The 132577-nt window shown below is 35.5% G+C and overlaps 2 protein-coding genes and 1 long non-coding RNA gene across 11 annotated transcripts; 1 reads left to right on the forward strand and 2 right to left on the reverse strand.

Annotated features, from left to right (window-relative positions):
- Nucleotides 1–2370: 2370 nt before the first annotated feature.
- LOC129235502 (alkaline phosphatase 4) lies at nucleotides 2371–25251 on the reverse strand. Its single transcript, XM_054869373.1, has 4 exons — nucleotides 24658–25251; nucleotides 4341–4576; nucleotides 3577–4257; nucleotides 2371–3145 (listed from the first exon to the last, which is right to left on the reverse strand). Exons 1-4 carry the CDS (start codon nucleotides 24857–24859, stop codon nucleotides 2486–2488), a joined length of 1779 nt encoding a protein of 592 aa, XP_054725348.1. The 5' UTR covers nucleotides 24860–25251; the 3' UTR covers nucleotides 2371–2485.
- A 23389-nt stretch (nucleotides 25252–48640) lies between these two features.
- On the reverse strand, nucleotides 48641–107102 carry LOC129235503 (serine/threonine-protein phosphatase 2B catalytic subunit 1). 9 transcript variants are annotated; one of them, XM_054869381.1, is made up of 15 exons: nucleotides 106896–107102; nucleotides 105367–105745; nucleotides 69039–69367; nucleotides 65922–66033; nucleotides 65705–65850; nucleotides 61656–61795; nucleotides 60468–60545; nucleotides 60240–60333; nucleotides 59666–59791; nucleotides 59452–59533; nucleotides 56555–56626; nucleotides 52045–52132; nucleotides 49210–49307; nucleotides 48952–49133; nucleotides 48642–48891 (listed from the first exon to the last, which is right to left on the reverse strand). In XM_054869381.1, the coding sequence occupies exons 2-15, from the start codon at nucleotides 105506–105508 to the stop codon at nucleotides 48835–48837; spliced, it is 1746 nt and encodes a 581-aa protein (XP_054725356.1). In that variant the 5' UTR covers nucleotides 105509–105745; nucleotides 106896–107102; the 3' UTR covers nucleotides 48642–48834. The 9 variants fall into 9 exon arrangements, with proteins under 9 accessions (XP_054725352.1, XP_054725350.1, XP_054725349.1 ...); XM_054869377.1 differs by having other exon boundaries at nucleotides 48641–49133; nucleotides 106985–107102; XM_054869375.1 differs by having other exon boundaries at nucleotides 48641–49133; nucleotides 106928–107102.
- Nucleotides 107103–125868: 18766 nt separating this feature from the next.
- Nucleotides 125869–126780, forward strand: LOC129235681 (uncharacterized). Its single transcript, XR_008581597.1, has 3 exons — nucleotides 125869–125938; nucleotides 126085–126346; nucleotides 126408–126780. It is a non-coding gene; the product is annotated as an uncharacterized LOC129235681 (long non-coding RNA).
- Nucleotides 126781–132577: the final 5797 nt, after the last annotated feature.

Genomic DNA, 132577 nt, shown 5'->3' on the forward strand with positions numbered 1-132577 from the left:
CTTTCGATACAGTCAGCCATTCCACGCTACTAGATGATATTTATCAGTCGACACTCCCGCCAGGGCTGAAGAGGTGGTCCGCGAACTACCTGAGCGGTCGACACTCGTCAGTGATTTTTCGAGATCAAATGTCAAAGCAGAGGAAGATTAAGCAAGGCGTACCGCAGGGTGGTGTCCTTTCACCCTTGCTTTTTAACTTCTACATCTCGAAGCTCCCCTAACCACCAGCGGGAGTTTCCCTGATCTCATACGCTGACGATTGCACGATAATGGCGTCGGGCAATGACATCGATGGCCTGTGTTCCAAAGTGAACAACTACCTCACCGACCTTTCTCGCTTTTTCACTGCGAGGAATCTCCAACTTTCCCCCACTAAGTCCACGGCGACCCTTTTCACCACCTGGACAAAGGAGGTCAAACTGTCCCTTAAGGTAAAAGTCGACGACACACCAATTCCGACTGTGAATAACCCCAAAATCTTGGGTGTAACCTTTGACAGCTTGCTCTCCTTCTCTGCGCACACAACAGCTATTGCAACGAAAGTACAGAATCGCAACAAGGTCCTCAAGTCGCTTGCCGGCAGCACTTGGGGCAAAGACAAAGAAATGTTGCTGTCGACTTTCAAAGCAATAGGCCGACCGGTTCTGAACTATGCCGCGCCTGTCTGGTCGCCTGGCACTAGTGATTCGCAGTGGACAAAGCTTCAGACTTGCCAGAATACCGCCATTCGGACAGCGACCGGGTGCCTCCTGATGTCACCCATACAACATCTACACAATGAGGCACAAATGCTCCCAGTTGCGGAGCACAACAAATTGCTCAGCAAGCAGTTCCTGCTGGGGTGTTACCGCAAGTTCCACCCCTGCAGACACCTGCTTGAGCCTGAGCCGCCTCCCAGGCACATCAGGAGACACCTCCTCGACTGCGCTGACGAATTCCAGGACAAAACTGACCGAAACCTACTGGACCGGACAGTATTCAGACAGTCAATAAACGACATTCACCGGGAGACCGTCACCACCTTCATGAACTCCCGTCCTGTGAATGCCGTAATCGGAGTCCAACCACCACCCATTGCAGATGAAGAGCTCCAGCTTCCCCGTGAGATCCGTGTAACATTGGCACAATTACGTTCTGGATATTGTAGCAGGTTAAACTCCTACCTATCCAGAATTGACCCCGACATACCAAACACATGTCCGGCATGTGAAGGTACCCCGTACGACACTAACCACCTCTCCACATGCCCCCTCAATCAGACTCATCTAACCCCCCTCTCCCTCTGGACCCAACCCGTCGAAACAGCATGTTGCCTGGGCCTACCCCTAGATGAGCTAGACGAAGACGACCGATGATATACTTACACTGACAGGGCAAACTATGCTGTTAAAACAACAACAACAACAACAAAATCCCCCCTTTCAACATCAAAAATTAAAGAAATGGAAAATGCAGCCAGCAAATCCACTATTCCAAAAGCGCCACATCTAAAGCATTAAAAATTACAAAAAAAAAACACATTTGAATAATTTCGCAAAGAACACCGCCTCGATTTTGCAAGGGACAACATAGATTGGAGTTCTATTACAAATAACAATCCCGGTGAATGGAAAAAAGTAGCATTTAGTGACGAAAATAAGTTCAATCTGAATGGGCCCAATGAATACAATTACTATTTTCATGACTTAGGAAAGGAGAAGAGGTACTTGAGTCGACATTACAACCGTGAATGTGTGTTATGGTATGGGGAGCTATATCGTACTATGGCGCGTTCGAATTGAAATTTGAAGACGACTGTATATTCCAACAGGATATGCACCTGTACACACCTCAAGTGTGGTCAAAGCTTGGATTGCGTTCCCAGATCGGAATCTTCTTTAAAATCTATTCAAGTGAATCGGAATGTACATACATACTTAATTTAGCCGGAAATCAATTATGGAGATTTTGGAAGCGAGAAATTCGTCTAAATCAGTGGTAGAAATTACCTCACTGATTTCCATTAACTTAGTAAACTTAAAACAATTGTGGCCGACTGTCAAACGCTAAACTGCTAAGCAAAAATAAGCATAGTTTTAGCACACTGATTTCGATTATAACGGGGAACTGTCTTGTAGGCAGACACACCCACAGTTTAGGCATGCAAACACTTGATTTCCGCTGAAGATCACTGCACAAATAAGGGATTTTCTAAAGTTTTTGAACAGTTGAAGTTGGGGATCAGTACAATTTCCCTACGCGGCATCACAATGGGCTATGACTCTGAGTGTGTTCCATAGTGGAGAACCGTTATAGCCTAACCTAACCTTACTTACCTTACAAATATTTTGTCAGCTTGCCTGTCTTACATTTTTTGTGATCACTTTCGGATTTGCTTAACATAAAATTTATTTAGAATATAACGATTATTCAAAAACATTAACAATCTTAGATAAAATATTCAACTTGTCACTTAACAAAATACAATACAACAATACTTTTCGCTTTAAGAGGAGAATGAATTTAACAATAATATTGCCACTAGTAATATTAAACTATGCTGTGTCAATTGACTTGACCCACTTGAGCTCTCTTTGAAATCCGCTTTACAACTATCGTCAATCATCTTAGCTGGGCCCATGCAACCAGCATAACTCATAACATATGCAATATAGTTTTGCTCGAAAACGCCACGAACCAAATTGGCACCCGGTCCGTTTGCAAACACTATAACATCTTCACCTCCATGAGTTTCATCTTCCAACGGTAAGGTGGCTCTGTGGCGATATGTAGGTGACATACGTTGCTGAGCTGTGAATTTCTCAAGAGGTAGCCAAACTTCAGCACCAACAACTCCTGCGCTTTGATTCGCTAAGTGATCATAAAATCCAGGTCCATTAGCGTACGAAATTGTCTCGTACACTATGTTATCTTTGCTCTTGTTGGCAAAGCCGAGAATATCAGCACCACGTGTCGGGTAACCATTGAGCGTAACTGCGTGCGAATGATCGGCAGTTACAATAATTAGAGTCTCATCATCGTTCGTCAGATCTAATGCAGCTTGAATAGCCATATCAAATTCCAGTACCTCTCGCATAGCTGCTCGAGCGTAGTTCTGATGATGTGCCTGATCGATGCGGCCACCTTCCACCATCAGCACAAAACCCTGAAATTTTGTTTGGATTTAGTGTTGAATATACGAGTATTTAAAATAAATAATTGTAATAATAAAAAAATAAAAAAAAAATAAATAATTGGCGCGTACACTTCTGTTAGGTGTTTGGCCGAGCTCCTCCTCCTACTCCTATTTGTGGTGTGCGTCTTGATGTTGTTCCACAAATGGAGGGACCTACAGTTTCAAGCCGACTCCGAACGGCAGATATTTTTATGAGGAGCTTTTTCATGGCAGAAATACACTCGGAGGTTTGCCATTGCCTGCCGAGGGGCGACCGCTATTAGACAAATGCTTTTATTAATTTTGCTTTCACCGAGATTCGAACCAACGACCTCTCTGTGAATTCCGAATGGTGATCACGCACCAACCCATTCGGCTACGGCGGCCGCCGTTGTAATAATAACAATAACATTTTTGCATACCTTCGATTTGCTACCACGCTCGAGCACGCGAATAGCCGCCTCGGTCATCTGCTTCAGGGAGGGCTCGCCCTCTTGACGCGCAATCGCATAAGTGATGTGATTGTTGCGGAAAAGACCCATTAAGTGTTCCGTCTCCTCAAATTTGACCTTCTGTAGCTCTTCTTCTGATTGCACAAATACACGCGAACCGTTCGTATCAAGTTTAAGCCAATCTTGCACCAAATTGCGGCCATCTCCTCGCTTACAAATCTCCTCAGTGCCACCGTCGAATCGCACCGTTTTGGGTTCATTGTCGCGATAAGCACCCATCGGCGACAATCCGCCCCCCAAGATTACGTTGAACTTATTACCAGGCGAATTCTCCACTAATTGGCGGGCGATATCCACATGTTTTCCAACTGATGCGGCCGGCACTTCGGTGTCGCACTCCCAGTCACGATGATAGATGCGTGCATAAGTGGAAGACGGTGTGGCATGCGTTATACGAGTTGTGGTTACGATGCCAGTACGTTTACCCTCTGCTTGTGCCCAGTCCATCATAGACTTCAAGCGGCCTTGGGTACCATTCACCTTGGAACGGGTGATATCCACGCCAATTGCGCCATAGTCAGTTTTGCTACCACAAAACATGGCAGTCGCCGTGGCAGCTGAATCAGGCACTTGCTTATCCACATTGTATGTCTATGAAAAATTATTTTTAATTATTAAAAAAATTATTTAAAAGTAATATGAGCAAAAAAGTTTTCCGTTTAGTTTGAACCCACCTTTGACAAGCCAGTATAGGGAAATTCGTCAAATGCCAACATTTCTTCTTCGCCAAAACCATGTTTCAGATATTGGCCCTTGAAAATACGTCCAGCAGTTATGGTTGTCAAACCCATACCATCACCAATAAAGATGATTATATTCTTCGCTTTGCGTATCTTCTCCTGTGACTTCTGGGCCATTTTAATGGTCTTTTTAAGCTGATTCGTGGCGACCTCATACCAAAATGCGGCATCTATAATAATTTTGTGATTGTATAAGATATGGGAAAATTTTAAATATTGTTGTAACAATGAATGTGAGTAAATGTATTATTATAAAAACATAATCTTATATACCATATCAATATCGTTATAACAAATAAATTAGGCTTAGGGGTATGGCTGTTTAATCACAGTAAGCATTTAGACTAAACCCTAGCCAGTGAGGTTTCGCAGAAGTGGCTTAAAAGTAATTTGAAGAAGTTGGATTTCATCGCACAAATTATCGCTTTCTCAACCTCTAAGCATGAAGATACAGAAGCGTGACGTAAAAACTACTCCTAAATGTTTTTATTTTTATTTTAGCTTATTGTAAAAAATTGCAAGAATGTGCATATGTATATTTAAAACTTTTTTTTTTTTAATTTTAGTTATGCACATTTAAAAAATCTAATTTGTCAACATTTTCTATGGGAATTACGCAACTAAATTGAAGAGGCGTAAAATTTTTATGTGTACGTTTCCGTTTGAAAACTTTGAGGAAACTAGTATAAGACATCTCCTTTGTGAGTGTGAAGGATCAGCTAGGAGAATACTTTACAGGCTTTATAGTGTATTTCTAACAGATGTAGTGGATATAGTGCATCTTCAACTAATGAAGTTAAGCTCGTTTATAAAAGCCGCAGGATGGTTTAAAAGCGGCCCATAGTGTAAGGAAGAAGTGTTAGTGGCATCACAACGGACCTACGGCAGGTCTAAGTGTGTCATATTGGCAGCCACCAGACCTATGCACCTACCTACCTTTACTTTGAGCAGTCTATACCTAGTATGCAGGAAATATTTTTGGATAATTTCATTTATTTGGAACTCGCTTCCATTCGCCAGCATGCCATCATAGTTGTTGCTTCTTTTTTTCAGCTTTTTCATGACCGAAATGTATTTGGAGGTTTGACATGCATACAGTGGATTTCAAATCCGGGTTCTATCGATTGGCAGTCATGCATAAGTCCACTACAGCGATCTAATGTGGTGATGGCACAAAATTAATCGTCCAATTTTGTTTTTGAATAACTTCTTTTACTAAATAAAAAAAAATGATTTTGAGTGTTGGAAATCTTTATTTTGATTTTTACGCGCTCCATGGCTTGTCTGCTTGTATACTGCAGCTGCCTAGTTCACAAGTGTCAAATATGAGTGATGTACGACGTCATTCGCAAAAATTATAATATAATTCTTCCGACAGCTACAGCTTCGCAAATAGCTCAAATCAGAAAATTGTACATAAGAATGTATGCGCATATGTGAAAAACAGTGCCTCACCTTAATATATGTATGCAAACTAGTGAAATTTTTGTTTGCATAGTTTAATCTACAGCTGAAATACCACCAGGAGTACATCATCACCTTATGTAAGTGACACCAGCGCACGCGCAAAACCGATTCCTCATTTGCGATAAATACAAAACCTCATCGACGCTTGTATGCGTAGAGAAACTTATACAAATAATACTATCGAGCTCTTCTGAACTAGGCCATATAGGCACAACAGAGAACCGGTGAAGCAGATAGCTTGACAACAGTAGCTGCAGCAGTAATACCAATAGGGCATGAACCCTTCTTTTCAATCAGATAATACATCAAAGAGAAGAACTCAGAAAAGAGCTCAATGAAACCAAGCAACGCCAGAAAAAAAAACGGCTGGCCGGGTACAATAGGAACAGATTCTACAACCTTATGAACTTCTTTAAAAATAACCTAAAGATGCTAACAAGTACTTTATGAGTCAATTTTTTAGTGGTAGTTAAAATAAGGGTTTCATTATCACTAAATCTTCAAATTATAAAATACGCTTATTGCCCTAATTATTTAGTGCATTACGCCCAACCCTGTTTATGGCTTATGTCGTTTCTACCCATACATAAATTCCTCCAAACATAACAAGCTTAGCATTGTAAAATCGTAAAATAATCGTTTTGTAAATCCTTTAATGGAGAAAGAATCCAAAATGTAACGTTGTGCGTTAAGGCAAAGGTTCTTCAAGATCCGCACAAGAATACAAATTTGATATTGCAGCCTCTGCAACTCACTTTTCAAATGTACATATTATAATGGAGGGAGGCTGCGTTGGCCCTGTCCTGCGCAGAGAAAGCGGAGACCTAGCAATAACTGCCTTTGAATAAAATTTTTATAGTAGATGTTGACGCCTAGACCAGCAAATACCTGGAGACGACTTTCTAGAACCGCAAATCCACACCATGAGGCTGACCTGAAGTGAAGCGAAAGCTTTGATTGAAAGCTTTGATTAATATGATTGATCCAAATGAGAAGACTTTTATTCATCGTGAAAAAACCAAGAGTTCAGCCACCGGTACACAACAATGACCAGTTTGGGGATCATTTTCTTGGAATTGGTGTTGGACTAATAGTAAGAATAAATGGCAATATGGAAAAGTTTGCTTAAATTCATATTCTGAAAAATACGTTGGAGCCTTCCTTCGAGTCCATGAACTAAACCGGTTCATGCTTGACAACTACCCCAAGCATACAGCAAAAATGTTGAAAATTTGGCTTTCCAAAGAAAAAAATCCAGTTTGGATTGGCAAGCACAAAGCGCCGACCTTAATTAACCCCATTGAAAATCTGCGGAGCGATATTAAGGTTAAGGTTGGGTAAAAACAATTTAAAAATGCCAATGAACTGGCAAAGAGTACAGGATGCGTGGAACGCTACTTCTTTGGATAGATGCTAAAAGTTAATAGAAGGTCTACCTCGCGGGTGTAAAGCAGATTTAAAAAGAAAATTATGAATGCTCAACAAAAGGAATTTTACCGATTCCAAATAATTAATTTCTGTTTTCTTGCAAATGTGATGAATTCTGCTTTTTCGAACTGTTCATAAGTGTGTATATTGAATTGGAATTTATTTAGTGTTTGGTTTTCCTTTTTTTCAGTGTGTCCATAACTAGGTCATCCCGTAAAAATATTCAACATTTTATGTGGAGAAGTGCGCTAATTCTAAGCTAATAATTAAGCCATTTAATGTTATTTGCTCGTAAAGAAGACATTCAAACAGGTTTTAGTATCTGGGAACAAAATTTTCGTTGTCCATATAAAATTAGGCTTGATGTCCAAATAGCTGTGTATAGTAAAGTTTTTTGCTTATAAAAATATAATTTATACTACAACAAAAACCATATAACTTAAAGTTTCAAACTTTATGCAAAACTTTAAAGACTTCATTAAATGCTCAACAAGATTCCAAAATTGTCAATAATAATTTTCAGACAAATTTCGAGTACATTTTCATAGATGCATTTGATAGTTTTTTTGTTGACTGTGCTTTGGATTTTCATGCATAAAGGGTCAGGTGTCAAACCCAAATGGGCAATATAGTTCGTAATTCTTTTCGATTTGAAAATTAAGAGTGCAAAATTTTATGCTTAAAGAAGGTGGCCTATAAGACTTTATTAAATTCACAGATAAAATCTCAACTAGCATATTTTCACAGAGGCATTCTTTTAGAAAGCGTATACGAGGATTACCTTTATATTTTGCGCCATTTTCTACACTACGTGTGATGAGCTGTAATTCGACATGTTTATCGAAAGTTTGATATTTTTTAGCGTAAACTTGTATAAATCGAGCTTTCGCTTACGAGCCTTATTTGTTTTGTTTTTTTTTCGGTGAGTGGAAACATCATCTCGCCCAAAAGATGGAGTTAACGCGTTTACATTTTCGTGCAATGATTTTACGATTTTCGACGTGGAATATAGAGACAGAAGTGGATTGATCAACATACTACGACTTTTGGCATTGAAGCACGACACTTAACCACTGTGACGCGCTGGTGCAACGAATTCCAACTTGGCCGTCGATCATTTCAGAATGAATTTCATGAAGGCCGGCCCAAAAACTATTTTTGCTAGAAACAATCGCTGATGTGCGTCAATTGATAACGCAAGATCATCATGTCGCATACCGCAAGATAGAAGCATGTTTGGGCATTAGTGGGACCAGCACACATTCAGTATTTTAAAAATATTTGGTCGCCAAGAAGATTTATTCTCGTTGGATACCGCATAGTTTGGCAATTGCTTAAAAATGGGCTTGTGTCGATTAGTGTAAATAAATGGTGAAGAATTCAGTCATGGTGGTTCAAAGCACGTCTATGACATCGTAACAAGTGATTAATCCTTTATCTATGCATATGAGCCAGAAACAAGCAGCAACCGATCAGTACGTGTGTTCCAAGCTGAGCTTAATCCAACAAAGGTTGTTCGTGGAAGAAGCAGCTCAGAGCAAATTATCGCCTGTTTTTCGGAACTCTTTGGAAAATCTGGCCATGCCGTAACTATAGAAACTTAAATCCATCGATTCCGAGTGGTAAACAATTATTTCTTTACCAGAGCTCTCCCGTATCGGCTCACACAAGAGAGGTTTTGAACATTCAATCAATGAAATTAATGGATCATTCGCCCTACTGTCCTGATTTGACACCTAATGATTTCTTTTTCGCAAATATAAAAGGCAACCCTCGTAATAGCCTCTGAAAATCTACTATCTGTTACTCAAAGTTCAGCCGTTTCAGAGATTAGCCTGATGAGACAGAAAAAAACCAGTTAAAAACGCCCGTTAGGCTTCGGTTTCGCGCGAATAATCATTTAAGCGTAAAAAGCATTTATTTCCAAATCACAAACAGACACTTTAATTGTATTTACTTATATATGTAGGGATGTATAATTTGTTACTTTACATATTAATGAAATTAATTCTAAGAATATCAGCCGTATTAAATTAAAATACATTTTTAATACAATAGAATTACAGTTTGCGGGAATCACCCTGTCGGCAAAATTTATAGTCTATTATATTAATGCACACGTCTTATATAAGTATGGCATAAATATGCATACGTTAACGACCTTAGTAAATAAACAAAAATAATTGCTAATAAGTTGAACATTTACAATAATGTGGTTGCATTAATTTAAGTTTAGTTAAAATATTTTGTTGTATTTTCCCTATTTTCTTTTTATTCTTTTTATTCCCTATTTTCTATTATTCTTTTTTTTTTGTGTGAATGTTTATGTACCGAATCATTGCACTCAATTACTACAATGCACACACATACATACGACCAAGGCTCATTTAACTATTAAGAGTGTAAATACTGTCACCTCGATCGCAAGCAATTACTCAACCGCAGAATAAGAAGCACAATTCAAAGCTAAAAAGACATTTCATTGGGTAGTTAAGAGAAGTGCTTAAGTTCAAAATCGATTTTTGAACAGCTCAAGAGACACTTAGTCCTATCGAAAATTCTGTGACAAATACTACAATGCATACGGCGACAGTTTTACAACGCCTCCGAATGGCAGAGGATTTTCTTTTTCGTGAAAATCCTTTTCACTATATATATATTTTTGTTTTTTTTTTTACAAAAGTTCATTTTTAAGATAGGTATAGCAAAATTTATTTATTTAGCAGAAACATAATTATGAATAATTGTATTGCATTAATAGCAAAATTTGGAAACCGAAATTCTGAGGAATTTATTTGCGTATTTCAATGTTGTAGAATTATTTATTTATTATTATTTATTTATTAATCGACCTAAGCGTAAGCTTTGGTTAAGTTGAAGACACAAATTTTCAAATGCAAATACACTCTTCTATCAAAAAAACAAAAAAAAAAGCAAACACTATCGAATAAACTAAAAAAGACATAAGGTGGGTGTAACTCTGGAATTAGCAAAAACAGCAAAAAAACATGTATATGGTGGACCATCGGCTAAATTGCTCATAAAAAACTGCTATCCTATATTTTTCAATAACTTTTACCTAAAGTAAAAAGAATAAACCTTCCATTTAGTTCTGGAAAACGAGTAGTACTAGTAGTAGTGTTTATTGCAAATAAAAGTAAAATATACAAAATTTGGGTAATTACTTATTGTAGTATTTCGAAAAAAAAAATATTTGCAATAATTTAACGACAATAGGGTGAGCTGTCTGTCGATTTGTTTTTCGTGCAAAACAACTATCTCGTTTTCGGTTCTTAAAGCAAGTTCAACTCTTTTATTAAGTAATTGGTCTCTATCTCGAGACCCTAGTCACGGAGCGGCATGAAAAATACTCTGTACTAAAGCATTCACCAACAGCTTCCATTTGATATCCATATTGTACAAACACATTCTAGGGTCCACGTGTTGGTCTCTATCTCGAAACCCTAGTCACGGAGCGGCATGAAAAATACTCTGAACTAAAGCATTCACCAACAGCTTCCATCTGATACCCATATTGTATATACACATCCGAAGGTTACCCGGGTCCACGTTTTGACCTATATCTCGAGCCCTATCCACCAATAGGCATCCAAACTATACGTAAACCATCTTCAATACCTACTTAACAATGTGGGTAAGTTTGGTTTAATTCGGTGCAAAGACACGGCCGGTTAGCGAACACACGCAAAAAGTTGACTTTATTTTATATATAAGATCTCTGTATCTAAAGGCATATTCCATTGATCATTTTCTCCTCTGAGAATCTCAATCAGTTGTGAATCATTCAATGTAAATTTTCTGAAAAAAATACTTTTCTATATTCTCTTAATATTGGGCAGGGCGCCAGAAAATGTGCTGTGTTTTCAAGCTCGCCTAAATGGCACATTGAGCAAGTCTTATTTTCTGTGTCAAATCTGTTGTTACTTGAAATTACCATGTCATCATCTACATACTTGATTCTAAGTTATATTTTTTCTTTTATAAACCAGACCTTTTGACCAGTCTAATTCCTTATATTCCTACTAGTCCTTAAGTCTTTTGCAAGCACAAATTCACCCTTGCCGGGTTGTGGTTTGTTAAAAGCAATTTTGCATCTTATATCAAGCTTTCGGACTGTATGTTATCCATGTGCCAGATGACATAGTTTCTACTAAATAATTTCTTTAAATCTCTATTCCAAAGACTTCTTTCTTTATAACAATTTTTGAGAGATAATGTGGCAGGTGATTTTCTGAGCACATAAACAAAATTCAGTGCATATAGTACTTAAGGAACCGTTCTAATGTACGCAAATGATTTTCTTGCAAGCCGGTCTCCAAAGAAAGTATGTATATAGACATATGTGATGGTAGCTTCAGAATTTGCTTTACAAAATACTTTTGCAGTATACCAACTTCTTCAAATCACCCAAAGCCCCACACCTATGCTGCATATGGCTATATTGAACGACAAGCCGCAAGAAAATTAAAAAAAAATAAACTAATTTTCATCAATATTACACAACTTTTACTAAAAGTCTTTAGAAAAAGTTCAGGTATAAAATTTTATAGACCATTGAATTTTAATATGCAAGTTTTAAATGGGTCGGGCATCGTGCTACTTTTTTGTTTCTGACAGTTTTGACTGTTTTATTCCATGAAGTAAAAATTTCGAGCATTCGTTGTATGTAAAAAAATGCATAATAGAGTCGGCCAAAAAATTACCAAAAATCAACGAAAATTCATTGGGCCATAAAATTGCATGCCCTAAATTTTTCTAAATATTCGGTTTAAAAAGTAGAAAATTTATAGAACTTCTTTTTTTAATTTGCAAAAGTTTGAAACTAGGATGTATATGGTTTTTATAAAAAATTAGCTATAACTAATCATAATCATTTCACTTAAATATATAAAGTGCCGGATGTCAAGAATGTTTGCTTTTGCTTATAAAAACTTATTTTAGTACACAATTCTTTGCAGTTAGTAGAGTTATACAGCGCTTATAGAGGGTGGTTAAATTTCAAGGGCCGATGTTGAATGTGAATCACACCTAAACGTAAGTTTCTTTCTGCATTTCATTTGACATTTTTCAATTTCAGACTAATTCAATTTGAATCAAGTTATTCAGGCCTATTATGAAAACGGGCGTTCAAATCAATATGCATATCGCGCACTTCTTGATTTTTTCGGTCAATTTAATCGTCCAAATGTGCGTACAATCGGAAAAATTGTGTAAAAGTTTGAGCCGTCCACCTCAACTCGCCATCGTGCCGAACAATTGCACCTCTTACGTTCGTCGTTGATGAACATTGTGCATAAAGACTCGCATTTACACGCTTACAAGGTGCAATTGACTCAAGAACTAAAGACTCTTGACCATTTCAAGCGTCGTCAATGATCAGAATGGTGGCAGGAAATGGCAGTGAATGAAATTTTCGAAGAAAATCATCTTCTGTGATGAGGCACATTTTCACAACAGTGGATTCGTAATAAGCAGAATTGCCGCATTTGGGCGAATGATAATCCAAGAGTGATTGCCGAAAACCCAATGCACCCACATAGAGTGACTGTTTGGTGCGGTTTATGGGCCGGCGGCTTCATTGGGCCGTATTTTTTCCAAAATGAGGCTGGTCAGGCAGTTACTGCTCGCTATCGTGAGATGATAACGAACTTTTTATGGCCCGAATTGGAAGATATGGATGTGGACGATATGTGGTTTCAACAGGTGCCACTTGTCACACAGTTGATGGCCAAATAATCTCACGTCGCGGCGCTGTCAATTGACCGCCAAGATCATGTGATTTGACACCGTTGGACTTCTTTCTTTGGGGTTATTTGAAAGAAAAAGTGTACGTCGATAAGCCAGCAACAATTCAAGAGCTAAAGGATGAGATAATAAAACCTCAATTATGCCTCAGCGTCATCGAAAATTTGGACCATCGGATGGAGGTGCGGCAATTATATTATTATAGTGCCTTTAAATTCCTGTTATTTAAAAAAAATTATATTTTTTTAATTTTTTATTTATTTTTTTTTTTGTTTTTATTTAATTTAATTTCTTTTTTTATTTACTTTTTTTTATTTTATTTTTTGTTTTATTTTTATGACAGCCCCACCAAAGATTTAATCGCCACTTATCAAAATAAATATTGACTTTTCTAAAGGTAGTCACATTTTTGTCTAACCAGACACCTACGTCATTAATGGCTAGAATTTCAGGCTGAACTACCTTACAAATTCACAAGAAGCTCGATCGCGAAATAACAATTACTATAGTCGAAAAATTGTGTGGTATGGGAATGCCACGCTCTGAAATCGAAGATCTTAAAAGCTTATAGCACCATTTTAGTTCACAAAAAGTTGGTAATTATCGCTTCCTAAGCGAAAGCGGCAGTTTTATAAAAAATATCAATGATGAAGAGCTGGCCATTCTATATTTTCAATGTTTGGAAATAAAAAATCGAGACTATATGTAGTTCAATTTTTTAGACCACAACATTTCTTTTCAAATTAATTCAAAAACAAAAAAATTCACTCGAAAGCCAAACGTAACAACTTATTCTATTGTGAGAACGAATCCGACAAATTCCATGATGTTGTTGGCATACAAAGGATTTTTTCTCACCCTTGTTGGGATCAATCATTAACTCCCCCAGAAGGTGGCCCAGAGCCACCTACACTCACGAAACAAAGAGCTAAAAGACCTCGAGATCGGTACCAAATTGCTTTCTCGACAATTAGTTGCGGGTTTTCTATCACTATAGCCGCCAAGTAAGAATAGCGCTACTTCACCAACTTCTTTTCAATAAACGCACAGTTTGAATCACACAGCACTTAATTTGGCAGTAAGTTTTCAATAGTTTCGAAAAGTTGACCCATTTCCTAGAGCAGAGATAAGATACTGAGTTTCGGCAAATTTTTATTTATTTGTTTTTTTGGAGTACGAGATTCAGTAGCTGTGAGTGTTAAAATGAAATAGGATTCAGGAATAAATCAGCAGATGGTTTATCTTTTATATAAAGAAATAAATACTTTTTGGGTAGTAGGTTCAAAATATCTAAATCTTTAATATTCGTAAGAATTTTTTTGCAGCTGAAATCCTCTTAGTTACTAAAAACAAAAAAATAATTGGCGCGTACACTTCACTTAGGTGTTTGGCCGAGCTCCTCCTCCTATTTGTGGTGTGCGTCTTGATGTTGTTCCACAAATAGAGGGACCTACAGTTTCAAGCCGACTCCGAACGGCATATATTTTTATGAGGAGCTTTTTCATGGCAGACTTACACTCGGAGGTTTGCCATTGCCTGCCGAGGGGCGACCGCTATTAGAAAAATGTTTTTCTTAATTTTGGTGTTTCACCGAGATTCGAACCAATGTTCTCTCTGGGAATTCCGAATGGTAAACACGCACTAACCCATTCGGCTATGGCGGCCGCCTCTTAGTTACTGCCGGCATTAAATATCATAAAGCTTTTACTTCCGAGTGTATTTCCGCAATGAGAAATATTCGCTTGAAACTATCTGCCGTTCAGGATGGCTTACGTCAAATTAATCTACCTAACTTGAGTCCACGCAAAGAACGTTTGGTCCCGATATGAAATGGAGTCCGATATACGATTCGGAGATGGCTTTAAACTGTATTGGCCTCCATTTACGGAACAACATCAAGACACACAACATTGCTCGGCCCAAAAAGCTATTTGTTGTTTTACTACGTATTTATTTATTTACCTTGGCGATTTTGAGATAGCCAATTTTACGAGATATTCATAAACACCTACATACATCCAGTTTAGACATAGTTGAACGTGACGAAGTGATAGAACGTTGTCGCGAATTTTTATATATCACATACGTTTAAATACATATATAAATATGCAGGCTTTAACTAATTTAAAACCTTCAAAGGGGGGCGGAGATTGGTTAACCTTTTTTTTTAAGCTCTATTCATAAAAAATTTAAAGTCACGAATGATTTACGACAATTCATGTTTGGCTGATGAAGAAAAATATGTGGTTCTTCTAAAAACAATACTGGCTACAAATGTGCACTGCATGTTAAAAGGTCCATTACTGCGCCTATTCCGCAAAAAGTACTTCCCCAGTGGGACTTCACAAAGTTGTTTCTATGATTGTGAAATAATTGTGAACATGGGAAACAATAAATCAGCAATCATGCACTGGCGTACATATCTTCTCGGAGTAAGTGTTTATTGTCAAGAACTTGGGAAAGCGACACGAGCACCATCGTTCTAAGCGGATGCACTAAGAATTTGTGAAGCCTGCACGAACTTAAGAAATAAGGCTACAGATAGAAACTTGTGAACATGGGAAACAATAAATCAGCAATCATGCACTGGCGTACATATCTTCTCGGAGTAAGTGTTTATTGTCAAGAACTTGGGAAAGCGACACGAGCACCATCGTTCTAAGCGGATGCACTAAGAATTTGTGAAGCCTGCACGAACTTAAGAAATAAGGCTACAGATAGAAACTTAGTGACAATATATTTTCATAGCCAGGCGGTACGATAAGCAATAGCATCTCATAATCAGCAAATCCAAGATAGTAAGGAAACCTAAAATGATATTACGCTCTATAACTCAATCGATGTTCATGTCTCTTATACTCCTGTTTGTTTCCGGCTACATGTACGAAGGTCAAAGGAAATGAGAGACCCAATGCATTGGCTAAGGCATTAACCTATTGGATGGATTCTTAGCAAGTCACCAGAGTATCGGCAAGTGCTCGGTACAAGTCAAAGAGAAATTTAAATTTGCTGACTTGAACAAGCGAGAAGTTTGTGGTTAGACATGAAAGGTACTGTATAAAATAGCAAATTATTAATGTAGAGTGAAGCCAAGAGATTCGCTACACAAACTAAGGACAAACATAGTAAGACAGATATATTGTATAGTAATATATAATACAGGGTGGCTGATGAAAGCCGCTACCAAAAAAAAATTGAATAACTTTTTTTCTTTTTAAGTTATCTGTTCCATTTTTGTTTTAATTTGCAGATTGATCTTTGAAATTTATTAAAATGGATAACTGGGGCACGCAAACAAGAATTTGGATAGTCCGCCGCTATCACGCACTGGAGTCCGTAGTTTTGGTACAGAGAGAGTACAGGCGGATGTTTGGCGGCGATCCCCCGAGCAGATGGACCATAATGAGACTGGTGAATAATTTTGCTGAGCAAGGAACAGTCGCAAGAAGGCCTTATCATCGAAACCCACCAGTTCGGACGGAGGAAACGATCGCTGCTGTAGCTGCAGCTATACAAAGCAATCCAAGGGTTTCAACAAGAAGCTTATCTGCTCAACTTGGTGTCAGCCGACAGTCTTTGCAAACAATAATGCACAAAGATTTAGACTTATTTCCCTACAAAATTCAAATGGTTAACAAACTGAATGCAGCAGACTTGCCGATTCGCTTGGAATTTTGCCAGAAGATCCTGCAAATGGTGGAAGAAGACCAAAACATGTTAAACTGCCTTTTCATGTCTGATGAGGCCCATTTCGATTTAAACGGCAATGTGAACAAACAAAATTGTCAAATATGGAGTACTTCTAGCCCACAGATACTCCACGAGACGAAATTGCATCCTCTTCGCGTGACAGTGTGGTGTGCGGTTTCTTCACGCTGTATTGTCGGGCCATATTTTTTTGAAGAAAATGGTCACACCGTTACGGTTACTGGAGACCGTTATTTGAAAATGCTGAAAGAATTTTTCTATCCAGAACTACGCCGAAAGAGAATTCCTTTCAACTCTGTGTGGTTTCAACAAGATGGGGCAACGTCTCACATAGCCCAGACTGTTATGACAGAGTTGCGACGAAAATTTCCCAATAAACTGATTTCAAGAAACTCCGAATTTCGTTGGCCCCCCAGGTCGCCTGACCTTACTGCACCTGACTTTTTCTTGTGGGGTTTATGTAAACAAGAAGTTTATAAAACAAAGCCAACAAATTTGGATGAACTAAAACAATCCATTCGGGCAACAATTGCGGCTATTCCTGTCGCAACTCTCAAAGCAGCAATGAACAACTTTTTACTAAGATGCCGCACTTGTGTCAACGAGCATGGGGGGAATTTAAATTCAATTGTTTTTAAAACTAGTTAAGCTACATTTAATAAAATTTAATGACCTTCAACTTGAAAAAAAAAATAAATGAATTCCATACACTAAAAAAAAAGTTATTTGAGTTTCTTAATGTAGCAAAATTCATCAGCCACCCTGTATATATATAAATCATGCTGCAAAAATATGGCTTGCTTATAACAAAGCATTTGCAGCTCTCACTTGGACTATATATATAATTGGCGCTTACACCCTTTTTGGGTGTTTGGCCGAGCTCCTCCTCCTATTTGTGGTGTGCGTCTTGATGTTGAGTTTCAAGCCGACTCCGAACGGCAGATATTTTTATGAGGAGCTTTTTCATGGCAGGTTTTCACTCGGAGGTTTGCCATTGCCTGCCGAGAGGCGACCGCTATTAGAAAAATGTTTTTCTTAATTTTGGTGTTTAACCGAGATTCGAACTGAGGTTTTCTCTGTGAATTCCGAATGGTAATCACGTACCAACCCATTCGGCTACGGCGGCCTCTCACTTGGACTATCATTATTTATTATAGGAATGCTCAAAACTAGCATACTAAGTATGTACAAAGGACGATCGAGAGGTATGTGATAAAAAAAATAAAATAATTGTCAGATTTTATATTAAGTGACTTGTGTGAATTTGTTAAAGAGTTTAAATGACTTGAATAATTAGTCTACAATAGAGTTGGTTTGCTATTCATGAGAAGCGTAACAAAATGAATGAATACGCGCTAATCGACAGCTAAGTAGTCACTTGGGGGAAAAAACTGTAAGATATCAACCAACTAACCCCCAAAGGTCCGACCTTGTGTGTTTTATATATTAGTACGCGAGTATGAATGCTTAAAGAAAGAATTCAAAATAAGGAATCGTTTAAGTAGGGAACGTGTTTTTGCTTAAATTACTTGTCTTTCGCGCCGCACAAATTTAACGAACAAACCCATGTATGTATGTACATACATGCACTGTTGGAAAATGCTAATTATTCGCTGAGATTCTCATAAACAGTGTCAATTTACTTAGTTAATGAAAGCATGCGCATGCCGTTAGAAAAAAACAATTTTTGCTTCGAAATAAAATTCTGAAACTGGCTTAACGTGATCGTGTATTAAATGTAATTACTCGCGAAAGTAGTGAAAAGATAATGAAAAATCGATTTTGTTTTAATTGAATTCATACATTGTTGGAGTATTTGCGTGTGTATTAATATTTGTAAATATGTATGTAAATTAGTGTATGTATGTATGTACAACCCTTCCATATAAACAAATTCGAGCTTTCGTTGTATGGAAGAAAATGCATTGCACCGTCAACAAAAAATAAAAATATCAAAAATCAATGCGTATTTCCAGCTCTTTAAACTGGCACAATATTGCCAAAATTGAATGGGCTACAAAAGTTCTGACCAAAAAGTTTCAAAATTTGTTAAAAAATTCTTGAATTTTTTTAAAAGAAAAAATGTATATATCTTTAAAATGAATTGCTGTTTTGTGTGTAAGCTCATCACTCACAAACGGCCAAACAGATTTGCTTCATTTTTTTCTATTTTGCTTCTTTCTGGCTGTGAAAAGTTTATTTGCTCTATAAAAACACATCATTGACAAGCATACTAAATTATAACGGACCAATAGCTTAAGCTGAGGGATGAAGATGATGCTGCTTTGGACCACGACGAAACACTATCTGCTTTGACTTGCTGAACTCTGCTCTCAAGGTAGCTACGGAAAAGTTTTATGGAGCTGTTATTTCATATCATAATTATTGCATTCCTTTTAGTCCATACGAGTATTTGCATAGGCATACTATATATGTACATATGTACCTACCTATGCAGATACTTCTCATTCGAAAAAGATGTTTAATGCATATTTCCTAAATTAACCTCAATTCATATTTACCGTAACAATTTCTTCGCTTGACATAAATTTGATAACTTTTTTGCAATCTCGCTAATCTTGGCATTTAACTTTGCGCCAGATGCATTGACCCACACCTATACGCAAGTGGTATCAACTGGTTAAGCAAATATTTTCAATGATAACCATTTCCTAATGATAATTTTTTTGCTCACTTTTGCTTGCATGTCACGCGTAACAACTAAGGCAGACAAGGTAAAGACGGAAGTTATGCTCAACGCACATTGTTCTATCTCAATGTTTAGCTTTTAAATATGTAAACAAAAATGTTTTGCCGGTTTTGTTTTTCTTATTGTGAATTGTAAAATATTTTATTAAATAAACAATTAAATAAACTAAGTGACAAAGTCTTCTTAGAAACTAAATGACAAAGTCTTCAAAAATTGTGTTAAAATTAAAAATTGTTAAATTTCATATGCATAACTTACTTTTACTAAAAATGCTTGCTTAACTTTTATTTGGCAGTCCTATTCAAAATTATTTTTGAATTAGTGGTTTGACAGGCTCTCTCTTTCTTTAATTGTTTCTGTTTGATGCCAATATTATAATAAACATCTTCTACTTTTGCATTTGATTCACTTCTCTTAAGAGACGAAATTTTCTATATTTTAAGTTCTGAAACCTCTAACCTGTTTTTTTTATTTTTATTTTTTTTATATGTGAATCTGATTCACTTCTCTTAAGGGTGCAGCTCTTCCAGCACTTTCAAATTTTCAAAGCTTTTTTTTTTTGGCTTGAATAATTCATTTGCCATCTAAAGAATATGTTTCCAATGTTTTAAGCTTACTAGAAAGTCTAAAAAGTACTTATAAAGTCAGTGAAATGATGAGCGTCGAACGAAAGACGAATAAGAACGAAAACTTTAATCACGTTTTTCTCGAAATACGTTTTTTCCGCGCTCTTGAATATAACTCAAAAAGTAATAGAGGTATCAACTTAAAATTTTACAGAAATATTCTTCAACTATTGGCCTTGAGATGTACCACAAATTTGACATTAATTATTACTAAAAATATTGTTTTCATCAATTTGTTCATAAAAAAGTGTAATTTTTTTCTTTTTCAGTTCTTAACTTTCATTTTTCTTTTTTTCCTTATAAATAGGTAAGTGCAAAGCGAAATAACTTATTTTATTGTAATGAAAAATTTTTGTCTGGTTGATTTCAATTGATTACAAGAGGCTGTACATTCCACGGCGCAAATTAAAGGGGACACGTTCCAGCAGCTGTAGCGCCGCCATTTTGTTTTCTTTTATTATTTCAAACAAATTTTTGTATATTATATTCATTTAAGCATAAATATTAATATGTAATTTATTTTGAGATCATAAATACTCTCAGTTTTTCGCAAAAAATGATTGAAAAACTCGTTGTCTGGAGGAGCTGCCCCCTTAGTTAACAAAATCGTTTATATTTAAAATTTTTGAAACCTCAATATTTGTTTTCCTTTATATAACTTCATCCGATTCACTCCTTTTAATAAACCAAATTCTTTATATATTAAGTTTTTGAAACGTCAAAAATTTTTCTTAAATATACCTTCATCTGTTAAAAGAACATTTTTATATATATTATGTTTTTGAAACCTCAAATATATATACATTTTTTTAATATATCTGTCTGTATCTGATTCAGTTCCCTTAATAAACCAAACTCATTATAATATAGGTATTTTAAACTTTTTAAACCTCAAACATTTTTTTATTACCTTCTTACCTCAGTCTCTCAATAGCCGAAATGTAATATTTTACTTAACTTGTTTAAGTATAACTAGGCTTTTTCAATCACCTGTTTCTATCATTGTTTTCAATCACTGTTTCTTTACTTTGTCGTGAAGTAAATTTCATTACAATTAAATAAACATACAAGCTGTGGCTATTAAGTTTTGCCAACTTCTCAATAAAACACAAGTAAATTAATTTAAGCGCAATATTTCACATAGTCTTCTTTCAACTCTACACAACAATTACGCGTTTGGAAGCACCCTTCATAATACTCTTAAGTTAATCCACTCAGCACCATGGTTTTAGCTTACTTAACTTTCTGTTCCCCGCCATTAAAGCTCACTTGTGGTGCGACTTCATCCTGGGGAAATAATAGAAAGTCTTGCACAAATTGAGTATTGTGGTTTAAATTTTTTGTCAGTGTAGAAACATGTCGAGCAATGCTATTAACAAAAAAAAAGCTGGAAAAGCACGTGCCAGCTAAAATCAACAATTATGTGAATGTCAAATATGTACTTTTAGTTTTACTGACAGCTATTTGACGCTCAACAAATGAAATTAATCACTTTGCGCTTTTTTTCGAAATATTGACAATTTATCGCCTACTGAGCGCTGCGAGGTCCAAAGTCTTGGAAAGAAAAGTTGCTAAAAAGCGTATTTTCAACTCGGCGGCTGTGTTAACAATTAAAAATTGCTGCGAGATAGAAAAATATCCACTTAAGTATTGAGAAGTCAGCAGAGAGTGGCATGTGATTGCGCCACTTTTTTTCTTTTTTTTGTGTGTTGAAATTGCACGTGCAGCAGCGATTTGATATACATAGTTAGAATTTGTATGCGAGGTGATGTTAAAGATCGCGACTATGTTGACAATCTATAAACGATTTAGACACATAAGCAAATATTGTTTTACACTATTGCTGAAGTAGACGCCGCAACCATCGGAAATGTGTTTTAAAATTGGGTTAAGAGAACGGGAGTGTAGGGTAACCATTTTTATTTTAGGTAAAAGCGCAAAAGATTCTGTGAAGTGTGCGTTAACTTTTCAAAGATATTTCAAACACTAAACCCAGCGTTCGTTAAATGTCTTGCCTTCCCTGCTGCATTCAAAAATGTCTTTCTTCTTTGGGGTCCAAAGGAGGTTATGAGCGTTAGGATTTGAGCAGTAGGGTGGTCTCAAGAGGAAAAAATTGGTCACGTCAAATGAAGTTATAATTAACAATTAATCGGAAGGCTTACACACAGGTTTACATGGACTTTGTTTTGATATTTTGAATGTAAAAGTGATCTGCTTCAATGTTGTTGCTTTGTTTCTTTGCTTACATTCTCATTGAAATGAAAAGAAAAAACACAAATCAGTTGCTGCACCGATATCACTTTGCATAGGTTTGCCTTGGTTTTTACATTCTACTGCAACAAAAATCATTAAAAAAACTCAGTTTTTATATTTAACATTTTTAAAAGGAAACTAACCAACCATCAACCAACGCGTACTTAGGCTATTCAACTACGACAATGCACACCGACGGTATACTATAATTCGAATTATAATATTAATTATTAGCTTACTGTATATCCATATTGAAGAATAAAAAACCATTCAAGCTCATTACTAAATTCTCTACTAGATACCAAATACTATTGTAATATTGTAATATTGTAAAGCGCATACCAGATTGAGCTAACATTAAGTTAAAATAGATAAACAGACAAGTATCTAAAACTATTGTTCGGCTTGTTTTTGAAGTTAATGATCGAAAATAAATGTCATTTAAATGAAATAAAAGTGGGCGGTCAGTGTTATTGCAGTTTGCACATGCATGTAAATTACTTACAGATCAGTCATTATGAGAGCACGCGAATAAAGCTAGAGGCTGTTCACTGTAAATATTTTTACAGAAGCACCAAAATGTTAATTATTTGCTGGCTGCCAACAACTACTTAAAGAATTTCCAACATGTTAGAAAAAGTGTGCTCTAACAGCAGCTGCCCACGGCTGGCAAATGCGGTAGAACCGGCGATTTTATTTGAAAAATGTGTTACTCGTAAGAATTTATTTTATATGTTGGTAACATAATCGCTCATAGTGGCTTATAGTGAGGAGATACAATATAATAACATTGAACACAACAACCGCGCTGTTCTTTCTGCATTTCTAAATAAGAAGAAGAAAAAACGAAGCGTCTGGAAGTGTACATATAAGGGTAAGGAGAGGTATCTTCTGACAGACAGGGCACTCGTGTCGCTGTTGACTGTTATTAGACATATTATAGAAAGTGGCGCAAAATTAATCATCAAATCTTGTTTTTGAATCACTTTTTTACTAAATAAAAAATGTTTTTAAGTGATGAAAATCTTTATTTCGACTTTTACGCGACCCACTGCTTTTTTATTTGTATACTGCAGCTGGCTAGATCACAAGTGCCAAATATGTTTGGCGTACGGCACCATTTGCAAAAATTATAAATCTTCCGATAATGTGACTAATTTTGTCCCACTTGGAAATAATAAGAATACTTCTTCAACAAGTACATATAGTACTAAATATGAACAAAGTAACCGCTTCATGAGTAAAATCCACACTTTTTTAAGTGCCTTATCATACCCATAATATCGTGGGCTCACAAATTTCAACGAAGTGGCAGCCGCTGAAATGTTGGCCCTTAAGATGCTGCGAAGATTTATGAAGTTTTGCGCTTTAGGGGCAACCAATAATGCAGATTTATCTAAGAAGAGCTGCGAATATGATAATGGTTACTTCATAACATGGCATAGTAATAGAGATCGTATGAAGTCCACCTAGTTCGTGCCATATGAATACTAGAGCATGAAGGTGTTCAATGTGTTACCCATTAATAATGGAAGAGGAAGAAAAAGGCACGCATACCAAAAAGCGAAATACTTAGTTTTACTAAATGTTAACTATTTGCACCGTTTTAGCACGAAAAAGCAGATGTGACTGGCACACATTGTTGAACTCGGCCGAAGACAGCTATTGCGCCAATCAGTAATAAGAAGAATAAGCTGCAGCATAAACTCTCTCATAATTATAATTGGTTGTACAAAATCCTGCGATATCTGCTTCAAGTGAGTTTGATATAATATTGAATTTCAATTTGTTTGATTGAATGCTTAAATCGATAGACTTGACAATTCCACAACGCTAGCCGCCAATTAGCGAATATTTACTTCCTTACTACTAAAACTATATAAAAATAATAGACATTTCATTTATTGCGGCGTAAAACATAACTAAGATAAACCAGTTGAATGTGGCGTAAGTCAGTGTAATAACATACAGATTTGCATATGCGCATACATACATACACACATTCGCTTGGCAAATCTAATCATAATTAAGAAAATTAATTGAAAATATAAAGCTCTAGACGCTCTCCAAGGTATTTTGACGCATAAAAGTAAGAAATATGCTGAGATTACAAGAACAGCATACAACTGCAGTAAACACAGCTGACGCATCCACCGCCAATTGCTATTAGTACGAAATATTTATATTCTTTTTTTTAATCCATTGTTGTGCTTAGAAGTAACCTACATTTGAAATCAGTATTATTCCCATCAATCCAACTACTTATGCAACCTATTCCCTGCTACTCACTCACCTTCAACTCGCTTTTTAGGAACGTCTGCATTCCCGGAATCTCTGCCGACTTTTTCAGTTGTGGATGCATCCAACGGCACAAAATCCACCCCAAGATCAGTTGCATTCAAAGTTTGAATGACTGTCAGTGGCACCACCGAGGCCGCCAGGGCATATTGGCACAATACAGCACACGCGCATAGTAATTTAATGCTATTATACATTTTCGTTTAAGGAATTGAATTAAATCTAATTTAATTGACTATCTCTTTTATAAAAAGGTACTAATAATATCACAGTCCAGAACGGATACGAAATTCGACACACTAACGCAAAACCCCGATTCACAACGCTTCGCAGGTGCATTTACTTCACTTTTTTCTATATAACAAATAATTTTGATTTCAAATTCAACTCAGCGGTTTCTGTGTGCGAGTTAAATTCGACGAAAGCTTCTAAATACGAGTTAAACGAAACAAACTTAATAATTTTTTTTGTGTGAAAAAAAAATGAAAAGCACAGACCAACGTGCTGATCGGTTGGCTGAAGGTGTTATCGACGTATAAGTGAATGTGTCCGCTGGAATCAAAGCGACTACTGCGATCAGTTCGAAGCACCGTCGCCGTTATATTGTTTTGATCCCAAAACGTCGACTTGCGATGAACCGTCACAACGCTCACACATACACATACACAGCAGCAATAAAAACAGTAACTCTAGCAGAGTTATTGCAGCACTGCGCAAAGATAACGTCCCCCCACATGTGCGCCCACCCACATGTCAATCCCCCAATACTGTGTTAACAGCCGACTCCCGCCGAACTACAGCAAGAGCTTTTCGTAAAATAACATTGCTATCATAAATAAAGTAACAACAATACGAGTATATCATTTATGACAGTAAATGAGTATAAGAACGCTGCAATGTAAACGTGAATATGTCGTGACACGAATAGATGAACAGACGATCCGACGGCAAGAGCGACAATAGGGGTGGCAAGCATTTCGTTTTAGTTGTTTGTACACACAAATATATAATATGTATGTGTGTGTAGCACGATCTAAGCAACAAGCAGCACAGTGGAACAAACTGAAGAAAGGAAATGTAATATTTTTGTGATTTGTTGAAAAAGACGAAAAACTAAACTTCCTTCCAATGTCTAGTTGATTTTTTTATTTAATCCACGATAGTTTAACGCCTGATGGCTTGCATATCATTTTTTTGTTCAATAAGTCTGTGGTCGCATTTAGTATTCCGCGAAAGAAACGCCAATCGAATGAAAAGAATTTACGTGCCTGATCGTATGCATTATAATAGTCGTGTTCGATAACTCAAAAATGTTTAATAGTTATTTTTAGTTTGTGCAGGTAGGCGCTCGTTAACGCCAAAAAAGTATTCATCAATCAAAAAAATTTTTTTATCTTAAATATTTTACAATACTTTATTGTAGCTATGAATTAAACTCTTAAATGCCTTTACCGAATTCTTATTAGACATTACTGAATAAATAAACAAACAATTGATGCAAAAGTGACGGTCATCTTGTGCCGAAGAAATTTTAGCCAGGAAATATGAACCCTTACAAAAAATATGATTTGAAGGCAAATGATTGACCATTTTAGAAACAAAGAAATCAATTTTTTGTGGAATCTGGTATTTTGTGCACTTTTGCCCATGCGCCGGTTTGAAATTTGCAGTTTATAGTCAGATGAATTAGAAAATTTAACAACAAGAAAGAGAGTACATAAAGTATATTCTTTGTAATTTTTTTTTGAGACCACAAAATTTAGAAACAAACTCAGCTGATATGTTTCCTTCTGTTCTTCTTGTACCGGTTTTTGCAAGTGATGGCAAATTTTACGTGCCTTAAGGTGGTGGTAGAGTTTAGCGCTAAAAAAACACTTTTTTTTGAATTTTTTACAGAAATATGGCTTAAGATATTTTAATAAAATCAGTTGCATGTTATTGTACATCTTTTCAATAAGTTTTTAAAAAATATTAATAATAAAATATTGACAAATAAGCCCATGACAGAGTTTTTCTGGAGATATGTTTTTCGAGAGGTGCTCTGCAGTGCCAATCGACATTCGTCGTAGAATCATCTGAAACTAAAACAGTCGAATTTTTCATTAATAAAATTTTTTTTTTTAATTTTTGTAGTTTTGGTGGGAAAAAAACGTAAAACGAGCATTTTTGGCGAAAAATTTCGCCATATTTGTAAGTGAAAAACAACCTTAAAAAAATATAAAAAAAAACAGTGGGGGGGGGGGAGGTATTTTTGATTTAGAAAACGTGTGCCAAATTTGAAAAAATCGGTTGAATAGTTTCGGAGTTGTGATTGGCATCGACTTTTAAGAAGCCGTTTCGGGAAAAACGCGTTTGAAAAAATGACTCTGAAAAATTATCGATGTTCCGCATTCGAGGTAGAGTGCCTACAGAGGCTATAACTTTGAGAGTTCTGCTCCGATCCACTTAAAATTTTGACACAACATTCTTGAAATGATTTACTATAAGATGAGTGAAGAAAAAAATTTCGATTTTGTGACCCTACCTTAACTCACTTGCTTTTCTTCTTCGAGAAAGCGTGAGAGAATTTTCGCTTACGCTCTAAATTTTGATTGATGGCTGGTGATTGCTTATTTTGCTATCGAATACAATAAGTGATTCAATGCGAGTTCTAATAGACAATTTGTCATCTAAATGTCATTTCAAAATTTGTTATCAAAAAACTATTAGATACTAAATTTTGAAACATTGGTAATGAATAATGCACGCCTAGCTATTCTGAGAACAAACGTGATGGAAATAGCCAAGGAATTGTTAGAAGACGGGTGAAAAACAAAAAAACATCATCTGAGGCTTTACAATCAGCCACCTAAATCAACCTTGAAAGTACAGAAAGCTGGTTGACTTGTTTCATTCATTTCAATTACCAAAAACCTAGCCTTCGGAAACAATGCAGAGATAATTAATGCGGTAAATATAGAAACTAAAAAGCTACACAAAAGCAATTTTTTAGGATTGTGTTTAGCAGATTAAAAAAATGCATTAAAATTAATGATAATTATGTAGGAAATATAAAAAATAATAATGATTAAAAATATCAAATGAAAAATGTGTTTGTATGTTTTTGCCATACAACTTATTGAGCTTTTGTCAGTCGTCTCGGACATAATATTTTAAAAAATACTCCAAAAAAGGGAAAAAATGTATTCTCTAATTGAAGAGAAGGTCAAAAAAACTCCATGTAAATTTTTGGGTAATCATTTTATGAGATAATTAATTATTTTCTACCTGCATTTATGTGTTTATGTATAGAAAGATTAAAAAAAATAGTCAGAAAAATAGGCGCACACCGCCAACGCCCGAAATCTTAAGGCAATCCCAGTTAAAGGTAATAATGTAGTTATGCGAGCCGATGTTGAGTGAAGCACATAACGAATTTATTGGATCCCACACTGAATGGTATTGTACGAATTCTTCAATTCCATATGCATCTAATTTGAAGGACTCACATATGCCATTAGGTATGGAATATGGCATCGCGACCTATGAAACGGCTCAGAGAGGTCTAATTTTCAAAACCTTTGCTGCATACATCCCGATAAATTTGGGCAACAACATAGGTTATGTTGACTTTGGTGGCATCAGTCCATTCCGTCTTACTGACATAGAACTGCGACCCCAGAAGTAAAAATCTTGCGCACGATCTGGTAGAATACCCCGTGTGGCATTTACCGCATGGTGCATTCGGCACTCTGTGAGAACCTCATGTCGTGAACGTCCATATCTTTCCGTTTGGGCAAAAATAAATTAGCTGCCACTGATTCGCAAGATTCGCTCTTGACGGAGATGGCATTACCGATGTACAAATCAATGGCGCTGCTGGCACAAAACACGCCCGAAACACTAACTTTGCGTCACGCCTTGTGTCGAGACATCTCATATACGGCATCTCATATGCTTTTTAACATACACATTCATCCAAAATTGTGCCTCGTCGTTAAATATGATTTTTCGAGATCTCTTCAATATGTTCCAAAGTGCAGTCAGCTAACAAATGACGTTGTATTGGTCATCAAATTTCAGCGTCTGGTTCAGTTGGGTTTTATACAGGTGCAGGTCTCTAATGCGAAATGTAAAATTCGCTAAGTTGAAGTCTGCAAAATACTAAGTTTTTCTGCATGTCGTATGCACACTTTCAGATAAAATTTTTTTAATGAACCGGAAAATCTCAGTTCTACGAAAGTCACGGCACTTCTAAAATTAAAAAATCTTGGTGTCAGGATAGATAAGGACAAGTCCGCCCCGGGCGCCAACGCAAATGACTATGAGCCTGAAAGTGTCCCACAGAACAACCACTTCAATCGAACCTAATCTAACCTTCACAGACAGCGGCGATGTTCTCAGCCGATCAGTGTTCTAAAACGGTCGCTTTGAAATTTGGCAGCCATGCACTCAAAAGTTGACTTTGAGGCGCCATCGTTTCTATCATTTCAATAAACAAAGTTTTATCATTTGCGCGTGCTGCCAACTTGCCATAGTGATGTATCAACTCTTGATATTTTTTGTTTGTTTTTTATATTAATAAAATTACCCATGTACGTATGGGGTGTTTTTATATTGGTTTATACTGGGATACTATTTCATGTCATTAAACATACAATACAGATGTTTATACTTACATAGGCAGTATATTGTTTTATTAGGCTCAGAAATATCACGTTTTCTCTAAATGTTTCAAATGCATGTTTGGCATTCATGCATGTCTGTAGTTATATGTATGCATATGTATGTGTGTATTGCATTGCTGTACAAAATTCCATCAATAATCTGGGATTATAAAATACTTTCACTGTGGAAAGTATAAAACTAATACGGCTATGCAAGATGACGTTGCTCAACACCAGCAGCGCCGTCAGAATTGGGAAGGACCTCTCCGAGCCGTTTGATACCAAACGAGGTTTCAGACAGGGTGACTCACTGTCGTGTGACTTCTTTAACCTGATGTTGGAGAGCATCGTATGAGCCGCAGAACTTAATCGCTCAGCCACAATATTTTATAAGAGCGTACAATTGTTGGCGTACGCCGATGATATCGATATCATCGGCCTTAACAACCGCGCTATTAGTTCTGCCTTCTCCAAACTGGATAAAGAGGCAAAGCGAATGGATCTGGTGGTGAACGAGGGCAAAAGGAAGTACCTCCTGTCTTCAAACAAACAGTCGGCGCAGTCGCGTATCGGCACCCACATCACTGTAGACAGTTATAATTTCGAGGTTGTAAAAGACTTCGTTTATTTAGGAACCAGCATTAACACCGATAACAATGTTAGCCTTGAAATCCAACGTAGAATCTCTCTTGCGAACTGAGCAGTAAAGTCCTCTCTCGAAGAACAAAACTAACACTCTACAAGACGCTCATCATGCCCGTCCTAACGTATGGCGCAGAAGCTTGGACGATGACAACATCCGATGAAGCGACGCTTGGAGTGTTTGAGATAAAGATTCTTCGTAAGATTTTTGGACCGTTGCACGTTGGCAGCGGCGAATATCGCAGGCGATGGAACGATGAGCTGTATGAGCTTTACGACGACATAGACATAGCGCAGCGAATAATGATCCAGCGGCTACGTTGGCTGGGTCATGTCGTCCGAATGGATACAAACGCTCCGGCTTTGAAAGTATTCGATGCGGTACCAGCTGGTGGTAGCAGAACAAGAGAAAGGCCTCCTCTGCGTTGGAAAGATCAGATGGAGAAGGGCATGGCTTTACTTGGTGTGTTCAACTGGCGCTAGTTAGCACGAGAAAGAAACGACTGGCGCGCTTTGTTAAACTCGGCCAAAATCTCGTAGGCGGTTATCGCGCCAATTAAGAAGAAGAAGAAATGAAAAGAATGATTTTGACTGATGAAAATCTCTGTTTTGGCCTTTACGCGCTCCATTGCTTGTTTGTTTGTTTGCTGCAGCTTTCCAGTTCACAAGGGTTTAAAAATTGTACGGCTAATGCGCGATTTTATTATGTAAATGTTTTAATTTTTGCGGAACAGCCTTACAATATGTTAAAAAGTTAATTTATGCTAATGAAAATTAGCGGAAAAACTACAAGGCACGACTATAGAATAAACAAATTAAAACATTACGAAGTTTGTGCGGAACTGGACTTTATGTAAACGGCGCAAGTTCTTGGTGAAATATTGTAGAGATTAAATTATGTAAAACTATATTTTAGCGGCGACAGATTCTGAACATTCTGAGATTTGTCGAGTTGCTCATTACCATCATTTTCAATTTTGTAGGTCTGTGTTATTATTTTTATTTATTTACTTACTTTAGTCTACAGAAAATGTTCTTACGGACTAATTCGCTTAATTAAATATGGTAGAGAAATCAAGCTTAAATTTCGCAATATATTCATTGAAGTTAATGACGCTACAATAATTGTAACACAATCGCGCAGATCGCACAAGAGGTTCATTAAATTCATAATTAATCGATTAAATAAACGATTAATCCGTAAAACTAAAGTACCATATAAAAAAAAGTATGTCTTAGAAATTGGCAATCAATATTACCATTAACCCCTTGACGTGCCATTTAGCTCGACGCAACTCGGGCCCAAGTGTTACGAGTCAACGCGTGCTAAACAGATCAGACTGATGCGCGAGATGATGTAACAGCAGTTGATGCTTTCCATTTCAATTCAACCGGGCTATTCGGGACATGTTCTTCGGTTTTGATGTAACGCAAATATGTTGCTCTCTGGTCAAAATGATGAGACACGTATTTTTTTGTTCGGCCGAAAAATTTGTTTTTCAAGATTTATCGGCAATTTTGTTTTTCGGCTCAAAGTAGAGTTTTTTCTATTACACATATAAGAAATTTTTTTTTTAATTGCTCATAACTTAGTCAAAAATAAACCGATTTTAATGATTCTGGGTTCAAAATGATCATAATTTCGTACACGAGCGACTTCATGTACAAACAATAGCAAAAAAGTAGTTGAAAACTTTTTATTTTGCAAAAAAATAAAAAGTGCGAAACTTTTTCGAAATTCAATATTTCAAAAAGTGTATTTTTTTTTTAACTTTTTCCAAATCAAAAGGATATCTCAAACTTCAATTGAGCTGAATGCCCAGTAGCTAAAATGAGTTGTTTTTGAGTAATGAATTTTTGAGTAAAAAACCTGTGCCGATAAATCTTGAAAAAAAAATTTTTCAGGTGAACAAAAAAATACGTGTCTCATTATTTCGACCAGAAAGCAACATATTTGAGTTACATCGAAATCAATGAACATGTCCCGAATAGCCCGGTTGAATTAAAATGGAAAGAATCAATTATAAGACTCATGACTCATTCAATCACGACCCAGGCTCGTGATGTTTATGTTTGATCCGACTATCTGTACACGACCTCGGTTCGTGATATTTACGTTTGGCTCGACGATCTTTTCACGAGCCTGACTCGTCATATTCATGTTTGGGCCAAAATTTTCATCACGAGTCAGACTCAGTTAAAGCACGGCAAATGGTTAATGATATTATAGACAAAGATTATTGAGAAATTTATTCGCCTATCATGTAATAACTGTAAGCCAAGTAATTTACGTCGACTTATATAAGGGGGAGAATAACCTTGCCAGCCCGTTTTAAATAAAGCTTATTTTGTGAAAACTTGTTGTACCTTTTCACTTTTCTTTGAATGAAACTCCGAGTGTGGGTTCCATATTAATGAACAGTATTTGCGAGATCATATCAAGGAAACATAATAGAAAGATTTCAAAGTTTGAGGGTCTTTAAAGTCAGTGCAATTTCTTTTGATGAAACCAACCATTCCAAGCTTTGAATATCACATAATCAATACGTTTGGTGAATGAAATTTAGTATCAAAAATATCACCAAGATCTTTCATTTCCCATTTCCTACTTAGGATGCAGTTGTTTAATTTGTAGTTAACAGAAAAGAAACTTGGCTTCCTGGCGAATGTTAAAATCAAACATTTATTGACATTCATAAATAAATTCTTTGATGAACACTAATTTTGAAAGGAATAGAAATCCGACTGCAAGTTTTGACTAACTGTTAAGTTATGTACCTCTTGGAGGAGTTTTATATCGTCCACAAACCTTATACAATTTGCAAACTTAAAATGGTTAGATAAGCCGTAAACAGCAATGGCACGCAATGTTCCTTGCGGTATACCAAATCACGCATTGACTATGGCTTTAGACGCAATAGGTTCAATTTTCACTAGTAATTTTCTACCTTTAAAAAAACTGTTCTTCGCCAAAAACTGTTCCTCTTCAAGAGATTTCCTCTAATCCCATGGCGTTCCAACTTGTGCAAAAGTACTGAGTGGGTCACAAGTATCAAATATGACGTCGTAATTTGGCAAAAATTATAAATCTTCCGGGAGGGTGATTAATTTGGTGCCACCTCGTACAGTTTAAACGCATTGGAAAAGACACGTACTTGCCAAAAGCTACAAATAAGTTTGACAACTAACAATTACTTTTATTAATTTACCAAAAATCCATATTAAAATTAGATTACAAAATGCTAATATGCAATTCCATTATAAAGCCAATATGGATGTTTGGTGTACACCTTTGATGCACTACCAACTATCATCGATATTATACAAAAATACAATCAAAGATACTTAGAACAGAAGCACTACGGTACCTCAAAAACTTTAACATACACTCAGATCTGTGAATATCCATAGTATCAATATATCATAAAAAATTGCGGACTAACTCGAACGCTCCTGCAATTCCTCTCATAAGCACAATAAGAATACTAGAACTAGAGCGCAGATATCGTCTTCCTTTACATGAAGATACGTAGATCAAATACTTCAGTGGTAAATTACCGATTTGTGAAAATGGTCACGATAATAAGTGTAAAACCATAAATAGCCCGCCCAAAGACATTATTATGGTCGTAATTCGAAATATCCTCGCATTAATTAATTTTTCCTACCGTCATTCCCAAACAAAAGCGCCGTCGATATCAAAACCTGCTTCAACAATATCAGTTGCATAAAGTTTTACGTATCGTCTTAACTAAAAACTGAAAGCTTAACTATAAGGACATTCAATTTAAAGCAGTTCGCTCGATAGGCCAATTTTTTATCACAATTGAAGGATTTTAGTTAGAAATTCTGGAAATGCTTTTGGTATGCCGTTTTATAGCTTAAAAGGCCTTTCAATACTTTTTGCATCTTCCCACAAAAGTCGCCGAAACCTTATAAATCTTCGCACTCTGGACAGGCGTACAAAAGTACTGGAAATACGATAATAATAAAGTGTCTTTCAAAAGTGACGCCTAATGTCAGTAGCGAATAACTCCTAGACGGTACCTTTGTTTTACTCCATCTTTGGCATCTGTCAAGGAGTCAAATGTACAATTTTACACCATAGACCAAGGCATTAAAAGTATTGAAACTTATTATGAAAATGGTCGATTTTTAAGAACAACATATCGCATGATTCTTTTGGTGAAAATAATCGTCTGAACGCAGACCAAAAACTGGAAGTTCTGTTGAGAATATTACTGCCGAACAACTTTCAGCACCGATATCTCGATGTTCTCAACAATTAGGCATACATGGATCGACTGTTTGGCAGATTTTACAACTAGAGGTGTTCATGGTGGGCATTTAAATAATGTAATTTTTCACATATAGTAACTGTTAAGGGCCGTATTTTGAATAAAAATAGTGAAATCTGAGCAAATCTAAGTTTTTGTATGTTTCATTTTAAAACAACACCTAGGCACGTCATTTGAAATACCCTTATTAATAATAATAATTACATTCTCTGGTGAGTGTTTGGCCCTGTTTAGCGAGTGTTTGTTGTGTGCGTCTTGATGTTTTCCATAAATGGCGAGATCTACAGTTTTATACTGTCTTCGAATTGCAGATGTTTTTGTTTCTATGAAAAGCTTTTTCATGGCAAAAATACACTCGGAGATTTGTCATTGCAAGCCGAGGATTGACCTCTATTAAAAAACGGTTTCCTTCATTTGGTGCATAAAAACGTGGTCGAACGGAGCATTACTGAATGGTAGTCACGCATTTTTTCGCATTCGACAACGGTGGCTGCCGTAATGGACAACAGTGCCAATTTCTAGCCCATTTCTTTAGACAGAAGTTGAACTTAATGCCCATTTTGGTGTAGAAAGGCAATTTAGGTTTCTTTCTTTTAAACCATATAAAATAAATTACGAACTTGATGAACCAACGATAAAATATTCTCACAATAAGTGACTGGCGACAGCTCTCTATCTCTTTATTCATATTCTATTCTTTTTTTCTGTACCTGAATATTTTTAAGTCTCAACGCTGAACAAACTCTTGCCTTTCTTTCGCTCAGCACCAAAACAGAAATGGTTCATATGTCATGCGGACTAGGTCCTTCGTGTCATTTTGGTGGGGTAACCGTTGGGTTAGTGATAATAATAATAAAATAAATAAACCAATCGCTTGATTTTGCTAGCCAATTTTCCCAACTTCCGCTAGAGACAACCTTCAAGTTGTTCATAATAAATTTGTATCATTTGGTCACCAAAATTTGGTAGTCGAATTTGAAGGACCACCTCATAATAAACTCTCATTTTCATTTAAAAAAAAGCAATAACAAAACGTTTTATTACTTGCACCTACATCTCCATCATGTTACATGCCACGTTGATGTGACATCAATAGCTGAATAATAAACGTCGGATTTGACACACGCTGTCAAACAACATGGCCGCCACAACCCATCCCTATTAGAAAAGTCTTTATTTACAAAAGCCAAAAGAAAGTGTTATGATATGATATAAAAAAATCAAATTTTTAGGTATATGATAGGCATTGTCTATTCTATCATTTGGTGTGGAAGTTTTTGAATACTCGTGTTATAAAAGCAATAAACGAGATTAAAACCAACTGAATAAACACATAAGGATATGATGCAGCACGTTTATTGTTGATAAATTTGCTTAAGTAGACTTTTTTCATATTGTATAAGAATCTTGACGAAAGATTAGAAACTGCACTCAATAAAAATTTACAACCATCCATGTAGCCAAGCAATAAACGGATGGCATTTAATACATCAATTAACGTGAAAGTTGACTTCAAAAGATTACAGATTCCGATGTACTCGCATGGAAATGTTTTCTATTTGTCTAGTACTCTTGCACATTGCCTGATAGACGTAATAAGAATTTTGGATTTATCAAGTAGTGATAAACACGTGCTTTACTCATTCGTGTGACACAAATACAATGTATGTACAACTCATACATATGCACATACTATATACATATGTGGATGCGTAAGTCGGAAGGTACACAGAAACTTGTCTCGTGAATTGCCGTTATTGAAACAAGCGATAAGGTTTGTGCAAATTCCAGAGAATAACGCGACATACGCAAAACCTGTTGATTTACTTTTATGTAAATGCCTATACAAAGAAAAATATACCTATGTAATACATATGCAGGTGTAAATAGATGAAAACAAGAGCATTTTTGAATTTAAGAATAACCTACATTCACCTCGTTTGTTGGTTAGTTGGGTAAAGTTGTGGTTCGGACAGAATTCAACTAGCGTTTCCGCACCATTTTGTTGTCACATCCTCGCAATCAACTTGTTTAACAATTATTTACGGCATAACTATATCCAGTCTGTGCTGTTTAAGAACATTATTAGGTTTTTGATGTATTTATAAGCCTGACGGTTGTTAGAGCAGGGCACTCACAGAGGAAGTGGAAAATCGTTTTCTTTTTCTCTGGTTGCTCACAACTTTGTGTTGTGAGGGATGTCCATTTTGGCTGTTTGTTCCCCGATAGATCAGAAGTCAGTTATCACCGGCGTGAGTCTGCAGGCAGCCCTTCGTTTTATGTTTGTCAGTATTGATGTTTATTTGTGGTTGTAGGTGGCCCATAACGTTCTGCTAACTTTGCATGTTGTCTGGTCCCTCCATCTCACTTCATTTAAACTAAATACATTCATGGTAGCCATCTTCTTGATTTGAAGACTTACCAGAATTACATGAGAAAAACTTTAGTATGGCCGTATAGTTCACCATTAAATAAATAAATAATTGGCGCGTACACTTATGTTAAGTATTTGACCGCACTCCTTCTCCTATTTGCGGCGTGCGTCTTGATGTTATACCACAAAGGAAAGGACCTACAGTTTCAAGCAGACTCCGAACCGCAAATTGTTTTTTTACTAGGAGTTTTTTCATGGCAGAAATACACTCGGAGGTTTGCCATTGCCTGTAGAGGGGCAACCGCTATCAGAAAAAATTGTTTCTCTTATTTGATGTTCATGCACGGAGACTCGAACCTACGCATTTCCCAATGGTAAGCACGCACCAACCATTCGGCTACAGCGGCCGCCATTCCCCCACCATTTTTTTTTGTGTTTGTGTATCATTTCGGGTCAACTTTTAAGGGAAAGTGTCCTATAGAATCTAGTCTAATCTCTGGAATAACTTTAATCCTACTTTTGGACTTTATAGAGGATTTAGAAATTGCACACGGTCTACCTCGTTTTTTGTTACGTTCACCCATCTGTATTAGTGCGTTCGCCAGTGAGGCTTTGAATGCTAGAAGAGACATCTTATTTTGTTTGTCATAGTTGAAAAAAATCCATGAATTAGTAATACAGGGTGGCGCACGAATCGTGCTACAAAAACAAAACGTAATAACTTTTTTTCTGTGTGAGTAATCGGCTTTTTTTTATTTTGCAGATTAGTATTTAGATTTACAAAAAATGGAGGCTTGGGATACTGAAAAGAGGATTTGGATAGTGCAGCGGTACCATGCTTTGCAGTCCATCATTTCCGTCCAAAGGGAATTTAGGTGGGAGTTTGGCGGCACTCCCCCGAGCAGATGGACCATTATGAGGCTGGTGAACATGTTTGCTGAATCTGGAAGCATCGCACGCAGACCGTACCATCGAGATCCCCATGTTCATGTCGAAGCCACAATCGCGGCTGTAGCATCGTCAATTCAGGCAAATCCAAGAGTTTCGACTCGTAACTTGTCGGCGCAAATTGGAGTTAGCAGACGGTCATTGCAGCGGATAGTTCATGATGACTTAAACTTGTTTCGAGTCACAGTGTGGTGCGCAGTTTCATCAAGGTGTATTGTCGGGCCATACTTCTTCGAAGAAAACGGTGTAACAGCGGCTGTAAATGGGGACCGTTATTTAAACATGTTGAAGGAGTTTTTTTATCCAGAACTGCGGCGAAGACGTATCCCTTTTAACAGCATTTGGTTCCAGCAAGATGGAGCAACTGCACATATAGCCAGACCGGTTATGGAGGAGCTCCAACGAAAATTTAGAAATAAATTGATATCCAGAAATTCCACTTTCCGCTGGCCCCCAAGGTCACCTGACCTCACTGCACCAGATTTTTTTTTATGGGGTTATCTCAAACAAGAGGTGTATAAAGCAAAACCAAGTAATTTGACTGAATTGAAGCAGTCCATCACAACAATAATTGAGGCGATCCCGACTTCAACCCTTCAGTGCGCAATGAACAATTTTCTCATCAGGTGTCGCATATGCGTGAATGAGCATGGAGGTCATTTACGTTCTATTATTTTCAAAACTAATTAGTTACATAAAATAAAATTGAATTATCTATACAATAAAAAAACAAAAAGTTAAATACATTGATTAGAAAAAAAGTTATTACGTTTTGTTTTTGTAGCACGATTCGTGCGCCACCCTGTAGTTTTTGAACAAATGTTGCGATGCTATAAATGCTATAAAAACACTATGAATAAAGCAGAATATTCCGTTATCCGATCCGTTATACCTACATAACGATTTGTTTTTCTTTAGTTGAGGGATTCTGTAGTGAAATATTCTCTAATAAAATTTTACTTCACTTCTCATGAAATAACTAAAATAAAAAAAAACCTAAACGTACACATATGTGCCGATGTCCCTGAAGAGGTTAAAGATCACAAAAGTGCACTAAAATGTTTCAAGCTTGGTAGATTTTTGCAGTATAGTTCCCTATGAGCTTTAACCTCTTCTTTTATCAGAGTACATCTCGCTATTCTAACTAAGAAGAGCTTTGGACATATGACGGAGTTGTAAGCTATCTCATATCCCTCAAAGCGAATGCGACCCGGTATCCAGATAATCCAAACAAAAAAAGTTATTCAAAAACATAAAATTGGGTGACTAATCTTGCGTCATCTTGTACCTTTAATCTGTAAGTTTTTGTAACTATAGACTTAGTAAATTAAATTAAATATATTGCAAGACTTTACAAGATTTTATCAATTGGATTGAGTCAGCCACAGTACTAGAGGCTCTTGCACAAAAACCACGAATCGTGTAGCATTCTGTTTTTCTAGATATTTTATTGAAGGGAATTCAAAATATTTTATAAGCAAACATTGAAAATGAATTTCATTTGGGCTAAGGAAAATTTCGTCTTGTGAACAAATATCAACTAATGCAATCAAACAAAATGTCACATTGTCAAATAAGCATGTTTACTGTTTTTTATTTTGCCTGTCTGTGCATGTAATAAAACTTTTGCGCGGTAATTTTATTCTTTTTTTTAATTTGAGTTGTTACCTCCTATGTATTTTTCCCTTTTTTTGTATTACATAATTCAAAACCGTTATTTAATTTATGATATTTTTAGAACTATTTGTTATTTTTAGTTAATGTTTACAATACGCAAGCACAGTACCGTTTTACATATTAAATACTACTAATACAAACAATTCCATAAAAGTATAATAACTATTGCCCGTAATAAAAAGTGTGCTCATTCAATTGCCAAGTATCATCAGCAAATCAACACATGCAAAAGTGTCAACAGCTTCAAAATGATTTAATTATGGCAAATATAACACGTAAATAAGTAATTTGTCTACTTCAATTAGACCGAAAAGCTCAACTTTTTATTGCCTCTGTAGTTTGGACGCCACTCACTCGCCAACTCACAACTCGCTCACTAAGCCAAAGAGCAATTTATTGGTTAGGAATGAGATATTCAGGCATTCAAATATGTATGATAGCAAGAGAATTTCGCTCTAATTATCGCAGTACGAAATTAGTGAGTTTTGAGAATAGACCAAGTTGTTGAAGCAAAAAATTAATGTTAAAATTAAGTTAAATTTCCCTTCTTTGAACAGTAGGAGGTAGATGACGCCATATATACGAGTGATATACTCGTATTCATAGTTTTTGTATTTACGTTTCGCTCTTTATTTGTGACAGCTAACCAAGTTGCGCGCTTTACGAGGCTGTTAGAAAAGTATCTGACTTATTTTTTTTATCTAACACCTGAAAAATTTGAATTACGCGCGCTTGCATAACCTTCCTGGACATGTGTGCAGCGTCAGTTGCTGTCAAGCAGTGTGAACGTATCATGGTATTTAGTGCTCTCGCCGGTTTTTGAATACGTCTTGGTGACGTGGAATGCTTCCACTGTGACGACTGCATTTTGGTTTCCGGGTCGTACCCGTATACCAAGGACTCATCACCAGTGAAAATGGTGTTGATGAAGTCAGGATCACCACAGTGTTCACTTTGGCAATAACATGCTCATTTCGGCATGACCGGGCCGAGGAATTGTGGAAGGATTCTGTGGAAAGAAGTTGTACACCAACTAGCAGACTTTTCGGGTATCACATGGTCCACATCTTTATAATTATAAAAGAGTCCAAATGTCTTGACTGATTGGCTTTGCCTCCGCGCTATTACTGACTTCTGAATAGCCACACTGCAACCAATCAGTCTCACAAATGTACATACATTTCGGCAGTCACCTCCACTTAAGGGGTTAGAGCTCGAAAATGTAGGATATTGTTTTGAAGTGAAACTTCTTAGGCGTCGATGGACGAGCGAGAATGGAGAGTAACATTTCAAGGCCATGCCACGTTTTGGGCATTTTCGTTCCGCGAGAGTCAAAAAAGGTATAATGTAGAGGAAAAGGAGAGAGAGAGAGCTATACCTTATATATATCTTAGATACACTTTAGGCTATTTTTCCTGAGTTTTTCCTTGTGGTTGTTAATTTCTAGTGAGAAATAACACTGCCTACTTTTTGGCGCTTATTTCCCTTTCCTGGCTAGTGCTTGTGCGTACTATAAAGTGCTATCCATTCCGGCATCGGATTTATTGGTATTGCCTTGAGGTAATTTGTGCCAAAGTAGTGCGCGTTGTTGCCACGGTTTTTGTCCGGCGTTTACCTACACCGGTCGACCCTTCTCCGTTTTTTGTAAATTTTGTCTATTTGTATTCTCTGCAAATGTTGTGAATTTATTTAGATATATTTTCTTTCTCTCTCTCTCTCTCTCTCTCTCTCTCTCTCTCATTCTCTCTCGGGTCTCTCCTTCTTTCTTGGTCTGCCTTGAAAGTTTCACTTCTGTTATTTGTACTACACTACAGGCACCTTTTTTACAATAAAAAATATGAAAAACGATATTTAAATTTTTTAGACTTTTTATTTATCTGCTTTTACATACTAAAATGCAAAAAAAAATTGTTTTTAAGTTTAATAATTTTATAAATGGCGCTGAAGTTTACCCTCCCGAAAAATTGGGCCTGGACGGTGTTGTCTATTTTAGCTCTTCTATTTATCTGAAACACAAAAACCAAAAAAGTTATGAATCAGTATGACTGTAGCTATGTCCCGTACTAAAATAAAAAAAAAATTTACAAAATGGCGCGATTTTGAATTTGACACTATAAAAATGTTTTTTTTCAGTTTTTTAATAAAAAAAAATTGAAATAATAATATGATTCTAGTACGGGCGATAGCCAATGAGGTTGTAAGCAACATATTTAAATTTCAGACGAATCGGTTGAATAGTTTTTTTTTTTTGTCAACACTAGGCCGAAAAAAGTTGTTTCGAGATAAATGAGTTTGAGGTACAGGAGCGCGCGGACCGCTCTCTACCTAGTTAATACGCTGTAGAAGCTATAATATTGGGAATTTCCGCATGAAAATTGCAGAGTATATTTTTAAGTTACTATACTTTTGGAATATTGAAATAACAAAAATTCGATTTTTTGAAACATTATATCTAGGACCACCGCGTCCCCTTAACTGCAACTCGATTAACTGAAAGCATCGCGTAAAGGAAAAAGGTTCTTAGATTCTATTCTTTTCAGCTAACTTAGTTTAGATACACTAATTTAGATAGACTAATCGGCCGCCGTAGCCGAAAAAAAAATTAAAATTTATGAATTAAAAAAAAAAACAATTTTTTTTAAATTTTTTTAAAAAATAGTTTTTAGACATGTTCTTTTCATACACAAATATGTAGTAGTAAAAATGTAAATATTTTTTGGGATGTATACTTTTTTCCGCATCTCTGTACAAAAATCCCCAGTGTGCGTCGGCAAAGAAAAGGGGTTGGCAAACATAATTCTAATAAAATATATGTTAGATATTATTAATAATGCATCCATATTACAGACGCTTTGGCCCGTTGTTGCTTATTATAAAATGTAATATCGAATTTCGCAAGCGTATTGCTGCCATAATTTTTTGCAACCTCGGTAGTCGTCTTTTACAGATTTTCACAAACTGACCATTACTAGCATCAAATTGCGTTATTAAATTAACTGTTGCTTCTCTTTGGCTTTCTTCATATCGTTAATAATTTCTATGAAGAAAAACATTTCAAAAAAGTTTTGACAGCTAATTATCAATTTTGCAGTAAATCTGCCATATGTGAATGGGCATACCATGGGTGAATAATTTTTCTGAATTTATTGCGAATCACTACTACATCAAAGGCAAAATGCTTTTTTTAGTTAGTTAGTAGTTTAGTTTTAGTTAGAGTTATTTGGAAAATAATAATTCATTTTAAGTCTTGCCGAATTATTTATGTAATATTTTTCTTTTTATTGTCTCCATTTATTTTATGCATCTGTCTATAGATATTAAGTATGATATTTAAAAATTTGGCAAGGAATTTATATAAAGGGTTTTCCAATAAGAGGGGTTATTTTTATTTTCAAAGAAAAATGCAATTTTTTAATATAAATGATCAGATGTTTATTTCCTTATAAAGAGGAAGGTATGCCGTTAATAGTGGAAAATAAAATCAAGCAATTGACCACCACGACCACGCTTACAGGACAATATCCTTTTCATGATATTTTCCATAACCGAATTGGAATGTGGCTGCCCTATGTCCTCGATAGCCTCATGAATTCCATCTTTAAGGTTTTGAATCCACCCTAGGCTGTTGGCGTAGACCTTCTCTTTCATGTGGTTCCAAAGAAAAAAGTCCCAAGGTGTTAAATCACAAGATCTCGGTGGCCAATCATGATCACCTCTTCGAGAGATAGCACGATCCGGAAACTTTTCCCGTAAAACATCAATGGTTTCGTTGCTTGTGTGTAATGTAGCGCCGTCATGTTGAAAATAAACGTTGTCCAGATCAATACCATCCAATACCGGCCATAAAAAATCGTTAATCATTTCTCGATAGCGATAGATAACACCTGTTATTGGAAAAGCGATGTAAAGCGCATAATGCCTATTCCAAAAGTGATAAAATTAAAATAAACGCAAATAATTTAAATAATATCTAACACAATATTCAGTTTTTTCCTTCACTTTCTAGAAGTATGTTCATTGCATTATAGTGTTTGTGTATGTTGTCAAAGTGCGTTGTTGTTATTTTTTTTATTTCTTCGACTACTGTTGCTATATTAAAAGCCGTTGAATTTTTGATATATGAATAGTTTTAGTCATCTCCCAAATCTGTCCATATAACAATGGTTTATTCATTTTTTTGTACAGCAACAGCTGTATATTAAGTTTAGATTTTGTGCAGACTAAACGGAGAAGTTGTCGAAGTTTTTCCTTTATTTGCTTGACTTTGTCCTTTTTGACTTGTGAAGTCCAAGTGAATTCCTAGGTATTTGGCGGTTGGTTCTATTGCAGGTGCTTTGCCATTTATTGTAATAGGAACTGCAGTAAATTTTGTGTTGGTAGTAAATATGACCTGTTCGGTTTTGGCCTCAATTATTTTTATGCACCAGTTATCAAACAATTCCTTAACTCCGTTTATGTATCGCTGCGATTTAAATAGTACAAGTAATAAATAGTATAGCGGGCACAGCAGTTGATGAATTGGTTTCGCCAAGTGGTGGTATATCTCCGGTGAACAAAAATGGTCCTAGAATGCTTCGTTGCGCAGCACCAGCTGAATATCTGAACAATAATTTATATTTAATATAGAAATTTCGGCCGGTTAGGTAGTATTTTATATTATAGTCAAAATGTACTATATATTATAATATTATATATTATTAACCTTCAATCAATTTTAATAGCTTGTTTAGTTTGTAAATAACTAAAAAAAATCACAAAAATTTTAAGATTTGCTTAATCGTCTTCACATACATTGTTACTATATGTGAGCCTCCGTATGTGTATGCATATGTATATTTAATATAACGCAACATATCCGTGGTATAATAAATAGCTTAACCCCAAACGCACGGTATTCATAATTATAAATTTATGCATGAAAATGCTTCTATGTTTCGTATAATTTATTGTTGTTTAGGGTTGAAAAATAATTATTGATTTTTTGTATTATATAATTTTTTTAATTTTCTTTTTTTTAGGCCGACTACCTACATACATATATAATTGGCACGTACACCCTTTTTGGGTGTATGTATGTACGGTATATAATATTTTAGTGCATAATTTACCTATCTAAAAAATGTATGTATGCGTGCATGAGAATTTGGTTTTGGTTTTGGTTTTTATTTGTATGACAGGCAAATATTTAAATTTGTTTTATAGATACACATACTTTTTTATCAGCCCAGACGAAAATAATAAAATGACTCCGCTGTCTTTAAGAATTCCGCTTAGTTTCTTACGGCGAATACAAACTATTTTTTATTTTGACAAAACAGTGTTTGATGGCGCAGATGCAAATATTTACTCAGATGTGCTTGAGAATGCAAAAAAAAAAAATGAAAAATGTGTGAGTCATTTTATTGCAAATATCCTACATAATAAGTACTTGTATGTCCATTTACTTACAAATACAATGACGAAGAAGTTTTTGGTTGATTTTTTGTCTGTATTCAGCGCTTAAAATAATAACTATCGGAACTTTTTTATAACAACGCATTAGTAGTTTTATGTCGATAAAATAGTATATCGTTTATGTATAAATATGAGGTGGCGTTAAATTAACCATCCAATTTTGTTTTTAAATAACTTTTTTACTAAATAAAAAAAAAAAAAGTATTTAGATTGATGGATATATTTATTTTGACCTTTACGCGCTCCATTGCTTGTATGTTTGTATACTGCAATTGTCTAGGTCACAAGTGTCAAATATGATTTTCGATAGTTGTGGACCTCTCCGAATTTCTTTCTCCAGACCGAACAGTAGAGAAGGAGCATATTGTGAACGAGAATGTTTCTCGCTCACAATCCCGAAATTGGGGGGAAACAACTCGTAGATTCTTCGCTTTGCACCAGTTTACTCAGCTTATCAGATGAACAAAATTTAAGGTACCCTTACTTCAAGTAGCACTGAACTTTTTTTCAGCGAAAATTTAATTGTTGTTGGCTTTAGCGCGTAATTTGCCATACTGAAAAAAAGAAGATATTATAATGAACAACATTTAATTTCAAAAGAAAGCTCAATTAACATTTATAGAATGAAGCGTCGGTTTTTTGTTTATTACTTTATTATTTATATTGTTTTTATGTTGTTTGTAGACGACCTTAACCTGCATACATAAACATCCCGTGTTTCGTGAAATTAAAGCAGGCAAGCTATCGGTGTTTCGCGCCGTTGAGTTCATTGCAATGTTTAAAATATGGTGTGGCGATATTAACTGTTTTAGCTCAATTTCGAACATTGCTTGAGGCGCGTGCTGGGATATGGATTTTAGAAATGTAACGAATCTGATACCAAGTAAAAACGAGCCAAATAGGCAACAAAAAAAATGTAATTTACCCAGTTATTTATATAATATTTCTAAGTATTTACTAAAATGTACTAGACACACCAAATCAGACCTCCCTCAAAAATTATTATAATTATTAAAACAAAAAGTATAATCCATTTACAATGTAAAGGGTCTTTCAAAAAACACGCCTAGATGTTGTTTTAAGATAAAATATTTAAAAATTTAGATCCCGTCAGCTTTCACTATTTTTATTCAAAATATCGCTCTTAACAATTATATTTGAAACATTACATAACTTAATTGTCCACCATAAGCACGTCTACAGGTAAAATCCAAATGAAATCCTAAAAAATCAGTCAAATTCATGAATGTCTAATTGTTGAGACGTCGAGTTAGCGATATTGAAGGTTGTTCAGCAAGACTTTGCGCAGCAGGAAAATTCTCAACAGAACGTTCAGTTTTTTCGTGAAATTTGTTCAGCAACCATTGAATTGTAGAACCATTCGGACGACTATTTCCACCAAAAAAATCACGAATTTTACGAAATGTTGTTTTTAAAATAAGGCGGCCGCCGTAGCCGAATGGTTGGTGCGTGACTCCCATTCGGCAGTGCATAGGTTCGAATCTCCGCGCATAAACATCAAACAGTACAATAAGTTTTTTTTTTAATAGCGGTCGCCCCTCGGCAGGCAATGGCAAACCTCCGAGTGTATTTCCGCCATGAAATAGCTCCCCATCAAAAATGATCGGCCATTCGGAGTCGGCTTAAAACTGTAGGTGCCTCCATTTTGTGAAAAAAGCATCAAGACGCACACAACAAATTGGAGGAGAGCTAAGCCAAACAACCAACAATCTATGTACTATATGGACCTACTCGTATGTCCAAAAGTGCGCCAGTCAGTAGTGAACAATTCCTACACGGTACCTTTTTTATGTCAGCTTTGACATTCGTCCAGTAGACAGATGCACAACTTTACAGGATAGAGCAAGGCATTAAAATAATTGAAACTTATGAAAATGGTCGATCTTTAAGAAAATTTAAAAAGAATAATAACTGGCGCGTACACGTCTGTTAGGTATTTAGCCGAGCTCCTCTTCCTATTTGTGGTGTGCGTCTTGATGTTGTTCCACAAATGGAGCGACCTACAGCTTTAAGTCGACTCCGAATGGCCGATGGTGTTTATGAGGAGCTTTTTCGTGGCAAAAATACACTTGGAGGTTTGCCATTGCTTGTCGAGGGTCGACCGCTATTATCTTGGTGTTTCAAGTAGCTAAAGCGTTAAAGAAGAGTTTACCTAACTTAATCTCTTTTATAACCTGTTAAATGGAAATACATATGTGTTAACGCTTCATCATCATCATCATAAATTCATTTCATTCGAATAGAAAATAGAGCATCGTTGTAGAACTATTTCAATATAAACACACATTCTGCACTTCCGAACCCGACGTGCATGCTGTCGTAACAGATGGATTTTCCATATTTCTGTGGATACCACTTGGGGACTATATGTTCTTGGTTTTATATCTGTAGCTCCAAAACATGAAATACATTCATAACTTTCCAGCTTAAGAAAGATCTGGTGAGCTGTACGGGTAAGATGACCCGATACTATTACGAGGCCGCTTCTAACCCGAAGAATGTATAGTACGTCTTTTGCAGCCGCTCGCTCCGATACAGACGATGTGAACTTCGGGAGACCTTTAAATTGTATATGTGCAGTAGCCCTCCCGCCGAAGCTTCCCCTCTCGTTAGCCCCGACCATGCCTCCAACACGAATTGGATACTTCGTCTTCAGTTGCGGTTACTCAGGTTACCAGGATGTACCACGTGGAGGTGAGAGTAGGAATTGAGGTTATAGAATGTTGATAGATGCCGACTCAGATAGTTAAAACTTAACTTAATGCTGAAAACAGTGAACACCGTAAACGCAATCCCGTGTCAGCTGTCCCGATCAAACTAATGAGAACCCCATGTAAATGAAAAATACCTTCCTTCCGTATCATAGTACCGTAGATTTTATTTCACGATTTTTAAAAAATCCCGTAATCCCCTTTCAGCTGATTGCCCTCTCACCACACAGTGTTGCCAAGCAGTACATTTCGAAATCATTTACAAAATAAGCTTAGAAAAATGATAATTTGTGTTGAAATAGCTTAAAAATACTGTTGAATAATTTTAATTATAGATAAATGAACTATTTGCATTTGTTCGTTTTTGGCTTTGGTTTATTAAACAATGAAAAATTGTAACTGATAACGCGGATGTGTGAAAAAGTGTGTAAGCAAAAATATCAATGGCAACATTGTGTAGATACAACCAAACACATACACACACAAACCGATGTATTGTGTAAATATGTAATTAAAAGAACGCAGTTGTTCTCGGGGGTGAGTTTTTATGCATGGTAAGGGACTGCGGTAAGGGACTGCATACGGTGTTCACTGTTTTCAGCATAAGAAGCCTAAGAAGCATACCTTAATTGAGAGCGGTAAGCAAATCGGGCTTGAAAAAGCTTCGATTTTATAATAATAATAAAATAATAAAAATAATTAATTTGATTAGAAGGCGAACTGTCAAATAGTTGTAATAGAAAATATAGAAACAGAACTTAATGAAAAATTGATTCTGCTCGTATATTATTATCAAAACTGCAAATTTTTTTTCTATAGCCCATTCAATTCTGATATAATAATAAACAAGTTTAAATGGCTAAAAATTCTCATAGATTTTTTATTTTTTTTACCATCGACACATTTTTAACTTCCACATAAACAAAGGCGAGCATTCGTTATATGCTACCATTGTTTTTACTTACCTATTGTTTTTGTATTACCTACACTCTTACTTGCATTACTTACATACTTACCAGTACACCATATTTTCAGAAGTCATAATGGTTAAGATTCCCACGCATGAAAAAAAACAGACACTTATATAAAAAACCATTAAAAGCCCCTGAAAAAATTACAACCTCAAAATCAACACGCATTGTTTATTTATAATAAATCAGAACAACAAATAACAAAATAATTTATGTAACTTACACTACGTACATATGTAAAATAATTTTAGCGCTGTCATTAAACAAACTAATGGCATAAATGTCAAAAATGTAAATTTTTCTAAGCAATAAAAATAATTTTTTTCATTAATTTTATAACCAATCAAAAACTAATGCGAAAATAAATATGAGCCTTTAGAATTTAAATAATTTAAAAACTATTTAGAAAAATCCTACTAGCTACAGTCTATCAAAATTTTTTGGTTGAGGTGGTGGTGGTAGTAGTGCTTGAGCGGCGTACCGTCACCTGTTTTACAATTTTTTTGCCATGATTAATTTCGGTACTATTAATATTACTGTTGCTTACATTGTTGTTGCTATTATTATTAGGCATTTTAACATTGTTGTTGTTGTTGTTATTGCTACTATTACTGCTACCTCCGCCTACCATTAATGGGCGCCGTGGCGGCATACGCTCATTTACAGCATCCAAGCCCTTGGCTTCGGCAAACGAAGTGATTTGTTGTGTGGCGCCTAGCGTTTGAAGAGCTAAGAGAAGGGAATGCGCACATATTAGCAAATAATTATTTTTAAAATTGTTTTCTATAAAAAATTAGATACTTACCATTGCGTAGTGAATCTTTGCCACCCGAAAGTGCGCCCACCGGTAAAGCGCCAGTCGGAGTAAGCCCCTTCAATGCCAGTACCGATTCTGATTCTTCTCTATTTTAATGAAATAAGGGAGGGAAATATAAAATATGCATCTAAGTATATGTCTCTGTTGGCAAATGACTCTATACTCATATACAGAGTACACTTGGACACATACGCGTACATCTTTTAACTTTGTTCACACAAGATTACGCGGAATCAATCACCATATCGGACGATTTACAATTTTTGCAAATAGCGTCGTATTTCAATTGTATTTGACAGTTGTGAACTAGACACCTGCAGTATACAATCATACAAGCAATGGAACGCGTAAAGGTCAAATTAAAGATTTCCATCGTTCAAAATCATCTTTTTTATTTAGTAAAAAAGTCATTCAAATCCAAAATTGGATAATTAATTCAATGTTCGTGAGAAGTTTGGTACAGTCTGATAAGGTAGTTTTAGAGAGAATCATATTATACAATTGCGTGGTAGTAAGCATACTAAGAATTTTTAAATTTTAAATAAACAACAACGAGAAATGGACAAACCTGAGTTTTCTTCAACACTTTCGACTACAACAGCAATATTTTCGGCTGTTCTTGAGCGACGTGCACGGGTTTTATTCTTCACATCACTAACTTGTCCCAACATCTCGAATTTTTTCACCAATTTCTGTATTGCGGTCCGTAACCATAGCAATCAGCTGATCTGATCAAACATATGAACATCACTGTAAACGATTATAGGTGCCGCACCATAATGACATAACCATAACCGTAGCCGTATGTATCAGTGGAATTTTGGTTTTTCCCCGTAACCGTAAACAGCTGTGAAATACCCTATGATCAGAAAGTACCGAGAATGTTTACTTTAAACGAACCGCGCACGTGGGAACCGATCCATATTTTTTTCTTATGTTGGCAAGGCTGTAAAGCACATATCTATCACTTTTTAGCGCCATCCATTGCTGTACGTCGCAAAGGGCCGGAAATGTGGGCAAACAATTCTTGGATTGTGCTGGATTATTTGACCAAACACCAAGTAGATACCATCGAGCAAGCACGGTATTCACCTGATATAGCCCCGTGAAACTTCTTTTTGTTTCCCAAGTTGAAGTTACCACTTCGTTGAATTCGTTGAAGGAGATTTCAGTCGATAGAGGAGATCAAAGAAAATGCGACGAAGAAGGTGAAGGCCATCCCTTCGTCGGCCTACCAGGGGTGCATGGAGGACTAGGTTAAACGTTAGCACATGTGTGTTGCTTAAGACAAGTCATATTTTGAAGAAGATAAAATAAATTTGCCTGAAATTTAACTCTGTTTTGTTTTATTTAAACATTATCGGTAATTTCAGATCATAGGGTACTTTACATTTGGTTTGATATTTGCGATAAAAATTTGAAAATTAGAAATGAACAACGAAAAATTAATTGGCTTACTAGAAAATTATCCGTGTTTTAATGACACGTCTTAATTCTTCTTTAATATCAGGTATTTATGGTTAAGGCATGACTAAAGAATTGAAGTCCTTAAAAAATAAATATTCCTTCAATTGCTAACCCCAATCAGTCTCGTATTATTTCGCTCTTCGTTGCACGTTTTAAATACCATACATATCGATTTTTTGCACTCGCAGTAAATAGGCTTACTGACAAATGTTCTTAAATAATAAATAATAATAAAACACGCCACATGCCATGAAACGGTAATTTTTAAATATTAAAAGTGTGGCATCTTCCTAGAGGATGCTAGTAAATAGAGAAATACATTATATACAATTTTTGAAAACAGGCATGGCACCGTCCACTTTTTTATTTATAGCATTTAAGGTGTTAGGCCAGTGTAGTGGCGGAAAAATAGCATAATTTGGGATTTTTTTTAGCGCGACAATGAAATAAAGCAAAATGTGGAAATTGTTCTTTATTCTGCATGTCATAAACTGTACAAGTAATATTTCTTCAAAGTAATATAATAACAGAAAATCTAATGGCGGCTGCAAAACTTTTCTTCGGCAAAGCCTTTTTTCGTTGAAAGATGGGTGACCATACCAACCGTACATGCGATTTTTTATTTATGGTTAGTAAATATTTTATATGGTTAGTAAACGGTTTTGTACTTTCGATTATATATGTAACAATTTTTTTAAATTTAATTTAATAAATTCAAAGTTTAAAAAAAATATTGTTAAAAAATTGCGTATGAAAAACCTATGGAATTAGTCAAAAAATAAAAAATCCGTCTCCATAGAAGGCAATGTAATACTATGCTATTACCATACAGATATTTTTCCCATCTTAATCTTTTGAGTATAAAATTTATAAGGTAATAGTGCATCTCTGAAGCAAAAGCAAAAAAAGAGGCATTCATTTTTTGTTTTTGGTTTGTACAGTTAGTTAAATTTCTTAAATATAAAGGTTACATTTCCTCTCAAAATTAGCCACGTTAGGGCTTCTGATTTTATTATTTGATTTTCATCTTTTTTCTACGCATGTGCAAAATCAATCATCCAATTTAATTTTTTAATAACTTTTAACTAAAAGACAAACAAATTAATTACTTTTTTCGATGGAAATCTTTATTTTAACTTTTACGCGCTCCATTGCATATCTGTTTGTGTGCAGCAGTTATCTATTAAGCGTACGCCGACATTTGCAAAAATTATAAATCTTCCGATAGGGTGATTTGCGCCACCTTGTACCTGTGCGCTAAGCCGAATGATAATCACACTACATTTACATATATAAAGTTTGATTTCGCCCGAACTTGGAATTTTTAATAAATATTTTCGCACTCAAGTCACTCACCTTAATACCGAGAAAACTCGTGACATTTTGCCAATGGCTCTGATCTTATTACGTATGATTTCTTTACGTAGCGCTGATACTCCAGATACTGTGAAATAAAACGAAAAATATGTAGGCTGAATATTTAATTATTTATACGAATTTAGTCAAGTACTACATATTCATATACATACATACTGTTAACCAAACAGTGGCACATACAGTTTTTTTGCTTTAGTAAACAGCTTGGCGATATTTTAAGCTGCGCGTGGTAACTCTTTCGAATGTTTGTATGTAAGTAGAACATAGGTATATGTGCAACTGTGCTTGTTTTATGTTATATATTTACATATGTATGAGTGTATGAGAAATTTTAAAAGTATAAACGAAGATTGAGCTAAAAACAGCTTAGCAAATACACGAAATATATCAATATATATATATTATATTTGTATATATTTCCTCATAGCAAATTTTTGGCAAATATGGCAAAATATAATTGCAACTAATAAAAATTTGCTTTTATAAATATTTACAATCAAATGCTCATTTAAGCCCTATGTTCAAACCAATTCTCACCAGGTGATGTCGTGCCTTGTTTGAGATTAACGGCGCTAAGACCTTCAAACTATAAATACTATCAATAAGGATAGCACCCTATACTAAAATAAAATCCAGAATTTAACTTTATACTGAAGGAAGCATTTTCTCTCATTATAGGCACAAAATATTCGTTCAACATTCGCCGATAAGTGGCCCCGTCCACATAAATTGCTTGCCCTTGACGATTTTCAAAAAAATATTGTTCACCTATTCCACTGCTTGAAAATGCACACCAGATTGGGGCTGTAAAATGTCTGTTGGTGTTTTAGTAGTGGGCTCTCACCTTCCGTTCCAAAAGATAGTGCTTACCGTACGAAGTCGCTCAAACATTGTCTCGCAAAAATTTTTACGCAAATTGTGATCATTAGGCTTAAGCACTTGCACGTTTTAAATTTGGAAGGGTTGTAATCTACAATGCTCCTTCAATATTTCGTGCACAATGATTTGGCTGGTACCCTGCCGTGGACTGTATTACACCAAACTTGTTGCCCGAAGTCTGTTTAGGCCGTACCCTAAATTCTAATAAATGTTTAGCCACCCTAATGTTAATTGCGCCTACCGTTCCGACTGTTGCAAACCACCGGTTCCAGTCGCTGCAACGTTAAGGCCGTTAACCTCGGCATTTCCCCGCCGAACATTTAAAACGTTTACTGTGTTAAACATTGTTCGGCGAGGTTACTTTTGTTTTGACTTTACAATTTAATTTCACTGCAAAATTAGCATACCAAGGATCAGGGCGTGTCAGCCAACGGGAGGTGAGTGTAATTCCGTGACATTAAATCATATGCTATATATATACATTGTATCATATAATATACATATACATGCATACATACATCTAAATATCAATAAAAGATGATAGCAACTAGACACTAACACTTTTCTTCTTTTCTATAAAAAATATCATCAGAGCGACCGTAGAGGAACCACATTTTAAACCTTACAACTGCGTCGCCTTCCGATGATAACAATATCAATGAATCATGAAGATCAAACAAATCTTCAATTGGGGCATCACATCAATTGGAGCATTACATGGACAAAACCAACGACCAGCAGTTGCACATGAATCATTGGCCTTGAAATACGCTTCACTTACGAATGCACGTTGTTCACCCGTTCACTGCATTTTCGTGGCTAAATAACCCTTCCTCCAATCTCTGTAGACACATCATTACATTTCTGTACCAAAACTGAAACATTACCAAAAATGTACAATAAAACTCTTCTTTAAACTCACAAATTGGCGTAAAACGTTCAAGATGGTACACATATGGCACAAAAATTGGAAATTGTGTCAAAACAGTCTATAATAATGAAACAATTATTGTAGAACAGTTACCAGCCTATAGCTCGAATTTCACGGCAGAAATTATGGCCATTTATGGCCATAAAACTTGTCAAGGTATATTTGCGATCGCCACAGACTCAGACTTTCATCTCTCGAACCCCTAAAAAGCCTAAAAAATAATAACATTTATGCAGACACCATAAAAAATATACTTATAAAAAAACAAAAACAAGATAAAACTTGTCTGGGTACCAAGCCACATACAAACTAGAGACAACGAACTAACCGATCTAACTTGCAGTTGCAGGAGGCCTTGAAACGCCCCTTATTATGTCCAATAATCAGTAAGCCAGCGACATACAAAGCTACATCAAGAAAGTTTTTACACTTGAAAAACATAGTACATACGACAAAACTACCACTTGGTATTAACAAATAAGCCCGCAAAAACTAACTATGGACAAAATCTCTAAAATATACAACAAATCTAACTAACTAACAATACCTAGTAAAATTTGCAAGAATAAGATTAGGACACAGCCTTTTCACAAACCAACATTTAATAGATAAAAACATTACAAATATATGCAGATACTGCAATACATCCCTAATCAGCATGGAACACATTTTTGGAAAATGTCAATTTAATTTTTTAACCAATACAAAAACTCTCTACCTAATACAAATCCAATGGAACTCCTTACAAGCCCAACCCCAGATATCCTCGAAACTTTTTTAAGCTTCTTAAAATATTGTAATATATACGACAAAATCTGATCAAAAACCATTACTATAACCTATTTAAATTTTCTACTTTCTCATTATGGATAAGCACTATATAGCTTAGGGCGATAACTTAGATATTTATTGTACTTAAGTTTTAAAGATAAGTACAACTTTCTTAATAAAAACAAAAACGAAGCTAATACATGGACTGAAAAGTCTCGAGCCTAACACATAGATTGCACTAGTTTTATTTCATTCACCTCTTTTTCCGTTAGTACTCACTTTAAAAAGATAGCTGTTAAAATTTTTGTGATATTCTATTCGTTAGCTCGTGAGTTATTGCGCTGAGAGTGACACCTCTTTTGTTACTTTGCTTTCTGATGGGTGGGAAGTGTTATGGGGACTCCGTTCCATCAGAAATAACAATAAAACGTTGGTTTGCTGACTTCAGTCTTGGTCGTAGAGACACCGATGATGCACGACGCAGTGTACATCCAAATGAGGCGGTAATACCAGGAAACATAAAAAAAATCCGCAAAAGATCAAAAAGTGATGTTGCGTGAGTTAGCTGACATCGTAAATGTATCAAGAGAACGCGTTGGCTTAATATTGCATGAGCATTTGACTATGAGAAAGCTCTATACAAAATGGGTGCCGCGTTTTCTTACTTTCAAGACAATGCACAAGTCAATCAAAACAATAGCAAAACTACATTAATTGAACTTCAAATTGCTCTCACATCCACCGTGTTCGCAAGATTTGGCTCGCAGTGACTACTGGCTGATCGCAGACCTAAAAAATGATCGCCGGTGAAGAGGTTATCGCTGAAACTGAAGCCTATTTTGAGGCAAAAGATAAATCGTTCTACAAAAGTGGTATTGAAATGTTAGAGCGGCACTTAAATGATTGCGTGGTTCTTGATGGAAATTACGTTGATGAATAAAGCTAAATTTTAACAAAAAAACGTGTTTTCTTTGTTAAGCGCGGGATTATTCAGCCCATGTGTTAATACGGTATCATCCCCACTCAAACTCTCAGCGATTAGGGAGAAACTTTAAATTTAAAAACTAATTCTGCCACCAGACGCACTGTATTTTGTAAAAGAATATTTTTGCTGTAGGAAGTTGAAAATACAGCAGCCGCTGTCACTTTCGCGATGTAAAGTTAAAATTTTAGCTTAGCATATTCCCCCACTGTTTTTATTGTAATTTTTTCACTTTTTTACCGACTTTTACAATTGCACACAAGAATAATGAAAAAAAAATTTGCATTAAATACTATGAACACCATGAAATAAGACAAAAAACCTGCCTACTAGACTCTATTAAAATTCAACTCCAACTGACCGCTACGCAAGTGTCCGGATTTTAGTGTCTGCTTCTGTATGTTATAGAACTTCCTAAAAGCTTCTGCCTGTTCTCATCTATCAATTCTAGAATTTAGCAGGCTGTTGTAATTTAAAGTTGTGACTTTAACTGATAAATTTAAAATTGATTGGTGAAACCGACCATCCGTGTTTGAATATTTTTAAATGATTTCATTATTGATTTTCAAAGTGTAATAGAACAATCAAGTAAAATAAATTTTATTTTTTACCATTATTATTTAAATCTGAATACATCTATGGGCAGAAATCGGTTATCTCAGGTGAATTTGAAGCTCTTATGTTTGTATGTATGTGTAAAAGTAACCGTATGAATATATAAAAGCTTAGCTCTGTGGCATCTAATAGTAAAACATTGCACTAAACTTCACTAAAAGCCAATTTTGCATACAAGCCAGTGCACTTCATAAGCAATAAGCGCTATTTATTATATGTACATTAAGTACAATACATACATATGTATGTAGGCACGTAAGTACTTATTTATTTTTAATCCAACTAAACAAAGCGCGAATCGGTACGCTTACCTGGTTTTGTGGCTGTTGGTGGTGGTGTATTGTTTGTGTTCACTGGCAAAAGAACGATTTTCTTGCGGAGCTCTTTGATTTGATTTCATTGATATATAGAAAATAAAAAAAATACGCATGCACACCGACACACAGACGTACATTCATAGAGTTAACCATTTCGTTATACATATATGGTACAAATAAATATAGCTATTAAGTTATTACAATTATTAAAGAATTAAAGAAATTTTATTAAGAATTTATCGAATTTTTGGAAAATATTTATTCTACATTGTGATATTAATTGTTGGTGTACAATTTGTAAATGCATAGTTACTACTGAGAATAAGTGCTTTGCTAGCTACTACTACGAGTGCCGAACAACATCGATTTCTACACATGGAGAATGTTAAAAATAATTCAGAGAATAAACTTGAGTTGCCTGAAGTATTAAGGTCGACAGTTTTGTAAATGTGAACTTAGTTGTGTAAATATTTATATAATTTGTACACGCAAACGCCTTTTAAATATAAAAAGTTCTACGATTTGGGTATTTCAAGCTCGATTTTGAGGAAAACGGAAAACAAAGCTAATGACAAAGCAATATTTATTAACACTAGTACACAAAAGTTTTATAGAAAATGAGTTTCATTAAGAAGCGTTTTCGAGGCATAATATTTGCTTTCTTATAATAGTGATTCCACTCCAATGGGCAATGACAGACATAAGTGAATAAATGGTGAACTTTAAACTTGTGTTTTTTATATAATTAAAAAGTTTAAAGCTTCCGTAATTTTGTATCAAAATGTCAAGCAAATCAAAGTAAAACTTAGAGAGTAATAGAAATTTGACTGAAAAAATGTAGTAGAGGCAACTTGAAACTAGTAAGTCTTTACGATCAATTGACTGATTTAATAAAAACAAAAAACAGTTTTTGTTGCTTCAACTCCTTGCTTATGACACTCATGCTCTGTCCACAGTCTTTGTGTACTCATTCTTCTCAATGCCGTTGTTGACTGTAGATTAAAAACTAAACTATTGCAAGGTGTGTGAACACGATGGGCAACAGCAAAATAGAGTTCGCAAAGTTCAAGCAAAAAAAGGTTGAAGAGTTGGCAGCACTGAAAATAGCACGTTATAACTGTTTTATGAGGTACTATATAACCGTACTCGCTAGCGGCGAGTCTTCATCGATAACTTTGCCCGTTGCTTTCATATGCAAATTTTTCATGAAGCGAGCAGAGCCCAATTATAGCGAGCAGAGAAATGGCAAATCGAAGGTGCTTACTACAATCGCTTACAATCATCAATTCAAATCAGTGTTTCTTAAAAAAATTATCATATTATACTAACAATAAAATATAACAACCCGCTTAAACAAAACACTGTAAAAATATAGCTATTGGTATTACTTTACCTGAAATGTCACTTAAGAAAACTTTCATCAAAATCTAAACACTAAATAGATTGCTAATTTTTCGTAATTTACGAGTAATCAGGCATATAGAAAATGCATTCAACAGATTTTCATCTGGCAGCTTAAAATTTATGTGAAGCTATGCATAATCTGGCCGTTCTCTCGTCCAATCAGTTGATTTTCAGACGTCAATGAATTAAATAAGTAAGTATGACAAATGCCAAAGATTTTTTTTATATCCCTAAGACAAACTCAATTTTGTCATAAACAAACTGCAGTCCCATCCCCTGTTGCGTCAGCAAATCAGCTGATTCATTCAAAATCGCTGAGAGCCGGCTACCGGTTGCCCACACCTTCTGAATTGTCTCCACAGGGAATTGATTTATGTACATATGTACAACCCGCGCCAAACGATAGTACCAGAACATGTCGACTAGTTTTGGCAAATTTTTTTTGTGCAAAATTCATATAAATCCAAATTTCAAACTTCATATAAAAATTTAGATAATTCCACAAACTTTTCATACAATCCCTCGGTTTTTTATAAACATTTCTAAACAAATTTTTGGTATGCAGTTTTATAGCTTATTAAATGTTAGTATGATAAAGTGTAAGTTTGAAGTTTCTAAAATATCCTGTTGATTTTTTATATGTTTTTTTTCCTTTGCGGTGTTACACATTCTCTCTATATAAATCACAATTTTTTGTTTGTTGTTTTTTTTTAATGAGTAATTTGCGCTTAGGCGAAAAAATTGTAAAAATTCAATGACAGGTTTGCAACTTGCTCTTTATAGTAGTAAAATGAAATGGGCTTCAGCGTACACAAGTTTTTTTAAATTCTTATTAAACATTTTGAAAGTTTAATGAAAATGTATGCAATTTTTGTAATTTTTGTATAAAGTTTGTATAAAGTTTGAGTTATATGGTTTTTGTTATACAGTGAAAAAAACAATGAACATTAAACTAAACAATAATAATCAAAATTGGTCGAAATGTTGGGGTGCTATAGTTAGACCGCGCTTTACACTCAACGACTTGCTATTGCCTGCCGAAGGAGGACCACTACTAAAAAAACGTTTTCTATCATTTGAAGTTTTATCGGTTTCGACGCCGAGCCCTACCGAATGGTAGTCACGCACAAACTCATTCAACTACAGCAGCCTTTTCAATACCTCTAAAACCGAAATGTCCGTTACATTTATATATTGCAGGCTCAAAGTAATCGAACTTATTTGAGTTATATTTTTGTATTGAGATGTGACAATATATATATAATTTCAAAATAATCGAGCTTAAAATATCCAAGACATTTGGATGACTTCGCTAGTTGGAAAACAAATGTATTTTTCAAGTTTCGACTTTCCAATTAAAAATTTTATTTGATTTTTTTAAGGAATATTTTTTCTATCGACTCTTTTCAATCGTTTCATCTTCTGATTTTGGCTTCTCAAATTTCTCAATCGATTTAAAATATCAATGATTTTGAATTTTTCTATACCTTCTTCCAATTCATCATCTGGGCCGGACACCAATTCATCATCTGAGCAGATGTTAAGAATATTCACCAGCATCTCGGTCACCTGTAAAAACATTTCATTAACGAAGAATTTTTTTTTAAATTTACACATACTTGTGTATGTATGTGTATCTGTATTGTGTGTGCAATGCCTATGTATGAAAAATCATATAGGTAATTATGTGCACTAAATTACCTTCTCACCCACAAATGGCAATGACCACGTAAACACATCCATGAAATTTGGCAACCAATATGGATGTGGCGAACAATTAAATTGTCGAATATTCATAACGTTATTTTCATATTTCAGTACAGCTGCCTTTTGTCAAATGTCATTACATTGTGTTGCATCAGCGCCAAATATAATTAGAAAGCATTAAAAATATTAAATGCAATAATTGCCATACCAAAAAATATCAAAATAGCAAACTAGCAAAAGTGCGACATAAATACAAGGTGGCGCATAATTAATCAACCTTTTTTTTAAATAAATAGGACTACTATATAAAAAAATTATTTTGAGTTATGGAAATTTTTATTTTGACCTTTAAGCTCTCCACAGCTGGTCTATTTGTATCGAGCTGTCTAGTTCACTACCGTCAAATGTGATTGACGTACGAGGCGAATTTGCAAAAATTATAAATCTTCTGAAAGGGTGATTAATTTTGCGCCACCTTCTGTATACATCTACCAATGTTTTCTTTTTCGTTTTTGTTCTTTTTTTTCTTAATTAGTTTTTTTTTCAGAGCACAATGTGAGGCAAATACCTTGTTGTTATAGACATCCAAATAATTAGGCGCCGAGAAAATGGTGATTAACGAAGGGAAACCCGTGGCCTGATTTTTGCGGTACATGCGATATCTGGCATTCCATGTAAAAAATAAACAAATCATGTGAATACTTATGAACATATATGTAGAAGTACTTATCCAAACGCCCCTTTTGATTTTAAATGAAATTTCAAAGCGTGAAATTATATTAAAAATTTCACTTACCCCGCATCTTGCGCCTCATGGGCACGCACTATCGACAACAAATTGTTCTTTTGTAGAAATTCACAGCAGGCACCATAGCTGTGAAGAGGAAAGAATTGTGTGGTTACAATAAAGTTATTATTTACCAGAAAGTATTTATTTTTAATAGAGAACGGCCGAACTTCGGCTCTGGCTTCGACTTCAGCCACAAAACTTCAGATCCCCTACGCAAAAATAAAGTCGATCAAAAAAATATTTTTTTTTGTTCAAAAATTGTATGAACTTTTAGTCTATGTAATATTTTTCGAATACTGTTATCAAAGCTCGCATTTTCTGTTGAAAAAATTGCATTGCAATATCATCTGCTCTTACATCGAATGTGCCTAGTGAAAGATTTGTAAGTGCTGCACGTCAGCTCAATACGTCAAGACGGTTTTCCTAGCGAATATAAAATAGCTATTGTTTCTACATTACAGTATCAAGTTCTTGAAGTATGGGAAGTTAAATAATCACCACAAGTGTTGGGTGTATGAGAACTATTGATATCGACAATTTAGAATGGTAACTTGTATTGACAACTTTTGTGACCGAAACCGAAGCCTGAGCTCCAGTTCGTCCGTTCTCTATTAAAAACAAATCCTTCCTGGTACGTAAATAGAACCGGTCAAGTAATCTCAAACATTTTCTAGTTTCAGTAAAAAAGTTTCATGTACGGAATGATTTTAAAGAGAGAAAGTCGTCATTTTGATCTAAATTTTAAATGTGCAGACCTTGGCAATACTGCGTGATTTCTTTCTTAATGATTTTTTGAAAAAACAAAAAATATCCTAAAAACTAATATTAATAGGAATAAATTTCGATTTTTGGGGGTATCTTAAAATACAAGGTGGCACAAAAATCAATCATCACAATTGAATGATGAAAATCTTTATTTTGACCTTTACGCGTTCCATTATTTGTGTGTTTGTATACAGCAGCTGTCTATCTCACAAGTGTCAAATATGATCGACCGTTTGAAAAATTATAAATGTTTCGATAGTGTGATTAATTTTGCGCCCCCTTGCAGTTCTAACTCACGTAAATCATAACATTTTTCCGAATTAGTTTGGCGGAAATCTTAAAATATAATATATAATATTTAGTAATTATTTTGTCTGGAGTATGATGCCTCATAATGTACATATTTACATTTACTAGTTACGAACTCACCTGAAAAAGTAGGAACATCCCCGCACTGAATTATGTGAAAAGAAGTCGCTATTCTTCTCATTACCGAAGTCTTCCAATGGATCAGACCAAAGCAAATCGCACATGGGACCAAAAGCAGGCGGTTCTCTAAATCTGTTCAACTACAAATACACATTTAAAATTTAGCATAGTTTTTTTAACGAAATTCAATAATAAAAAAATAGTAATAATAAAAATAATAATAATATTGTGCAAAATAAATTTTTACAATGGTAGTAAATCTGCATTTTCACCATCAAGTTAGACTTTTATTTTCAAAGAGCCTTAAAGCCGGCCTTAAAAAATTATCCTAAATAATTTTATAAAATTATATGAAATAGACATATGGGTAATCAAATGAAAGAAGAATGTCCAGAGTATTAAAAAACATTACAGAAACCCTTGCCAAATCATGTGCTATCTTTCCTTTGAGGTTTTCGTCCTTGAATAAAAAAAAATTGTGATAAAAACTCATGTGGACCATTTTTTCAATTATAAATCAGGATAGATTAAGTTGTAGCAGCCATTCACTATGAAACACACACAGGTTCATAGCCCTGCGTGATATCGTATGGGAAACTTGTGCTTATCTCCCTAAAACCAATGCGAACTTTTCAAGAAAATTAAAAGATCATTGATGCCATAGAGCTGAGACCCTCCAACTCATTAAACAATTTTTTACCTAAAGTGATGAAACTTCGTCTAGATAGAATAAAATAATGGCACAGACCTTCCTTTTCTTCTTTTAGATAGCTTCTACAGAAGTCACGTATCTGCACGTTGAGCCCCTGAGTGTGTCTGCCTATAAGATATTGCTCCATCATGCAACGTTCTGTTTTCTCTCTTCTTATGAGAGTAGGAGGGTGGTGGAGGTTGTGATGGTAGTTGTAGGTGCGAGTGCAAGTGCGTAGCTCAATATTCCAGTGAGCTGCGAAATATTGGGCAGAAACCTTCCGTGACCGTAAAATGTTCTGTGTTATTGAAGCGCTGCTAGTGGCGTGTTTCGCTTGGAGATATACTGAATAAAGGATCCGATTTGACGGCATAAACACATTGAACCAAGCCAGCCTCCGTTGTATATTCGAAACTAGCAAACCCGGCCCCCTTCGCTGGGCACACTAAAATAGAATAGATATGGTTTAGAACAGAAAATATATGGTTTTCATGTTATTTATTTCTTTATTCTTTATTCAAGCGCTTTGGCATAAACAATATTTTTTGTTTTTCTATTTGTTTTTGAGTAAATATAAAATATAAATTGAAAATCAGGAAAAAGAAGACTGTTTTTTAAATTTCAAATCAACGCATATGAATAACTGAGAAACAATCGTCTTTTTTCCTGATCATCCATGAATTTTTCGTTTCAATTTATATGTTTTATTAAGCATTGGAGCTTTTTTAACCATTATCCATTTATATTTTTCAAAAAAAAAAAAACGAAAAAAATTTTTTTTTCCACGAACACATAATTTCATTCGGATTTCACATTAAATTCTCAAATTTCGTAAGAAATTATTCACTGTTTCAAAATCCACTCCAAAAAAATTCACAAACAATTTTTACATGTTGCACTTACGTTTTTTCCTTATGGCATCCAAATCAGAAAGAAATATTGACACATTGTAACTCACACTGTCAATTTGACAGTTCAGTTCCGCCCCAAGCGTTAAAAAAGTAAGCGACATTATGGCTGGTTCAAAAGAACGCTGTACCCGTTGCCACTGCTCCGAATTACAACCAAACTTTACGAAACCCATTTTCAATACTTACTTAACAATGTGCATAAGTTTGGTTTAATTCGGTGCAAAGACACGGCGGGTCCACGGGTTCCAGACCCTAGTCATCAATAGGTATGAAAATTACCCCGTATTAAAGCACTTATCAACAGCTTTCATTTGATACCCATATTGTACATACACAACCAAAGGTTATCCGGGCCCACGTTTTGACCTATATCTCGAGCCCTATCCACCAATAGGTATCCAAACTATACGGAAACCATCTGCAATACCTTCTTAACAATGTGTGTAAGTTTGGTTTAATTCGGTGCAGACACGGCCGGTTAGCGAACACACACAAAAAGTTGACTTTATTTTATATATAAGATTTTTTTCAGTTTGTGTCCGAAAAATCCAAATATCTTACGGAACCCTATTTTTTCCAAAATAAAATGTAATCCATGTTACTCGTGGATAATGTAGTTTTCGAATGGTGAAAGAATTTTTAAAATCGGTCCAGTAGTTTTTGAGCCTATTCGTTACAAACAAACAAACAAAGTTTTCCTCTTTATAATATTAGTATAGATTAAAAGCACATCAAAAGCACATCAGTAGGAAAAAGTAAAATGCGCGCATCAATTGAACTCGTTAGCAGCTTGATGAAAAAGAGCTTGTATTCAATATTTCAGAGTGCAAATTACTAATGGATCTTAGATACCTAAAAATTTGAGGTTCTTCCATAAGGCATGCAATCATTCAGCCTACTACCTTACTGAGCAGGTATGTTCATGCCGAAGCCAACGCAGCATTGCTTTATGTCTAGCAACCGATTTCTTTCCCACAACTGAGAATTTCTATCACTCCCCATTGCTTATACGCTTTTTAATTAATTAATTAATTATTGCGCTCCTTAATTAAAGAGGGTACCTCAACATTGTATGAAATTCACCCAGCCAAAGTGGTATCTAAAATTTCACCAAACTACTAACGTCACGAGCCTGCTACATCGTATAGTTTTTCTCAATATAACATATAGTTCTACTCTCTTGATTACAAAGCCCTGTTCACATTTTGCTTTAGTAAGAAACAGCCAGTAACTAAATTTCTGAGAACAGAATGACTCTTTGAATTCAGCTAGTAAAGAATATCTAAACCTGCTATTTCTACAGGCGCAGCTAAACAATAAGAGCCAAGATGCCTAAATATTTTTTCCGCAGAACCAGGACAGCTTAGGGGTATTAGATGGAAGGATTGATTCGTATATTGAAAACAGCTGCCGCAAAAGAGACTCTAAGTGGTGCCATGTTTCAACGCATAGATGCTTAGCGGTCAACGAATATAACAGAGAGCTGGGACTTCAATAAGCGTGTAAACAGCTGTTTTTTCTTACCGGCAAATTGTTACAAGTAAAAATTTATCCACCAAAAACTTGAATCTTCTCTCGATCTCTTCTTTATTGGAATTGTGGACTCATGACTCATTTGCGCCAAAAAATCACGAATTTTTCTATTTGTAGTTCTCTGTGCACTTCCGAATGGTAGTCACGCACCAAGTAAAAAGTCTCAATCATTTTAACGCGTTGTAAAATTGTGCATCTGTCTAATTGGCGAATGTCAAAGTTGTCTTATAAAAAAGGTATCGTCTAGAAGTCATCCACTACTGGCATCTAGGCGTCACTTTTGAAATGCCTTTTATAAAGCTCATATTTTACTAATTCTCCCACTTTTTGATAGCGAAAAAAAAACACTTTATACTTACACGAAACTGCAAAAAATTAGAACTCGATACGACTATTATAAATATGTATTTTGAGTTTCGCCAACTGACTTCTGACACTCAACTGACAATAACTTCGTAATTGTTCACTTTAATTAGCTAAAGCTGGACTCTTTTAGTTGATAAAAATGTACAGGAGGGCTACCAATAGCGAGCAGCATGACAAAAATGTGTACTTTTACTGATTTATAAACTGATTAAGTGATTTAGAAAATAAATACCCCAAGAACTCTTGTGCGTTAGAGGGTTAAATGTAATCAGAATTGAAAAACTAAGAAAAAACTAAACGCAACAAAGTAAGAATACAAAAAAATTCGAATGGATGTGCCTATTTGCTTAATTACCTATACATAAATACATATATTTATATTATATAACACAGTTTGTTTCCCATAACCTCTTACAATTTCTTAACACAAATTACTCTATACTTATTTCTAATTTATTCCTTAATAAATTCAAAGGCTTATAAAAATGCATACTACTACGAAAAATTGCTAAATTAAATAATTTTACATTTGTGCATAATTCAAATACCTTTTTTATGTCATCCAATGTGAAAATCTCGGGTGATAATCCACCATGAATGCAGAGGAACTGTTGATTAAGCAGCGCTGCCAATGGCAAACAGTCAAATGCTTCCATACAGGCATCATAAACATATTCCGAATATTTTATTTTGCCTTCAATTCATAATAGAATAAAATTAGTGAATAACAACAAAATATATTAGGGGCATAAATAATGGTCATACATTCCTGTTTAAATGTGAAATATTCTGTAAGGTGGCGGCATTCATGATTGCCGCGCAATAGAAACAGTGTCGTCGGATACCAAATCTTTAACGCCCACAAGTAAAGCACACACTGCAGAGATGAAGGGAGGTTTGGTAGAAAACATATGCAGATGAATGTAAAAAGCCATAATGTTTAAAAACAAATTTTTATGATATAAAACACATATACATATATTATAATACACATACATATACATATACAGCACATACATTAGACCGGGTCGATTAAATGGCAAAAATGTTTGTATAGCATTCAGTCTCAAAATAAACTCTCACTTTAACCACGCCTTAAAAATAGCGAAAATTATTTTAATAAGTTTTTCTTTTGTCGCTAACATTTTAAAGAATTGATATTTGGTTGAGAGGCAATTTTAAGTTCAACTTCGAAAGAAAAAACGGATCACTTACTAAAATATTTAATTTTGTAGGAACCACAACTGAATTCTGTGAGGTAGAGATTGAGATAAATAAATTTGTTGAACAAAGAAAATTGTTGTTATTACTACGATGCGATTTAACGCTGCAAGATAAGTCACAACAGAAATTACGCCCGAAAATGTCACCAAAAAGGTGAAGGTCACAAGGCTTCAAGACCGGGGCGACATCCTGTAATGATGAGATGGAACACTTCTCTAAGCTGTTGGTAGACGCAGAACACAAAAATTCTGCCTCTAGAGCTGATATATCACAATACCCAATCAGGGATGATGGAGTACCGATCCTGCTCCCAAGTCTTGCCGAAGGGAGAGTTGCGATGCAGCGGCTCAAAAACAACAAAGCTGCCGGAGCTGATAACCTGCCTGGCGCACTGTTTAAATCTGGAGGCGATAAGTTGGTAGGAAGCATACACCGACTTATCGACTTGATATGGCAAGAAGCAAATATGCCCGGGGATTGAAGTCCCAGTAGCCTTTGTCCGATCCTAAAGAAAGGATACCCCACGAACTGCGCCAAATATCGAGGGATAAGCCTCATCGCTATCGCATATAAAATTCCATCCTGCCTGCCATGCGATAAACTAAAACCTTCCGCCCAATACCTAATTGGGCCGTACCAGTGAGGTTTCAGACGTGGTCGCTCCACCGTCGACCAAATAGTTGCACTGCGGCCTACCCTGGAGACCCATGAGGATCAAGTTGACACGCAACACTTATTCGTCAACGTTGAGTAGCACACAAAAGCTCCGTCAAGATAGAAAATGGCCTCTCCGAACCTTTTCATACCGTTCGAGGTTTCAGACATCCCATTCGAGTTTCCCTATGGTCAGCGATATCTTCACCTTTATTATGGAGAGAATGGATCGCAAAGCGGGGGTGGGATGAAACCGAACTTTCCTTGCGTATGCTGATGACATCGACATCAACCGTCATACCAAGCGGAATGTTCCGTTACTTTCACGGCTATTGAAAAGGAGTCCGCACGATTGGGACTGGCGAAAAAAGAGGGCAAAACCAAATGCTGGCACCCTGCAGGGAGTCGCGACGTCTTAAACCACAGATAAAAGTTAACAACTATAAATTCGATGTGTTAATGTGGGCATTATATATCTTGGTTCTGCTATTACCAGCAAAAACAACGTAAGCTGTGAAATCAAGTGGATAACGCAAGGATAACTCTTGCCAACAGGCGCTACTTTTTCTAAAATCGTACGTATGTTGTACAACCAGATAAGCAACGGAACACGTGAAGGTCGAAATAAAGATTTCCATCACTCAAAATCATTTTTTTATTTAGTAAAAAAGTAGGTAGGTAGGTAGGTAGGGTGGTTGTCGTAAGACACACTTAGACCTTCGGCAGGTCCATTGTGATACCACTGGAGCTTATCCTTACTCTACGTGTTCCTTTTCAAACCATCCGGTTGCTTTAATAAACGAGCAGAGCTTCGTTAGTTTTAGATGGGCTATGTCCGCTACATCGGTTAGAAATGCTGTATCGAGAGTGCGCAGCCTTCTCATAGCTAGGCTTTCACACCCACATAAAAGGTGTCTGACTGTTTCCTCTTCTTCTACATTAAGACAGCTTCTACAGAAATCGAAGTAAGGGAGTCCTAACCTTCTAACGTGGCTGCCTACTAAACAATGACCAGTTAAAACACCTATCATTTTTCTTATAGATTCTCTGTTGAATCTTAGCAAGATCTTCGATCGACCGCTGTTCCAGTTCGGCCATGTCTGTCTGCTTAGTTCGCATGTTGTGAGGTTTTGCCAGATTGTATTTGCCTTTTTGATGGTTTCCCTGTCTATAAGTAATTTACAAGTGGCTATGGGCATGGGTATCAGCGCCTTATCCGGTTCGAGATCGAGAGTTGTACCGGTTCGAACAAGTTCATCCGCCTTACAATTTCCTGCAATGTTTCTGTGGCCTGGTACCCAAATAAGGTGCACCTTGTAGCACTTAGATACGTCATCTAGTAGTTTAAAACATTCTAGAACTGTTTTTGACGAGTGTGTTTTTTATTCCAGCGCTTTGATTGCTGCTTGACTGTCCGAGTAAATGAAGACTTCATTTGCGGATAATACTAAAATAATAGTAAAAAAGTAATTCAAAAACAAACTTGGGTGATTAATTTCGCGCCACCCTATATTTCAAGGCACCTCCAACAATCTAGAATTTTTTATAATTGAACTAAGTTTTTAAAAATATATTTTTCAAAAATGCTTAACACGCATCAGACTTTTGTGTCAGTTTGGTAACAACACCACTTCAGTTTGGGTGAAAAATATCAAGCAAAATTTTTTATTACGTAAAAAAGTTATTCAAAAACAAAATTGTAGATTAATTTGGCCACCTTGTAAAATGCTTAAAAATATTTATACTTTGATTCGGGTCACAAGTTATAATCAATCATGTACTCGATTTTGGCGCGACTAAGGAGAAAAAATTCTCTCAAAGTAAGATGTAAGACTAAAAAGTTATATTATTACTAAATTTTTCGCGACCCAGCCTGATCATACATATATACATGCGTATGTATGTGTAGATATAAAAAAATTGTGTTATTGAGGAATAAAAAGGTTGAATGTGCATGTGTTCACAATACTTTACAAGTATATATATGCGTATATGCGTACCCACCTCAATGCTGAAATATCCTCTGTCGACATAGTCCCCCAGAAAAAGGTATCGCGTGGACGCTGGGGGCCCACCAACTTCGAATAGCTTGACGAGATCAAAGAACTGACCATGAATATCGCCACAAACTGTCACCGGCGCCTCCACATCAATCATATTCTTTTCGTTTCGCAGTAAAGTGGCGCCTTCATTGATGATGCGCAGCGCAGGGCCCTCCTCCATGCGTCCTTCGAGCAAGAAATGCGCCCGCATAGCATCATAGTCCGGTTTCCCCGTTTTGGGATTGAACACCTCGTCCATGGTGAGCTTGTGGGCGGGCGGAAGTGGCACATCTTCGAGAAGAAAAGTGAAAAAAACAACATGAAAATAATATAATATAAATAAGTAATAATTTTCAAGTGGCAAGCAATTACAACCAAGAAACATTTCCTATGAGCATTTTCCAAGTCTTAGACTCTATGAAAGCTCCGCAATTGCACAAGTTCGTAATAATATTTAGAATTTACGCTTCTTTTATTTTAATGACAATCGAATAAACGGTACACATTCATAATTACATACATAGATTATATTTTAATTGCCGCACTTGGGATGATTTATGTGAACAACACTTGATTATAGCTTTTGCTACCTCGTAAATAAATGCACGAATATTATTTACATATACATTTATTTATATATATAATCGGAATATGTATAGGGTGCATGAGCTAGTTAAGACATGGCTATGGGCATCAGGTTCGCTGTGAATTGGAAGCATCAGGCGGCGATGCAGAACCTGTTACAAAACGCAAAAAACATGAGGGACATTCTAACACTGTCCGATATGTAGAATTATTTAACAGGTGCATGTGATCATTGACGAAGAGCCTTCAAAATTAATGAGGGCCCTTAGGAGGGATCTTAATGCTTTTGAGGGTCTTATCAGTCGAGTTCATGTCCATGAAGATCTCCTTATAAATTCTACTTCATGCGCAGAAGTCAATTTATGTTGGAGCAATCACTAGAACAGCGGGTCATCCGATCAAACGCCTTCTAAACAAAATTAAATACTCTGAAGCGTTATGTTTTTTTTTTCTGAGGAAAAAAATATTGACCAAAACCAGAAGACCAACCGCATAAATAGCAGATGGGTATGTTCGAATCCAGCCCTCTTTATGGTTACAGTTGTGGTTTTAGGTGTTGAGAACAATAAATGACCTATCATGCCACCACACTTAATGCCAAGACCTTTTAGTGCATTCTGCTGCATACACCACACGAAAAAATTATAAGACCAACAAAATTTCTTATATTTTTATTATCAGCTTAGAGCTAACAACTTATGCTATTAATATTTAAACTTTTAATGATAAATGTTTTAAAAATGCCCAGATATAAGCACACATTTCACGAATCTTAAATTAATTATTAAAAAAGGTAAAGTAAAGTAAGTATAAGAATATTGTATTGTTGTATTATAATATTTAAAATACACACATTGAATTTTTGGGGTTAGTTTATAATTTGTGTTGGATCCTCCTTTGATTATAACTTGTTGAAGTCGTCGAGGCATCGGTTTGAATAAGTTTTTGTTTTATAATATCTTTATAAATTTTTGACCATTCGGCATCAATTGCACTTCTTATGCATTGAGCGCTGTCAAGCTGACTTTTATTTTTAGAAATTGATTGGAAAAGTATTGGCCATACATTTTCGATTGGGTTAATGTTAAAGTTTTTTAAATTTGGTATTCTTTGCTACCTAAAACTATTTTGTTGCTTTGTTGGAAGCATGCGTTCATGCTTTGTCATGCTGGAAAATCCACTCCTCATCGAAATTATCATCAAAAAAGGTAGTAAGTATTTTGTCTAGAAGTCCTCTAAACTTGACGCTATTAATTTCTGTGGCTATTTTTTTTTTTTTTTTTATTATTATTTACATTGTAACTAGTTAATAAATTATAAACTAACGAACAATTTGGATTTAATTTTGTACAATACAACTAAATTTAAAAATACTCTGCCTCAGGCTTGCAGGGAAATGGGCTACTGCGTGAGTTGGTGCGGTTTTTTTCGTTTCAGCCTTTCTTTCCATTTAACGGGGTCAATTAGGGCTTCGCTATTTATATGGTGGCGTAGTCTTTCCATATGAGACTTAGCGTTGATGTTGATCGAAGTGTCAACTGATTCGATGCAAAGGTCGCGTTCGATATCGGTGTGACGGACGTACCAAGGTGCATTAACAGCGCATCGTAGTACCTTATTTTGGAATCTTTGTATGGATTTTATGTTGGTTGAGCTTGAGCAGCCCCATAGCTGGATCCCATATGTCCAAATTGGTTTAAGCACCTGCTTATATAAAAGAATTTTATTGTATAGGGATAAGGCTGATTGGTTGCCCATAAGCCAGTACATATTTCTAAATCTGATATCTAACTCTTCTCTTTTCTTTTTAACGTGAGTATTCCATCTAAGCTTGGTATCTAGTGTCATACCTAAGTATTTGGCGGTGTTGTGATGCGGGATTTGTACGCCGTTTATATGTAGTGGCAGATATTTGATTTTCTTCTGTGTGAAGTCTAAATGAACCGATTTTGTTTCGTTTAGTTTTATGCGCCATTTAATGGTCCACTCGGAGATTTTATTTAAATAAATTTGAAGGTTTTTGATTGAGTCAATCTGAGTTTCTCCTACCGATAAAATGGCTGTGTCGTCAGCAAAAGTTGCTGTGGAGCAATTTATGTCAATAGGCAGATCACACGTAAAAAGAATATAAAGAATGGGCCCCAGCACGCTGCCCTGTGGGACGCCAGCTTTAATTTCCTTAAGTTCGGAATATGTGTCTTCGTATTTTATTCGGAAAAAACGATCGGATAAGTACGATTTTAGAACATTAAAATATTGTATTGGTAGAAGCGCATTTATTTTGTTGAGGAGCCCAATGTGGCAAACTTTGTCAAAGGCTTTAGACACGTCGAGAAAGACAGCAGAGCACACCTTTTTTCCTCAAAGGCGTTTTCAATGATGCGAGTAATTCTGTGCACTTGATCGATGGTAGAATGTTTTGTGCGAAAACCAAATTGATGCACTGGTATTATATTTCTTTGCTTAATAATTATGTTGAGACGTTTGGCTAAAAGCTTTTCCATCAGTTTTGATATAATTGGTAGGAGCGAGATAGGCCGATAAGATGTGACATCATGCGCTGGCTTCCCTGGTTTATTAAACATAATTATTTCAGCAGTCTTCCAATATATTGAGATATGGTGCAATTTGAATGTGGCGTTCATTATTTCAGTAAACCTAGATATCGTGCATTGAGGAAGTTGTTTTAAAATTTCAGCAGTAATAAGATCATACCCAGGCGCTTTTTTTGATTTTAGTTTATTTATTTCACCAAGCAATTCGGAATCCGTAACAAGGGGAATTTCGGCATCAGTTTCATAGGTAAGTGGCTGCATTCCGGCTATCCTCGACGTGTCATATGGCTTAAAGATGCCCTCGAGGTACTCAGCAAAAACATTAACTTTTTCTTTACTGCTTTTGGCCCAAGAACTGTCTTCTTTTTTGATTGGTGGGTACTGTATTACTGGCTGTGAAAAGTTTTTTGTACATTTCCAGAGCGAGTAATCAGTGCTGCGTTCGTTCGATAAGCTCTTTAGATACGTACTCAGATACCTGTTTTTAAAATCTTTTATTTTCCTGGAAATTTCTTTCGTAATTTTATTTAGTCGTTTTTTGTCGGAGGGAGATCTTGTTTGCTGCCATCGTCTTCGTATTTTGCGTTTTTCTGCGACCATATCTTTAATATCTTTGGTATATTTATGACCTGATGTGACAAACTTTTTTTCCGAAGTGCTACTCCAGGCTGCCAGTTGTATAAGGTTAGATAATCTTAATATTTCATCATCTAAATCGGAAGTGTTGGTAATTTCTGTATTGTGATTATCCGCGGTTAAAACGTTCCTAAAATATTCCCAATCCGTATATTTATTTGTTAGCGTAAATGGCAATTTCTTGATAAGCGCATTTTCATATAATGTTAATAAAATTGGAGAATGATCCCAGTTCAAATCCAACCCGCTTTCTATGCTGATATAATTAGCTGAAATTTTTGGGGCAATGAAAAAATCGATTAGGTCGGGTATTTTTTGTGAATCCGTTGGCCAGTATGTTGGAGTCCCAGTAGAAAATGTTATACATCCAGTCTGTTGAAGAGCTTTGCATAATTCTCTACCTTTTGTAGTGGTTAATCTCGAGCCCCAGTGTGTGTGCTTCGCATTGAAGTCACCGCCCATTAAAAATCGGTTGTCGTGACTATTAATTAGCTCTATGTATTGGTCGCATTTGATCTGATGTTTTGGGGGACTATAGACTGCAGTGACTGATAAATTCCTATCACTCTCCACTGTTATGGTTATTACTTGAAATTCAGGTATAGAGATGCTGCCTTCTTCGTAATGCTTTATATTGTTTCTTATAATAATAGCAGCGCCTCCTCGTGCGGCGTTGTTTGGGTGAATTGAATGGTATGTATTGTAGTTTTTATATTTGATATATGACTGCTTGGTAAAGTGCGTCTCAGATATTAGGCAGATGTCGATTTTTTCGGTTTCTAAAATCATTTCCAGCTCGCTTTGATGTTTAAACAAGCCGTTTGTATTCCATAGCATTATTTTTAAAAATTTAGTCATTTTTATTCAACTAGGTGTAGTGTTTTTTCGATCTTCTGCAATCTCTTTTCTAGTGCAGTCATATACTCGTTTTGTGTCGTTATTTTTTCCAATATTTGTTGTAGTATGTTAGCGTTTTCCGAGTGATTGTTTCCTTTTACTACCTGTGAGAATGTGGGTCTTTTAAGTGGTGTAGTATTGTTTTGCAAAATTGGTTTGCTGGTAAGGTTATTTGGGTAGCTACCTATAATATTTTTATTTATATTTTTTTCTGTGGATATGACACATGTCGGCGCTTTGCCTCTAACACTAATGGCTATCCAAAACATAAAAGAACCCTTTCCAAATTACGAACCATTCTCTCATCCTTTTTTGCGTTTATCATGGCAATACACCTATTTGGGAATTATCTGGTTCGACTTGACTGAATTAAAAAACAAAAAAAATTACTCTTTCCCATTAATCTTCACAAAATTTGTACTTTTCTGCAAATTCCAATCGGGCCTGTTTTTTACATATTCTGAACTAAAATCCGCTTGCAAAATTTTTTGGTCACGACAGGTAGTATCTTCAAGAATTAAGGGTGTGTTTAGTTTCAGCCGGACTATTTGACTTATTTAAGCTAAACATTTGATTTTCCGAACATCTCCAGCGCTAAGTTTTGGTTTTCTACCAATTCTCTCAGTACATCCGTATCTTTCTTTCAAATGGAAGTAATGTAAAAACCTCAGTTTTGCTTCTTTTTAATTTTGAAGCAAACTCTCGCAAGGTAAGGCCTCTTTCTATCCATGCTGAAATTCGTCCCTACTCAAAGTTTTTCCGTGCGGCATATTTTTATGTTTCCAAACCAGAAAATTCACATTGCACACTTTTAAATTAAAAGCAAACGTTTTTGGTTTTATAATTTTTTGTGAGGTGTATATCGAGTTTCTAGAGATAGTAGTGAAACTCTGGGTTGATAGTGTACAGCGGTGACAGTCCATACATCTATCAGCAAGACTCTGCTGCACGCAAAGCGATGGCGACACAAAATTGAATGGCTGAAAATTTCCATTACCATATAACGCCGAAATTATGGTCGCCTAACTCCCCAGACCTTAATCCTCTGGACTACTACGTACGGGATTTACTTGAGCGCGATTTCTTCTCTGAAGACTCCAACAGTTATGGTCAATATGAATATAATACTCGTTTGAAAAGTCCGTGCAAAGTCGGAGATACGGCACTATTGGCACGTATTGAGGTTATGTTTAGTTAGTAGCATCTCTTGGAAGAACACACACCAAGTTTCAGTAAAATCGGTATATTTATTTGAGTTTGGCATTCATTTGAAACGAGAAAGTCGAGTAATATTCAAAACAGGCTTTTTCCATCAGGACAACGCACCAGCTCACGCTTCAACAGTTGTGAGAGCAAACTTAATTGAAATTAAATTTCAGCTCATTTTACATTCCACCTATCATCCATACTTGACTCCCTCGGATTCCTCGGACTACTATTTCTTTCTATCATATATTAGAAGAAATGGCGGGCAGGAAAAATATTTTATTCAACCGAGGAGGTGGTTGCAGAATCTCGATCAAATAACCTGTAGCAAATTTTGTGGGAAAAACGAAATTAAGTGCGCCGATGCATTCCGAATGTTGACTGTGCAAAAGGGAGAAGCTACTTTGGACCAAAACAACGTTTATCGGTGGAACAAAATGTTCTCAGAAGGCCGAGAAGATGTGAACGACGAAAAGCCGGACGCCCGAGCACTTCAGCAACAGACGGAAAATTGATAAAGTGAAGAAAATGGTATTGGCCAATCGTTGAATCACCGTTAGAGAAGTTGCTGAGCACCTAGACATATCGATTGGCTCGTGTCATTCGATTTTTTTCAATGATTTGGGCATGAGACGGGTCGCCGCAAAATTCGTACCAAAACTGCTCAATTTCGACCAAAAGCAGCATCGCCTGAACATTTCTAATGAGATGTTGGACTCTGTCCGCGACTACCCAAATTTGCTCCAGAGAGTCATAACTGGTGACGAATCGTGGGTTTATGGTTATAACGTAGAAACCAAAGCTCAATCATCTCTATGGAAGCTGCCGCACGAACCAAAACCGAAAAAAGCGCGCCAAGTTTGGTCGAATGTAAAAGTTTTGCTTACCGTTTTCTTCGATTGCAGGAGCGTTGTGCGTCATGAGCTCTTGCCACAGGGTGAAACGGTCAATAAGGAATATTACCTGGATTTGTGGAAGAACAAAAATTGGCTCTTGCATCACGATAACGCCCCTGCTCACACATCGTTGCTTGTGCGCGACTTTTAGGCCAAAAACTAATGCTGCCACAACCACCGTATTCCCCAGATCTGGCCCCCTGTGACTTTTTCTTGTTCCCGAAACTGAAGAGGCCCACGAAAGGACGACGCTACGCTACGATGGACGAGATAAAGATGGCATCGAAGGAGGAGCTGAACACGAAAAAAAATGTTTTTTTGAAGTACTTCTGAAGATTGGAAAAATCTTGGCACTCATGGGGACTACTTTGAAGGGGACAAAATAGATATTAATGAATAAATAAATAAAATTTGAAAAAACACAAAATTCGCGATACTTTTTGAGCACACCTCGTATATAAGCCTACAAGAAGACTATGTCGAACATTAAAAAAGGTTTACCCCAAACAATTATGTACGTGCATGAGACTTTTAAACGACCTTCGAGTAATCGTTTCCGGACCCCGCTTTATATCAATCAGTGACCCGTTTTTGCAAGAAATTTACACAATGATCATTTCAACGTCACATCGATATTTTGAATCAATATTTTTTTGGTGGTAACATTGAGGAAAAAAAGCATTAAAACCAAAATGTGTATACAGAAATTTTAATGGAACTCTTCATGCTGAAATCCAACGAAAGCGCATGAAAGTAAAATAACTAAGCGCCGCTAAAGCAAGCTCGGTAATTCGATCGGTGATGGTAAAATAATAATCAGCTGCGAAGTTTAAATGTTTAATATATCAGCAAGTGAAGGAAAAAAGTAGTTAAGTAGTTTTTGTAGTCAAAATTCGGTGGGGATTGAATAAAACTTTTGTATTATTTGGTGAATTTTATACAATAATTGAGATATACAAATTTATTTATCTTTAATAAAAGTAACTTGCTCTGCAGCGCTTTTTATTAACTGAATAATGATTTTTTGCTTTCTCGCTATATTGCTCACTATATTTTAGTTATTTTTTTTTTTAATTATACTTGTATATAATATAATTGATATAAATCAACTGACAAAAAAGGGAATTGCCAACTAACAGAAATATAGCCAAACGGTGGTTCACTGCAAAACACATTTGCCGAAGTGCCAACTATCAAACCGCCAAATCAAGGATATAAAAAAACAAAAACTACTAGTTTAATTACTTATTGAGAGAATAATTATAAAAACCCATTGCCATTCGGAGGCGGCATACAACTGTAGGTTCCTTCATTTGTAGAAAAACATCAATTCGCACACCACATATACGAGGAGGAGCTCGACCGTACACCTAGCAAAGGGCGAAAGCAGCAATTATTATTATTATTAAAAGGTGGTTCAAATCGGCTGCTGCTTATTTACTTTCAAGCTCTCACCATCTGCTCGGACTCTTTGGACCACACTGCGTATACGCAACCAAACGATACCTGTAGTTGGATTTAAAACTTCTTATTTTTCTGGTTTTTGCTAATATTAAATACTAGCAAACCCGGCCCCCTTCGCTGGGCACACTAAAATAGAATAGATATGGTTTAGAACAGAAAATATATGGTTTTCATAATATTTATTTCTTAATTCTTTATTCAAGCGCTTTGGCTGGCTTAAAAGAACGCTGTACCCGTTGCCACTGCTCCGAATTACAACCAAACTTTACGAAACCCATTTTCAATACTTACTTAACAATGTGCATAAGTTTGGTTTAATTCGGTGCAAAGACACGGCGGGTCCACGTTTTGGCATATATTTCGAGACCCTAGTCATCAATAGGTATGATTACCCCGTATTAAAGCACTTATCAACAGCTTTCATTTGATACCCATATTGTACATACACAACCAAAGGTTACCCGGGTCCACGTTTTGACCTATATCTCGAGACCCCAGTCACGTAGCAGCATGAAAAATACTCTGTACTAAGGCATTCACCAACAGCTTCAATTTGATATCCATATTGTACAAACACATTCTAGGCTCCACGTTTTGGTCTCTATCTCGAGACCCTAGTCACGGAGCGGCATGAAAAATACTCTGAACTAAAGCATTCACCAACAGCTCCCATTTGATACCCATATTGTACATACACGTCCGAAGGTTACCTGGGTCCATGTTTTGACCTATATCTCGAGACCCTATCTACCGATAGGTATTCAAACTATACGGAAACCATCTTCAATACCTCCTTAACAATGTGTGTAAGTTTGGTTTAATTCAGTGCAAAGACACGGCGGGTCCACGTTTTGGCATATATTTCCAGACCCTAGTCATCAATAGGTATGAAAATTACCCCGTATTAAAGCACTTATCAACAGCTTTCATTTGATACCCATATTGTACATACACAACCAAAGGTTACCCGGGTCCACGTTTTGACCTATATCTCGAGACCCCAGTCACGGAGCGGCATGAAGAATACTCAGTACTAAAGCATTCACCAACAGCTTCAATTTGATACCCATATTGTACATACACATCCGAAGGTTACCCAGGTCCACGTTTTGACCTATATCTCGAGCCCTATGCACCAATAGGTATCCAAAACCATCTTCAATACCTTCGTAACAATGTGTGTAAGTTTGGTTTAATTCGGTGCAGACACGGCCGGTCAGCGAACACACACAAAAAGTTGACTTTATTTTATATATAAGATTTTTTTCAGTTTGTGTCCGAAAAATCCAAATATCTTACGGAACCCTATTTTTTTTCCAAAATAAAATGTAATCCATGTTACTCGTGAATAATGTAGTTTTCGAATGGTGAAAGAATTTTTAAAATCGGTCCAGTAGTTTTTGAGCCTATTCGTTACAAACAAACAAACAAAGTTTTCCTCTTTATAATATTAGTATAGATTATATTAAAGATTGCCCTTCAACTATTTTTCAAAATAGCGAGCGTTGTACCATGCCGAGTATTCTGGTTTAAATTTTTTCAAAAATTACCAAAAAGACTTTTATGGCTTTTAAATCCTTTTATTTATGTATTTTTTTTTTTATTATTTTTTTTTTGTATTAAGTTTTCATTGCGACTTGTTACAAAACATTTAAAACTAACGAGTCATTCGAAGTGTGTTTGTATAAGGCAAATTAGTGTTGGGATACTCTACTTAAATATTATATAATTGAAATAAATAAACGATTTTTTTTTAATTATTAAGCGATTGAATGTTTTTGATTCGTGTGGTACATAAGAAATTCATACGTGCCCAATCAGAAAGTAACGAGAAATTTTATCACCGAAAGTTGTAACCGGAGAGTTTCATTACTTGTCCAAGTGAGCCCTCGCTTGGAGTATTCACAAGAGTATCGTAGGTGTCGTGTGATTGTATGTTGTAAACTTTGAACAGCTCAGAAGGCTTCACAAAGTACCGCACTAGTCATATTATGCATTTTTACACAATTTGAATTGAATTATATTTCACTTAATTAATTAAACCTTGAGAAACAAAATCAAGACCCACACCACAAATAGGCAGAGGAGGTCGACCTACCGGCCAAAAAGAATGTAAGAGTCAATTATACATATATATAATTACTTAAATATGAATAAAACACTTAAAACTTACAAATACCGTAATATGTGTATGTAATGTTATCTTCATTAGATGAATCGAAAAATCTTAAAACACCATAGAAATTATGTAAATTTATCATGAACATGAGATCATTTGACTATTTTGGAATCCCTACAACAGTCGGATACACATTTTAATGAGCATTTAATATTAAGCAGTAAATACTTTAAGGAGGATTCCTGGTTTATAAAAGAAAAGATAAAATTAATTTCTACACTTCTTCGCCTTTTTAGAGCTAAAAGTTAGTTTAGAGTTAAGAGATTTTAGAAAATAATTGTTATAATGTTCTTTAAAAGTTGCTTAAAACTATTCCAAAAACTGTTTCGAAATGTTTGTTTTCCAAGTTCACATAGAAGTTAAATATGTGAAATTCAAATATGGGAATTTCTGTTTCAGGCAAGAATGACGATCTCTATTTTGTCTACGCCACTGGAGTTGGATTTGAAGAGCGTCTCGAAAAAGAAAAAGAAAAAGAAAAAGAAAAAGAAAAAGAAAAAGAAAAAGAAAAAGAAAAAGAAAAAGAAAAAGAAAAAGAAAAAGAAAAAGAAAAAGAAAAAGAAAAAGAAAAAGAAAAAGAAAAGACACAACGTTTTTTTCTAACGCCGTTCAACTCATTTAGTTTTTCAAATTTTCGTGACTCTAAAAATGCTTTCCACTTCACCATTACAAGTTCATAAAAAACGCGTTCGTGGGAGTACAGAAGAGCAGAGCCGCTACTCGACTCTCAGTCAATTTAGCAGAATCAACTGTTGAGCTGACGTAATCATATACAGGGTTGGCCATATTAAACTGACCCATTGAGTAACCCTATAACTTTTTACTGTAATTTGAAATCTAAGGTTTACGTCAACAAGCCAAAGACACTAGGCGCACTTAAGGCCAATATCCGACGGGAAATAGCCCCCATATCGGCCGAGACGCTGGCCAAAACTATGGAAAACGCCGAAAAACGGGCACATTACGCTATACGAGCTAAGGGCGACCACTTGCGCGATATCATATTCAAAAAGTGATGTAAACGAATCTCCTTGAACTAAATTAAATGTTTTTCACAATGAAACACAAAAAAATGTTTCTTTTTCCATATTTTTTTAATAATCACATGGGTCAGTTTAATATGGCCAACCCTGTATATAGTATATACATAAGGGTGGGCCAAATAAGACCTACTAATGTTAAGCACAAATAACTTTTTTATTTTTTGACATATTTATTTTTCTCTTTTTGTAGGTTATAATTGAATTGTTGGAAATTTATTATGGAACCCTACCGCAAGACCACCCACAACGACTACAATACGCTATTCGTTTCACACAATTAGCCACACAAATTGATTTTTTAAATAATGTTTTGATGTCGGATGAAGCGCATTTCCATTTAAATGGTTATGTCAACAAACAAAACTGTAGATTGTGGGGCTCTGAAAATCCAAGGGCAACACACCAACATCAGCTGCACCCATCTAAATGTACTGTTTGGTGCGGTGTTATGGGCACTAGAGTTATCGGTCCATATTTCTTCGAAAATGAGGATGAATCGCCGGAATCAGTTTCAGGAGCAGAACATTGATTGAAAACTGTTTGCTCCCAATGGCGCAGCAGTTTCCTAATTTGTGGTTTCAATAAGATGGAGCAACTGCGCATACTGCTAGGCAAACTATGGACCTGCTGCGTAGTAGTAGTAGGTCTTATTTGGCCCACCCTGTATTTATTTTTTTGTTTTTGCTTACTAAGTGATAATTTAAACTTAAATTTAGATAACGATAAATCAGAAGCCAAAGAACTTGAAATATGGTTGAACTCATTCAATGTTCTATTCATAGGTGCTTTCGAGGCATAAACAGTTCCAACCCGCTCTGGGAATAATAAATAATTACTCCGAAGACGATGATAAAAGTATAGGCGAGTCAACTGTCCCATTTATAATATCAAAAACAAAGCAGAGTGACAGTATACTTCTTCTACTTTCTAACGATTTTAAGTCTAGTAATGCACACCTTGCATTATAAGAAGGAATTAGATCAGTGAAGTTCAAGGATCTGAGTGCAAATCAAGGAAATTTCTTTTGAATACGTTTAAGTCTATTGATGAGGCACTAATGATAAGGCCTCCAAATAAAGACGGCATACTCCAACTTGGATCGTACGAGTGAAGTAAATCGTGACTTCAAAGTATAAGGATCCGTAAAATCGGAAGCAAACCGTCGAATGAAGGCAAGTGTAGAATACGATATGACGATGAAAAAATTTAAATGACTAAGAAATTGAAAAGTGGAGTCGAAGATTACACCCAAATTAGTATTATAATTTCATTAAGAGTACTTAGGCGCCAGTTCTTTATAAAATATGAGGTAAAGATTAAACGCTTTCACTTAGAAAATGACACTTGATAGCATTTCTTAATATTTAATTGAAGTAGATTCCTACCGCATCATGCCACGACGTTGTTGAGAGCTGATTCAAGATCATATGAATCAAACAGATTTCGTACAGCTTTAAAAATTTTTAAGTCATCTGCATACAAAAGAAACTCAGAGAAATGAAAACATTCAGATATGTCATTAATAAAAATTACAAAGAACAAAGGGCCCAAAATGCTGCCCTAGGGACTCCAGAAGAGGCAATGAAAGGATAACAAAGTTATCGATGAAAACTACACATTCACGATTGAAAAGGTACGACTTTACCCATTTAAGGAAAGTAGAGTGAAACCCAAAACTCATTAATTTAGAGATTAGGGTTGAGTGGCAGAATTTATCGAAGGCCTTGGAAAAATCCGTATAAACTGCATCAACTTCAAGGCTATTATTGAAAGCCGACGTACAAAAGTCTGAGAAAACAGTAAGATTAGTGATAGTAGACCTACCAGCCATAAAACCATGCTGATAACTTGATATATTACGTTTTACAGCGCATTATAATTTTTCTTTTACAATACACTCAAAGAGCTTTGAAACCGTTGAAAGTCTGGAAATAGGTCTGTGGTTCGCGATGTCATTTTTATTCCAGCTTTAAATATAGATTTGATAGAGGAAACTTTCCAAGCATCTATGAATTGTCCACAAGCTAACGATTTATTAAAAATTATCAGAAGTGGATAGGCAAGAGCAGAGCATTTTTTGACAAAAGAAGATTATAATCCCTCAGCATCCACTTGCCATGAACTTCAAATGTGCCGAATACCATCCCAAATATCATCGACAGTTTACTGGAGAGAACCAAAATTAACAGAAGAAGCAGTATTCTCTCTGTCATATCTAATTGATCCTGACGCTGGTAGAAAATTGGAACTAAAAAAAGTCCGCAAATGGTCAACATCCTCCTTGGTAAAGAAGGCGTAGTTTCCATTGAAGAAGACATCTAAGGGTATGCTAGAGCAGCACTTCCTGGGTTTTACATATCGCCAGAACGCTTTAGGAATCGTTTTGATTTCATCTTCAAATCCTCGAACATATTTATACTGCAGCACTTTACTTAAGTACTTAACTTTTTTCGCAAAGCGCAAATATTTACCTTTTTACATATTTACAAATCTTTGCTGTTTTGGCACTTCCTTCTTGGATCTCTCAAAACCTCACTTAGAATTAGGCCAACGACAAATAATATTAATTTTTCTACTTCAATCTGCATAATACGAGTATTTTATTAAATCATTCAAGATAAATGGCTTTCTGAACTTAATAACTTTTAGATTCAGGTACATAGTAAAAATTCAATAATTCTTGTTTGGTTGCGTTTTGAAAGATGCATGTGTATGTCACATAAAAATGCTTGGGAAATCCTTTTGTCTTAAATTACGAGTGCAAAGTCTGTATTCGGCTTGCAATAACCGCAATAGTGTTAATTTTCATGAGATGACATCAGGTTCTGTCAGTAAAAACACACAAGCGCGATGTAAAAGTTTTCACTGCCAAACAGAAATGGAAAAGGAAAAGTAAGTTCTTATTTAATAAATACTACTTTCAAGTGTATTATTATTATTTTTTTAGCGTAAAATTAAATTAAAATATGTTCAAACAACACGTTCGGCGCGAAACAAACAAGGTTCCTGCAATATTACGGCAGCTGTTCAGCTGGGTATCAGCAGCAGCCCATCGAAAAGTAACAAGGTCCGCAATATTGCTCTAATTATTGTGTGCGGCGAACACACCCAAAGATTTTGTGTGGGTGCACAAGTATTATATATGGAAGTAGTAATAGCGGCTAAAGTGTTGCCTAGTTTTTGGCACTTTTAACAGGGTGAACTTTGCAAAAAATATGAATATTCACTAAAAAATGTATTTGAATGAGTGATATTTAATAAACGCAAGTAACATTTTGTTATCGAAACACTTAAATAAAAATGTGTTAAACCCATAAATAAAAAATGTACCTAAACCGGAATTTCTTGGGCGCGTATCTATAAACATGCACTTAGCAGATGTGCTACTTACATACATACTTGGTGAAAAATATTATACAAGAAAAATGAATATACAGGGTCCGGCACTCGAAGTGTAACCAATTTCAGACCGCAACTAATGCACGGACATTGGCTGTCTGTTAATTGACTAAATGACAGTACAGAGTATTATTTACAAGCGCGCGGAAGCATTTTGCCAAGAATAAACGCGTCACGTGAAATGGTTCAAAAAGTGAAGAAGCGACTTTAGCGAAATCCCTGATGAAGTGCCATTCAAATGGCGGACGAACTGAAAATATCTGACTGTAGCACACGCGGCATACTGAAACATGATATCAAAGTCAAACCTTACAAGATCCAAAAGAAGCATGATCTCACATCAAAGCGGCAACCAGTCAGACTTGAGAGAGCGAAGGAGTTGCATCGTTTGGCCGAAAGCAGTCAATTTTCGAACATTGTGTTTTGTGACGAGAAAATTTTCAAATTGAGCAATTCGTAAACTCCCAAAACGATGAGGTTTATTTGACCGATCGTTCATACGAGAATTTGAGTCATCGATTAGCCACCAGGAGGTAGCACCCGCCACAGGTAATGGTTTGGGCCGCTGTAACTGCAGATGGGCGCTCTCCAATCATTTTCATCAAGTCGGGCGTCAAAGTAAATGCGAAATATTATCGGGAAAGTATTCTGGAGATTACTTTGAAGCCGTGGGCAGACGAACATTTCGGTGGCAGACCGTGGACGTTTCAACAGGACTCGGAACTGTCTCACAAAGCTCGAGTGAACCAAGAATGGCTAAAAAACCACATTCCGAACTTCATAGCGTTCACACAATGGCTCTTAAATTCACCAGAAGCGAATCCGATGGATTATTCTTTTTGGGCCGTTCCGAAGAGCAAGGTGCGAACTAAAAGATTCACCAGTCTCGAGGCTCTGAAAAAAGCCATTGTCCGCGAGTAGGACAAAATACCTGCAAGTCACATTCGGGCAGCTTTCGACTCGTTTCTGGATCATATCAAGACCATAGTCAAAGCAAAAGGTGATCATACCGAGCAAAAGTAAATTGATTATTAATTTTGTATTATTTTCACACATTTTTTACTTTGAATTGAATAAAAGTAAAAGTAGTTTTTCAAAATAAATTGATGACCTTTTTCATTGGTTACACTTCGAGTGCCGGACCCTGTGCTTCTAATTTTTTAAAATTCGACTTTTATTGTTTTTCGTGTATTACTACAACTGATAGATTGTCATGTAATTATTTATTATGCGATTTTTCTTATTATAATGATTTACTATCTGAAATTAATTGAGATGATTTATTAACTAACTTAAAAATTTCGTGCTGCTATTCTACGCTTAAGTCAATTTTATATGAGCACTCCCCAGATGATATATCGATGAAGTAGGTGTTGCCTAAATTACTTTGGTATTAATGACTTAAAGAAACTCAGATATCTTAGAAACAAATAATTTTATATAAGGAGCATTTTTTAAAAGAAATTCATTATTTTCATATAATAATTTTGCTCATAATGCAAAATTTCAAATCAAAAAAGGGTTTCACCAGTTGCTTTACTTACTAGATTTTTTCTAGATTATAAGCCTGCACAGTGGCTTAGGAATGCGGCAAATTTATTTGCTGATTTTTATAAATCGAATTTAGCCCAATACTAATTTGCCTTATATTTTCCACTTCAACTCTTTCAGTATTACGTTGGAAGTCATTAATAATGCAAGTCTTAAACTAAAATCCTTTACGTAAATGGATGTTGATTGTTAGGTTAGGTTAGCCTGGTTTGCAATAAGCCATGCATAGACCTTTTGGTCCCTAGCGATACCAGATGGAGACCAACCTCTATGAATACTGAAAATAGACATAATGTAGGATGTCAGTGCTTTTGAGAGCTGGGAGCTCCGCTTTTGAGACGTCCTCCAGACCTTCAAACAGTGGGACTCCCAGGCATTTTAAGCACGTCTTTAAAAATACCGGACAGACGCACGGAAGGTGTTCTAAAGCTTCCTCAACATCTCTGCATTTCCTGCATTTGTCCGTGTTAGCAATCCCTATCTTGTACGCATGTGCAGCCAATAGATTATGACCTGTTAGCATACCAATGATAGTTCTGCAGTCCTTTCGCGAGAGCATAACTACGAATTGAGTCAGTTTGTTTTCATTAGTTCTACACATGACTTTTGCTGTTTTGCATGTGGTCAGATTAGTCCACCTAGCTTCCACTCGCTTTTTCATGTAGTCGTCCATTTCTTTGTATATTGTATTTAGCGATTCTGGTTTGTCATTCTCTTGTTCAAAAGGTAGTCTAACAGCGCTTTTTGCTATCTCATCTACGATTTCGTTCCCCATAATGCCTTTGTGACCAGGTGTCCAGTAGATATGCAGCCTACTGTTTGCGGCTAGCCTTTCTATAGCCTCACTGCTCCGTCGAACATTTTTGGACTTGGATGTTGATGGGCTTTCTGCAATTTTAGTCAAAGAGTCCAGCTTTAGTTTACCCCTTGAATTAATTTTTATTAAATCCATGTCTTCTGGAATTTTTTTTCATACTTGGAAGTTAACAACAATAACGCCTATCATTAAAGGTGGCAACAAAAATAATATTTGGAATTTTAGACTCACATCTAAGCTTTCCAATATTTCCAGAACTTTTGAGCACCCAGCCAACGGCAAACTGAGTTCTACAGTAAAATCTATTATTACCCCGAATAAGCAAGGTTTTTTTGGTGTGAACTCTGGTGTTTCCAATCTTGAAATTTTTAGTTAATATTACTTAGATTCATTTTCGTCTGGCTTTCAAGTAGATTGTATTTATACAATCTTCTCAAAGGCATGCGACAAAGTATCTCATATTATAATAATTGAAAAGCTAGCATATATTGGCTTTCATTCGGCTTTTTTACGTTAGCTTAACTGATACCTGTGTAATAGACATTGTGTTGCTTCAATTTGTGAAGTGGCGTCTAGCACCTTTGCTTCAATTTCGGGGGTAACAGTGTCCGAGATTCTAAATTTTCAGATGCAAATAACTTTAATTTACTATCTACTTCAGTGATTCGGTCGAATTTGGAGTATGCGACCACCTTCTAATCAGATGGCCATAAATAGGCTGGAACGTGTTCAGAAAATATTTCTCAAATTCTCATTTCACTCCTCAAACCTTTCAGATCCCATACTGCCATATTATTCTCGACTATAACTTTAAAATTTTAAGTCTCCTGATTGCCCCAGATCCGTTTTGTGTCTATCTTTCATTTCCGCCCTTTTTAACGGTGTTGTTGATAGTCCTTACTTGTTCAAATGAATTAGAATTAATGTCCCAGTGAGCTCTTCGAAATTTCCTTCACAACATGCCAGTAAAGGTCCTAATTATCGTACCATTAAAGAACCGAATGCCCTAAGCAATGTTATATCGCTCGAGTTTTCTCTTCGAAAGTACTTTTTTGAAATCTCTTAAATTCTTCCTTTTAATAATTTCTTATTTTAAATATGTATGTTATAGTACACCATCTACGCCTTTCCACACTGGTTAAAGTAGGAAAGAAATGAGTGTGAAGGTGAACGGGAGCGAACATTGAACATACTTGCGTCTAGTTACCGAACATCTGGTGGAATTTATTGGAAGATGTGCTGCCGATAAAAAAAAAACCGGTGGCAATCGATAGCAATAAACAATTTAATTTTCTTTCATTTTGAAAATTAAAAGTTTATAAAGAAGTCGCGCTCGTGCTCCTATTTATAACCGGGATCATGACAGCTCGAGATTTTGACCCAAAAAGGCATTTTTTAAACAATTTTTGTTTTAATTAGGGTGATATTGTATGATTCTATACACTTTTGTTCATAAATTACTGAAACAGCTAGGTATAATATTCATTGAGAACAATTCTGGGACTTCTTTAATATTATAAATAATTTCGAATTTTCTAACGTTCCTTCGTTATCCAATGTGTTTTTTTTTTATAATGATTTTTTTTTACAAGTAGTTATCACTTGTTTATGAAGTAGAACTAAGTTACACCTAATAAAGGGAGTATTTTAAGATACAGTTTCAAATATGACTATTTTAAAATGAAGCCTTATCCTACCATCCCCTATCAAATTGGAAAAATAATAGACCAAATTACTTCTCAAAGTGTGTTCGATGATATTTATCGAGTTTTTGGTCAAAAAAGTGTTCACAATATGAGCCTTGTGAGACGGTGCGTTATCATAGTGCAAGTTTGGGGCGTTTCCTACGCACATTCTCTCTCAAAGGTCGCATAACTTCCAAATAATATTCTTCATTTATCGTAGAACCAGTTGGAATGAATTCTGAGTGCACAACATTTTGATAATCAAAGAAAACGGGTAGCGTGTCTTTCATTTTTGACCGACTTTGAGGCGATTTTTTGGGTTTCGGCTCATGTGGGTCTTATTACCTGTTATGATTCGCTGGATAAACATTGGGTCAATTCACTTGCTCAAGCATGTCTTCAGCCAGCTTCTTCCGATGAATTTTTTGAAAGAAATTCAACTTTCTTGGAACGAGTCATTTCCAATTGATGGTGTAAAATTCATGAGACCCGCTGAAGACATGAGCTACCTCCCTCAAACTTAAATGATGGTTTTCCAACACCATTTCCTTGACTTTGTCGACGTTTTCATCTGTTGAAGACGTTGATGGGCGACCAGATCGGGGCAAATATTCCAGAACTTTTCGCTCGTACTCCCGTGTTTCTAATAAAGCATTTTAGCATAGGCTTTCTGCAACATTTTCAACGATTCGGCACACGAAACCCCGTTTAAAACACAAAATTTAAGACAAATTCTTTGTTCCATATTTTTATCCATAGTGAAAATTGCACACCTGCGCTTGACTGACATAATTAAATGCCAAAAGCAAGAAATTGACAGATCAAACTCTGCGACACTATAGAGGACAGTTGTATCAACATTCGAGGAAAAAAAAGAGGTTGTCTCTAAAGTCGGTTTACTGACGATAGTTTAACGTGACAACGTCATAAAAAAATATTGATGGAATGGTTGCAATTTTCAAAACAAAATTTTAATTTTATTTATTTGATAGATATTTTGTATGGATATAGAGGAGGAGGTAAATGGAATTGCAATGGAATAGGTCAAGTTACAATTACACAAACGTGAAAAATGACGAAACATTTATCAAATTCATGAAAGATATCTTCAATTTGGATTGTGCATCAGACGTTAATAAGTCAACAACACTAAGAGGCACCATCATCGATTTGCCTTTTTCAAGACACTTTACACTGGAAACACTCCCTTTCATTTCCTACTTTTTCTATCATCGTCCTATTCTCAACAGAGAAAAGGTTCATTACCATGCACACAGGAAGAAGGCATATGTAAATACAAGTATGTGAATTTATATACCTACATATGCGCATATACATACATATATATGCTCACTCAAGTAGGACAGAGCAAGATGTCGAACGTTGCCGAACGCGGAGGCCGATTGTGCTCTTTGTCGTTCGTTCCGCGCTCTCGCTTGCAGTTCAAGCACATTAGCTTACATTTGCTTGCGTACGGAATAGATTCGTATATTTGATATGTCCATATGATTTGTATGCATCTTTACATATAGATTTGTTCTTTTTGAAAATTGCGCGAAATTGTATATGTATATGCATGTTTATATACATATATTAGTATACAACATATCTTATAAGGTATATGGTAAATATTACCATACATTTTTTCCTTCATATATAATAAAAAAATTAATAATAATAACATTAAAACAACAGGTATTATTAACAAAGTTGGTTTTATTTTAAATTCTTCAAGTAAATCAAATTAATAATAATCAATAAGAAGGCATATGCAAATACAAGTACGTGAATTTATATATGTACATATGCGCATATACATACATATATACGCTCACTTAAGTAGGAGAGAGCAAGATGTCGAACGTTGCCGTTCGTTTGCTTTGTTCGTTCCGCGCTTTCGCTTGCAGTTCATTCAAGGTAACGGCAATGAGCAAGGTAACGACAAATGAGAAAGGTAACGACAAATGAGCAAGGTAACACTAATGAGCAAGGTAGCGACAAATGAGCAAGGTAACGACACATTTTTTCGTGCGTGCAGCCGGCTAAATCGAATTATAAGACGTTATCACGTCAAAATTTAGACATACGTGTAACGCTCGCTTTTTAAATGAAAACTTCACAATTCCTTAACGTAAGATTTAAAAATTTAAAATTGCGATTACGAATTAAAAAAGCTTCAAAATCAAGTTTTACACCAATCTGAAAGATTCTTAAAATTTTGTCTGTCATATTGGGTCCGCCATTTTGAATTTTTAAAATCTGACTTCAGATTCGTAATTCGAAAACCTTCAAGTTCAAAGTTTCAAGTCCGTCCAATACGATTTCGAATTTTAAGCAAAGAATCAAATTCATCCATTGCGATAGCATACAGAGGGGGAAGAACGGAACAGAGAAGAAAAAAGGAGACTTTGGATTAGAGGAGAATGATGACGAAATGGTGTGTAATTACAATTACTTTAATCGCTTCAAGCTACGGATAAAATTCACCAAGTGTGTGATATCTAAACCAGCAGATATAGCAGATTATTCCACCTCACCCACTAGAGAACTGCTACAGAAAAGACTAGCATGGCTACAAAATTCGAGAGTTGCGTTTTTGTTAGAAGTTTTCTTGAGCTCTCTCGATCTACCAGTGGCCAGAAATATCTTGCGACTTGAGCACTTGAGCATTGCACTAAAAAAAGCACTTCTTGAGTTTCTTAACTGGCTTATAACGTAACTGCATACAAAATTTCATTAATCTAGGACCACTCCTTCCATTTTTCTCTAAAAAATGTATAAAGCCGTACCACTGTGCGTCGCGACCTTTTCTAAATTCTCAAATGATATACGTATTTTATGTTTTTTCGATTTTGTTGGTATTGGCTCAGTTTAGAAAAGCAATGAGCAAATAAAAAGATTGCAAAACTATAAAATTGTTTGTATGTTTCTGTTTTCAATGTTTTCAGTTACAGAGTCACTAAATACTGAAAAAGAAATTACAAGCAACTCAACTATTATGGAGTGCAGTTTTTATCAAATCATTTCCAAATTTCATAAACTAATTTGAGCTATATGCCCCGATGTAAATTCTTTTTACAAACAGTATTCGCGTTTTCCGTTTTCCCGAATCCGTTTATTGGATTAGGGCCAAAAGTTTTTCGAAATAGCACATGAAGGAATGGAGCTCCATCTCCTCTCTGCTTTCCTGAAAAATAAATTGTGCAATCACCCTTTAACAAAGGTCAGAGGGATGCCGATGGCCGGGTAGAAGGTCTCTGAGACCAATTCAGACAGACCATTCCTCCCGAGCTCATCAGCAATTTCATTTCCATCTATCTTCCTATGTGCTGGAACCCTGACCAAAGTCAAATTTTACCTGCACACACAAGATATTTGATCTACTCCTTACAAGATTTGACTAGTTTGGATCTGCACCATGGCGATCTCCAGGCGCTCTAAACTGCTCATGTGTGAAGTCAGTATTGTTGTATGGAAGTGTAGCTAGTCTATAACACCAACACAAATAGGCTACAATCTTTCAACTATCGAATATTCTGGCCAAAACCATCAGCAGCTGCGCGATGTGCAGATTAACAAATGAAGAACCCATTCCATGACAAATCAAACACAGAAAGTGGCGTTGGTTGGGTCAGAATCTTAGAAACCCACCAGATAGCATAACGAGAATGACGCTGGACTCGAACCTGCAAAGAAACAGCGGTAGCGGTCGGCCAAAGAATACTTGGAGAGGGACGACGTTGCGCCAGTGAGCAGATGACGACATACACAACAACATTTGGACGACGCAAAAACAACAGTCCAGAACCCTGCGCGATGGAAGAGTCTTGTAGAGGCACTATGCTCCCGAGCGGAGTAAACAAGAAAAAAAATTATGTAGGCATGTAAACATGCTCATAAGTAGGAATGACCAAGTGTGCATATGTGTGCATATGGATGTGTACATATGAGTACATGTACATATTTACGTTTAGTAAAGGCATTCCTAAAATATCAAGAATACAAGACATAATTTGCTTAAAAATCATCAACTGCTTGTCATTTCGAAGTGACACTTTTGCCATTTAAAGAAAAATGGCGTACATCCGGCTGGCGCAGTGCATTCACATTTTTAATGAACCGTTATAGCATACCACAAAAGGTTACAGCGCGCAGAGAAGCCAAAAAATATTTTTTAAATAATGCCAGTTCTGAGTGATGCAAATTAGTTACATACATACATACATACATACTTACGTCCAAATGATATGTATAATAAATTGAATTTGCTTGACCGTGAAATACGTCTGAATATGTACATACGTACATATTTTCATGTAAAAGGTTGTTAGAGGCAAGAATATTTAATGCCTCTTTGCAAGCGATTTAATTGCCAGAATTAATGCTAAATAGCAACTGCTAGTATGTTGAAAGTCGACAAAGCGGAAAACTAACACTTTTCATACATACATACATACATACATACATATAGCACATACATATGTGTACTTAAATTTTTAAAATTATATGCATGTGAACAGATGTATGTATGTATGTTCATGGCGGAGCCAACAAACCGCTCCGACTGTAAACAATAAAATTGTGCCAAATAAAAATTCGAATACTTAATAATAATAACAAAATAAGTACACCAGGAATATTATGCTAAATATTTGTTACTATTTTTACTATGCTATTTCTGTACGAGTATGTTCTTACATACAAACATACATACACATGGGCATAAATGTATACCCAGTAGAACTTTACGTGAGATCTTTGAAAGACAGGAAAAAGTGCAGATTGGACTTTCATTCTTTGTTCACGAGCCATTTAGTATCGACAGTCACAGTATTTTCCACAATGGAGAAAATCGAGTATCGTGCAGTGATTGAATTTTTATTTTTGGAAGGGTCAAAAGCAAAGGAAATTTATGAACGAATGTTGCAAGTTTAAAAGTACTTTTCCCCATCAATTAGTACAATAGAAAGATGGGTTGCTGAATTTAAACGTAGTAGTACAAGCCTTGAAGACTACCCATATCGTATTGCAAAATCGTCGAGTTCCTGAATGAGCATCTCATTGGGCAGGGTAAGCAATATTTGGACTGAATTATTGGGTTTCAGAAAACTATGTGCACAGAGGGTGCCGCATTCGCTAGCAAAGGAATAAAAACACATTTCAGTGCGACTTTCTCAGCAACGTTTATAGCGTTTTCAAAGGGATAAAGTAAATTTTGTGCATCAATTCAATCAATCAATTAAATCAAAACGAGATGCTGAAGAATGGTGTGAACCTGGTTCTTCGTCTCCAAAAAGAGTTCGTGTCCAGAAATTGCCCAAGAAGGTGTTAACATCAGTTTTTTGGGATACGGGAGAAATTTTGTTTTTGGATTAATAGCAAACTGGTAAAACAATAAATATTGAATATTATTGTGTACAGTTGTATACAGTTTGCTAAAGGAAACAATTTTTTTTCATCAGGACAATGCATGGTGTCACAAGAGCGTTTTGGCAAAGGCTAAAATCCACGAATTAAAGTTCGAATTGTTAGAGCATCCACCGTATTCCCCAGATTTAGCTCCTAGCGACTTCCATATGTTTCCAGACCTAAAAAAATTCATGCGTAGAAAACGTTTTTCATCAAATGATGGAAGCTTGTTTTGCAGCTCTTCCAGATTCCCACTTCAGGGATGGAATTTATAAATAGGCAATAGGAAAAGCATTACTGAGATGTAGATTACATTGAATAAAACAACTAATTTCATTTAAAAACTTCTCTGGGATTGAACTCATGTCATTAACCGAGATTTGTTAATTTTCCCTTTCATTATTGGCGGAAGCCGCAGCCGAATAAGTTGGTGCGTTACTGCCATTCGGGAGTGCGTAGGTTCGAGTCTCCGTGCATGAATCAGCAAAATTATGAAAACAGTTTTTTTCTAATAGCGTTCGCCCCTTGAAAGGTTGCCATTGCCTCTTAGTGTATTTCTGCCATGAAAAAGCTTCGCATAAAAACTATTTACCGTTCGGAGTCAGCTTAAAACTGTAAGTCCCTCCGGTTATGGAACAACATCAAAACGCATACCACAAAATGGGAGGAGGAGCTCGGCCAAACACTTAACAGAAGTGTGCCAATTATGTGTTTTATTTATTTATTTTATTAAACAAGGTTGGCCAAAATTAATCACTCTATCGGGATATTTATAATTTTTGCAAATGGCAAACACGTGAAGGTTAAATAAAGATTTCCATCACATCGATGGTAAAATAAAGCTTTTTATTTACTAGCTCTACTAAGTAGGAGAGATAACATTATTACACATAGAAGTGTAGGGCGCGCTGGGGGGTATTAGTACACTCGTAAGGAGTACTTTCGTAGTACTCAAATGATGATTCCAATTTCGGGAATTGGAAGTGTTTTTGATGAAAAATCGCGAATACAGAGGTGAAATTTACTCATGGCTTATCATCCAAAAAGCGGAAGAAAATTGTTGAGCGTGCCAACAAGCTGACAATTCATCATACCAACCACCCGCACCAGTCGCTTGTGATCACAAGAGAACAAGTAAACTTAAGTTTGTCGCTGTTTTTTTGTATTTTCTTTAAGAGCTAGATACATATCTCTGCAGAGCAAACCTGAGTTAGCGGAAAAAAACCTGCTAACTGAATCGTGGCATATATCTTCTGAGAGGAAAAGCGTCAATGTGAAGAAGTAAACTTATTTTGCTAAGTATGGTTGCTACGGCACATAGTCGTAGTGAAGTTAAAGTCGGCTTAAAATTGTCAAATGATGGGGTGAAATAGGCTATCAAACTATTTATATAAATTAAAAAATATATATTTTATGTTAGCAAAAAATGTTTCATTGACGATGAGTAAACTCGAGTTAGACTAGAACTCGAATTCATTATGTGTAAGTTTTAATTCTTTTTTATCTGCCCCAAGAATGCTCTAACCCTATCCACTATTGCGAAAGTTTTATTTCTCATACATATAATTTGCCTAATTTAATACTACATATTTCTAAGCTATCGGAAAAGTCATGAAGAGTGCACTAAAACTAGCTATCAAATCACGTAGGGGAGAATAATTGACACATTTAAGGGCATCACCATTTAAAATTCTCCAGATATTTATATGAAAAAGAAAAGAACGCAAATTTGTCATGCCTCTGGTTGGACTCATTCGAAGAGCACTAATTCAGTACTAGTTTATTTTTCCTGCAGATATTTAACCACAAAAAAAGTGTATAAGTATATGGTTGTTATTGTTGTCTGCTTTCACCGGTTTTTTTTATTTTGTTTTGCAAATTTATCATTGCTTGTTGCTTATCGAGTAAGTGGAAATCAGCGTGATCGGTGGAGTGCAAGTGCTAAGGTTCATTCAGGAATATTCAAGATATTATGACCACGCAACTTATTTCACTTGGTGTGTTTACGTTAACGACGAACCCCTACATGTTCCTCATCCACTCAAAAGCAACTTTTCATAGTAGGTGCGATACAAACTCGTATATGTATGTATGTCATAACATATGCACACATTTATAAATAAAGCGAAAGCGATCAATCTCTGCTGTTCATAAATTATTTGTGCTAATTGCTGTGCAGAGTGATAGTTCAAACCATAGCACGGAAGTTTTTATCTTCGAAGGTAAAAGAGACTGAAGAGTAAAAAAAAACAAAAACTACTTAAAAAGAATTATCGAATATAGTGTTCAATATATTTTGCTCTTGGAGAAGTGCTATGTGTTTTGAAATTTCAATCATTTCGCACTTGACTATACGAAATTTAAAACTGATATTTTATAGGTAGTGCCAACAGTGTCGGCATTTTCGGGTATGCTTCTAAATCAATCAACGTATCGCTTTTGTGCGCCAGTTCCTTGGCAACAGTGTTAGACGAATAATCATTCATAATAGGTGTAGCAAGTAGGCTATCAGTTAAAATTTTGCCGAAAAAAGTGGCTTATTTAGCAAAAGTTTCCTCTCCGCTATGCGGAGCTCATCAAATGCAGCTGTATATAAGAAATTCTATCAAAATTATTCTTTATTCCACATGCTTCCCTCTTTTAACTAAAGCAACATATAACATTTTACTTTTATTTGAGAATGTTAAAAAAAAATTCACTCTTTCATACTTGTTTTTGTTTTTTTGTTTTTGCTTTCTTTTAGTAGCTGTTTTTACTTGCGACCTACTTCCGTAGTGCTCACAGTTTTTCTCTCAACAGAGATTGTTTAATCTTTTGAGCTTTTGAGATGACTTTCAGAGTGAATGCAGAGCAAAACATAACAGCTAATTCTGTCACTAGCTAAAGGTTTGTAAGGCGGAATTCTAAAAGTAAGATGTGCACAACTACTTGGCGAGAAACTTGATAAAATATCAATTTTAAATATAACTGAGGTTATTTCAAAGTGTTATGAACGAATATTTAAATGAATTTGTTCATATATAATAATATAGCTGTGTTCAAATCGCTATAGTTAAGTAACTCACTTAAGAAATTTGAAAGTAGTCAAACTTCAGACAATATCAATGTGTATATATGTATATGTTAGTGTGTATGTTTGCAAACAATTTGTATTATCTCCTTACTACAGAGTCGCATTGAAATCGAATTTATTTTCAACAAGCCGGATTTTCAAACAATGTGTGCTGAAAAAACATTTATGGTGTATGAAATGCAATATCTAAGTACAAGTACAAGTTACATGTAGTTAGTTTTTTACCGTAAAAATGTATTTATTGATAATTAAAAAGAAGAAGAGCATAATTCTGAAATATTCTTCATCAGAAATTGAACTTTCCCATTTAAAATAAGTTTAATGATTTGTCGACTGCTCTCTTTTTCCCCTCCACTCGGTCTATTCGGCTTACATGGCGTATACGCAACCAAAAGTTTGATGCAGATATCATTTGAAGCTGGTCATTTGTTTCCTAATTACAAGCCCTTAGCAATTTCTAAAGAGCAAACATTTCACTTTAACTGAAAGTAATATGTGATGCAAATAGTAGCACGTCCCAGTTACAATTTTTCAAAAATGGCTAAAGTCACTAACTTTAGGGGTTTCAATGCCTTTTATTTGATGAAGAGATTGTGAGCCTAATGATTTGTAACCAGCATGCGAAATTCGTTTATAAGAGTTAGATTCTCTTTTATCAACGGACTCAATATCCCGTATCTCCGGAAGTTTGAACATCCACATTTCTCGCATTATTACTATTTTTTTTTTAACACAGAAAATTAAAAGGAATTTGAAAATTATGTTTAATAAACTTGGCGAATGGCCAAATAAATGAAAAAAAGACATACATTTTGTGAGTTTTTTGGACTTTTTATTAATTATAAAACTGCTCATTTTTTTATACTTTTAAATATGAAGCAAATCCATTCGAATTTCACAAAAATATTTTATTAAAAAAGATTCATAAGAAAAATTAATTCAAATCTTCCAGGATTTTGAAAATTTTTAGAATTTTTTCACAAATGGAGGCATATATAGATTTATGATCAGCTTTTTCTTGGAAGAGCGACCATTATTTGAAAAAACGTTTTCTATCAATTGTTGTTTCACGACCAAGTCACAACGCTCTATCCTATTCATCTACGGCGGCTGAACATTTAGGCTCACAAAAACCTCTCATACAAATGCGTATAACAAAAAATTTGCCTATTCTCAAAAACCAAATAATTCATGATAACATTTTTTATTTCTGAGAAATGCTTACTCTGCAACTAATTTGTTAATCCGGGGCAAGTTCCACTTTTACCAGGGCAATAATCCAAAACTTTCTGCTCATGTTGTGCAAGAGTGGATATTGTCCAGATTTCAAATGAGTCTGTTTCTGTGGCAATGTATAGTGTTTTAGAAATAAATATTGGAAAACATATCGTAACTTACAAAAAATTAAAAAAAAAATTCTTTCCGGCAAGAATGGAAGAAAAATTAGCCCCTAGTGACAGAAAAAAAAGAGTATTATCAAGAAAAACAGTCAGCCAAACAAATATAAACTCTGTTCAACTCTTAATTTTTAAATCTATATTTCATTCATTTTTCTTACATAAGAAATACATTTTTTCTGTTTACTTCATTTGAGTTTATTTACTATAAAAACTAATAAAAAAAAAAAATACCGAAAAAGCTCTTTTGTTTATTCTCCAATTAGTCCAATATAAGAAAAGTAAGAAGAAGTATACATCCGATTTACCATGTAACTAATTGTATATAAGCAATATTTTTTTTTCTGAATGAAAATAATTTAATTGCACCTTTAAAATAACAATAAGTGAATTTCTGCGAGGTTAATTGCTTTTTGAATTCTTAATAATCTCTGCCTATTAGGAAAGGCAAATACATACGGAACAAAAGAAAAACTGGCATTCAAGCATAAAATAAAAAGGCAAACCGCCACGGCCAAAGAAATTATAGCAACGTATAAAGATAGTAGGAACCTTCCTTGAAGTGTACATTCGTACAAAGATAATTCGATTTCTAGGATGAGTAAAAAGCGTGCCGTCAGATTAGCTAAAAAAAATTTCAGTGAAGAAAAGGCCAGTGGCTATTTTCTCCGACTATAAAAATGTCATATTCTAGTGTTGAAATTAGTTTATTTAGCTTTCTGTTTCATATTTATTCGCCATTACAAAATCTGCACCAAACAATTAAACATTATGGTAAACGTGAATTTTTCGATCCCCAAATATTGAAATTTTGGTAGCTAATAAAGCCATCGGGATAGAAATGCGAAAATATTCATGGCTTTTGAAGTAAAATAAAAATCCATATATAAATAGTCATTTATCTACTAAGTTAATGCAATGATATAAGCGAATGGGTCGAGGCCTTCATGCAGAATTCTTCACAGGATAGTGCGGCTAAAAGGCGAACCAGCGAGCAGGCGAATAGGAGGCTAAACAGCTGATGCATTAAACCTAGTTTAACTTGGTTATTTAAACATAATTTTAATTACATTTATAGTGGACTGCACATCTTCATTATGACTTTAAGCTCAGTTTAAATGAAAAACAATTTAAATGGGAGTTCAACTTTAAATATTTCAAACAAATCTACCTTCTCTTTATTGCACCTTTCCGTATCCACATTGTGTATTTGGAATCGTAGGTGCATATCGCTCATTTACTGTAAGAATGTCGTAGTCCAAACTAAAAATTGTTTTTATGCTAATATCCAGTATTGACCACAAAAAAATTCATTGTGTGTGTAAAAAATCCATGGCGACATGTTAACAGATGTATTTCAGTAGATGGAAATATGCAAATATGTAAATATTATATTTGCTTTTATTTAAAGAAGCATACCAAGTTGTAAAATTTAAAACCATTTTCTCTACATTTTAATTTTAGTTTTGACTTATGATACGCTTTCAGCAAATATCGCTCATAGCAATCAAGGAAAGTTAACTCACCGTTCATGCAGTGCCTAACATTTTTCGCTTCGATAGCGGCACCTGCTTTGCTTGTAAACACAAAACAGCTGATAGACAAGTTTACATTTTTTCGTTTCGGTATTTTCAAACAATGAATTTGAAAGCAAAAAAATTTCATCAAATTGCGTTCAGAAAATATTCAATAAAGCGGCAGAGCGCCATATGGGCAACTGCAGAAGCCTTACCCTACCAAATGGACTATTTTGAATAATATGCAGACAAACAAATCACCCTAGGTTGGTGACATGTTGACAGGTCTCTGAGTGTGTAATGGTGAGAGTACTTGGTCTTTTTGCTTGAGTGCATTGGCGGGGTTGCTATGCCAAATTAGAGTTTTTACGGTATCATTAAAAACAATAGAATATCGAAAAAATACATAGTAATATCTTTAATATTTTTTAGCTATAATAATGCTTTTTTATTGCAAAATATCTAGATTTGTACGACATTTTTTAAACTTTGTGGTACGATTTTCTATGAAATCTTATAATTTTTTATACAGCTATGTTACATAAAACAGCGTCTTTAAATCAGGTGATCTCAGCTGAGGGCATTTTTTGATGACCAGCTGAGAATGTTTTTACTTATGGATCTGTACAATGTTCTTGAGTAAGACTAAAATGAAGGCAAACAAAAGTAAAAAAGAGGCAAACACTTTACATGCAAAATGCAGGTAGTCTTAGTGAACTTTGTTGGGAAGCACAAAGACGTTTTAACTCAACTGACGTTCGCGTCCCGACACACTTATAAAGATGGCGAAATTGAGAGAATACATTGTCATTTTGTTATGAAGGGAATCTGTAAATTTACGTTGGGCATTCTTTTACACACAACAATTCGCCAGCAAATGTAGCAATTGGCTGTAAACAGCTGATTAAAATTGAAGCAAATACAGAAATTTGCTTTAGAAAGTTTAGAAATTAAAATAACTAAAAAAAAACAGATCAAATATACAAAAAGTATGTTAAGTAAATATTACTGTTTTCTATTTTACACTTTTGACTGTAAACGCAAAATCAAGCAGCTTTTTTCGATACTCTCAAATATTCTACAAACTTGCACATACGAGGGGTGCCTTTTATATGTCGGGATTTGGCAACCCTGGTGTTGCAATCTGGCAACTAGAAGCTGTATCGCAAAGTTTGACATTTTTTGGCTTTTATGTACTCAGAACGTTTTGAAATACCAGAGCTATTTGTGTTGTTTTTCGTAACTTGAAAGATTCATCTCAGTCCAAAAATGGAATTAAATCGTGAACATTTTCGTGCGATTATTTTTTACAACTTTCGACGTGGATTAACGCAGCAACATTGCATGGATGAACTTAATTCATTTTTTGGCGATGAGACTCCATCAAGGACCAGTGTTTATCGATGGTATGGTGAATTCAATCGTGGTCGTAGTTCACTCCAAGACGAATTTCGTGAAGGTCGTCCAAAATCAGTTGTTGTTCCGAAAACCATTGATGCTGTGCGCGAACTGATATTGCAAGATCGTCATGTGACCTATCGTGAGATTGAGACAATCTTAGGCATTAGTGGGACCAGCATACATTCAATATTGCATAAACATTTGACTGTCAAAAAAATTTGTTCGCGTTGGATCCCACACAATTTGTCAATTGCTCAAAAAAAGGCTCGTGTCGATTGGCCGAAGGAAATGCTCAAAAAATATGATCGCGTGGCTTCGAAACACGTCTCTGACATATTAACAGGTGATACATCATGGATTTATGCGTATGAGCCCGAAAGTAAACAGCAGTCGACTGTATGGTGTTTCAAGATGAGCCAAATCCAACAAAAGTTGTTCGCGCACGAAGCACTTCCAAGCAAATGGTCGCCTATTTTTTCGGAAAACTGGCCATATCGCAACCGTACCACTAGAACAACGCAGAACAGTAAATTCTGAGTGGTACACAACCATTTGTTTGCCAGTTGTCTTCCAAGAAATTAGGAAAACCAATCGCCAAAGACGGATCACTCTTCACCAGCACAATGCGAGCTCTCACACATCGGCTCAAACAACTGCATTTTTGAGCACCCAAAACATCGAATTAATGGGTCATCCGCCGTATAGTCCTGACTTGGCACCGAATGACTTCTTTTTATTCCCGTACGTAAAAAACAAACTGAGAGGTCAACGTTTTTCGATACCTGAAGAAGCGGTTGCAGCATTCAGAATGCATGTTTTGGAGGTACCTCATTTAGAGTGGCAAAAGTGCTTCGACAATTGGTTCAAACGCATGCAAAAGTGTACAGATCTTCATGGAGAATATTTTGAAAAACAATAAAGTGATTTTCAATGATTAAAATTTGTTTTTGTTCTCTAATCCCGACATATAAAAGGCAGCCCTCGTACTATTTAGATATTTTTATTTTCGAAAGAGAGCAGTCGGCATATCTCCAATATTTTGTTCCCTCAAGCACTTACTAAAGTCTCTGGTCGATAAATAAAAATTTTCTGGCCAAAATTTTAACAATCGATGGTCACAATTTTATAGCTAAATTCAAAGTGTTTGAAGTCTAAACAGTAATTTCAAAATAAAATACTAGAGTGCTGCCATAGTTCATAATTGGCAATTTTTTGTTTGACAGATTTGCTGAGAAAACGAAAAGAATCAATGGGCACTTTAGAGTGAGGAACAATTTATCGTCCCAGTTAGTAAAGCTTACTCTCTGGGTGAGAAAAGAAAACGGTCCTTTATAATTAATACATACGATAACCAACACTGCATTAAAATTGTTGACTTTTTGATATTGCATATGATGGATTTTATCTCAACTCGCGAAAAAGAAGTGCGCAGTTAAGCGTGTAGCCTTTTCTTTCGAAAGTAGTTCTTCTCGCTGCTGTAAATAAGTCACTATAGCTGAAGATTGAATTAAATTTAGAGTTGCTGCTTTTTTCTTTTCTGTTTCGTCGAAAAAATGTTAAGTGTGCAACAATAGGGCAACGAAGTGTTGTGATATTTTACATGAAATTTGAAAAAGTCGCCACTAGAACTTACAAGCTTATGGAATAAAAATAAATATATGATAATAAATACACCGTTTGAAATTGCTTTCAGTTTTTCATTTCATTCGCATAGACTGTATTTTGCTGCGAAAATTTATGCTGAGACAGTGAAAGCAAAGTAATACTAAAGCTGTGCAGTCGCTTTGCTGCAACGATTGCCGTAACTGCTATTATTTTGCTTTGTGTTTCAAAATGACTACGTACATATATTGTTTTGGTCCAGCATGTAGTAAAGCTCATAGTTCGGGAAGAGTTACAAAGTTCGAGATAATGCACGTATTTTTTTTTTAGAGTTGTGATATGCTATGCCCTCATTCTTTATCAGCGAAAGCCACAGCAGATGCATGCAAGTAAAAATTGGAAACTTTGCTGTGACGCCGGATCGCACTTCTAAGTCAAAGTTCAATGCAAAGACACTAAACTTTTCGATATTCATGGGATTATGCACTTTACCACGGTTTGTGAGGGCTTAGCACTTATTAGTCAACTTATAGTACTAAAAACAAAATATAAGCTGTGTTGTCACTTTGCTGCAACGATTGTTACAGCACGACATCATAGCGATAGCGATTTAGAAAGGCTAGAACTGTGCTGTGGCTATTGCTATTGTATCTGCTATTATCTTGCACTGCTAAGCCAAAAAATTATGTGTGCTGTGCTATAGCTTCGGCTGTTGAATCGTGTACAGAATAGCAAACAAAAATTGTGCCCAGGAAAGTTATTGTTTTCACAGTACAGCCACAGTATATTTTTTAATGCTGCTGTTCTTATGCTGGCAGTTTCTCAAGCACTAAATATACCGCATGTCAATAATGAGTTTTGACATAGAAAATAAATTCAATCTTTCGACTTCAATAGCAAAAAATAGCACTCTTCATAGCACTTCTTTTTTGTATTGATTCATATTTATTTACAGCATTTAAAGCGAATTAATAAAAAAAACTTCAAACTCTTTGGAAAAACAATAACTAAAGCAACACAAACAAATAACACTCTTTTTCGACACTGTCAATATACAATAAATTTTGCTTTTTCAATTTCTTCAGAATGTGTAGCGCGATTAACGTCGATTTACCGTTATCTCTGCTTTAGATTGATCACTTTGATGCTTTCGTTTTATCATTCAGTGAAAAATGTTTGCTTTATTCGGACTTCAAATTTAAATATTGTGTTTTTAAATGCCTGGCAAAATATTATCCTTTGATATTACGCAATTATTATATTATAGGGTGGGCCATGTAAAATTTTCTTTTTGAATCGACTATAAAAAATAAACTAATTAATATTTTTTCAAACTTTTTTTGTATTTCGAAGATTGAACATTGTCATTTATGAATAAAAATAATATCGTTGAAATGACTGCCACGATTGGCTTTACAGTAGGCCGTTCGATCAAATCAATTTTTAAGCACATTTTCGATTGTTCGGGCTCCAATTTCATGAATGGCAACTTCGATTTCGTGTTTTAAAGCATCAATCGTCTCTGGATGGTTCGCATAGCATTTGTCCGTAACGGCTTCCCACAAAAAATAGTCCAACGGGCTTAAACCACAGCTCCGAGACGGCCAATGGATATCGAAATTTCGGCTGATTATTGGGTTTTCAAAAACGGTAGCCAAAAATTCGAGTGTAACTTTGGCAGTGTGACAAGTTGCACCGTCCTGTTGAAACCAAATGTCGTCCATGTCATCCTCATCAATGTTTGGAAACAACTCGTTGAGAATGTCACGATAATGCTCGCCATTTACTGTAACCGCGGCTCCTCGCTCATTTTCGAAAAAAATGGCCCGATGATGCCGCCAGACCAAAAACCGCACCAAACCGTGACTCGTTGTGGATGCATTTGCTTCTCTACAGTAACGTGTGGATTTTCTGAGCCCCAAATCTAACAATTTTGCTTATTGACGTAGCCACCGATGTGAAAATCAGAAAAGAAGAAGAAGACTCATCACTTTGGAAATAGGTTTTCAATATTTCTCAATTTTGTTCAAGCGTATAGCGTCCCATTTCGTAAATGTCAAACCTTTAAGTAAATTATGAACACATTTGACATGTAATTTGTGTTACCATTCTCAAAAAAATAGGTGGTTTAAAAAGCAAACGCTATATGGCCCACCCTGTATAACTACCACTTGGGTAAAAGTGTTCAGGAATTGTCTAAAATGTTTTCGGTAACACGTCAGATAGTTTATAATATTATAAATCGAGAGGAAAAAAAGGGTAGATCAAAGCAAAAGCGTACAGGTAGATCGAAAACTAAAATTACTGGACGTGCAGAACGCTTGAAGATCCGAAAATTAAATCAAAGCCCGAGAATTTCCGTGAGAACACTTGTAAAGGAGCTTAACGAGGACTGTGGTATTGTTGTCTCTCTTGAAGCAGTACATTAAGCCATATTGTTTATTGACAGTGCCTAAATAGTGTGTTATTTGTTTTTGTTGCTTTAGTTGTTGTTTTTCCAAAGAGTTTGAAGTTTTTTTAGTAATTCCCTTTAAATGCTGTAAAAAAATTAGAATCAACATACATATTTTTGAGAGTTTTAAACGCGCTTTAACGCAATTGTGATGGTCTACAGTATTTATGATTAAAGTTCATTACCTGGACATTTTTTGCTAAATCATAACAAGGAATAAGGAAGCACTGACACGAATAGTGGAAGTAGCATACCGACTGAGCATTTCCAGAACAACACTGTGGAGAATTTCAAAGTTGGATCGTAGGTTGCACCTTTAAAAAATTCAAATTTTGCAAACACTGCTACAGCAAGGCTACCAACAACAACATTGGTCTGCCTTAAAAAAATGTCGATTCGGTACGAACTTAGACAGAACTTTTTTATTGTATTTAATTTTTTATTTATTTTCTTTCTATAATTTTTTTATTTCTTTTTTTTAATTTTTTTTTTTTCGTATGTCCATTCTGTTTTATGTTAAACTTACCATCGACTATACGTTCCTTGGTCTTTGTGTATTTGCTCTCTGGTGTGGGTGTTTGTTGTTTTTGTTTCGATTTATCTATTGCTGTTTTTGTCTCCGTTAATGTCGCGCTCTTTTTCTTAATTGAATTTCTGGGCGACGACATATTTATGTATGTATGTATATATTTTATTCAAATTTTGCTTTTGTCTACTTTGCGCCTTAGTGGTGATTAAGGTTTTTTTTGTTTTGTTTTTGTTTTTTTTTTTTTAATTTTATTATGAGTCTTAATTTTGTTGTAGTTGCTGTTTGTTTATTGTTTTTCGTTTTTTGCTTATATTTTTTATTTGTTTTTCTTTTTGAATCTACTCGCCTTTAACTGCTAGTTGTTGTTGGAGTTTTCCTAATTTATCGAATGTTGAATTTTTGTCATATTTATAATTTCCTTTTATATGTACATATGTATGAATATACTTGATTATATGTATATACATATACATATGTACTATTTGTTTTTTTTTTTTATTTATTTATTATTATTATTTATTGTCGTGCATAAATGTTTGAATATATTTGTATGTATGTTTGTGTATTTTTTGGTAGATTTCAAGCGACAATCGTCTCTTTCCTTTAATTTATTAATAAATTATTGCTTTTTTGTTTAGTAAAATTGTTTGTATGTATTATTTATATGTTGTATTATTTATAGAATTGCATACTTATTGGAAAGTACGACAGGCACAGACAAAAGAGCACCCCATTTAATCAAAATGCTAATTTTCACACCACTTGTATTAGATGGCACCGGGTGCTGGGTGGGTGATGCGATGGATGTTCTAAACTACTTGTAATTAATTCACTAACGACTTGAGTGCACATACATGTGTGTGTATATATGTATGTGTGTAGGTGCACATATTTCAATTTAATTGAGTATTTTCAACACCACCAACACATTTAAGCGGAGACACCAATTCGCACACACATACACACACAAACGCACATGTACTAAAATAATATCACTACTAACAACAATAAAAAAGAAATGATTTTTTGTAGGCAGCGCGACCTTAACCGCCTTGCGTTGATAAATTTGAATGCGTTTGGGCAAAATTGAAGAACTGATTTTTGCCAAAATAATACATATGCATGTATGTATGTATAGACCTATGATTACAAAAAAATGTGTCTGCCTACACATACGAATATATCATTACACGTAGATACACGCAGATAAATGTGCTTGTTTTTAGCTTTGTTGTAGTTTTGACTTTTTGATTTGAACTTGAATCGCTAGCCTTCCGAATTTACAATATGGTGCCAAGAATTCTCTCACTTTACAGAATAAAAACTTTTATAAATAGTAACTCAAGCGTACATATTTTAAACGGTTTTTTGCTTTTTTATTTCTTGCACTCCATTCACAATTTACACATCACAATTTATTAGGCGCGCAAACAGATTCTAGATTCAATTACAATTTATTTGGATTGACTGCGCTAATTTAAAATTTAGATATTTTATAATTTAAATTGTTTTATACATAAGCACACTTTATTTGATATTAAGTATCAAAACACCCAACATTCAAACCACACAAAAAAAATTTTTTTAGCAAAAATAATCCGTTCGAAGGCACAACTTCTCCTATTGGCGACAATTTAACACTTGAAAACACGCAGCGGGTGCCTGTTTCGAAATACGAATTCACGAATTTACGAATTTTATACGTATTCCGCTTTTCGCGATCAACCATTTAGCATCGCACATCGACAGAATTTTCAGTTTTTCGTTCAAGAAAAACGGCGAGCTTCTAGTAGTATTGCCCTTGAATATACAAAATAATGATTTTTATAAATAAAATACATTGAAACATTCGATTTTTCTCAGTATACATATATGTGAGTATGTATGTGTATTGCACACAGGCTCTCTGCAGCTTTCTCTCTGATAGAAATTAATATATGTGCATACATATGTACCAATATAGCAATATAAAACTGTTTGTAGCGGGTGTGATCGTTTGAAGAAATTTTTTTTGCCAGTTGATGACGTTGCAAGGAGGCGCGAATGAACCGAAATGTCTGGCACTACAAATGTTTCTTAATAAATATAATAGCCATAATCAGTCAGTAGCCAAAAATCAAGATAACAGTAACAAAAAAAAACAAAAACGAATCGAAGGATTTAGTAATCAAAGAGTTGTTCGAGTACAATTAGAGTTATACTGTTATACTTAAAAGCATTTCTCCAATAAATACATAAAAAAATAAAATATTCAAAATCAAAATACTTCTGATATCCTTTGCGTCAAGCGCTCTGCGTAATTCCACAAAGTGGCGCAAAATTAGGCATCCTATCGGAAGAAATATAATTTTCGCCTTTTGCAAAAGGTGGGATTTAAAATTTAGGATAATCAAGGTTAGGAAATCAATGATGTCGGCAAAGTTTTTTTAAGTTGGTAAAACTAACAGTAATAAGAACAAAACGAAGTAAGCACTGTCATCAGTCAAACAATCGACGCACTAGCGTATTGGCACCCATGTCCTGCTTCGTTTATTTAGGAACCAGCATTAACACCGATAACAATGTCAGCCTTGAAATCCAACGAAGAATCTATCTTGCCAATAAGTGCTACTTTGGACTAAGTAGGCAATTGAGTAAAAAAGTCCTCTTCCAACGAAAAAATCTAGCACTATCATCCTAGCCGTCGTAACGTATTGCAGAAACAGAAGCTGGCACGATGACAACATCGAATGATTCGTCCCTTGGAGAGTTTGAGAGAAAGATTCTGCGGAAGATTTTTGGGCATTTGCATGTTGGAACAATGAGATGTATGAGCTTTACGACGACCTAGACATAGCGCAGCAAATAAAGATCCAATCGCTCCGCTGATTAGGTCATGTCGTCGTCCGAATGGAGACAAACGCTCCGGCTCTAGAAGTAGTCGATGCGGTATCATCTGGTGGTGACAGAGGAAGACCTCCTCTGCGTTGAAAGGGTCAGGTGGAGAAGGACTTGGCTTCACTTAGTGTTTGCAACTGACACCGGTTACCACGAGAAAGAAATGACTGGCGCGCTTTGTTAAACTCGGCCAAAATCACGCAAGCGGCTATCACGCCAATCAAGAAGAAGAATTGAAACTGTACGTCTCTCCATTTGTGGAACAACATCAAGACGCAAGCCACAAATACGAGGAAGAGCTCGGCCAAACACCTAACAGATGTTCACGCCAATTATTTATTTTTATTTATTTATTTTTAATACACACATTGACACCGGTATTAAATTTCATGTCAACATAAGCATTAATTTAAAGTTGGCTACCCGCTTTGTGGAGAATGCAAATGGCGTTGTACGTCAATCATATTCGACACTTGTGAACTAAACAGCTGCAGGTTACAAACAGAAAAGCAATGGAGATCGTAAAGATCGAAATAAATGTTTCCATCACTCAAAATCATTTTTGTTTTTGTATATTTATTTAATAAAAAAAGTTGTTCAAAACAAAATTGGATGATTAATTTTGTGCCACCTTTTTTGCGTATAAGTTAAAATTAGAATTCTTATATGACAAATTGTTTCACAAACCATACGCCTTGCTGACCGTCACATTTTCGATTTGACTTCATTTTTTTTTTGGGATTCCATATCGTGAATAGAGACGTACATATGCATATGTAGATTCTAGAATAGAATTGTTTTATTTTTTAAAGATCTTTATATTTTTGAAAAATATGGTTTTTTAGGTTGTTTTATTATTATTTTGAATGCAGAAATGACTAAAATGTTGAGGATTTCGTCATTTTTGGCTTGAAGACTAGATATTCAAAAATCCCTAAAGTATAAACTGATGTCTGCAAACATATTTTGAATACTTCTCCATAGTAGGTTTTTGTAATTTCTTTTAAATTTTTCAGCCATAATAGACTCTTCCCTTTGTGAACAACAGCAACTAAGCCACCCCACCATATTTGACTAATAGACCCAGACTCTAAATATAAATTTCTGGACTCACACATTATTCAATTAATTTTTGTTTGCGGCATCTTCATAAGAGAATGTTAAATTTATCTTACTTCAATATTAAGCGTAATTAGAAAGCTATGCATTATTTTTATCTGTTTCCATTGAACCAGTTCTTTTGGTATATTTCCTCTCTAGTATATTTCCATAAATTTTCAGACTAAAATCATATTCATCAGGAAATCCGTTGGAATTTCTCAAAACACTTATATACAAAATTATTATATTTTCGTATAGATTTTTCCTAAAAGGAAATTGATTTTGGATAATGGAAATTTTTATTTTGACCTTTGAACGCTCCATTGCTCGTCTATTTGTATACTGCAGCTGTTTAGTTCATAAGTTAGTATGATTGAGGTACGACACCATTTGCAAAAATTATAAGTATTATGATAGCGTAATTAATTTTGCGCCACCTTGTATTAATACTTAATATTTAAAAAATGTTTGAATGTAAATATAATCACGATTGCAATTTTGGGCAAAAAGCTTTTGTTGTAAAGTATTGTCATAACTATACAGCATGAAATGTGGGTTGTCACCACTTCCAACCTAAGTGAAAATAATGATGGGCACTTGATCACAGAAATCTTTTCAGCCGAGTATTCGTATTGAATTGGAATGGAACAGGTCAATTGACTACCAGGGTTGTCGATCAGTTCGATTCATTTTTTTACAGAAGTACAACAAGTAGGAGTGACATCAAATCGATTAGTTACCTTGAGAGAATAGTTACAGAAACGAGCTACAGATATTCTCTGCGTCTGAGTTCTGCGCATAACACTTATCATTAACAACATCAATTAAGGTCTAACAGTGTCAAATCGTTGTTCCATCCCCAAGGCAAATGATAACATAATTACCAAAGTTAGAGCGCAAACATCGATTATTCGATGGATTGTATGATGTGATGAGCTTTCCTCCTGAAACCAATGATTGCCACTTAACCTGCATAATCTTGTATCCTATCAAGGTAATACATTTTATTAACATCCAAAAGACATACATGTATTTAGTATGTATGTGTGTATGTATGTAAATAAAATTAGAATTTCTCATCTGGTATGCATAAAAATGTACATATATTTGCCACTATCTACACAAGGTGTGTGAATTTTTATTGCATACATACATACATACTCGTACAGATGTGAGTCGGCCGCCCTAATGGTCGAATGCGTACACAAGCTGGGTGGGCGCTAAGTTGTTTATTTTTCGGTCGCGTCGTATTATCGTGGGCGCTCTCAGCAAAAAATAAACAATGAATTACAAGAGAAGAAATAAAAAACATACTTTGCTTCAACGTTTAATGTTAATGAAATATACCTATATTAAAAATTATAAAAATATTTGGGAATGCGTATACGTGTGTATAAACAGCGACCGCTTAATGTATACGCATAATTGAGAAAAAAACTGCGGACTCTAAAACCCTTGCATCTGAATTGTTGAATTTTATTTCTAGATTAGCTAACGGGTTTCAATATGTAATAGATGAATTAAAGGGGAAGGACATAACATAACTCATTTTGAATTGCAACACCTACAGCTACGATATTTTCGAAATTTTGCTCTGAGTGTTACAACACTAGCACAATAACTTTCATAGTGAATATTTTAGCTCAAATTTATTCACTATGACACCCATACCAGAAGGGCAAATATGAAGTCCAAATAATTCACAAGCGGCGCAATAGTGTTAGTCACCTTTAAAAAATAGTTTTAAAGAAAATTTTAATGATGAAAATATCGTAAATGTTTGGAAAATATAAAGGCGCTTTATATAAATCATATGCAAAATTAACTAAATACCTTAGACATTTATAATAATGTTAGGAAGTTTTCTTATATTGCCTACTCTGGAAAATATGTTACTTTGTTACCAATTGAACCGGACATAGTCCGTTAGGTGTCCATGCGGTGAGGCTTGGGATTCCTTCAAGTCCTTTCTACAGAAGCTGTCTGGAGGTTGCGGTAGAATCGTCTCACCTGAAATGCTCTCATCGGGCATAGATTTAGACATCTGAGCTCTCACTTTACGGATTTACTGGTGAAATGCATCAGTAGCTTGAAACGGTTCATATAAACGTAATTATCCACTGTTGGGCACTGTCGTCATCCTCTAATCCAAAGCCTCTTCTTCCTTTTTCCACCTGTTTGATTCTTTTCCTTCTGACGGGTTGGTTCAAAAGCCTTAAAGGTATTAGGTGAGTGGGTTTGCGGGGGCACATATGTTAAATCGGGGTCAATTCTAGATAGATAAGAGTTTAACCTACAATATCCTGAAACACAATTGCATCAAGATGACACCAGTCCCATGAGGCAGCTGGAGCTCGGGAACGGGACTTCAAGAAGGTTGTAAGAGACTCCTGATGGATGCCGTTTAAAACCTGTCCATTATATAAATCTGTCCAGTAGGTGTGTATGGTCCGGAATCTTACCAGTATAGTCAAAAGGATGCCCCCTGACGTGTTAGAAGTAGCTTAGCCTTCAAGAAGTGCCTTCAGAGGTGGCAGAGGCACCCTCTCTGTGCCCTTCGCACGGTAACCTCTTTTAACGAATCCGAAGCGGTAGAAATAGGTTTTCCCCAAGACTTGCGTAAAAGGTATATCTCCGCTATTCCATGTAGAAGCTGCAATCAAGAAGAATCTGAGGAAACAGCCTTTCACTGTCTCTGTGAGTGCCTAAGTCTGGGTGCTCTACGACATAGAATGCTCTAATAGACAAGAAAGGCAGATTATTTAATAGACAAGATAGGAAGATTAGTAATCAAATCATGGTTCAACTAATAAAAAGCATTGGTTCTGTAAGTGGTGTATAAAAATGGCATCTTTTGTGGCAATTGGGTCTGTGCTGTGTCACTCAACAATAGCTGCACCACCACCAGCAGCGTTGTAGTAAGCTAGTCATCAGGAGGCATCCTGGGGCTTTCTTGATGGCAGTATTTTGTCAGGTTTGGAGCTTCTTCCACTAGTTGTGGGCGTGAAACATCGATGGCTCAAAACTAGTGCCGATCCCGAAGGATGAGATGTCGTACGCTTTATAACCTATTTTGGACAGTTCCGAGAAAGGTGCAGTTCCCAAGTTTTTCCTTAAGCGGTTGCCCTTCGGCAGAACCCCGATTGTACTTCTAGCTTGAAAAAGCTTCTTATAAAAGTTCTCTAGCCTTCGTAGGCGATATAAATTTGTAAACCAATCCACTTGTAGGACTACATCAAGGCGCACATCACAAATTAGAGGAGTAGCTCGGCCAAGCCTCTAACAAATAATGTGCCTGCTAATTATGTATGTACATGCATATATATGAATACAAACATATCTACAAGTATATTTATCGTTGGGGGGCGTGAATGTAACCTAGCTGGTGCCAGCGTTTCTGCGCTGCCAGTAGAGCAGAGCATTGGCGTACCATTCAAGAGGCACTAGATTCCAAACCAAGTAACAGAAAAAAAGTTTTGATAGTTTGAAATTGTTTGTAATATTTTTTCTTAAATAAACTATACCTCAATTTATAAATTTTATAATTTATGTACAGTGCTATCCATTGGATCAGAAACCCCAGTTATCACACGTCACCACGGTGGTAATATGGCTGAAAGGTGTGTCTTTAAAGAGATTCGTAATTGTTTAAATCGTACCCCTAACCCCTAAAATTAATTCACTGATTCAGGTTTCATCTTTAGAGACGGAACAGTCAACAATGTCACTCATTCACAAGCGGCGTGTTTCGTCTAATTTTGATCAACAAATTATATTTAACCCTGGATTATTATGTTCGTCAATTCAACGACTCAAACTGAAGTGCATAAGAAAAAGAAGATTCTTGATTGACATTATAGCCACCTAAACGATTTTGGCCGAGTTTAACAAAACTAGCCAGTCGTGTATCCATTCAGATGGCATGTCTTAGCCAACGGTACCTCTGGATCTTCTCACAAATATGCCTATGTCTCTGTGAAGCTCATACAGATACTTACAGTTACCATTTTGTGGATGGTTCCATGTGTAGAAGTATACGCAAATGGGGAAAGTATTGGATCGCTGTTCACCTGGAACTGGCCAAAACAATTCTTCTGCATACTCACAATTTCAAGCAGCTCACAACTTCCGGTCTTCACTCGAGTATCTCTGGGAAGTTTTCGAACACCCGTGCGCTGGGTTTGGGACCCACCACGTAAAAATCATTCACCAATGAAAAAGCTAGCAAAGCGTCGGATGTGCACTCCCGACTCTGGTTAGTACTCTAGAATTAAGAAAGAGAAACGTTATTGTTGCAACAGGAAGTAAGTATAAGTATACCTGTATGTAAGTATATATATTTCTGTAATCTGAAATAAGTCAGTTAACATTCGAAAAAGTAATCGTAGAGACGGCGACCTTTGACTTGTTCGAGAAAAATATTATGAGGACGAATTTTAAGTCATTGTGTACTGCGACAACCAATTTTGCAGACGATGCACATGCACAATGAATGAGCTCTACGAAGACGTAGTCCAGCATATTAAGAACCAGGCGGGCATCTTTCCGGATAGAAAGAAATATTTACAATGCACTAAAATAAATGGGCAACAAGACTTCATGGAACCTCCTTCGACCTCTATGAAAATTCTCATATTATGAAAATTCTCACTTATGAAGTAGCCGAATGGGTTGATGCGTGACTATCGTTCGGAATTCAGAGAGAACATAGGTTCGAATCTCGGTGAAACACCAAAATGAAGAAAAAGCTTTTTGGTCGCCCGTCGCCAGCCAAACATCGGAGTGTATTTCTGCCATGAAAAAGCCCTCATAAAAAATATCTGCCGTTCGGAGTCGGCTTGAAACTGTAGGTCCCTCCATTTATGGTACAGCATCAAGACACACACCACAAATAAGAGGAGGAGCTCGGCCAAACAGCCAAAAAGGGTGTACGCGCCAATTATATAGGGCCCGCCATCTATCGTTACGGATTTGAACTAGGTATTATTTGAAGAATGGTAACACTTAGCTGTCATCTGATTTGACAGAAAATTAGTTTTATTCTTCCACTGAACGAAAATGGTTGTGTATACGCTCAAAGAACGCTGGGAAATATTGCGACATTACTTTGAAAATCATGGTAATGTTGCAGAATGTGTACGAATGTGGGAAGAAGAAAAGCACCGAATGAAGCGTATGTGCGTTACTTTGCGAAAAAAGTTAAAGAAACTGGGTTGCTTATTGACAAACCAACGCGTGACCGACCAAAAACCGTGCGTACACCCGAAAATATTGCTGCTGTGGCCGAGAGTGTTCGTGAATCACCAGGAACATCAGTTCAGCGTCGTTCTCAACATTTCCGAGACATCATTGAGACGAATTTTGCGTAAAGACCTTGGTATGACATGGTGCATGGCTAGCCGAGGCAGCCATATGAATGAAGTTGTGTTTCATCATTAACCGGAAGGATTGTATTTCAAAATAAAAAAAACAGTTTGGAAAAATATTGAGTAGTTTCTTTTTTATAGCATTTTTAATTCCGTAAAGTTATATGGTGGACCCTGTACATGCATACAAATAAGTATTTCCGTAAATATTTGGTCATGTGTAAAAAGAAATTTACTCCTCCACAGAAACTGTCCACTACGCCTCTGCATTTACTGCTATGCACACACATTGTTTAATATTTCTACACAGGGTGGCGCAAAATCAATTACCCAATCGGAAGATTTATAATTTTTGCTAATGGCGTCGTATGTCAATCACATTTGACACTTGTGAACTAGACAGCTGCTGTACACAAACAGCCAAGCAGTGGAGCGTGTAAAAGTCAAAATGAAAATTTACATCACTCAAAATCATTTTTATTATTATTTAGTGAAAAAGTTATTCATAAACAAACTTGAATGATTATTTTTGCGCCACCTTGTACAAATGTATGTACATATATGTATGTATGTATTCCAATGTATTGTGTTGAAAGATGAAATGCTTTGTCTTTGGCATTGGAATAATGATATGTGAAAATGTGAAGGCTCGTGTGCCTTTCAATAATTTTTTTTTTCATTCGGATATTTGAATCATTAAAGACTGAAAATATTGGTTGGCACTTAATTGATCTAATGTGCGAAATATTTATAAAATGATATTACGAGCTCACATATTCATATGAGGAAAGGTTTACACGTTTATCCAACATTTTTAATTTAAAGTCACACCGGGAGTTAGGAAAATGTGGTAAGGCTTATGTTTGTAGAATTGAAAAAAAAAATCATTTCACAGCTGACAGGTCATAATTGGAATTTAAAATTACAAAAGTTCACACACTTAATAATTAAGTTTGAATTATGTATACAAACACTCGCGCTCTTTGTACATCAATAAGCATACACAGACACACATACATATAATGTTTATATGAGCAATTAATACGAATACTGCTTAATAAACATCAATATAAAATTCAAAATGCAAAAATTCGTATTTATTTGCGAACACACACGCTTACTTACAAACATGTTTATACCCTGCAGGAAATTTGGAACTATGTAATAATTTATTGCACTCTTAACTAAATAGTCTCTAAATAGTCTAAGCTGCAATCGGTCGCAACTCAAGCTGTGAAAGAGCGTAACTGCATAATTTTATTCAGCACAGAGCGAGTGATATGAGGCCAAATTCGATGAGCTTGAGATGCAGATGACAGTGGGCAGGAGAGGTTATTATTATTATTATTATTATTGTTTGCTTAAGTACCGATTATAAGGCTGATAGTGGCAAAGTCAATGATTTTAACTTTCTTCTACCGTGGGCTGTTTGTTTAGCTTGCGTCCAGGTGCGATTGTTGCTGGATAATTCCTCGAAAAGGCTGCCTCGCCAGGATCCCTTGGATTGTCTTTTGCTCTGTAACCTTGATCTGATAGCATAAATCAATGTTTGATATCCAATTTCTGGATGCTATTTCCTATGATGTTAGCCAGGACTCGTAGCCGTGTAATAAAAAAATTCAACATTTGACTTCAAAATGCGGATTTTAGTTTTTTCCGTAAGGTGTTTAGAGTAAAGAGAGAAAGTTGTTGTTAACTTGAGAAAGTGTGATATCGTCAGCATAAACTACGAGTATATCGCTTAAGTGCTCCGCAGTAAAGGGGTTCCACACGAAACCTCTTCTAGGATTTTTGTCAATTGCGTTGTATAAAATTTCGTCAGTCACACTCAGGAACAGTAGGAGGAAGTATACATCCTTGCCTGACACCCGCATAACTTTATATTTAAAGCTTATGCTTTTATGCGGCCACCTTAGCCGAGTGGGTTGGGGTGTGACTACCATTCGGGAGTGAGTAGGTTCGAATCTCCGTGCATGAGCATCAAATAATAGAAACAGTTTTTTCTAATAGCGGTCACCTCTCAGCTGGTAATAGAGAAAATTCTTCTTATCGGAACCATTCAACTTTATTAGGATCTTTACGAATCAACATAGCGTCCCAAAAGAGTTAAAAAACTACTCTCACTAAAACACAAATTGCCAAAATTAATCTACCAACCAAAGATAAAACTTTTGATAAGGAGATAATACAGTAAATTGCATGGATCAGTTGAAATGCAAAGTGTCGTTCGACGAAAGTTAAAGAAATTTAAATTTACCAATTACCTTCTTCAGAATTGGGAACTACCTCCCGTGCCATTGTAATCAAACAATTGAGTGCGAACTGAGCTGCAAAACTCAATCGCTCATTTTTAGACCAGGTTAGGTTAAATGATTGCCCGAAGAGAGAGCTCACTAGAACGAAAAAATCCAATGCCTCCTTTGTGATACCATTGCAGAGGAAAAAAAGAAATACAGGAAGGAAGAGAAAAACAGCACAAAGAGGAAAGGAGGAGGGAAGTTGGGGAGGACGACCGAGCAATGACTGCGAATACTGAACTTTACTGATTTACCTATTGACATTAATTACAGCAATGAGATAGATAATTATCCTCTCTAATTTGAATAAATTAAACTTTTAATTGCCTTTTCTAAATTTGATAACAAAAAAATCAGAGCACTTGGAACTGGGGACAACAAACAGAATGACGGGCAGGAACAAAAGAAGTACAGAGCATTCGCCCCCACCAAATTAAGATCTAGTGGGAATTTCTTCTAAACATATACAAAAACTTCGGCCCTGAAAATATAATATTAAATGTAGTAAAGACTGATGATATATGATTAAAGGTGAAGAATTTCTTCTTGTGCGAAAATTCTAATTGTCACAAAAAATTGAATTAAATCGTTCAATCTTATACATTCACCATATAATTTGTGAAAATATTGAACTTTTTTTATGTTTTTGTGCAATGAAACATGCAACATTTTTGTGGGGTGTATGACAAAATTTTCGTGCTGATATCGTATTATATTTTTCAAGAACAGGAAACGCTATCACTGTGGTGAATCTTTAATCTACAAAATTTGACATTTATATCTATATAATTGGCTCTTACATCCTTTATTCGGTGTTTGATTGAGTTCCTCCTCCTATTTGTGACGGCATGGTTTTTTATGAGGAGCTTTTTCCAGTCGGCTGCGTTTACTTCAACTTGATTCTGCCGGAAAAGAGAATTAAACGTGCACTGAAAAACTGACTCTTGGTATTTTAAAATTGGTACCAGGTTATCAGATAGAAAAACTGCCTGCAAAGTCGGCTAAAGTAGGTCAAGCCCATACAGTACCTTTCGAAAAGAAGAATAATGCTACATTAATTTTAAATAAAAATGGAAGGCAAATTAGTAATGGCTTTATATGGATGGATGATAGTTCGAGTCCAGTCATGTATAAGGCGGCGCAAAATTAATCATCCCATTTTGCTTTTTTATAACTTTTTTACTAAATTAAAAAAAGTTCTTAAGTGATAGAATTATTTATTTTGACCTTGTTTGTTCACTGGAGCGGTCTATTTCACCATCATCATAAGCATTACCGTCTTGTACAGGCCATCGATTCTGCAACTACAGCATTCCACTTCGATCGATCCTCTACTACGTCTTCCCAAGTTTGTGATTTGCAATTTCCGCAGATCAGCTGTGAGATCAGCAATCCAGCGATTACTTGGCCTTCTCGTCCTCTGCGTCGAATCGGTAGTCTATGAAACGTTATACTGGCAGCTCTCCTTTTGACCTTCTCTCTTTTTTTTTTACTTTTCCTTCTCATTCTTTGACTTTTGATGAAACGTATCGCATTTTCTGGATATATAAATGCTTGTCATTTTAATTCGATATGCTCCGTCATCCAGTTGCAAGAGATCATGTCATTTTCGAAGTGCCTTTCTTCAAATCTCAGTATTTTGGCGGTGTCTGCTGCCTTAAGTACTCGTATCCATACCTCGCTGCTGTATGTTAGTAGCGCTTTATACATTTACAACTTTTGAGCTCTTGATAGTAATCGAGATTTCAATAGCATTAAGTGAGCGAAGAAAGCTTTATTTGCCGAGTTTACTCGCTCGTTTCTTGCTAAAGATATGCCAGTCTTATTACTGATATAAAACCTAAATATTTAAACTTGTCAACTCTCTTTAGGTACTTTGCGTCAATTTCAATATGCGTATCATCTTTTGTTTTTCTTTGTTTCTAGTGGTGTCTAGTTCACAAATGGCAAATATGATTGACGTACGACGCCATTTGCAAAAATTATAAATATTCCAGTATGGTGATTAATTTTGCACCACCTTTTATAAAATCCATATACACTGGAGGTCACTTAAATACAATTCAAATATTTCCGGCAACCGCCAAAATAATTGCGGGACAACGGCAAACAGAGCAAGTCATACGACCATATGCAATAATGTCTGCAACATTCGCTTTATGCGAGCGGAGGCGTCCACAGAGGGAGTCCTCAATAATTTATGCCTTTGTGGGTGTGTGATTTTTTACTCACAAGCCTTTGTGCAGATGTTGTGACTTTGGCGAATTGACGATCAAACATTGCAATGAACGCTCGTTATTCGGTTGCCAAGTGTTGTAAATCTATTTATTATTGCTTCTCTTGTTGTAGTTTAGATTTTCTTGCATTTCTTTTGATGTCTGGTATTTTTTATTGCTTCTATTCAGTTCTTTTTTATTTTTGTCGCAGTGTTTTTCTTTTTTTTTTTTTTGGTTGTTCACCATTGACTATTTTTAAAAGAAGATTTAATAGATAGAAAAAAATGCTCAAAGTCATCAGAGCGCTAAAAATGAAATTGTTGATACAATCACGTTTCAAATAAATATGATTATAAATTTGTATGTTTATACGTATGCATACATTAGGGTGTAGGAAAATGTTTCGACAAACCTTTTGTTACTTTTCGGGTTCTACAAATAGTTATAAAAGCAAGCGAAGAAGAAACTATAGATCGGAAATGAGTTTCTAGCCCGTGCATTTTTAAAAGAAAAATTTAGCTTTTCACAAAAAAAAATTTTTATTATTTAATTTAATTTTTTTTTTTATTTCATTCCTTAATTTTTTTCTCTTCAATTAATTTATTTCAAGTCTAAAGCATAATAGTGGTTGTATACACTTCTTAAAGCTTATGTGAGCTTAAATTGCTAAAGACAATTAAATAAATTAAAAATTGTGTTCCAAAATTCATAAAATTCATGCTTTGACACGGAAAAGTTAAGTGAAATCAAACTCAAACATATTATCTAAGTGCAGCAAAGTAAGCAATAAGAGAAAGTTACAACTATTGAATACAAAATTCCTATATTTTAGATAATTGATTGACTAAATTTATGTCCCTATTTACCACGAGAAAAACGTTCTTTTACCGATTTTGCCTTTAAAATCTTGCCTACTTTCAATGCACGGCAATCTTGTATAGGCAGGATTTTAAAGGCTACATTCTCATCTTGCCGCCATAACTCCATTCCACTTTAGCAAGGTAGTTTTCGGATCATGTAAAGACGGAAGAGCGCAACTTAAATAGTCTAACAAATGCTCATAAGGAATATTTCACGTGTATGGTATATCTGAGGCATTACTGTCGTTATTCAAATTGACCATGTCTACTTATTGGGCACCATGGGTTAAAAATAAGCGGAATAAGCTTCACAAGCAATTCTTAGAATCTAAGAATGAATCTATCTTTATAAATTACAAGCATTGCTTAAAAAAATTGAACTGTTTAAATAAATTTTTATATAGGAACTATATTCTTCGGACTGAAGAGAATATTAAGTCTAATCCTAACGCCTTTTGCCGATTTGTTAAATCTAAAAAGTCAAGCGTAGGAATCCCTTCTGCGCTTCGTTTTAATGGCAAATCAGTGTCTACTCCTGTGGGCGTAACCAATTTGTTTGCCGATTTTTTCAAATCTAATTTTACTAGTGATGATACGTACTCGTTTTCTCCTTGTCATGATAATCCACTTTCATCCTTGAATTTTGGCTATTTAAACCTTGTTTCCCTGGACATTGAGAATGGGATTTTGGGTTTAAAACCTTCTTCGCAGACTGATAAGGATGGGCTGTCCGTAATTTTTCTTAAAAACTGCCCCGCTATTGTCTTTCCTCTCAAATTAGTTTTTAGTAAATCTCTATCTTCGGGAGTTTTTATCAACGATTGGAAAATCACAACTATCACCCCTATTTTCAAGAGTGGCAAAAATAATGATGTGTGCAACTACAGGCCGATCTCGAAGCTTTCTACTATTTCTAAACTTTTCGAAGGAATTGTGAAAGAAAAAATGTACTTTGCAACTAAGAGCTTAATCTCGCCCAATCAGCATGGATTTAACTCGGGCCTACAGTTTCCAACCTCGCTGCTTTTGGTGAATACTGCTTTGGAACTTTTGCTGAAGGTTCTCAAGTCGATTGTGTTTATACGGACTTTTCTAAATCATTTGATAGAGTTTCTCATGCAATTCTATTACGTAAATTAGCCTCGCTTGGTTTCCATTCTGTTTTCTTTCAATGGTTGAAATCTTATTTACCCGATAGGTGATGTGTGGTAAAGATTGAGGGTGAATGTTCGAAACGTTTCATTGCGTCTTCAGGGGTGCCACAAGGCAGTATTTTATGGCCTCTTCTCTTCGTTCTATTTATTAATGATATTTGTGCCTGTTTTCCATTTTCCAACTTTCTTTTGTATGCTGATGATTTGAAAATATTTTCGGTCATTAGAAAAAATGAGGATGTTCCTATACTGCAAACGAAAATTAATGCGCTCGTTCGCTGGTGAATAACTCTGGCATATCCCTAAATATTAAGAAATGTTTTCATGTCACCTTCGCTAAAACTCAAAATGTGTTCCAGTCATCTTACAGCATTGATAATACTTTACTTCAATCTGTTCATGAATTCAAAGATCTAGGGGTGATCTTTGACTCACATTTTTTATTCAATAGTCACATTAACTTTATTGTGTCCACTTCTTACTCAATCTTACTCGATGTTCTCGGACCCGTACACTCACAAATTACTTTTTACTTCCTTTGTTCGCTCTAGATTAGAATATGCAACTTTTATCTGAAGGCCTTGCCACCAATTTGCTATTGAGAGAATTGAACGTGTACAGAAAGTGTTCCTTAAATATGCTCTCAGGTCGTTAAAATTCTCAAATCCTATCCCTTCCTATCATTCCTAGTCTCTAGAGAGTAGAAGGTCTATACTCTCGCTGTCTTTTGTTTTTAGTGTAAATAAAGGTGAAATGGACTGTTCATCCCTACTAGACCGTTACGCAATACTTATCCATTTCATCTTAAATTTCTTAACATGAATTATACGCGTAAAGCTCCTATTCCTCGCGCTTTAAGAGAATTCAGTGAGATCTCGAGTTCTATTCCGCTTGACTTTTCGGTTTCAATGAATGAATTTTATAAATTTCTAAACTCTTTTTACTAATTTATTTAATAATTATAGTAATTTAAGCTCATCTTAGATCTAAGTTGTCTGTAAAAACAACAATTATGTTTTAGACTTATATTAAACGAAATAAACGAAATTCGGGAGCAACTTAGAAAAAAGTACGTAGTTCTTCAAAATTTCCCGCTTACTGAATAAATAAATAACACTTAAGTCAGTCGATACACCAAAAGCAACAAGATTTTGAGACAGTATATAAATTTTAATTTATAATTTATAATTTTATAATTTAAGCACGTCAATTTGAACAAGTTTTTATTTATTAAATACAACAAAACCCAAGAATGGTACAATAGAACACAAGATTTGCCATCGGAAGAAAAACTGTGAGAGTAACTTGGACTGCAACGGCATAGGCGACTTGAAAAATAAAGGAATAAGTGGGTGCGAGGATGCGTTTTTTTTCGTAAAATTTATCTTTATTCATTTGTTTGTGGTTTTACAAATTTGTTTTTCTCACCCACTTTTGGTTTTATATTCAAAAATTTCAATGTTTAATACATTTTTATAATTATGTTTTTCGCCTTCATTACGTTTGTCTTTTAAAGTTATATAATTTCATTTAGATTTTAATTTTTTTATTTTTGCTCATTTATGTATTTTATACTTACTATGCCTATTTTCATTGCATTTTTATTATATGTACATATATGCATGGCGTGATGGTGTAGAAACTTAAAGTTCCCATTTTTTCCAATTTACCCAATCGGTGTTTCTTCCGGTGTGGCTCACTGGCTAAGGTTATAAAAATGAACATTTTGACAGCGCTAATACACTATGTTCAAAACTACAATTTTACATTACAGTGCTTAACTTTTTCCCAAAGTTGCAGAACAAAAGCAAAAGCGAAAAGACAAAAAGGCAAAAAGAAAAAAAAACAGACCAGGATTAAAAAAAAAATTAATTTTGTGAAGATTTCTTAATATTACTTTTTTCATTTCAAAATGCGCAAGCTCAAAACTCACTTCCGATCTGTGGTTTCTTCCACAGTTTGTTTACAAATTATCTGTAGAATTCGAAAATAACCTACAATTCAGACAAAAAAATCGGTCCATCCTAATACACATATGTATGTACATGTACAATCGGCTTGGCTTTATTGCAATTCGGGTTCCAATTCCCAACGATTTGTTGCAGTTGGAAGAAAATGCAGCGTACTCGTATATGGCGAAGTGCGGGCACAAAACCAAAGTAATTGAAAATTTTCATTTACCTGGGATTTGTTGCTAGTTTGTGGATTTTCTCATCTTTTTTTACTGACCGTCATCGAGATAAGAGTAAGCGGAAAAAGACAAGTGTTAATAAAAAACTTTTAGAAGAATTTATAGTGTTTCAAAAATGAGCCATCATTACGGCAAATAAAAAGTGAATTATTTAAAACACGTTTTTTCTGTTTTTCTTTTTTTTTTTCTTAATGCACATGTAAATAACTGTAAGAGAAATCGCGTCATCCGATTTTTTGTTTCGCATGCCAACAGTACGACGATCGCAACGAAAATGAAGATGATATCGTCCGAACATGGAAACTTTATATTTTAAGAATGAAAGTGGCTCTAAAGCTTCCCTACTAAAATTCTCACAAATTTTACGAATACGCCGTGCGTGAAAGCTATTGGGTAATCTAGGGCACAAATGATGTTCTTGCTTCCCTAGGGTGTAACTAAGGTACAGTGAAAAAGGGTAAAAGCGGTAGAAATAAGTAGTTTTAAGAAATTCAATAATTGCAACTTATGTATCTACATGAGGTAAATTGATTTAGGTATTCAGGAAAAAAAGGCAAAAATAAACAAAAAAAAATTTAACATTCATATTATGAAAATAAGAGAAAAGATGTACTGAAGCTGGGTGAAGAAAAATTTCTATCCGCTTCGATATTACATTGCCTGTGTGGGTTTTGGTTTTTAGAACGGCGCGGTGGCAACAACATTAAAGTCAAGAGAGAGTGCTACAGAGCCAAATCACAAGAACATGTGTTCGATCGAGATAAAATGTCTACTTCTCTCAATCTTGTCAATATAGACTAAGAACTTGACGTAGCCCCAGAAAAAATAATCGAGGGGTGTCAAGTCGCACTATTGTGGCGGCCGGGAGTAGACCAAGAGCTTTGCGTCACTTATATGGCAAGTAGCGGCGTCTTGGTGGCATGGCAGCTCGCCAATGGCGCTTGTTGGCATAGCAGCTAAGCCAAAAATGGGGCTCGTCCAAAAAGAGGATTTTTTTGCCAAAATCCGGATATCTGCATTTACAACTGAGGTGGAATTTCGGTAATATTTTTTTAGAATTTCCACGCATTCGGCAAGCGAAAAATGCTGTGTGAGGACATGGAAAACCTTACTAAATATTTTAACAGCTGCATGTCATTGGTAACTGTAGCAGCTGCTGAAATTGACATTTGGAAAAACTAGCATTGCAATTTGCTTACCCTTTTTTACATTAGCTTAGATACCTTTGAAAAGTGCGTGACCTTTACACTTTCTTTTGCTTTTCCTCCAATTTGTGTTGTGAGTCTGGATGTTGTCCCACAAATGGGATTCCTACCCTTTATTGCCGTCTCCGAACAGTTTGGCGCTCGATAGTTTGGCATTGCGTGCCTAGAGGTAGCCACCGTTAGAAAAAACACGGAGTGAACTCAGAAAATACCGGTTATAATTAATGTCCAAACACATAAGGGCAAAGCGGCCGGCTACAAGGTCTACAATAAGTATAGATGCAAATCTACACTAGTGGCCACATAATTAAGTCACTTCATCTTTTTACAAAATGCGTAGTACTTTTCATGTACGATTTTTTTTCGTTAATTTTTTATAAAGTTATAGCTCTTTATATATTTAACAAAAAACGTATAAATCAAAGTTTTAAACTTTATATTATCTATAATATAAAATTCAAAAAATTTAACACATTTCAAAAATTTTAAACTTTTGAATTCGAATTTTAAAAAACTTCTGGGTATGCATTTTTACATACCACTCAATTTTAGTATAATAATTGAAAATCCCTCGCAAAACAAAAACAATAAAAAAACCGAATTTCCTGGAACAAATTTCACACTTTTAAATCAGAATTCTCAGAAAACCTTCGGGTACGCTCCCTTAAAGCCCATTCAATTTTGGTATAATAAAATGTACGTTTAAAAACGCATCGCATTCATTTTCGACATGTTTTTCTTGCATACAATATTGAATTTTTTTTCCATATAAAAGACTTCCGAGCATGCGTCCACAAGTGGTTACGTATGTAACTACTATAATAGTCTAGTGAATTTTTCGCATAGGAATTCAGTGGTAATTTTTAAAGAGTTGGGGCAGTACGAGTAAATATTAAAACAAAAATTAACATAGGTGCATATTTTTTTGCCAAAGAACCAATTTAGAACGTAGCATCAAGAAAAACTTTTTTGTTCGGCCATCCTAATGTGTATATATACATATATGTATGTATATGTACTATATATTTTCTCGGCATTTGTAAACGCTTGTGAATATTTCCGCTCTGCCAAGTGAGAACAATCACATTAGCAGCATTTCAATAAGATTAACTTGAGCAAATCACCACTGACAGCATGACAAAGTATCTGCGTTGATGGCAGATTTTTGAGTAGGTTAAATTTGTTATTCTAGCAAACGTATTGTTTAGACAAAGATTTTTGCTGATTTCGACGGAAAAAATACTAAAATAAAATGGACGGAAATTTAAATAAATACACGCTCTATCTGCCACATTCAGCGAGGTAAAATGTGAAATTAAATATATGAATTTATATTGGTTTATTTTTGTCCGGAAAGAAGTAAATTATTATAAATTGTGATTTCTGTAATGATAATTGCGAATCCGCGGCGCAGTGATGATGTAGTGATGAGCTTTTGTGTCTTGCAGGTACATCGAAATAGTGCAGTGATTAAAGATCAAGCGGCTCAGTTGGCTATGCCATCTCTAACGAATTAACTCAAACGCTCCACCTCTGAAAACATGCGATGCGGTACTTACTCGGTGGCAAAGGACGACAAAGATGTCGAATTACCTGTAAATCATTGCCCGGAGAGCATGGGGAAAAAACTACAGGCGCAATTTGTTTGACTAGACCAAAACATATGCGATTACTACGCCCATCAAGAAAATAAGAGGATTTGAAAGTAAGGTGGGATTTCAGATTTAAAACTTGCGGGTTCAATAATGTCATTAACATTTAATTTTAACAGTTTGAAACTAGTTTTGTACCTGAATAATGTTAAATTTCGTGACGTCTGGCTATTACCTAAGTACAAAAGACTAATCCGAGAACCATTAAGGAGATGAAAACATAATCTGTTTGCGCTATTCCGGAAATCGATTTCAATAAATGTTTACAGATTTGGAGAAACTACAGGCTTAAATATTATATATTGTATCGGAGGGTGGTCATACATTAAAGGTTATGATATAGATTTAAAAGAATAAATAGGGATTTTAAGTGTTATATCCATTTTTACTTGATGGTAGGCGTACTCGTAAGATCGGAAAATTCGTATAATCACAGCCAGAAATTCTTCGACCTTACACTATCACAACACTTTTCCTTTTGTCGAATCATATATGTATATAAATGTACTTACTCGTGCCATAAGTTCTGTTTCAAGTTAAGTCCGGTATAGACATGAAATTATAATACTTTTTGCAATGAAGCTATTTTTTTTTAGTCATGTATTGGGTATGGGAATAAGTTTCCGCTCTCGTAAAAGAGGTGTCGCTGCTGATACTATTTTTGTGTTCACTTTAGTAATATACTGGTGATTTGAATATGTATATGTGAGGTATCAATCGCAGAAGTTGGCATTCGTTTGAAGCGTAAAGTTTATCTCACGTCAAAAGTGTCTACGTTCGCGTCCCATGCTTCATTATTACCTTTTAAAGAAGAGTGCTGCTGAAACGTGTCGTATATTGATCAATATTTACGCTTGGTAATCAATCTCCATCAAATACAACCTGTAAAGAGTGGCTCCGATGCTTCCAAAGTGGCAATTTCGACATGAATGATAAAGATCGCGTCCCAAGACAGCTGGTTGTAAGTTTGGTTTGGGACCCGCCACTAAAAAATCACCCACCCAAATTCTACCAGAAAGTTCGGCGACTTACAGAAAGTTTTAAAACCGGGGCGTTTTCCTGTAAGAACAAAGACGGCTCTCTGGTGACTGACATCCAGAGTATACTTAAATTATGGAGGGAACACTTCTCGAACCTGTTAAATAGTGATAGCTGCGAATGTCACAAAGAATGTTAAGATACCGATACTCCAATCGCGGACGACCGAATTGTCGTTCCGCTACCCGACCATGAGGAGGTGAGAATAGCGAAAACGCGGCTAAAGAACAACAAAGCCACGGGCGCCGACAGACTGCTGGCTGAGCTATTCAAACATAGCAGCGAGGAGCTGGTAAGGTGCATGCATCAGCTTCTATGAAAAATATGATCGGATAAAAGCATGCCTGCCGATTGAAACTTAAGTGTGCTCTGCCCAATCCATAATAAGGCTGATCCTGCAATTTGTGGCAATTACAGCGGGACTAGTCTTTTAATATGGCCTATAAGGTTCTAGCGAGCGTATTGTGTGAAAGGCTGAAACCCACCGTCAACCAACTGATTGGACCCTATCAGTGTGACTTTAGACCTGGACAGTCTACAATCGACCAAATATTTACAATACGCCAAATCATGGAAAGGACCCATGAAAGGGGAATCGACACATACCATCTTTTCGTCGATTTCAAAGCTGCATTCCACAGTACGAATGATTGCCGCGGTGTCTGAATTTGGTATCCCCGCAAAACTAATACGGCTATGTAAGATGACGTTGCACAATACCAGCAGCGTCGTCAGAATTGGGAAGGACCCCTCCGAGACGTTTGATACCAAACGAGGTTTCAAACAGGGTGACTCGCTGTCGTGTGACTTCTTTAACATGATGTCGAAGAGGATCGTACGAGCCGCAGAACTTAATTACTCAGGCACAATATTCTATAAGAGCGTACAATTGTTGGCGTATGCCGATGATATTAACATCATCGACCTTAACAACCGCGCTATTAGTTCTGCCTTCTCCAAACTGGATAGAGAGGCAAAGCGAATGTGTCTGGTGGTGAACGATGACCAAACGAAGTACCTCCTGTCTTCAAACAAACAGTCGGCGCATTCGCGTATCGGCACCCACGTCACTGTAGACAGTTATAATTTCGAGGTTGTAAAAGACTTCGTTTATTTAGGAACCAGCATTAACACCGATAACAATGTTAGCCTTGAAATCCAACGTAGAATCTCTCTTGCCTTCAAGTGCTACTTTGGACTAAGTAGGCAACTGAGTAGTGAAGTCCTCTCTCGACGAACAAAACTAACACTCTACAAGCCTCTCATCATGCCCGTCCTAACATATGGCGCAGAAGCTTGGGCGATGACAACATCCGATGAAGCGACGCTTGGAGTGTTTAAGAGAAATATTCTGCGCAAGATTTTTGGACCTTTACACGTTGACAACGCGATGGAACGATGAGCTGTATGATCTTTACGACACCATTGACACGGCGCGGCGAATAAAGATCCAGCGGCTACGCTGACTGCGTCATGTCGTCCGAATGGATACACACGCTCCGGCTCTGAAAGTATTTAATGCTGTACCAGCTGGTGGTAGCAGAGGAAGAGGAAGGCCTCCTCTGCGTTGGAAAGATCAGATGGAGAAGACTTGGCTTCACTTGGTTTGTCCAACTGACGCCGGTTAGCACGAGAAAGAAACGACTGGCGCGCTTTGTTAAACTCGGCCAAAATCGCATAAGCGGTTATCGCCCCAATTAAGAAGAAGAGATTCAATTATAAAAGGTTAGGTAAGTAATGACAAGGGAGTTTTGAAACTTTGTTATAAAAGGCTGTATTTATGAAGGATCCCCTTTTTTCCTAAAGGTAGTACAAAGAACTAAAAGTAACTAATTAGTGCTGAAATAAAAAAATTAAATAAAATTAATTAAGCTACATTAAAACAAAACAACAAAAAAATTATTGTTTACTTTTAATGGACAAGTAATGTATATTTAAAATTTTTGCGATGCACATCTAACAACACAAAAGCACGTAAAACTTAGTGATATTACATAGGTCTTTTAAGTTAGTTCATAGTTGTATAAAAACTTTTCTAAAAATATCCAATTAACTGGATTGCTTCCGAAAGTTTACCAAGTTTGTAGTAAGAGTTGAGACGAACCAAAACTCGATCAAACTCTTAATTATGAAAAAAGAACGACGCGCAGAAGTCATTTATAAAAATCATATTATTGAAATAATAAGGATATTAAATAAACAATTTTGTCAAACCATTCAGAAGTATTTAATACGGACTGAGAAACAGTGGCAGAATTTTTGTGGAACATTTTGCCTCTCTAAACTCTCAATAGATGGGTATTTTTGCATCTTTTATAGTAAAGAGCAAAAAATACTTATAGCAGAGGAATATAACGGACCAAAATGTACCACAAAAATATTTACCTTGCAATTCTATTATGAATCGTAAATGAACGTATCCCAGTGGATATAAGACATACTAAAAAGTTTATTAAATTGCAGATTAATACGTTTTTAACTTTAATTACTCACAATCAGAAAAACGATTTTCAATGAATAATAAAAACAGTGTTGCCGAAAATAAAAATAACAACTGCAAAAGCTTAATTTTTACTATAATTTAAAAGGCATGCAATCTTCAAAACATTTACGTAAATTTGTAAAAAAGCAACATGTATTTAAATTAGGTAGCCGATTTGTCAAGAGGGAGCGAGGAAGCTGTTTACAATCTAATTTTCTAGATATATGTACATAATTCAATCATGATTTATAAACCATTTACAGTTGACTTGTCAGCGTAATTTTTAATTGTCTCCTAATTGCCGGCTAACATTCATCACATTTTTATAATTTTCTGTAAAAGGAAAGGACTGTCTGCCCTATCGACCATTATTGGGAAAAAACTTTTGTTATTTTATTTATTTCATGACTGATGTCCACAGTGGGCACTTCCGTTCTTGCAAGGTGGCCAAAAATTAGGTCGATTCGTGACACAACTCATACGAATATTTGTCGCAAAATCCATGTGCTACTAGAAGGATAGAAAGAACAATAAGTGTGTGCCAGAAATAAAGCTTCAAAATTTTCAAAAAAAAAGGAAAGTTGCTCTTTTGGGCACCCAATGTACAATATATGTGTATATATGTATATGGGGATGTGTATACCATATGCAAACGAGCCAGTTATTTGAAATATCGCATGCCAAAAAGATTCAGTATATATTTTTTTTTTGTGTAAAGCATCCATATTTATTTTTGAAAACTACATTTATGTATGTACTTAGGGGAATACTATTAAACAGCAGTTTGCTTATTTTTTTTTTTTTTCAAGTTTTAAATGAACTTATAGGAACATGCATACACATGTGCATATTTATCGTATTCCTTTTCGGTTTTTGCAGGTGTCACATTGGCAACGAATTCACTTAGGAACCACCCGCCTTAAATGACTCATTCTATGAATAATTCCTAAAATGCAAACAGCGAAAACATGAAATAGTCTGTAGGTTAAACAATACAAGTATATCGCTCATTTAGTGCAAGAGGGTCATAATCCAAAATACCGAAATATTGAATAAAACGACTTTAAAGTCTTCGACTAAGAAAAAATGCCTAACTAAGGAAAAATGAAAGACACATTTTCAATTAATCAGTTAACAGATATCGCGGTGTTTTTTAAGCAGCATAAAATAATAACTGGAACCTTTTCATCATTATTTAATCATTAGTATCTCTATTTTTATCCGCTGAATGGCAGTTATTTGTTAAACATCGAAAGAAACCTACAAAAATTTAAGAACAAATTGCGATTCATGAAATTTTAATTTTTAACTACGATCCTGCTAAACCGAGAACCGTTGTGGACCTGAATCCCCAAACATCCTTGCACCCCTTGTAAACAAAACGACCACTTATGTGGTGTTGACGATCCTTCGTCAAAACAAATGAGATATAAACAAAAGCAAATGAGAATTCAAGTAAATTTTAACCACTGTGAGGCCGCTTACGAACCTATTATTGCAGACAGTTCCAGAAATTATATCAGATATTGCCATTCTAAGCACCTGTAGGTGCGACAACGGCCGCACATGGGCTTCCGCCAACAATAAATACGCGGCTATCAGGCTTTGTGGAAAGCCCGCTATCCAAGAAGAACATAGTACCGGTGAAGGGTACATGCAATCCACGCTAGATCCAGTTTGACAATAGTGCAGTACGAGCAGCTCCTTCAAATCATTATACTAGAAGCTAGTGGGAAATCGCCTTTAATCATAACGGGGGACTTTAACGCCAGGGCAACAATATGGGGCAGCAAGCGCACAAATAAAGTAGCAGAAATTATTCTTGAAACATTCGCTCTACTCCACTTTACTATTGCAAATAGCGCCGGAAGATGATTCAAATATAATCCAATAGATTGCTTGAGAAACAATGCAAACCTAGCTTCAAAATATTTTGAGAAAATTACCTGATCTAGAAAAACTGAAAACATAAATAATGTTTACATGTCTCGGCGTTTTTATGTGTCTTTTTGTCTTATAACAGAGAATTATGTAGTGAAAATCGTACTGTCACACCCTTTTGCAGAATGTTTCAATTGCAGAATCAATCAAATCAAATTCAAATAAGTTCAGAATCAGATGAATCATTTGTTAGACTAACAGTGGCGGCTCAAAATGTTGACTGTTTGTCAGTATAATCCCCAGAAATCAAATGAAATGTTGGAAAATGTTTTCAACTTATTTCCAAGGTGCTGCTCAATAGTGCATTTATGAAAAAAGGAAAGTTTTGACAAAACAAGTTTTCATCGGATATGATTGTCTAGAAGCCAATATGGTGTGGATCTTGGAATGATGGCAGTATAATCTGATGTTTTTCGAAAAAACTGCTGATAATTTCTAGTATATGCGATAAAATTTAATATCAACTCTGTGTATTTATTTATTTAGTTTCAACGAGATGCCGCGCTACTAGGTTGTTCAATAAGTTTCAGTATAGTCTCCCTGAATATCAATATCCTTTTTCCAATGAGATTCCAATTTATGAATTTCATCACTGAACTAAGAATCTGAAAGGACTGCAAAACGCTTCCACAGCTGTTATGACCTCATCTTTCGCTGAAAAACGCTTTCCATGCATGCATTTGTTTTAGGAAACAAACAGAAGTCGCTAGGAGCCAACGCTCCAACAATTCGAACTTTTATTTTTATGAGTTTAGTTTCTGTGAAGATGCTATAATAATAAAATAATTTTTTTCTTTTTCAAACTGGGTCTTTTTCACGAATTTTTTC

The sequence above is a fragment of the Anastrepha obliqua genome, chromosome 1 (genome assembly GCF_027943255.1).
Source record: "Anastrepha obliqua isolate idAnaObli1 chromosome 1, idAnaObli1_1.0, whole genome shotgun sequence".
In the NCBI taxonomy this organism is placed as follows: Eukaryota; Metazoa; Arthropoda; class Insecta; order Diptera; family Tephritidae; genus Anastrepha; species Anastrepha obliqua.

What these genes read in the sequence shown, in the direction of transcription:
- LOC129235502 (XM_054869373.1), bottom strand. Translation starts at nt 24,859, where the DNA reads ATGTATAATAGCATTAAATTACTATGCGCGTGTGCTGTATTGTGCCAA. An exon ending in TCCTAAAAAGCGAGTTGAAG is followed by an intron (nt 4,577 to 24,657) that starts GTGAGTGAGTAG and finishes AAATTATTATAG; the next exon opens with ATGCCGCATTTTGGTATGAG. An exon ending in CCTATACTGGCTTGTCAAAG is followed by an intron (nt 4,258 to 4,340) that starts GTGGGTTCAAAC and finishes AATTTTTCATAG; the next exon opens with ACATACAATGTGGATAAGCA.
- LOC129235503 (XM_054869377.1), bottom strand. Translation starts at nt 105,508, where the DNA reads ATGTCGTCGCCCAGAAATTCAATTAAGAAAAAGAGCGCGACATTAACG. An exon ending in CAAGGAACGTATAGTCGATG is followed by an intron (nt 69,368 to 105,366) that starts GTAAGTTTAACA and finishes TTCTTCTCGAAG; the next exon opens with ATGTGCCACTTCCGCCCGCC. An exon ending in GAGGATATTTCAGCATTGAG is followed by an intron (nt 66,034 to 69,038) that starts GTGGGTACGCAT and finishes TCATCTCTGCAG; the next exon opens with TGTGTGCTTTACTTGTGGGC.